Source organism: Camelus dromedarius, chromosome X, assembly GCF_036321535.1.
Source record: "Camelus dromedarius isolate mCamDro1 chromosome X, mCamDro1.pat, whole genome shotgun sequence".
Classification (NCBI taxonomy): Eukaryota; Metazoa; Chordata; class Mammalia; order Artiodactyla; family Camelidae; genus Camelus; species Camelus dromedarius.
Window position 1 is genome coordinate 245,709 of NC_087472.1, and position 144,179 is coordinate 389,887.

The 144,179-nt window shown below is 36.3% G+C and overlaps 4 protein-coding genes across 7 annotated transcripts in view; 3 read left to right on the top strand and 1 right to left on the bottom strand.

Moving 5' to 3' along the window:
- Positions 1–2,659: 2,659 nt before the first annotated feature.
- On the top strand, positions 2,660–83,288 carry TMLHE (trimethyllysine hydroxylase, epsilon). 4 transcript variants are annotated; one of them, XM_031445908.2, is made up of 9 exons: positions 2,666–2,816; positions 3,826–3,968; positions 22,175–22,356; positions 39,220–39,396; positions 44,378–44,657; positions 46,296–46,415; positions 49,853–50,089; positions 80,156–80,294; positions 80,962–83,288. In XM_031445908.2, exons 2-9 carry the CDS (start codon positions 3,889–3,891, stop codon positions 81,091–81,093), a joined length of 1,347 nt encoding a protein of 448 aa, XP_031301768.2. In that variant the 5' UTR covers positions 2,666–2,816; positions 3,826–3,888; the 3' UTR covers positions 81,094–83,288. The 4 variants fall into 4 exon arrangements, with proteins under 4 accessions (XP_010978768.3, XP_031301770.2, XP_031301769.2 ...); XM_010980466.3 differs by lacking the exon at positions 3,826–3,968 and having other exon boundaries at positions 2,660–2,816; XM_031445910.2 differs by lacking the exon at positions 49,853–50,089 and having other exon boundaries at positions 2,663–2,816.
- Positions 83,289–95,868: 12,580 nt separating this feature from the next.
- Positions 95,869–116,538, bottom strand: CLIC2 (chloride intracellular channel 2). The gene is made up of 6 exons (XM_010980465.3): positions 116,255–116,538; positions 108,825–108,934; positions 108,574–108,699; positions 100,193–100,299; positions 98,500–98,681; positions 95,869–97,723 (listed from the first exon to the last, which is right to left on the bottom strand). Exons 1-6 carry the CDS (start codon positions 116,309–116,311, stop codon positions 97,562–97,564), a joined length of 744 nt encoding a protein of 247 aa, XP_010978767.3. The 5' UTR covers positions 116,312–116,538; the 3' UTR covers positions 95,869–97,561.
- Positions 116,539–141,920: 25,382 nt separating this feature from the next.
- Positions 141,921–142,403, top strand: LOC105096843 (histone H2A-Bbd type 2/3). Its single transcript, XM_010989272.3, has one exon. The coding sequence runs from the start codon at positions 142,053–142,055 to the stop codon at positions 142,401–142,403; it is 351 nt and encodes a 116-aa protein (XP_010987574.1). The 5' UTR covers positions 141,921–142,052.
- An 898-nt stretch (positions 142,404–143,301) lies between these two features.
- LOC116150909 (40-kDa huntingtin-associated protein) overlaps positions 143,302–144,179 on the top strand; it is a 1,374-nt gene continuing 496 nt past the window's right edge. Inside the window, exon 1 of the mRNA XM_031446282.2 lies at positions 143,302–144,179. This exon is cut by the window's right edge and continues 496 nt beyond it. Within this exon, the coding sequence (XP_031302142.2) occupies positions 143,427–144,179 (753 nt within the window). The 5' untranslated portion in view covers positions 143,302–143,426.

Below are 144,179 nucleotides of genomic sequence, written 5' to 3' on the forward strand. Positions count from 1 at the left end.
ACTATTTGACCTTTTAAAAAATGCCAACACTTGGCCTTGAGTATTAGCAGTGTGTATGGAGACAAATAGATGAGCAGATTATATTTTTGGAATTAGAGCAGTAACAAGCCTGGTGAGTTCTAGGAACATAAGGAAAGGAAGGCCAGTATGACTAAAACATAAAAGATCCCAGACATTATAATTGCTTTTCTTAAAAAATTTTTTCTTATTTTGTAGCACATTTATACCTACTGCTTTTTATTCAGACATTAACTCACTCATTCAACAAATGTTCTTTAAGTTCCCACCCTGTCCTAAATACTATGTTAACTGCTTCCCACAAACACACACAAATCATACTAAGGGAAACCAACAAGTAAATAATTATAACAGAATAGTAAATACTAACTGAAAATGAGGGGGAGATGATTCAATTGATGCAAAGAGGAGGAAATAAACTTTGTTCTCACCACCTATTCAATATTTACCTGATATATCATGTCACGAATTTACCTGAACGCCACCTTCCCTGATTGGTCCTACCTCCCCTCCTCTAGGCACTAAAATGCTTCATCATCACAGCAGCTAATATTCATAGAGCATCTACTGTGTTTCAGTTATGGTCAGGTACTTTACACATATTATCTCATTTCATCATCACAACCTTGTGATATAGATACTATTATTACGTTCATTTGTGAAATAAGAAATTGACGTCCTTTGCTCCACATCTCATATGTGTTCCACAAAAGAGCACTGAGGACAACTACTTTCTTCCTTCTGTTGTCTGGTTTGCTGCTGATGCCTGTTAACATCATTGCTGTTTGATGGTATCACCTACCAAAGGCACCATTGCTAATACCATCCAATGTCTACGCCAAAGTTTGATGTCTAGAGCACTAATTTTGGGTCCAGGATATTGTTTCTTGAATCTCTTCATATTGTTTCTTATAGATGCCAAATATCTGAAAATAATGAACATATTTTGTAAAAGAGCTCTTTGTAGTTTTTACTTGTACTTTTATTACAATTACTACCTTCAGGCCTGGAGCCAAATTATGTAGGTTTGAATAGCAGTCCTGAAACTTAAATACTGTGTGATCCTGGTGAAATTACTTGACTTCTCTGTGCCCCAGTTTCCTTATCCGTAAAGCAAGGATAATATTATCTACCTTAAATATTTGCTGTAAAACACTTAGCCCAGCACTTGGCATGAAGCACAGGTTTAATAAATGTTGGTTATTATTACTAAGGCAAATGGCTTCTTTTTCTGACTCTTAGACAGGCTTTATCTATCAACCTCTTGCCTATTTCTGGGTACTTTGTATCTGTTGATTTCACCTTACCTTTATTGATCTTATTCACTCTAATTGTTACTGTCATGCTCCTTCCTATTACAAGACCTTTGATCATGCTGTTCTCTCTGTATGGAATGTTCCTTTTCCTGTTTGCATGTCAAATTCCTATTTGTTCTTTAAACTCCAAAAGGGCATGAACTCTATCTGCTTTTTGTTTACCGTTTTATAGTCAGCACTTAATATTGCACCTGGGTTCAGCAGACACTTATTAATGTTTACTGCATGAATGAACACCAGTCTGAGTCTATCATCTCATGTTATTCAGTTATTCCTCCGTACATTAATTCACATCATATAGTCTTTTTATATTCACTAAACACATACTATCTGTTAGGTTGTGTGCTAGAGACTTAGAAAATAAATTTGAAAAATACAAACTTTCTGCTCTCAAGAAGCTACTTGTTCACTAGAGGACACTGGCATGCAGAGAGAAATTAAAATTCAGAATGATAAGTGGTATACTTGAGGCCTGTGCTGGATCCATTGATCATATTGGAGCCATGAAAAGGGAGAATATAAATTTATCTGGGAAAGAAGAGGAAGGATTCATAAAGGAGGTAATATCTAAATTGAGTCCAAAGTAATGAGTAGCAATTTTCCAAATAGACAAGTAGGGGTAAAGCATATGGCAGAAGGAATTCCAGGACGAAAGTGTGAAGGGTTTTTCTTCTTCCGTTGATCCTTTTACAAATTTTTTCCTTTATTATTACCCTTTTGATATCAGACTAAAGATTTTCATCTTTAATAAGTACAATACTGGTAAGTTTCCCATTTTAAGCGTCTATACATTATGTCTGTTGTTTGTTGTTGCTCTCAATTTTTTCCCTCTGCTCTGTATTTCCACTGCACATACTATTTCAGTGCATTTTTATCCTTCTTTGTAATATGTATGGTTCCTGAATTTTCACTTGTATAAAACATACATCCTAATGGCTCACTCCATTCTAGTGCTGACTGTATTTAACACTGTACCTGAACCTTGGATTCAAGGTGCTCAACAGAACTGGGGAGTCCAGCACTGAATGGTATGCAATGTAAGTTCAAGAAAGTGATGGAAGGATAGTGGAAGAATTTCAGTTCCAGTAAACCTCAATAAAATACCATAAATACGAGCGTACTGTAAGGAGTCCTGAAAAAGCAAGCAAGATACTTGGCTTTTACACGAATCTGTGGTTCCAAATCTAAATGCGGGTAATCAACGAGAGCGCCCCAACCTGATCCTTCCGGATCAGAAGCTCTAGCACGCCCCCACAGCTGGCTAGGTCCCAGGCGTGCAAGGCCCCAACCCGGCATAGCCGGAAGGAGAGGGGCGGGGCCTACAGGCTTGCGCCGGGCCCGAAAAGGCTGGGGGAGGGGAGCGCTGGGCAGACAGTTTTCGGGCGAAAAAGCAGAAGGCGGGCGTAGGGCTGCTTCCCGAGGCTCTCCTTGCTGGCATTTCCTCCCGCTTTGCTGAGCTGGGAGTCGCGACCTCCAGCACAGGTGGGTCCCGCCCCGTGGATCGGGGAAGAGGTATCCTGGGTGGGTGCGATGGGTGGGTGGATTTGTCCAGGCGCTGGCTTTCAGGCCTGGCCCAGTGAGAGGGCGGTGGCTTCCACTCTGACGGCTCCGCCCCAGGGCGGTGGTACTCACCTCAACCCTGGCAGAAAAGAAGGTCACTTGTACCTTGCCGCAGGGCTGTCGTCACGGTTTGTGTCAGTTGTGCGACAGAGTCCGCCCGGAGACCAGCGCGGGGTCAGATGGGCCTAGTGCTAGGGAAGAGCTGGAAAAGCTGGAGCAGCCGCGCGTCGAGACTGACGCTCAGTGTACATTGTCTCAACCTCGGTCGGACTTCACTGGCCTGGGTCTGTCATTGACTGTCTAGCTTTCAGCAAGTCCCTACCCTCTCCGTGCTTCGCTTTGCTTGGCAGTGCAGGGAAAGGTATGACTTAGCTATAAAGGCAAAGAATTAGAAACACTATGGAAGAACAGTTTGGTGTCATTCTGATTCCTCTTCATTAAGGAACTGGTGATAATAATAATGGCAGCCATATATTATGAAAAGCCCTGTAACCTTCACAACCATGAGAGGCGAATGTATTTATTTACCACAGTACTTACAGAGATTATACTTTATTTCATAACCAGTATGAGGTAGTGAATGTTCCCTGGGTTGGTTGAGTCTGGGGACTGACTTCTTTTTCGTGTCTCACCTCATTCTTTACTTCTGGGAAGTATCACTTCCTGGTTTGGGTATCTGCATGAGGAACCACAAGCAGTTCTGTATGTCTGGTTGTCAACACTGGGAACAGCAGCAAAATATCCAAATTGATCACTCGCTGTCTGCAGTGTTTGTAGCAGCTGTGTTTTCTGCCTGCCAGGATGGCGGGTAGGGTGGGGGAGGTGGGCCCTGGATTAATAAACCCCTCTGATGGGAAGAGTCTCTTTCTGCTCAGAGCTAAAGTGAACACGGGTCCACCAGCTGGGCACCACTGTGACCCTCTTTCTACAGCACCAGATGTCCCCCCTGCTCATATGGGCTATATGGGCACCTGCCATCGTCCACGTGTAAAGAATGTACTGGATAAGAGGCTTTGGGCACAACGTGGCCTTTGCCACACCTGCAGGGTTTAGGCAAGGAGTGGCTGAACGAAGGTGAGTGTTCTTCGGGGTGTGGGCCCCGATAATTTCCAAACGGTCAACAGAGTGAGAGAGAAATTCTGGTAGAGAGCTGCTGAGCTGAGCTTGTGGGTGAGTGTAGGATTGGCTGTTTGGCAGGACCTGGTGAATGCTTTGGCCATATTTTGACTCTGTTCATGCATGCTTTCACTCCAAAGATACCAAAGATAATCAATGAATGGTTACTCTGTGCCAGGATACCGGTCCACTCCCTGAGATTAGCAGCACAGGAGGACAAAAGTGTGAGAAGACAATAGGAATCCAACTTTAAGCATGCTAAGTCTGAGGCATCCTCACCCTTCCGCATTCCCAGTATCACTCAGTTTGAAGTCTTGTCACTTCTGCAGCCTGAATGTTTTTTTAAACCTATGCACTTCTCTTTGCCCCTACTGCTACTCAAAATTTCAACCCAGCAACACTCTCTTCCTTTTGCTTCGAAAATTTTTATTTTACAAGACCTAAATCCTTGCTTGACCTTCAGCTGTCATGGGAAAACCACCATGCTGATCATAACCACAGCAACAACAACATCATCAACAACATACAACAGCCTGATGAGCTCTGTATGACCCCTAATACATTGTCAAAGACTCAAACTTGCCTTTTGTTCCCTCTGCTTCCCAAAGTGTTTTTAAATTTTTGTATTGAGATGTAATTTACGTACCATGGAATTGACTAATTTTACGTGAACATTCAAGGATTTTTAGTACATTTATCGAGTGGTGCGGCTATCACTGCGATCCAGTATTAGATAGTTGCATCACCCCACTGGCCTCTCTCTCAGGCCCATTTGCACTTAGTTCCCATTACCACCCTAGCCCCCAGCAATCTCTAATCTGCTTCCTGTCTCTATGCATTGCCTATCCTGCACATTTCACATAAGTGGAATCAGATAGTACGCAGTCTTTTGTGACTTGCTTCTTTTACTTAGTGGGACATTTTCAAGGTTCATCCATGTTGTAGGATGAATCAGTACTTCATTACATTTCAATGGTCGAATAGTTGTATATAGCGTATGTATACACCACCTTTTGTTTATGGACATCTGGGTTATTTCTACCTTGGCTATTGTGAATAGGACTGGCATAGACATTCACGTACAAGATTTTGGGTGGACATAGGTTTTCAGTTCCCTTGGGTAGATACCTAGGACCGGAATTGCTGGTCATATGATAACGCTATGTTGAACTTTCTGACTAACTGCCAAACTGCTTTTCACCATGGCTGCACCATTTTACATTGATTACATTTACTTGCACCACCAGCAGTGTATAAAGTTCTAATTTCTTTACATCCTAGCCAATACTTGTTATTCTCCATTTTTTATTATAGCCATCCTAGTGGATATGAAGAGATACCTCATTGTGGTTTTGATTTGCATTTCCCTAATGACTAATGATGTTGTACATAGTTTCATCTGTTTCTTGTCCATTTGTATATGTTCTTTGGAGAAATGTGTATTACTTACTTTGCCCATTTTTCAATTAGGTTGTTTCCCTTCTTATTGAGATATAAGAATTCTTTATATATTTAGGATACAAGTCCTTTTTCAGGTATATGATTTAAAAATACTTTTCTAGTCTGTGACTTGTCTTTTCATTTTTAATGATGTCTTTTGAAGAGCAAAGGTGTTGAATTTTAAGTTCAATTTATCATTTTTCTTTTACAAGTAGTGCTTTTTGGTATTGTATCTAAGAACTCTTTGCTATATTACTTCTGAAAGTTTTATAGTTTTACCTCTTACATTTATATCTAGTCCATTATGACTTAGCTTTTGCATGTGGTGTGAGGTATGGGGTCTAAATTCATCTTTTTAGAAAATTGAAGTATAATTGATCTACAATAGTATGTTAGTTCCACGTGCACAATACAGTGAGTTGATATTTTTATACCTTACAAATTGAATCACCATAAGTCTAGTTACCACGTATCACCATACAAAGATATATTATTGAGTATTTCCCTATATATATATTACATCCACATAACTCATTTATTTCATAACTAGAAGTTTGTACCTCTTAATCTCCCTCACCTGTTTCTCTCATCCCAACCACCTCCCTCCCCTCTGGCAACTACCAGTTTGTTCTCTGTATCTAGAGAGTCTGTTTCTCTTTTGTTATGCTTATTTATTGGTTTTATTTTTTTAGATTCCACTTATAACTGAAATCATATGGTGTTTCCCTTTCTCTGTTTGACTTTTTCACTTAGCATAATCACTTCTAATCTGTATTGTTGAAAAGGGAAGATTTCTTTCTTTTGTTATGAATGAATATTATTGCATTAAGTGTCTGTGTGTTTTCTTTATCCATTCGTCAATCAATGAACACTTAGGTTGTTTCCATATCTTAGCTATTGTAAATAATGCTGCAATGATCATAGAGGTGCATATATCTTCTCAAATTAGTGCTTTTGTTTTTGGGGTATATACCCAGAAGTGAAATTTCTAGAACATATGGCAGTTCTATTTTTAATTCTTTAAGGGACTTCTGTACTGTTTTCATAGTGATTGTACCAATTTACATTCCCACCAGCAGTACACAAGGGTTCCCTTTTCTCCACATCCTCGCCAGCACTTGTTATTTGTTGTCTTTTTGATAACAGCCATTCTGACCAGTTGTGAGGTGATATCTCATTGTAGTTCTCATTTGCATTTCCCTGATGGCTGGTGATTTTGAGCATTTTTTCATGTACCTGTTGGACATCTGTGTATCTTCTTTGGAAAAATGTTTACTCATGTCTTCTGCCCATGTTTTTAAACATTTTTATTGAGTTATAGTCATTTTACAATGTTGTGTCAGATTCCAGTGTACAGCACAATTTTTCAGTTATACATGAACATGCATATATTCATTGTCAATTTTTTTTTTGCTGTGAGCTACCACAAGATGTTGCATATATTTCCCTGTGTTATACAGTATAATCTTGTTTGTCTGTTCTGCATATGCCTGTCAGTATCTACAAATTTCAAACTCCCAGTCTATCCCTTCCCACCTCCCTCCCCTGTGGCAACCACAAGTTTGTATTCTATGTCTATGAGTCTGTTTCTGTTTTGTATTTATGGTTTTTTTTTTTAGATTCCATATATGAGTGATCTCATATGGTATTATTCTTTCTCTTTCTGGCTTACTTCACTTAGAATGACATTCTTCAGGGACATCCATGTTGCTGCAAGTGGTGTTATGTTGTCCTTTTTATGGCTGAATAGTATTCCATTATATAAATATACCGCTTCTTCTTTATCCAGTCATCTATCGATGGACATTTAGGCTGTGTCCATGTCTTGGCTATTGTAAATAGTGCTGCTATGAACACTGGGGTGCAGGTGTCATCCTGAAGTAGGGTTCCTTCTGGATATATGCCTAGGAGCGGGATTCCTGGGTCATACGGTAAGTCTATTCCTAGTCTTTTGAGGAATCCCCATACTGTTTTCCACAGTGGCTGCACCAAACTGCATTCCCACCAGCAGTGTAGGAGGGTTCCCTTTTCTCCACAGCTTCTCCAGCATTTGTCATTTGTGGACTTTTGAATGATGGCCATTCTGACTAGTGTGAGGTGATACCTCGTTGTAGTTTTGATTTGCATTTCTCTGATAATTAGTGATACTGAACATTTTTTCACGTTCCTATTGATCATTTGTATGTCTTCCTTGGAGAATTGCTTGCTTAGGTCTTCTGCCCATTTTTGGTTGGGGTTATTTGTTTTCTTTTTATTAAGTCATATGAGCTGCTTATATATTCTGGAGATCAAGCCTTTGTTGGTTTCATCATTTGCAAAAATTTTCTCCCATTCTGCAGTTTGTCATTTTGTTTTACTTATGGTTCCCTTTGCTGTGCAGAAGCTTGTGAGTTTCATTAGGTCCCATTTGTTTATTCTTGCTTTTATTTCTATTGCTTGGGTAGACTGTCCTAGGAGAACATTTTTGAGATGTATGTCAGATAATGTTTTGCCTATATTTTCTTCAAGGAGGTTTATTGTATCTTGTCTTATGTTTAAGTCTTTGATCCATTTTGAGTTTATTTTTGTGTACGGTGTAAGGGAGTGTTCTAGCTTCACTGATTTACATGCTGCTGTCCAGTTTCCCCAACACACCCTTATTTGGTTTTAAGACTAGTGGGACTGACAGGGGGCTATGAGAAACTTAGATTAAACTTGTGAAGAGCTTGCACACACTTGCTTACTCCCAAAACAAGGAGAAGATTGAGCCTGCATGGGGCTCTGGCTGGTTTACCATGAATGCCCTAGCACATGCTTTGGCCCACACTGAGCACTCACTCTGGCTCCTCTTGCTCCATGGTGCAGCTCTGCAGTAGGGCAAAGACTGCTGCTGCTGAGGAGAGTGTGAGGCTGTTGGGGGATGGAGTCAGCTTGGACCTGCACTACATCTGAATGGGATGAGGGAAGCAGATTGGGAGTGGTCTGGAATTCTAATTGGTGTCTTGGAACTGCCCAAACATGTGCCCCAGCCCACACCGAGCACCCACTTCTGGCCCCTTTTGCTCCATAGTGCAGTATCCCACTGGGATGAAGGCTGCTATTGCAGGTTGAGAAGAGTGTACAGTTGTGGAGGATGGAGCTGGCTCAGACTTGGCACTACATCTGAATGGGTCAACCATTGCTGGTGCTCTCAAAAGCAGCAGTTTGGAAGTGGTCTGGGACTCTGGTGTGCATTCTTTCCCTTCCTTTGTGCTACTATTATCACATATATTACATTTATATGTGATTATAACCCCAATATACAGAGTTACAATTATGAACTGTAAAATCATATCTTTTAAAGAGGATAAAGAAAAAAGGAGAAAATACATTTATAAAGTCTTTTAGATTAACTCACAGTTTACAGTTTCTAGTGGTCTTCATTTCCTTCTGTGGATTCATGTTATCATCAATGGCATCATTTTCTTGCTCCTGCATTGGTTTATTCTCTCCCCATACATTTTTGTAATCATCATGTATATTGTAGCTTTATATGTTCTAAAATTGAGACTACATTTTATAATTATTGTTTTATGTGGTTGCATTTTGGACCAGTTAACAGAAAAGATATAAATATATGTGTGTGTATGTATATGTGTGTATATGTTTGTAAGTATATATATGTGTGTGTGTATTTTATATTTGCCTATGTATTTAACCTTTACTTTTATTTCTTTGGATGATTTGATTACTATCTGGTGTCATTTCCTTTTAACCTGAGGGACTTCCATTAGTATTTCTTGTAAAGGACATCTGCTAGCAATGAATTCTCCATATGGGAATGTCTTTATTACATTTTCAAAGGATAGTTTTGCTGTCTATAGAACTCATGGTTGACAGTTTTTTTTTTTAACTTTAGCATGTTCCATATGCCATTGTACTTCCTCCGACCTCCATTGTTTCTGATGAGAAGTCTCCTTTTAATCTTACTGTAGTTCCCTTATATATGAGGAATCATTTTTCTCTTGCTGCTTTGAAACTTGTCTATTGTTGTTGGCTTTCAACAGTGTGACTGTAATTTGTCTCAGAGTGAATTTTTTTTTATGTTTGTCCTACTTGTAGGTTTTTGAGCTTCTCAGATGTATAGATTATTTTTCATCAAGTTTGAGATTTTTTGGCAATTATCTTTTCAAATATTTTTTCTGCTCCTTTTTGTCTCTTTGCTCCCTCTTGGACTCAAATTACTCATAGGCTATATTATGGATTAAATTGTGGCCCTCCCAAATTCATATGTTGAAGGCCTAACCCCCTGTACCCAAAAATGTAATCTTATTTGTAGATAAGATCTTTATAGAGGTAATCAAGTTAAAATGAGGTCATTAGGGTGGACCCTAATCCAATATGACCGATATTCTTATAAAAAGGGAAAATTTGGAGATACATACATACACAGGGAAGATGATGTGAAGACACAGAGAGAAGACAGCCATATACAAGCCAAAGAAAGAGATCTAGAACAGATCTTTCCCACACAGTCCTTACAAGGGATCAACCCTGCCAACACCTTGACCTCAGACTTCTAGCCTACAGAATAGTGGAACAATATATTTCTGTTGTTTAAGCTACACATTTTCTGGTACTTTGTTTTGGTAGCTGTAGCAAACTAATCTAGGTTGGTATACTTGCTGGTGTCCCACAGGTCTCTGTGGATCTGTTAATTCTTTTTCTTTCTGTTCTGAAAATAAAATAATTTCTGTTCATCTGTCTTCATGTTTATTTGTTCCTTCTTCTGCCAGCTTAAATCTGCTGTAGAATCCTCCCAGTGAATTTTTAATTTCAGTTATTGAAACTTGTCAACTCAAATTCCCATTTAATTCTTTTTATAATTTGTCTGTTTATATTTTTATGTGATTAATCACTGCCCTCATACTTTGCTTGAATTCATTAAACATGATTTTCTCTAGTTTTTTGAGGATATTTTTATGTCTTTGCCTGCTGTATGCAACATTTGGGCCTTTCAGAGACAGTTTCTATTAACTGCTTTTTTACTGCCTATAAATGGGTCACATGTTACTGTTTTTTGCATGTCTAACTTTTTAAGTGAAAACTGGACATTTTGGACAATATTACCTCTGTGTCAGCATAGCTTAGTGGTCAGCCAGTGGTTGGTCTGATTGTGATTAAAATCTTAAACCAATAAATCTCCCACCCCTTGCCAGTGGGTCTGTATGTATGTTGGGAAAAACAATCAAAGTTTAGACCATTTACAAGTCTGTCCTAGCTCTTACTTTCTATGTGAACAAGGCCTCACGTTTTTCCAGGGACAAGTATATATCTGGGACCGACTTTAACCTCTCCTAAGTGGGCGTTGCAACCTTGCACATGCATGTGGTCTGCCAAACCCCCAGGGATATATGGGAGCTTCTCAAGGCCCACTTTGCTTCTCAGTCCTTGGATATCCACATTAAATTTCTTGCTGGTTTCCTGGTCTGTAGCTCTTCACAACTAGTATTGAGACATTAGGCTAGCTGTGATGTTGGCCTTTCTTGATTATTTTCTACTGAGATTGCTGTTGTTTTTATCAATGCCACTGGACATGGGTTTTATTGTGCTTTGCTCCAAATCATGGCAGCACCCAACATCAGTGGAGCTATCTGTCCTTGTGGCCTCCACTTCCCGTTTAAAACCACCATACTGCAAAGATGGTGGGAGTAATGGGAACAGCCCCCTAATTAAAATGCTTCAGATTCCCACCATTCTTACTCAAAGTTTTTTAAATTAATGCCTCTCAATTTATTGTATGATTTTGATCAATTTCAAGAGTCATGAAGGAGTTGTTTTTGACAGTTTTGTTCAGTTCATCTTTGCTCTTTGGGGAATAGTTTTGCTGAATAGTTTTGTCTTTACTTAGCCACTGCAGTTTTGCCTGTATTTATTTTAGGTGTCTTAGTGATTTGTTTTTCCAATTGTTTTTCTTTGTTTTGTAATTTGAACTAAAATGTGGACATTTGGGATTTCAAGTTCTTAGCATGATTCTTGTTTTGTAATTTGAGCTAAAACTTGGACATTTCAGATTTCAAGTTTCTCTCATGATTCTTGTGCTGCAGAGAAAGTAAAGAATAAGTTGGTTTTATTCCAATTCCTAATGTAGTCATTATGCTCAGATTTAACTGCCAGTCATTCAGGAATCAAAGTGCCCTAGTTTGGCTTGCAGTCTTTCAGGAGATGATGTTTTTTTCTTTGTAGTAAGCATGAGAAGATTGAGTTGACCCATATGCAATTGCCTACTCTGACTAAGATTTCTAGCTATAGCTATTTTCCAGGTATTTCTAATTATTCTGCAACCAATGATTGTTAGATCTTGGTTTAATCAAATTCATATTAAAAACATATTGAGTCTTTAGTATATGTTTGGCACTGTGGGGGTTACAAAAAATTTATTCTGTGACTTCATGGAATTTTCAGTCTAGCTGGAGAATCAAAGCTTACATACTTAACTCATTTAGGAGGACAGTTCAAATCAAGGCAATACTATCATATTTGATACAAACAGTATTTGCTGTTTACCATCAGGAAAGAAAGAATTCTGTGTAGTCCAGATGATCTGAGGAAGGCTTCTTTGAATGAATAGGATTTGAAATGGCCTTTGAAGAATGAGTAGAGATTTTACATAGAGTGAAGAGAACATTCTAAGGTAAAGTATTATCACCAACACCGTGATCAGAACCATTGAGAACTGTCCCCCTTGCCCCATGCCAACTAGAATAGTTTGTCTTCTTTAATCATATATACCCACTCCTTTAGCATGTACCTCAAATCATAAAAAGAGAGTTTTGGCACATAAGTGGCTATTCACAGGGAAATCATGAACCATTCAATGTGACTAACACTGGGTCATCTCCCATTTAACTCTTCTGGAAACCATCTTTGTCATTTGTTTCTCCTGTTGCACCATTGCCTCTTCTTTTCTGGCAATTCATCATAGCTGCCCAGAGTTCACTATGGTCGCTGGAGCTCCAAAGCATCCCAAGGCATTTAGGGGGGCTCTTCATTTATACTACATCTTATCCCACAACATCTATGCATCTGAAAAAGGGTTTTCTCCAACAGAACATTGCAGGTGACCCCACATGGATGATGGGGTGCCTTATCCATACTTTAACTACAAATCCTCAGCAGTCAAAGGCCACTCCCAAAGTACATGTGGGCAATCCCTGCTATAAAGTCATCCCCCCCAGGGTACAGGGGCACCCTTTCCAGTGGGCACCAGCATCAGTAAGCTTCATCCAGAAGCAGCAACCTGTGCTTAGCACCTGTGCTCAGAAGAGCCTGACAAAGATTTGAAAAACCCTGACCTATCACCTAGATATGGAAAGTGTGGTTGAAGGGTGTGTGTGACCACGGGTTGTAGGAACTACTCGTACATTGCCAGCTGTAAGTCCTTACTGGCCAGATCTATGCCCAAGTTCTCTGCCTGTACCATAATGCTATCCCACTGTGCCTCTATGGCTCCTAGAAGAAGTCCCTTGACATTATATTCTGTGATATTCAGAAACGTGCACTGTAACCAAGGATACACCAGGAAACCCCAAAGTGCAACTGCACCTGCTTTGACCTTAGACCACCCTTGTTTGACATAAACTTTACCTCAGCCTGCCCTGTCCTGCCATACTCATTACAGTAGATGCACTGATGAAATTGGCCATGTCCTTCTTGACATTATTGTCTCTCACCAAGGGCCACAGTTGTTATTGCTTTTCAGATCCCCCAAATTTTTAGCTCTTGCTTTTATTCTCACAGCATACTAAATAAATATAGTATATGTAACAGTGCTCACTTTCATTTCATGTAGAAATCTGCAGTGCTCTGCTTAGTCAAAAATGATCATCTATTTCTGTCTTTCAACATTACTGTTTATTCAGCTTCACTGTTTATCATGTCTATAATGCTTATAGACACTTTGCTTTAAGCAATATGCTTACTCATAATTTTTGGGGTTTTTTTGGATTGCAGTTTTGCTCCTTCATACTGTGAAACCACCTCTCTATTCTGGCAATGCATTTTTAACCCACCTCAGCTAAAGCTTTTCATGTTCTAATCTGGTATCTAAATCCTACTACCTAGGTGCTATTGGTAATCTATTTTGGCCTATCTCAGGATGTATATGTAACTAGCCCATCCATGGTGAAATATATGTTAGTAACTAGAGCAGAGGTTGAAAAAGGTCCACATTTTGGCTGAATATAACTTGAGGATGTATTTTTGGCCAAACCTTTCTGGCCACCACAATGTTAGATTTACTTGTGGTATCCACAACAAAGTGCTTCTGAAATATCAAACTAAAGGAAGTGTAACTGACCAAGGGCCCAGCTGCCATGTGAGTCCACACTTCCCACAGTCTGCTCTCAACTATGAACTGAGCATGGATGACAAGGATACTAATGAAGGCCAATTTCTTGGAGATTCATAATCCTCTAATGACCACCTTTGCTTGAGGACTCCCTAACAACCTTGTTGAAACCTTCTTAGAGTTGCATCTGCAGTTTAAGACCTTGTCTCATTCTCTCTCTCCTCCACAGGGATTGCACCTACATCATGGTCTGACAGCTCTACCAGTTTTTTTCAGACTCTCTCCCCATTTTTCTCACACATGTTTCCCCAGATAAACCACTTGCACATCTATTCCTGTCATGGCATCTCCTTTTCAGAGGACCCGGACTAATGTAGTTGTCAACATTACAAATTGGAAGAGTTCTTATATAATATGCATTTCTGGCTCCTCCCAAATCTGGCAGCACTAGGCCTGTCTGGCAATAATTAGCTAGAGCTGAATAGTGACTAGAATTTTTGGACAGAACAAACATTCTTCAGTTTACCCCTCTCTCCACAATCCCTTGTTTTCTCTTATACTTGACCTATTTATGTTACTTGCCTAGACCCCATTGGCATTTAATTTTGAGACCCTGATATAAAGCAGCATTCTTTTAACTCATGAAATCAAATATATTATTGTCCTAGTTAAACATAGACACAGATATGACAGATACAATCTCAGCTTGGACCCTTTGCATTGGCCTGTTTTATACCAGACATCTTCATGAATAACTCCTTTTGTTCAAATGTCATTTTTCTCAGTAAAGTCTTTCTTGATCACTATGTTCAAAAGTCCTACACCCTTTCATCCTGCTGGGTTTTTTCATAGTTCTTATTGCTTTATAATATACTGTATAATTTACTCATTTATTATGTTTATCTTTAATTGTCTACCTCCTTCCACTAGAAGATAAGCATGAAAGCAGGAATTTTTGTCTGTTTTCCAAGTGCCTAAAATAGTTCCTGGCATTAAGTTGACACCCAATAAATATTTGTTAAATGAATTGATTAGCTAATTAGTTAATCAAGAGTGTCAGGGAAGTTTTCTTTAATGAATTGATCTGAAACCTGAAGAATGGGTAGGAAGAATGAGAGGGAGGACATGGTAGACAGAGGAAACAACATATGTGAAGGCCCTGAGATGATGGGGCAAGATAGATGGGGCCAATTATGTGAAGACTTGAGTGCTGTTTTAAAGAGATGACTCAATAAAATGGGAAGACAAAAATAATGAAACAGGCAATTATTATATGTGTTGTAACTGCATTAATAAGGGTATGCACAAAGAACTGTGAAAATGCTGAGTAGGCAGCTACTTACTCTTCCTAGGAGAGTTAGGAAAATTTTACAAAGAAGGTGACATTTGAGCTAGTCTCAGGCAGGAAAGTGGCATGATGAAAGTGTTTTAAGAAGATTAATCTGGCAGTAGTATGGAAAATGGATTGGAATATGGATGGAATGGAGGCAAGAAAACGATCTAGTCTATGGCAGTAGTCCAGGTATGAGGTGATGAAGGCATCTATAGGAATGGAAAGAGAAGGACAAATCTGAGAGACATTTGGAAGGAAAAATTGACAGGAGCTAAATGGACTCTTGGCTTTAAGCCTTTAGGAGGTAATGCTTCTTCCTTAGTAATAACCATGAAAAGATTCAGATTGACCTATTATGTAATTGCTTACTCTGACTAGAATTTCTAGCTATGGCTGTTCTCCAGAAATTTCTGTTATTGTGATTGATACTTGTTGGACCTTAATTTACATTAAGATGGCTTTAGTCTCTAAAGGTTGGGAAACTCTCAAAAACATCATTTTGACTATGAAACAACAAATTATTCTATTAAAGGAGAAATGAGGAAAGCCATAGTGCTACATGGAAGTTTTACAGTAAGTGCATAGTTGTTTTTTTTTAAGGATAATGTATAAAAGATGGAAAGAAGGATTAATATAACAGGTGGTATGTGCCTAGAGGATTAATATTTAGAAGAATAAGGCCCCAAATTACCTCAGACTTGTAGAAATACATACTTACAACGACAACAAGAACAATATTTTAACTATGTTCTGAGAAAGAAAAAGTACATGTGTTCTAGTATGGATAAGTTATAACTTGATATTGTTAAACCACTCTCAATGATCAAAAGAATTAAGGAGAATAAGGAGAGGTGCTTTAAGACTGGATTTATATAAGTACAATACCATTTCTAACAAAGAAAAAGGAGGAAGAGTTTTCAATCTTCTAATCAATGAGCTGAACTTGAGTTAGCTTCTACAACAGATTTTCAAAGTAAGCGAGTACTTAGAAAATTACAAAGTGACCAACACACAAAGACATTCCACACAAATCTCATGTTTATTTCTGATAATTAGAGATAGTTTATAGAAATATGACAGATATAACATGTACATGGAATTAATGAATGAAATTTAAGCAAGATTTTAGCAAGTCTTTTATGGTACCCTTAGGAACAAGAATTATGAACCTATATTGATGGGTTAGATAATTAATATAATTATGTATTAATTAATTAAATTACCATAACAGACCATAAGCAAAGAGAGAGTTTTAGATGGCCTGCTGTGAATCCTACCTTAGGCTTGACCTTGTCAATATTTTTATTACTTACTAAGTGAATATTTGCAGCATACAACTTACCAGATTTAAAGAGGCTGTGAAGCTGGAAGCAATTCAATCCAATTTCCACAAACATTTATGGAATTCTCCTAAGTACTAGGAAACGTATTGCAAAAATGAATGTCTTAATACTGAGGAGTGTCCAAGTATTACTGGTGGGAAAAACTCTTAAACATAATTTCAGCAAAATGTATTAAGAAAGAAGACAGAGGCATAAACAGACTACTATAAAAGGACCCAGGAAAGCTACTGGTTCATTCTGGTAGTTTAGGGAGGAATTCTTTGATGAGGTGATATCTCCACTGATTCTTGAAAGGTGAATAAAAGACAGAGTAGGAATGGCTTCCTGTTTGAGAGAACAAAGAGCAGGAACATTAGTTTCTCAGAAGGAAGAAAGAGTATAGTGGGTCTGGGAAATTATAAGCAATGAAGCACAAGGAGGTAAATAGCAGGAAGTGAGGCTAAGAGGTTGCTCAGGACCAGATAATGGAAGACATTACATAACATGTTAAGGAAATTGGACTTTACCCTGAATGCCCTAGGGATCCATTCGAAATGAATGACATATTATTATTTTAGTTCACTCTTCCTACAGTGTGCAAAATGGATTGAAAGGAGGATAAATGTGTGTATGGATAGGTCAGTTAGGTGGCTTTTGCAGTTTTTGAGTGAGGAATAATGGCGGACCTGGACTGGTGTATAGAGATGTAATGCAATGGTTCAGGTTTGATAATCATTTAGGGGTAAAAGTTATCATTATTTGAAAATTGTCTGCAAGGGAGAAATTTTAAAGAGGAGGTATCAAGTTTGAAGCACAGATTTCACATTGAACTAGTTCTACAACTGATTGGATGATATTCAAATTAACTATGAGGAAGAACACTGTGAAAGGAGTCAGTTTAAGTAGGGGAGATTAGGACGCCATTAGAAGGTGCTTCATGAGGACAGAAATATTTGTTTTGTTTACTGATGTATTTCCAGTACTTATAATAGTGCCTGGCACCTAGTACATGTAAATGTCTGATATATTTGTAATAGAAGTCCTAGGAGGGGAGGTAGAGAATGGTACAAAAACAATATTTGAAGAGATAATGACTGAGACTTTTCCAAAAGTAACAAAGCATACAAACACCCATTTATTATCTTACAGTTCTGTAGGTCAGAAGACAAGGCATGGCATGACTGGGTTCTCTGGTCATTGTATTAAAGGCTGAACTCGGGGTGTTTGTTAGGCTGTATTCTTTTCTGGAGGCTCTGGCTAAGAATCCACACCCAGACTCATTCGGATTGTTGGCTGAATTCAGTTCCACATGGCTGTAGGACTGAGGTTACTGTTTCCTTCTTGCATATCAGATGTGGGTTACTCTCAGCTACTAGACACTGCCTGCATTACTTGCCATGTAGTCCTCTTCATCTTCAAAGCCCGTGGAGAATCTCCTTGACAGCAAATTCCTCTTCTGTTTCAAGTCTCTCACCAGAAAAAGCCCATCCCTTTTAAGAGATCGCTGGATTAGGCCAGGCGAACCAAAGATTATCTCCCTTTCTTTTTTTTTTTAACATTTTTTATTGATTTATAATCATTTTACAATGTTGTGTCAAATTCCAGTGTTCAGCACAATGTTTCAGTTATTCATGGACATATACACACTCATTGTCACATTTTTTTCTCTGTGAGTTATCATAACATTTTGTGTATATTTCCCTGTGGTATACAGTGTAGTCTATTTTACAATTTTGAAATCCCAGTCTATCCCTTCCCACCCTCCACCCCCCCGGTAACCACAAGTCTGTATTCTCTGTCTGTGAGTCTATTTCTGTCCTTTATTTATGCTTTGTTTTTGTTTGTTTGTTTTTGTTTTTGTTTTTTAGATTCCACATATGAGCGATCTCATATTGTATTTTTCTTTCTCTTTCTGGCTTACTTCACTTAGAATGACATTACATAATGCCATTTGCAGCAACATGGATGCTCCTGGAGAATGTCATTCTATCTCCCTTTCTTAAAGTCAGATGTGCCATATACATAACTTAATCATTCAAGTGAAATCCTATCCATCATAGTCACGGTCCCTCTCGCCCTCCAGTGGAAGGGATTATAATATGGCAAGAGTCACTGGAAGTCATTTTAGAATTGTCTATCACAAGCATCAAGTCATAAATTTAAAAAGTGCAGAATAAATACAAAGAAAACCTCATCTAGATGTATTTTAGTAAGCACTGCTGAAAAATAAAGAAAAAGAAACAATTTTTACAGCAGGTGGTGAAAAAAGAGTAGCAATTAGATTGGCTTTCACTTCTCAACAGAAACAATGTTAAAGAAATGATACCTTCAAAATGCTGGAGAAAGTAACTGTCAATATGAAATTCTACATCCAGTAAAAACAGCCTTCAAAACAAAAATAAAATAAATGTTTTTCTATGGTCCCTAACTTAGAGAATCTTACACCAAACACCAAAGGAAATATTTAGTATCTTTACACAGAAGTCAAATGATTCCAAATTAAAGCTTGGAGGTATACAATGGGAACAATGGAGAGGTTAAATATCTGAGTAGATCTGAATGTCCATGCAATATATCAGTAATTATATTTAATATAAGTTAACTTAACACATCAATTAAATGACAGATTATTAGGTTAAGAAAGAAAATCTAACTACTGTTTATAAGAGACACAAAAATAAGAGTGGAAGAAATATACAATGCATGTAAATGCAAAACCAGCCCCCGAAAATCTGATGTAAATATGTTAATATGAAACAAAACTGACTTTAAGAAAGGATTCCTTACGAAACATAGAGATTTTTTAATAATAATAAAGGACACCCACCAAGAAGATAAAATTATTATTCTAATTTGTATGCACTTGACAGTCAAAAAATACAAAGCAAACATTGACAGATATCCAATAAATAAATTCAAAGTCATAATCAGAAATCTTAACACACATCCTTCAGTAACTAATAGAACATCAGATAAACAAAACCAACAAGTATACAGAACAGTTGAACAATAATATTAACAAACTTGACCTAATTGACTAATATATGTAACAACCATGGAATACACATTCTTTTCTGCACCCAGAAGAATAGATGATATGGTGGGCCATAAAGTAAGCAATTACATTTGCACTGAGGGTGGGTTTTTTTTTTTTTGCCACAAGGAAATGAAATTAGAAACTAATAATTATAATAAAACTAGAAAATCTCTTTAAAATAAGTAGTTTACTTTTAAATAACCTGTAGGTCAAATTTTAATAATAACAGTAGAAATGTGTAGATTTATGTATCCAGCCAAAGACCTTTCGTCTGGATGAGACCATACTCTTTTTCACTTGTGAGTGGACAGGGGATTTGGTATTCTTTGGGGTATTCTTTTAAAGAACAATTATTTTCCAAAAAATAGTTTGCCCCTTTCCAAAATAGGGTGTTCTTTTAGTTATTTCTCCTTTTTCCTGATGATTTTTGATGTTGAGCACCTTTTCAGCTAACATCATACATAATGGTGAGACTGAAGATAGGGAACATGGCAAAGATGTCCACTCTCACCACTCTTATTTATTTAACACAGTTCTGGAAGTTCTAGTCATTATAATAAGGCAAAAAAAAGAAATAAAATGCATATGTATTACAAAGGAGAAATAAAGCTGTCTTTATTTGCAGATGCATGATTATCTACATTGATTACCTTAAATAATCAACAATAAGAATCCCAGAGCTCATAAGTGAGTTCAGTAACGTTACAGGATACAAGATCAACACACAAAAATCAATTACATTTCTGTATACTTACAGTGAACGTGCAGAAATCGAAATGAAAAAATGCCTATCTATAATTACTTCAAATAAATTTACTTATGTATAACTCTAATAAAGTATGTATGATGAAAATTATAAAATGCTGATGAAAGAAATGAAAGAAGGCTTTTAAGTAGCTGGAGAGGCAAATCATGTTCATAAATTGGAAGACTCAACATAGTAACTATGTCAGTTCTCTCCCAAATTGATCTATAGTTTTAATGCAATTTCTACCAAAATGTCAGCAAGATGTTTCTGTAGATATAAAAAAGATTATTCTAAAATTTAAGTAAAAAAGCACACTCCTTAAAATAACCAAAACAATTTTGAACTGACCAAAAAATGAAAATATTACATATTCATCCCTACTCCCACCATACTCTGTATGATACTACTATAATGGATATATGTCATTATACATTTGCCCAAACGCATGAAATGTAGAATACCCAAAGTAAACACTAATGTGAACTACAGATTTGGGGTGATAATGATATGTCAGTGTAGGTTCATCACTAGTAACAAATGTACCACTCTATGATGGAGGATGTTGATAATGGTGGAGGTTATGCATGTGTTGAGGCTGGAGGTAAATGGGAAACCTCTGTATCTTTCTCTCAATTTTTCTGTGAACTTAAACTTGCTCCAAAAAAAGTCTTAATTTAAAAAAAATGTTCAGTGGGCAAAAGGCCTGAACAGACACTTGACCAAAGAAGATATATAGATGGCAATTAAGAATATGAAGAGATGCACATCAGTCATAATTAGTAAAATGCAAATTAAAACAAAAAGATATCACTGCATGCCTATTAGAATGGCTAAATCCAAAAGACTGACAGTACTAATTTACATTCCCACTAACAGTGCATGAGGATTCCCTTTTCTCCATGTCCTCACCAACATTTGTTATTTGTAATCTTTTGGATAATAGCCATTCTGTGAGGTAATATCTCATTGTGGTTTTGATTTGCATTTCCTTGATCATTAGTGATGCTGAGATCTTTTCATGTGCCTGTTGGTCATCTGTATGTCTTCTTTGGAAAAATATCTACTCAGGTCCTCTGCCCATTTTTAATTAGGTTATTTGGTTCTTGATGTTGAATTGTATGAATTCTTTGTATATTTTGAATATTAACCTCTTATGAGATATATCATTTACAAATACTTTCTCCCATTCAAAAGATGGTATTTTCGTTTTCTTCATAGTTTCCTTCACTGTGCAAAAGCTTTTTAGTTTGATGTAACCCCATTTGTTTATTTTTGCTTTTGTTTCCCTTGCCTAAGGAGACATGCCCCCCAGATATTACTAAGACCAGTGTCAAAGAGCATACCGCCTATGTTTTCTTCTAGAAGGTTTGTTTCAGGTCTTACATTTAAGTCTTTAATCCATTTTTAGTTTATTTTTGTGAATGGTGTGAGAAAGTAGTCTACTTTGATTCATTTGCATGTAGTTGTCCAGGTAACCTAACACCATTTATTGAAGAGGATATCACTTCCCCACTGCATATTTTTGCCTTCTTTGTCATAGATTAATCACCTTTATAAGTGTGGGATTATTTCTGGGCTCTCTGTTCTGTTCCATGGATCTTTGTGTCTGTTTTTGCACCAGTATCAATACTCTCACAAGTGGAGAGTACCAGAAGGACAAGAGCTGAAAAGCAATCCTTTTATATGATTGGAAAGTTAAGATTAGTGAATTTTTAAAGAACCACTTCAGTTAGATAGTGGGGTTGAAGCAAGATCACAATGCATAATATAACAGTGGCTGGTGAGAAAATATAAGTAATGGTTATTGACCACTTATGCTTAGCTCTTAGGAATTTCTTCTTTGTTTTTTTAATACTCTGTGGTTGAGATAATAAAATCTGTTCTTTTACATAGTTACATCTGTAGTGTCATTCCTATAGCCTTATAAAAAGTTATTTTTTATTGTTACTAACTCTTCTTATTGTCAAATTTTCTAGGATGTGGTGCCACAGGTTGTCCCACCTACAAATCAGGCTCCAGGACCTGCTGAGGGGAAGAGTCACATGTTGGGCCCTTCAACAGCTCAACTTCAAAAGCTTATTTCCATTAGCCATCCATTGGCACCATACAGCCTCCAAGTCTCTCAATTGTGTTTGGCGGCAACATACAGATCATTTTGGTAAGATATGTAGAGAAAGATACTTTGTTTTTCATTGTGATAAAAAAGTAACATAAACCATTTTTAAATGTACAGTTTACTAGTGTTAAGTATAATTACATACTTGAGCAATGACAGATACATTTCATGTGGACTGAAAATACTTCCCATGGAGTTGTGAAGACCTCTAAACATTTAGTTCCATGATTACCCTACAGGTTGCCAGAAAGACAAAAATAATATGGGATAACAGTAAAATCTCATCCTAGCTAGGGGAAAGGGACACTGCCCTGCTCTAGCCCCACACTGTCTCCCTGTCTCATCTAAGAAAAAAAGAAAGAAAAGAAAGCCTCAATATATAGGCGAGAGGGTTTCAAACACATACACTGGAAATTCTATAGCCAGGTAATGTATTAGATGGCAGAAGGTTAAAAAGCTTTACCCCTGTGTATTAGTTTCCTAGCACTGCCATAACAAATTACCATAACCTAATTGGCATAAAACAGCACAAATTAATTTTATCACAGTTCTGGAGGCAGGAAGTTTGAAATCAAGATATTGTCAGGGCCATGTTCTCTCTGAGGGCTCTAGGCAAGAACTCCTCTTTGTTTCTTCTGGATTATGGTGATTACCAACAACCCTTGATACTCTTTGGCTTGTGGTAACATCACTCCATTCTCTGTCTTCATGATCACATGGCCTTCTTCCCTGTGTCTCCTTTGTGTCTTCAAATCTATTTCTCTCCTTATAAGGTCACCATTTGTTGCATTTAGAGCCCACCTTAATGTGTTACATCTCGTCTTATCTAGATTATCTTCTTATTTCCAAATAAGGTCTTATTCACAGGTACTAGAGTTTAGGACTTCAACATATCTTTTGGGGAATACAGTTCAACTCACAACAGCCTGGAAAGGAACAAAAACAATTATGAAGGCCACACTCTCAAGACACAGAACCACTGTGCACTCCAAAGGCTTAGACTTAATCCAAAGATTAGAGAATTTCCTCCTCCCTCACAAACTGCAACCAGCTACTGAAGTAGCAGTGGATTACAGCTGGGAGAGCTGCAAAACACAGACTCTTTGAGGTACAGCACAAAACGAAAGGCCAAGGCCAAGAAGGAATACAAAAACAAGATCACTGGAGGAATTTAATGCCTCTGGTACTCATAGAGACAACAAACATCAGACACAGCCCAACCTTTGGGCAGATTGATATAGTTACTCTAAAGTCCTGCTTACTTCAGTATCTACTGCTTTATACATGTCTATCTTTCAACAACAAGAACAAAATTACAAATGTACTAAAAGGCAAGAAATAACTCAAGAGACAAAGCACCGTCAGAACCAGAGACATATGACACAGGTGTTGAAATTATCAATCAGGAAACTTAAAACAACTATGATTAATATGTTAAGGATTATAATGGAAACGGAGAAAAAAAGACCAGATGTATAATGTCATCAGAGTGATGGAAAACATAAGAAAGAATCAAAAGGAAATCAAAATCACAGTAACATAAATGAAGAATCATTTTGATGGGTTCATTTTTAAACTTGTCCCATCCAAGGGTAGAATGAGTGAATGTAAAAATAGGTCAGTAGAAATTACCTAAACTGAAATGCAAAGAGAAAATGAGAGTGGAAACAAAAAAAAATACCAGAGTATTCAGGAAATGTGGAACAATATCAAAAGTTATAACATATACATGAATGGAATACCAGAAAGAGAAGAAAGAAAACTAAGCAGAAGAAATATTTGAAAAAGTAATTTCTAAAATCTTTTCAAAATAAGTGACAGACACCACATATCCAAGGAGCTTAGGGAAGTTTTTAAAAGCCACGCACAAAGCCCCACACTTAGGCAAAAGAGCAAAAACAAAGAGAAAATATTGAAGGCAGTCAGAGGAGAGAAAAACACTTTAATTATAGAGAAACACAGATAAGAATTACAGCAGAGTTCTCATCAGAACTATGCAAGCAAGAACACAATGGAATGACAACTTTAAAGTATTAAAAAAAAAGAAAAACTGCCAGGCTCAGATCCTATATATAGCTATCCTTCAAAAGTGAGAAAGAAGTAGACTTTCTCAGACAACTCAAAATATTTTAAAGGACGTTCTTCTCTCAGAAGGAAAAAAAATGATATAGGTCACAAACTTGAATCTACACAAAAAAGGAAGAGTGCTAGAAAGGAAGATAAAATATAAATTTTTATTTTTCTGAATTGCACTAAATTTTAACTGTTTAAAGTAATAATAATGATGATGTATTTGTTATCTATACCATATGTAAGAGTGAAAGAAAAGACACCAGTGTGGCAAAGGATAGGAGGGAGAAATTAGGAATATTCTGTTAAAGGTAAATCAATAAAAAAAACTGACAATACCAAGTTCTATCAAGGATGCAGAGGAATGGGAGCTCTCTTTCATTGCTGATTGAATGCAAAATGGTGCAGCTTCATTGGATGACACTTTTACAGTTATCTAAAGGTAGATTATTTTGAAATGTACATCATAAACATTAGGAAAATTACTAAAAAGTTTTTTTAAATAGTATGAATAATAAGTCAAGAAATGAGATAAAATGGAATCATAAGAAATATCAATGAAAAATCCAAGAATGTAGAAAGAGAGAAAAAAATACAGGAAAACAAGGAGTAAATACAACAAATGGAAAAGAGCAAGAAGGTAGATTTAAAGTCAACTACGCCAATAATTACTTCAAATTTAAATGGCCTAATCACACCAGTCAAAAAACAAAGGCAATCATATTGGATCAAAAAAAAAAAGATACAACTATATGTTGTCTTCAAGAAATGCAGTTTAAATATAAAGATTCAAATAGGATAAAAGTTAAGGAATGGTGTAGGGACATGGGATATATGGAATTCTTGCACCTTTGGCTCAGCTTTGTTGTGAACCTAAAACTGCTCTTAAAAAATAAAGTCTACTTAAAATGTTTTTAAATTTAAAATTAAGGGATTGAGATAGACCATGAAAATGCTGATCAAAACAACAGTAGCTATGTTAATTTCAGACAAAGCAGTCTTCAGAACAAGAAAGATTATAATGGATAAAGAGGCACATTACATAGTGATAAAGGGGTCAGTTCTCCAAGAGAACATGTAACAATCCTAAAAATGTAGCACCTAACAATAAACCATCAAAATACATGAAGCAAAAACTGATAGAGATACAAGTAGAAAGGCTTTAATACCTCTTTCTCAGTTATCAATATCTATCAACTATCAACCAATTTGACCCAATTGACATTTATAGAACAATTCATCCAACAACAGCAAAGTACACATTGTTCTGAAGTTTCAATGAGACATTCACCTAGGTAGATCACATTCTGGGCCATAAAACAAAGCTCAAAAAATTTAAAGACTCTAAAAACATATAGAGTGTGTACATTGGCCATAATGGAACCAACTAGAAATCAATAATAGAAAAGTAGAAGAGTCCAAATATTTGGAGATTAAGCTATACACTTCTAAAAATGTACAAGTAAAAGAATTCTTAAAAAAAGTTAAAAATATTTTGAACTAAATGAAAATGAATATACAGCTTATCAAAATTTGTGGTAAGCAACTGGTATCCTTATAAAGGAAAAAGATACACCATGGTATTTTGTTATGGCAACCTGAGCCAAGACAGACGTAAACTACAAAATCTGACTCATGAATTCTAGCAGATATTCAAGAAATAAATATTACCAATTCTACAATTCTCTCCCAGAAAACAGAAGAGGAAGGAACACTTCCCAACCTATTTTGTGAGATCATCATTACCCTAATACCAAATATGACAAATATAGTAAATCTACAGACAAGTATTTCATGAACATAGACATAAAAACTCTTGCCAGAATATTAACAAACTGAATCTAACAATACATAAATAAGATAATACATCAAGACCAGGGAGGGTTTATCCCAGGAATACAGGGCTCTTTCAAAATTAAAAAATCAATGTAATTCAACAGATGAACAGACTAAGAAACACTATATGATCATCTCATTAGGTTCATAAGAATGATTTAACAAAATTCAGTACCCATATATTATAAAAGCTGTCAAAAATTAAGAATAGAAGGGGACTTTATTAACTTTAAAGGGTATATATGAAGAACATACAATGCACATCATATTTAATGTCAAGAGACTGAATGCTTTCCCCCTAAGATCAAGAACAAAATGGTCTCCTTTTCTCATCAGTCCTATTCAGCATTGTTCTGGAAATCTGAACTGGTGCAATAAAGCAAGAAAAATAAAAGACATACAGATTGGAAAGAAACAAATGACCATTTTCCCCACAAATGATAAGATTATCTATGTAGACATCTCAAAAGAATCTACCAAAAAACTTATGAAAATAAACAGGTTTAATGAGGTTGCATGATACAAGGTCAATATACAAAAGTCACTTGCTTTCCTATATAATAGCAACTTACAATTGGAATTTGAAATTAAGAAAGCAATTCCAAAAATGTGTGTGTGTGTGTGTATATATATGCAGAATCTGTGTGCAAAAACTACAAAACATTGATGAAAGAAAAGAACATAAATAATTGGAAAGACATTTCATGATCATGGACTGGAATTCTCAATATGATATATGGATTCAATGCAATCCCACTCAAAATCACAGCAGACTTTTTTATAGATAATTGACAAACTGATTCTAAGATATATGTGGAAAGACAAAGGTACCAGAATAGATAATACACTTCTGAAAAAAAAATAAAATCTATGGAATTGGATTACCAGATTTCAAGACTTACCATAAAGGGGTGGTACAGTTGACCCTTAAACAACACAGGGGTTAGTGGTGCTGACTTTTCAAGCAATCAAAAACCTGAGTATAACTTATAGTCAGTCCTCTGTACATAGGCAGTTCCTCCACATACATGGTTATGCATCTGCATATCAAACCAGCTTCACATCATGTAGTACTGTAGTATTTGCTATTGAAAAAGATCCACTTATAAGTGGACCTGCACAGTTCAAACCCCTGTTGTTCAAGGATCAACTATAATCAAGGCACTGTGGTATTGTTAAAAGGATAAATACATAGATCAGTGAAACAAAATAAAGAGCCCAGAAATAAACCCACACAGATATGGACAATTGATTTTCAATTCAGTGGACAAAGGATTTTTTTTCAACAAGTTGTGCTAGAACACTTGTATGTTCCTGTGCAAAACAAAACAAAACAAAATGTTGACACCTGCCTCATACTTTGTGTAAAATATAACTCAAAGTTGATCACAGGCTTAAATGTAAAATACAAAACTCTAAAACTTGTGTGAGAAAATGTTTGTTATCTTGGATTAAACAAAAAGTTCTTAGATGCAACTTCAAAAGCATAATCCATAAAGGAAAAAATGGTAAATTGGACTCAATCAAAATTTAAAACATTTTCTCTGTGAAAGACACTGTTAAGAGAATGAAAAGAAATGGCACAGACTTGGAGAAAATATTTGCAAAACACATATCTGTGAAAAGACTTGTATACAGAATATTTTAAAAACCTCTTAAAATTTAACAATAAGAAAACAAACCAATTTTTTAAAGTGTGGAAAGATCTGAACAGACACTTCACCAAAAGATGTAAGTATGGTCAACATCATTTTAATTAGGTAAATGCAAATGAGCTTCCACTACACACTTATTAGAATGACTAATTTTTTTATAAATTGGCAGTACTAAATGCTGACAAGAAAGCAGAGCAAAAGAAAACTTCTATTCATTGCAGGTGCTAATGCAAAAATGATACAGCTATCTGAAAGACAATTTAGCAGTTTCTTATAAAGTTAAACATGGACTTGCCAGCAGTTGAACTCCAACATAGTTACCCAACTGATTTGTAAACTTATGGCCACAGCAAAGACCCACACATGAATAACAGCTTTATTCGAAATTGTCAAAAGTGGGAAGCTACCAAGATATCCTTCAGTAGGTTAATTAATAAACTATAGTACATCCATACAATGGAATACTATTCAACAGTAAAAAAGGAAAGAGCTATTCACACAACAGCATGAATCTTAAGTGCATTTTTTTAAGTAAAAGAAAATGGACCATAAAAATATACATACTATGTGATTTCCTTCATATGACATTCTGTTAAAGGCAAAACTATAGGAACAGAAAACAAATCAGTGGTTGCTAGGGATTTGGAGAGGAGATGATAATATGTAACACAGGGGAATTTTCTTAGGACAGTGGAACTAATCTGTATGGCAATATGCATTTGAAAAAAAAAAAAAAACCCCATAGACCTGTATAGCAAAAAGTGAACCTTAACGTATTAAAAAAAGTTAATCAACCAGAAGGTCAGATCCTAGGATGGAATACAGCCTGTGACAAATGAATCCAGCTATATTACACATATATAACACAATTCATTGAAGGGAATGGAGGGGGTGACAGGCATAAATAACATTGGAAAACAGTGTTCTGACTGGAAATCATAAGGGTGAAAAAACAAAAGGAACTATACACAAACACTATACTCTAGTTGGTAAAGTTGTTTCTTACAAGGGTACAGATTTACAATTCTAAAACTACTATATATGTATACTGGGATTGAACACATAAGAGCATGGCAGATGGTGGGAACCAGGTTTCTTACCATTAGAGGATGTGGTTACAGATAAGCATAGGGGGAATGCTAGAATGAATCATATTGTACTGGATTAGAGTTGGAGATATCAGTGTAAACTCATATTTAGCCTAATATAGATACAGATGGATAGATACAGAAGTAATTACAGTTGACCCTTGAACAACATGGGGGTTAAGTGTGCCAATTCTCCACACAGTCAGAAATCTACATACAACGTATAGATGGCCCTCTGTATACACAGTTCCTCTGTATCCCAATTTCTGCATTCTCAGATTCAAACAACCACAGATTGTATAGTACCGTAGTATGTACTATTGGAAAAAATTCCACATATAAGTGGACCTCTGCAGCTCAAATCCCTATTGTTCAAGGGTCAACTGTATAGATATGTTTTACACATAAATTGGTATATCCCCTAGCTCTGTCCATTGAGAGGGCCTAGAGGCAATGACACCCCGGGAGCAATGAGCACACCCATATCTTGGTTTCTAATACCATGCTCCAATAAAAGGAACCAAGGATCCTTGGAGAAATTGATTATTCTAGGGCTGGGTCGGGGAAAATACAGTATAAACTTGGAGAATCTTCAAGTAAGGAAGTGCTCAAAAAAATGATGAGGGACACGGGAGCTAACTAAAAGAGCTTCTAATAGCCAAAATTGGAACAATTTGAGCGAGGAAAAATAATGCTGTATTGGATCATAACCTAGAGTATAAAATAAATATCCATGAATCCATGCTGATATAAATAAATGATTGAATGGGGAGAGTACAGACAAAAGCTTCCATACAAAAGAATTCGAAATAATTTATGTAGATGTTAATTCTCCAGTCCTAGAATGCAGGCTGCACTTAGTGATTTGCTGCAAATGAATAGAATATGGAAAGAGGTTAGAGTAACTTTAAGTGGAGAAACCTAGCAAACACTACGTTTGATAACATGTACCATTAATATGATATGGCTTTCCTGCCAAAAATCTATAACCCCACTTTAACCATGAGAAAAGCATCAGACAAACTCAAATTGTGAGACATTCTAACAAAATGCCTAACCAATACCTCTCAAAACTGTCAAGTTCATCAAAAACAAGGGAAGTCACAGACCAGCGGAGTCTAGGAGGACATGATGACTAAATGTAATGTGGGTCCCAGATGGGATCCTGGGACAGAAAAGGGGCATTAGAGAAAAACTAATAAAATTCAAATAAACTATGGGATTTAGTTGATAAACAATATATGAACATTAATTAGTTGTGACAAATTTACCATACTAATGTAAGATATTAACAGTAGGGGTAACTAAGCAAGGACTATATGGGACCTCTTTGTGTTTGTAACTTTTCTGTGAGCCTAAAACTATTCTAAAATTTAAAACAAGTTTATTAAGAGAGAGGAGAGGGGAGTGGAAACATCAAGCCATACATTTAACTATGAAAGGGAATATGAAGTGGGCTTATAGTGTTGGGGAAATACTGTTTTACAATGGAAGATATTACAACATGTTTGCTGATAAGAATGATCCAGTAAGAGGGGAAATTTTGATGATGCAAAAGAGGGTGATGGAACGATTTAACAAGTATAACCTGAGTACGAAAGAGGTAGGATCTGACTCATAAATGGGAGTGTTGGCCTTGGTTAAGTGCACAGATATTTCAACCATAGTAACAGGAAGGAAGGCAGAATGTATGGGCACAGATGCATGTAAGTGGGTATATGTGTAGCATGGGTTTGTGGAGATTGTCTTCTAATTGCTTTCATATTCTCTTTGAATGAGTAAGCAAGGTCCTCAGTTGAAAGTTGGAAGGGAGATGGAGTTTTGGCAGTTTGAGGAGAGAGGAGACAGTGTAAAATAGTCTTCTTGGAGAGTGAGTGAGTGATTTTACTAGGAAATTGTTCAAGGACTGTTTGGCAGTTTTGAGTACTCATTTGAGATTTTTGGTGATGATTTAAAAATGAAAGTAACCAGTGCAGTTTAAATTTTTTCCTCTAACAATGTTCAGCTGCTCGTCTGCAGACACAGAAAAGGTGGGACTTGAATTTATCAGGGTCAGAGCTTTGTCAGAGAAGCATGGCAGAGGAAGAGAAGGGGGCAAGGGAGTTAAGGGTATTTGCAAGGAATTGATTAAAATGATGGATCGTGGAAGCTGGGACCTGTAAGGAAGGAAGTGAAGACATTAAAAGAGACAAAATGTTGGATAACAAAAAGCAGCTTATGCTCAGTGGATTGGAGCTCTTTGTGAAGTTGAAGTATTATTGTAATAAAGAGTGCCTGAATAATTGAGCTGCAAAAGGAACAAGAAGCAGTCAGAGTATAGGGTATTTGAAATGAAATTTATGAAGGTATTGCAATTAATGATGATGAAGTTGCCAAGAATGATGATAGGAGAAGGGATGACAGGTGTGACACTGGACGACAATAAGCAGATATTCTTTCACTTAAAAATAAAGTGACTCGGGAGATACTTGATTAGAGTAATGAAGAAGGGTAGAGTTATATAGGACAGCATGAGCTTCAAAGGAGCAATGAGGCAACCATCCTACCAGGATTACTACATCCTTGTCTTGCTTCCTTGATGATCCAGAAACTAGAGCACTTTTTCCAAAGTTCAATCTGATTTTACTACTCTGATTTTTAAAAATCCCTTTGTAGAGTCCCACTGTTAAAGATGGTGATTGTTTGAATGTGGCAGAAGAAAGAAGTGGAAATGGGAAGGTCGTATGGATTTCAGAGATTTAGGAAGTGGAACCAACAAACCTTGGTGATTGATTAAATGTAGGTTATGAGAGAAATGAGTTAAGATGAGTGCCTAGTTTCTCTTCTGTATTGACATTTTGGCAAGATCTAGTTAATAAACATTTGTTTAGTGTCAACTTTATACAGAGCTGAGAACTTCTAGAGAACCAAGGATGGAAGACATAGTCCTTGCCTTAATGTAGGATACAGTATCCATGAAACATAAGATAAGTAAATATAAGAAGCATAACTATCTTATGCCATATGCAAATGCAAATTAAGTTGATACCCACCAAATAGTTAATTTCAAAGAAATATAGGGTTATTCAAGGAAGCTTCCTTGAATTAAATTAATTTTATCTAGACTTTAAAAGAAAAGATGGTTATTTAATTGGAGGAGCCTGTGATTTCAAGGAGAAAAATGGCAAGTTCAGAGGTAAGAATGAGCTTGTCATGGAAAGAAGGACAGTAAGCATACCAACTTGACTAAAATGAAGGTGGTTTTGAGGCTTTTTAAGAGATTAGCCTAGCCCCATAGTACAAATTTTTTCACTACTGTACTGTATGTGCCTAGCAACTCCTAACCTGGATATCTAATAGGGCGGAAGAAGATCATTCATAGTTTTGATGAGAGAATCATTCTTATTTCTGATGTGTGAGCTATATTGGAGTCACTAATAAGGCAGCTTCACCACTGCTCATTGATTTACTCAACAACATCATGATAAGTGCTAGGCATGCCATTATGAAGAAGACACATTCCCTATCCTCAAAGTACCATCTTATGGCAAAAACAAATACATAGACAATTATAAGACAGTGTGATCAATGCTTTTAGGCAATGTATAGAGTGCTATAAAAACAAAGAGGAGAGGTACCTAACCCAAACTGAAAAGTTATAAATGACTGCCTACAAGATATAGCCACTGAGCAGAGTCATGAATATTGAATATGAATTAGGCAAGGAAAGAAGGATGAGAAGGTAAGGATGAATGTAACAGTCAGAGGGAACCGCATGTGCAACAGCTTGAAGGTTACAGAGGAGATGTCATATTGGCCTATATTGGCCACTGCATAGAGTGCAAGGAAGGGTTGAGAAATAAGGTTTGAGAAGTTGGCAGTGGCCACAGTGTTTGAAAGATTACCCTGACTGATGTGTGGTGCTTAGATGTTGGCAGACATATCAAGAAGTTTCAAAACCTATTGAGATGGTAGTATTAGCAAGTCTTGCTAACTCACTAGAAGTGAAGGAAAAGGGTGAAAAAGGAGTTTCTGCTATGGATTATCACAGGGGTCGACAAAATTTTGTCTGTAAAGGGTCGGATAATAAATATTTTAGGCTTTGTGGGCCATGTACAATCTCTGTTACATGGTCTTCTTTGTTTTGTTTTTGGTTTATAACACTTTTTAAATGTAAAAACCATTCTTATCTTACAATGCATTTGGCCTATCAGCTATAGTTTGTCAAAATCCTGGAATACCTCAGTGTAATGACCAATCTGAATGAGGATTGATGGTACTTAATCACTTTTGTTACTCCAAAGGAATGGTTCTCAATATTTTTAGGTTATGGATCCCATAGAAATTCTGCTGAACGCTCTCCATAGAATACACACACACACACACACACACACACACACACACACACACACAATTTTATATATCATTCCGTGGATCCTAGGTCAAGAACTCCAACTTTAGGCCACCACCAAATAATGTCCCATTCCACAGTGTCATCAGTTACTATATCAGAGACTCTTTAATTAACTATAGTGTCTGAATTTTCAAGCATTCAATTGAGATATGCCTTAAAGGCACAGATGCTTTTATAAGGCATGAGTACCATCACAAAATGACTCAAAGAAGACCAACTGTTGACTCATAACTAAGTAATGATTTGGGTACATTGAGGTGATGCCCCAGTAGTCCTCTCTGCTTCTCTCCTGTAAAGTCCAAGGCTGTTAGATGAGAAAGGCATTTTCCTCCAGGTAATAAGCTACCTACTAGCAGCATGCCTGACTTAGACAATAGGATTTCATGTAATAGTCTTCTCAGATGGTTTGTGTGGACTGCTTTTTCTTCTGTCCATGGGTTACTCTTTTCAATTTCTATATGTGTCTCTCATGGTTTTTTGTTGTTGTTGAAAACCTGGAAATTTTATTATTTTTTGTATATATATATTTTACTGAAGTATAGTCATTTTACAATGTTGTGTCAATTTCTGGTGTACAGGACAATGCTTCAGCCATACATGAACGTACATATATTTGTTTTCATATTATTTTTCACCATAAGTTACTGCAAGATATCGAATATAATTCCCTGCACTATACAACATGAACTTGTTGTTTATCTATTATATATATGATATATATACATATATCAGTTATATATTATATATGTATGAGATATATATCAGTATCTGCAAATCTCTAACTCCCAATTTATCCCCTCCCACACCCTTTACCCCCTGGTAGTAACCACAAGTTTGTTCTCTATGTCTGAGAGTCTGTTCTGTTTTGCAAATAAGTTTATTTGTCTTTTTTCTTTTTTTTCAGATTTCACATATAAGTGATATAATATGGTATTTTTCTTTCTCTTTCTGGCTTATTCCACTTAGAATGACATTCTCCAGGTCCATTCATGTTGCTGCAAATGGCATTATTTTACTATTTTTTATGCCTGAGTAGTATTCCATCATATAAATATACCACAACTTCTTTATCTAGTCATCTATTGATGGACATTTAGGTTGCTTCCATGTCTTGGCTATTTTAAATAGTGCTGCTATGAACATTTGGGTGCATATGTCTTTTCAAATTAAAGTTTTCTCCAGATATATGCCCAGGAGTGGGATTGCTGGATCATATGGTAAGTCTATTTTCAGTCTTTTGAGGAATCTCTATGCTGTTTTCCATAACAGCTGCACCAAACTACATTCCCACCAACAATGTAGAAGGATTCCCTTTTCTCCACAGCCTCCCCAGCATTTACCATCTGTGGACTTTTGAATGATGGCCATTCTGACTGGTGTGAGGTACTTTTGATTTGCATTTTTTGGATAATTAGTGATATTTAGCATTTTTTTCATTTGCCTATTGGCCATTTGTATGTCTTCATTGGAGAATTGCTTGTTTAGGTCTTTTGTCCATTTTTGGTTTGGGTTGTTTGGTTTTCCTTATTAAGTTGTATGAGCTGTTTACACGTTCTGGAAATTAAGCCCTTGTCAGTCTAATCTTTTGCAAATATTTTCTCCCATTCCATTGGTTGTCCTTTTGTTTTACGGTTTCCTTTGCTGTGCAAAAGCTTATAAGTTTAATTAGGCCCCAATCTCTTCAATAAGTGGTGCTGGGAAACCTGGACATAAACCTGTAAAAGGCTGAAATTAGAACATTCTCTAACACCATATTCAAAAATAAACTCAAAATGGGTTAACCATAAAACTCCTATAGGAAAACATAGTAGAACATTCTTTGACATAAATTGCAATTTTTTTCGGATCCATCTCCTAGAGTAATGGAAACAAAAGCAAAAAGAAACCAATGGGATCTAATTAAAATTAAAAAGTTTTTGCAAAGAAAAGGAAACTATAAACAAAATGAAAAGATAACCTATGGAAAAAAGAATGAAACTTACTAAGTAAAGTAAGTCAGACAGAGAAAGGCAAATATCATATATCACTTATATGTGGACTCATAAAAATTGATACAAATGAACATATTTACAAACTGTAAAAACGCACAGAAAACAAACTATGATTACCAGAGGGTAAAGGGGTGGAGGGAAGGGATAAATTAGGAGTTTGAGATTAACAGAAACAAAATATTATATATAAAATAAACTACAAAGACCTACTGCATAGTAAAGGGAACTATATTCAATATCTTGTAATAACCTATAATGGAAAAAGAATATATATATTCTTTGTCAGATTCTTTATATATATATCACTTTGCTGTATACCTGAAACTAACACAACTTTGTAAATCAACGATACTTCAATTTAAAAAAAAAAAATCAATGTCATACTGGCAAAAGACTAGACATACACCAATAGAATAAAATTGAGAGTCCAGCAATAAACCAGTCTAACATCTCAGCAATGTTCTCCTAGGGCAGTCTACCCAAGTAATAGAAATAAAAGCAAAATTAAAGAAATTGGACTTAATTAAACTTACAAGCTTTTGTACAGCAAAGGAAACCATAAGCAAAACAAAATCACAAACTGCAGAATGGGAGAAAATTTTTGCAAACAATGAAACCAACAAAGGCTTGATCTCCAGAATATATAAGCAGCTCATAGGACTTAATAAGAAAAAAACAAACAACCCAATCCAAAAATGGGCAGAAGACCTAAACAAGAAATTCTCCAAGGAAGAAATGCAAATGATCAATAGGCACATGAAAAAATGCTCCATATCACTAATTATCAGAGAAATGCAAATCAAAACTACAATGAGGTATCACCTCACACCAGTCAGAATGGCCGTCATTCAAAAATCCACAAATGACAAATGCTGGAGAGGCTGTGGAGAAAGGGGAACCCTCCTACACTGCTGGTGGGAATGCAGTTTGGTGCAGCCACTATGGAAAACAGTGTGGAGATTCCTCAAAAGACTAGGAATAGACCTACTATATGACCCAGGAATCCCACTCCTGGGCATATATCCAGAAGGAACCCTACTTCAGGATGACACCTGCACCCCAATGTTCATAGCAGCACTATTTACAATAGCCAAGACATGGAAACAGCCTAAATGTCCATCGACAGATGACTGGATAAAGAAGATGTGATATTTTTATACAATGGAATACTATTCAGCCATAAAATAACAACATAATGCCATTTATGGCAACATGGATGTCCATGGAGAATGCCATTCTAAGTGAAGTAAGCCAGAAAGAGAAAAAAATACCATATGATAACACTTATATGTGGAATCTGAAAAAAAAAAAGAAGATAAATGAACTTAAATATAAAACAGAAACAGACTCATAGACATAGAATACAAACTTGTGGTTTCCTGGGGGGAGGTGAGTGGTAAGGGACAGACTGGGAGTTCGAGACTGGTAGATACTGACAGGTATATATAGAATAGAAAAACAAGTTTATACTGTATAGCACAAGGAAATACATACAAGTTCTTGTGGTAGCTCACGGGAAAAAAGAATATGAAAATGGCTATATGTATATTCATGTATGACTGAAAAATTATGCTATATGCCAGAAAGTGACACAGCATTGTAAACTCTATAAAAAATAAATTAAAAAAGGAATAAACCAGTCTACAGCCAATGGATTTTCAACAGTGATGCCAAAATCATTCAATAAAAGAATAATCTCTCCAATAAATGATACTCAGACAACTGGATATCCATGTGCAGAAGAATGAAGCTGGATCCCTACCTCACAGCATATATAAAAATTAACTTGAAATGGATCACCTAATGTATGAGCTAAAACTACAAAAAAACAAAAACCTTAAGCCAGTAAGGCTTCCACCCTTTGCCAATGGTTCTGTGTGTGGACTGAAGCACACAAAGTTTAGTCTGTTTATAAGTGTGACCTGGTTTTCACTTTCTGCCATTCCTCCAGGGATGTGAAGTTAACTAGGACCCTTTCTGGTCTCCTGAGTGTGCACACTCCTGCATGTGTGCACAGTCTTAGCAAACGCTAGGGATGTGAGGGATCTTTCCAAGGCCCATTATAGCTTTCTCACTTCCTTGATCCCCCTGATAGATTTCTGGGTGTTCTGCTGGCCTGTTGCTTGCCCCAACCAGTATGCCTTCCTTGATTGTTTTCAACACCTGGGGCATGGAGTTTTTATGTGCTCTGCTTCAAATCAGGTTAATCCCCTTCAGCAGCAAAACTGCTAGTTTTCTTGGCTTGCCTGCCCTGGTAGAACTACTGCTTATAGATCTTTTCAGGGTTAGAGTAGGGAGCAGGAGCACCTCAACCTAAAACACGCGGATTCCCACTGTTCTTACTCAAGTTTCAATAGTTTTTCTTGAATCAATGCTTCTTAATTTGTTGTATGCCTTTGGTCTGTTTCCAGGGTCCTAAAATTGTTGGTATTGATCATTTTGTCCAGTTTTATCATTGTTATTGGGAGAGAGGATTTGCCAAGCTCTGTACTCTGCCTTTCCAGAAGTTTCACCCTCAGAGATTCCCAAGATTACACTTTGAGAAAAACTAGTTTAGGACTATGGGGTGGGAGAATTGAGTTCATGTCCTAGCTCTGCTACCTAATGATTATATGACCTTACAAATTTATTTAACATCTCTGAGCTTTAGTTTCCTTTTCCTTAAAGTGAGAATGATAATATCATACAAATCCAATATGAGGAGTACAGGAATACTGCATTTTTAAACTGTAGATGTACCACAGTTTATTCAGCCATTACTCTACTTCTCCCATTGATAGACATTTAGTCTTATTTTCTGATTTTTTTGCTACTATAAACAAAACTATTATGAATGTCCCTGGGCATACCACCTCATGTGTGACAGTTTCTATAAGGTAAGTACTGAGAGATGAATTTATGAGTCAAGCAACAAATGTACATTTTTTTATTATCTTCATAGAAACTTCCAGATTGCCATTCAATGTGGTTTTACCAGTTTATATTTTTATATCTGGTAAGACAATCCCCTCATACCTTTCTTTTTCTTTTTCAGAGCTGTTACTTTATTAAGAGAGGGTATAGCTCAGGTGGTAGAGCACATGCTTAGCATGCACAAGGTCCTGGGTTCAATCCCCAGTATCTCCTCCAAAAATAAGTAAACTTAATTACCTCCCCTCAAAAATAAAATAATTAAAAAATAGAATAACAAGTAAAAAAGTTTTTTAAATGAACAGAATTGTTACTTTATTAATTCTGAATATGAATCTTGAAATTAGCCTGTCTAGTACATGAAAATTTTCACTGGGATTTAGATTGGAAGTACATGGAACTTTGTGTATTAATTTGTGGGAGAATTTGTATCTTTTCATTTTTGAATCTGTGAGCATATTTCTCTGTTCACATTTGGATTATGTTTTCTTTTTATATACTTGAATGGTTTTGTTTTCCAAATTTAGAACTGTGATCTATTTTGAGTTTGGAAAACAGGTGACAATATGAGATATGGACTCAGTTTTATCTTTTTCCAAATGCTTATCAGTTGTCACAACATCATTTATTTAAAAATTCATATTTTCCCCAGTGATTATACCTGACAGTTTATTACATACCAAATTTCTATATGCATTCAGGTATATTTTTGGACTTTTTTTATTCTGTTGTTTTGTCTGCCTATTCCTATACCAACTTCACACTGTTTTAATCATAGAAGTTCTATACTATGTTTTAATATCTCATAGGTGGCTACTGTCCCCCTCATTACTCTTGCTTATTTCTTCGTAGAAGACTTTTTGAAGGAAGTTTTCTGGGTATTGATTTTTTTAAAGTTTTCCTAAATAACTATTTCTTTTTTTTAATAAAATAATATAAAAGAATATGATCTTTTTCCTTAGAACTGCAGTATGCTAACACTGTGATGCGTTTTGATTATGTCTGGCTTCGAGACCACTGCCGCTCAGCATCTTGCTACAACTCTAAGACTCACCAGCGCAGCCTGGATACTGCCAGTGTAGATTTATGTATCCAGCCAAAGACCATTCGTCTGGATGAGACCACACTCTTTTTCACTTGTGAGTGGACAGGGGATTTGGTATTCTTTGGGGTATTCTTTTAAAGAACAATTATTTTCCAAAAAATAGTTTGCCCCTTTCCAAAATAGGGTGTTCTTTTAGTTATTTCTCCTTTTTCCTGATGATTTTTGATGTTGAGCACCTTGTCAGCTAACATCATACATAATGGTGAGACTGAAGATAGGGAACATGGCAAAGATGTCCACTCTCACCGCTCTTATTTATTTAACACAGTTCTGGAAGTTCTAGTCATTATAATAAGGCAAGAAAAAGAAATAAAATGCATACGTATTACAAAGGAGAAATAAAGCTGTCTTTATTTGCAGATGCATGATTATCTACATTGATTACCTTAAATAATCAACAATAAGAATCCCAGAGCTCATAAGTGAGTTCAGTAACGTTACAGGATACAAGATCAACACACAAAAATCAATTACATTTCTGTATACTTACAGTGAACATGCAGAAATCGAAATGAAAAATGCCTATCTATAATTACTTCAAATAAATTTACTTATGTATAACTCTAACAAAGTATGTATGATGAAAATTATAAAATGCTGATGAAAGAAATGAAAGAAGGCTTAAGTAGCTGGAGAGGCAAATCATGTTCATAAATTGGAAGACTCAACATAGTAACTATGTCAGTTCTCTCCCAAATTGATCTATAGTTTTAATGCAATTTCTACCAAAATCTCAGCAAGATGTTTCTGTAGATATAAAAAAGATTATTCTAAAATTTAAGTAAAAAGGCACACTCCTTAAAATAACCAAACAATCTTGAAAAAAAAGAATGAAGTGGAAAGAATTAAAGAATCACTTCATGGTTTTAAGGCCGCATAATCAAGAGAGTGTGCTTTTGATGGAGGGATAGACACATAGATCAATAGAACAGAAAAGGGAACCCAGAAATGGCACTGCACAAATATGGTCAACTGATATTTGACAAATGTGTAAAAGCCATTCAATAAGAGAGGATAATCTTTTTAACTAATGATGCTGGAATAATTGGACACCCATAGGCAAAAGTTAAAAAGAACCTCGACCTAAGTCTCATGCCTTAAAAAAAATTAACTCAAAATAGAGCATGGATTTAAATGTAAACATAAAGCTATAAAACTTCTAGAAAAGATCATAGGAGAACATCTTCAGGACTCAATAACTTTCAAAATTCAATAAAAGAAAAATAAAGAGTCCAATTAGAAAATGGATAAAAATCACACAGACACATTTCACTGAATAGTATATACAAGTGGCAAATAAACATAAGCAACGATGTTCGGCATAGTACAGCATTAGAGAAGTGAAATTTCACAATATACCTAGCACAGTGACTAAATAAAATATAATGACAACACAAAATGCTAGAAAAATTTTGCAGTAATTATATCAGGTATCACTGCTGGTGAGTATGTAAAATGGTACAGCTACTCTGAAAATACTTTGTCAATTTCTTTAAAAAAAAAAAAACTAAACATGCACTACCATACAACCCAGCAGTTGAATTGTTGAGCATTTATTCTAGAGAAATGAAGACTTATATTCACACAAATACCTGTACATTAATGTTCACAACAGCCCTATTTGTAACTGCCAGAAACTGGAAACTACCCTAATGTCCTCCAGTGGGTTTATGGCCTAAACAAATCATCCATATGATGGAACACTACTCAACAGTAAAAACAGAATGAACTGTTGACACACAAAATAACTTGGAAAAACCTCAAGGGAATTATGCTGAAGGAAAAAAGCAAATCTTCATGATTCCATTTATGTAACATTCATGAAATAACACAATTATAGAGATGGTGAACCAATTAGCAGTTGCCTGGAGTTAGGGATGAGAGGAGGAATGGTGTAGCTATAAAGAGGTAACATGAAGGAGTCTTACATGATGGTACAGTTGAGTATCTTGAGTAGTAGTGCTTACAGAAAGTTACACATGTAATAACACTGCATAGAACTACACACATCATATACACATAAATACATATATAACTAGTGAAATCTGAATAAGCTCTATGGACTTTATCAATGCCACTTTCTTGGTTTTGATATTGTACTCTGATTGTGCAAGATGTTAACATCCAAGAAGGCTCAGGGAAGGGTGCATGGGACTTCCTTATGCACTTCTTTGCAACTTCCTATGAGTCTATATTTCAAAATAAAGTTAAAACAAAAAAGCATTGGAAGAAAAAATATTTACAGTCAATACATTTGACTACTAATTTCTCTACAATAAAAACAATGCCATAGAAAGGTTTATTAAGAAACAACTGATGACAAAATATTTGAAAAATGTATGACAAAGACTAAAGACCGTTAATATATAAGGTGCCAATTTGTAAGAAAAGCACCAGTATTCCAATAGAGAAATGTGAGAAAGAAGTGAATAGACAGATCATTAAAGCACAAGTCAGGAAACATTCTGTAAAGAGCCAAATAATAAGGATTTTTAGGCTTTGCTGATTATACTGTCTTCTGTCACAACTATTCAACTATTCAGTTCTTTAGTAGTAAGGTAAAAGCAGGCATAGACAGTATGTGCTATAAAACAGGTGATACAAAAACAAGTGCCAGGCAGGTTTGGCCACAGGCCAACAGTTTGGTAACCCTTGCATTTCAAGCAAGTTTCCAAGGAAGAAATACAAATGATCAATAGGCACATGAAAAAGTGCTCAATATCGCTAATTATCAGAGAAATGCAAATCAAAACTACAGTGAGGTATCACCTCACACCAGTCAGAATGGACATCATTCAAAAATCCACAAATGACAAATGCTGGAGAGGCTGTGGAGAAAAGGGAACCCTCCTACACTGCTGGTGGGAATGCAGTTTGGTACAGCCACTGTGGAAAACAGTATGGAGATTCCTCAAAAGACTAGGAATAGACTTACCATATGACCCAGGAATCCAACTCCTGGGCTTATATCCAGAAGGAACCCTACTTCAGGATGACAGCTGCACCCCAACGTTCATAGCAGCACTATTTACAATAGCCAAGACATGGAAACAGCCAATGTCCATCAACAGATGACTGGATAAAGAAGAAGTGGTATATTTATACAATGGAATACTATTCAGCCATAAAAAATGACAAGATAATGCCATTTGCAGCAACATGAATGTCCTTGGAGAATGTCATTCTAAGTGAAGTAAGCCAGAAAGAGAAAGAAACATACCATATGAGATTGCTTATATGTGGAATCTAAAAAAAAAAAAAAAAAAAGAACACAAATACAAAACAGAAACAGACTCACAGACATAGAATACAAACTTGTGGTTGCCAAGGGGGCGGGGGTTGGGAAGGGATAGACGGGGAGTTCAAAATTTGTAGATACTGAGAGGCATATGCAGAATAGATAAACAAGATTATACTGTATAGCACAGGGAAATATATACAAGATCTTGTGACAGCTCACAGAAAAAAATGTGACAATGAATATATGTATATTTGTGTATGACTGAAGAATTGTGCTCTACACTGGAATTTGACACAACATTGTAAACTGACTATAATTCAATAAAAAAAGTTTATAAAAATAAAAATTTTAATTTAATTTTAAAAATGTAGATGTCTAACAAATGCTTATTAGCATTATTAGTAGGCAGATAAATTAAATTTATTATAATAACAGGAATTTCATTTACCAAATTAGAAAAAAATGTATTTAAAAATAAGACTAATCAATTTTGATAGGTACACATATATTGTTGGAGGGAATGAAAACTGGTAGACTTTCTAGAAAGTAATTTGGTTGTATGTATCAAGACTTAAAAGTTTATATCTTTGGATTTAACAATTCCACCTTCTGTTTTTCTGTTTTAAGAAAATTATCAGAAAGATAAATGAAGATGATCACTATTAAATAATAGAGAAAGTTAAGAATAAAACTACCTGTCCAGGAGAACAGATTGGTTAGGTAAATCTTGGTAGTGCATATTCTACAAATTATAAGCCTTAATTCTTGAAGACAATTTTTAATGATAAAATGTTAAATGACAAAGGTAGGGTACAAACTTTAATATATTTTTATATGTTTATAAAGTAAAAGAATGCATAGACGCAAACTGTAAGGAATGACGCCAAGCTGTTAATAGTGGTTTCATCTGGGTAGTTGAATATGTATTGGTGATTTTTTAATTTCCTTGTACATGTTGTGCTTTCCAAATTCTTTATGATACTTTTACTATCAAGGTGTGGAAAGCTGAAAGAGAGAAAAATAGAGACAAACAGAGACAGAGAGGTAGAAAGAAGAAGCCATAATAGCTTTTCACTCCTCTTGATATATCTTTTGCTTATCTTGAAGATTTTCTAAATTATTTGAAGGGCTGGTTTTTTACTTTTGTTTTTGGAGGAGTGGGCAAAGTCACTTTTGAAGTCACTTTATCATGTTGTATTGATGTTCTATCATTAGACCAAACTGCCCTAATTCATTTAGATGAAGGAGGCATCACAGAATAGTATTGAACTGCCAGAAGCAAGAAGCCACAGTTCTAGTTCCAACTGTGGTACTTATTAACTGTGTGATCTCGAATGAGTCACTGACTTTTTCTCCATTATAAAATAAAGATTAGTCTCTTCTAGCTGAAAAAAAGTTTGTATGTAGATGAGAGGTGGTGATGGGGGCAAAGGAGAGAAAGGGGAGTAAGCTAAAAATCAACTGGGATTTTTTTAATTAATTTTCTTTGGTGACCAGAGGCCCTTTACTGTGTGCAGTTATAGTTTCATAAACTTATTTATCTGCTGGGAAGATTTATTTGTTCATAAATTCACTTATTAATTTTTAATACTCAATGCATAAACATTTTTCTCAGGAACATTTTAATTTGATAAGTGTCTCAGGCACTCATTTTAATTTGGTTTCATAAACAATACTGTGCTGAGTAATTGTTGAAAATAACATTCTTAACCAGTAAATTACTGGAAATATTTATAATTATTATTTTTAATGCCTTTTGTTTTTCCCTTCAAAGGGCCAGATGGCCATGTGACTAGATATGATTTGGATTGGCTGGTGAAAAACAGCTATGAAGGGCAGAAACAAAAGGTCATCCAGCCTAGAATTTTATGGAATGCTGAAATCTACCAGCAAGCCCAAGTTCCATCTGTAGATTTCCAGAGCTTCTTAGAAACCAATGAGGGACTGAAGAACTTTCTGCAGAACTTTCTGCTGTATGGAATTGCTTTTGTAGAAAATGTCCCTCCCACTCAAGAACACACAGAGAAGTTGGCAGAAAGGATTAGCTTGATTAGGTAAGTCATTAGTTTCCTGATATCTGCAGTAATCAATTTCCAGAGCATGAACACGAATAAAATAATGTGATAGATACAGTCACCCTTGTTTTTAATCCAGAATATTTTGTGGTCTGAATAGGGGGATTCTCACTTATAGTGCTTTATTTGAAGCCCAGATTTCTAATCTCCAAAGACACTTATATCTTAATACGATAAAGACTTCAAAGTCACTGGTATGTTTTTCAAGTCTAGTGATGTTCAAAGTAAGACTCAGTCATTGTACACTAGAAAGAACACTAACTCTGAATAAAGAGAAACAGATAGTGATCTGAGTTCTCTCATCAAGCAGTTGTGTGAACATAGACAAGTCCATTACACACACCCCTATACCTAGGCCCCATCTCCCACAGTGGCCTCTATTTTCCCATCTGATCAATCAAAAGATTGAATAAGGTGGTGTCTTTAGAGATCATCTAGTTTTGACCTTTTATGATTCATAAGGCTTTATTCACAGACTGGTTGTTAATAATACTGCCTTATACTATATGACATTTAACCAGCATATTTACACCCATTATTTTCATTGGTCATTATGGTAATTCTGATAAGTGTATATTTTACCTCCTATTCTACTGATGAAGCATGTAAGGCTCAGATGTATTAAGTGGCTTGCCCAGGATTGCTCTGCTGGTAAGCAGTAGAACCTGGATTCAGATAGCTCAAGTTTCCTGATCCTAAATACAGTATTATGTGCACTGTATTCCTAAGTAGTATATAGATTTATCTTCTGTAGTATTAAATGTGATGTAAACCTACTTTGTTATAAATAGTACTTTCCTTTTACTTCATAAGAGTCAGATATAGCTCATTGTGTAGCAGATAGTATGCTGGGGCATTTGCCCTATCCTAGTAGTGTACAATCAACATTTATAAACCATTCAGTTTGAAACATAGCTCCAGAACTTTGGAACTTTCAAATGAAAAGAGCTGTGCTGCAATAAAATGGGAGGGCTTTAGAGATTAGAGTTCAAGAGGAAGAACATTTCCTGTTTGGATTTTGAAGTTTGAGAGAATAAAATGAACTCTGCAAGCTGAAGAATTAAAATGGCCTTTAGTCAGATCTGAGCCTACCAGGAAAATAACTATAAAATCGAAACCCATGGTGTATACTTCAAGGAGAAATACAGTAACGGTGTTACAGCAAGTCTCACTAAATACTTGCTAACATAAGGTCTTTTTCTCTTTTTATGATTCCTCTATGTCTAAAAGATGGGTAAAGATCTGCATTAATCACTTCTAAAAGCAGCTACATAAAAACATCTTTTGATATGTGAGGAAGGTGAGCACAGGAAAGAAATTTGAATGTGAAAGCTGTAGACACATAAATGGAGTGGGATGATTCCTAAGCTTTCAGACTACATTATACTTCCACCGTTCTCCCCCCCCCCCCCCAGCTTCCTAGAACATTAATCAGGGACAGAATTGTTAAGACTAGTGATGTGTTCAGCTGCCAGCTTTACCTTATAATGGAAATCTAGAGCCAAAAGAAAATCATTGTTATTTGTGAATAATTAAAGAAAGTGTTAGAAAGAGTTTTGAATGACAAGAATGAAAATTTCAAATAGCTAAAAGATCTTCCTGTACTTCACTTGACAGAGAAACCATTTATGGGAGGATGTGGTATTTCACTTCAGACTTCTCCAGGGGTGACACTGCATACACCAAGCTAGCTCTGGATCGGCACACTGACACTACCTATTTTCAAGAGCCCTGTGGGTAGGTGAATTAGAATTTTCCAGAGTGAGATCATTACATGTGATTGTCTTGAATGGTTTCTCAATCATTTTCTCTTTTATTTGAAACAAGATCATATCAGGTGCTGATGATTTGTATAACTAGTTCTTTGTCTTCTCCTTAGAAACAGGATCATTTTGAAACCCTCCCCCCAACCCCAGCTCAGTCTTCTTTAGACTTATAGGAATAAAATTTTTTGAAATGATTGAAAATCTACCTTACTACATAAATTGATCATAAGTTTGTTTAATTTACTTTTTTTCTCAATTACAAACAATTTATCAGAAAAAATATTAGCTGTTAGTTTGGGAATCTGTACAGTTTTTTTATATTTAATTATTATATTGTGAAGGGGTCAATCTTCCAAACACAGTTGCTTTGAGTATGGTATTAAGAGGAATTTGAATCCAATTTACAAGACGTTGGAGAGGAACAATGAATGAAAAATAACCTTGTCTCATGGACTTGGAAGCTATTGAGCCAAAGATGATGTATACCATACTTTTTCAAGCTTTATTGATAAATAATTGACTTATAACATTGTGTAAATATAAGGTGTACAATGTGTTGATTTGATCCAGTTATATATTGCAATATGATTACCACAAGTAGCTAACAGAGAGTAGATTTTAAATGTTCTCACCACAAAAAAGAAATGGTAATGACGTGAAGCTATGGATAGATAACATACTTGAGTTTCCTACCATTTGCCACTTACTAGAGGTACATCTGTGGTAATTTTGTTGTTGTTGTTGTTATTGATCTTGCTTCTGCGTATAGATGATGAGCCTGAGACACAAATATATGAGTAAAGTGAGTATATCTATGAATTTATAAAGATAATATGAGAGGGTGATAATATGCAATTGATTGTGGTTACATTGATTTCCTTTAAGGATTTGGAACTTAAGAATGTTTGGTTCAGAGGAGGAAGAATAAAACAGCTTTTAGAGATCCTGCTCAATGTTATCAATATATTAAAAGACCAACAGTACTGCTTCCTCATTCAGGATACAGAAAGAAGAATATGAGGAAATGAGATGAGAAGCAATTGGACAGGGTTGAGGTTCAAATATTGACTAGCTCTTTTCTCCCTCACCACTACCAGAAATAAACAGTTGTTTGTGCCTTTAATTTAACCCTTTCTAATCAATGGTAAGGACCAAGTACATTAGCAGTATAGTGAGAGTGTGAAGAGTTCAGGCTATGGCATCAACCAGACCTGGATTTGTATCCCAGCTGAAACATATATTAACTTTATGATCTTGGACAAATAACTTAACATCTCTGTGCCTCAGTTTCTTCATCTGAAAAGTTAGACAAGTAATAAGACCTATTCATTAGTATTGCTTAGGGATTAAGTTACATGATATATTTAAAGCACTTGGCATACTTACTGACACATATTAAGTGTTCAATAAATACTATTATTATTATCATTTTAGCCATTGCCATAATTATCATCATCATTATTATATGCCTTATCCTCTCTAAAGCTACCTTTGCTCTCAATCTCATCCTTTTCAATCTCCTTGGGGATTTCTCTCTCCTATATCTTCAGCCTTCCATACCTGTTGACTCCTTCCTATCAGCTTCTCATATCTTAAATCTCTACTTTTGTACAATTCCTTGGACTCTATCTCCTTCTAGTTACAGTCCTTCTCCCCTTCAGAGCTAAACTCATTAAAATAATTATCTACATTTAGTATCTTTTAATTCTCACTTCTCATTCACTCTTCAAAACTATAATCAGCTAGTTTATCCAACCCCCTCCCAATTAAAATTACTCTTTCTAAAATCACCAGCAACTAACTTTTTGCCATATCCCCTGTGTACCTTTCAATCTTCATCTTACTTGACCCCTGGGGCCATTAACCACTACCTCTTCTTAAATAGTTCTTCTTTTCTAGTTTTCCTTCTTTATCTATAACCATTTTTCCTGTCTTTGTGTTGTCTTATTTTCCTTTGTCCATATCCTACATATTATTGTTAATCAAGATTTTCTCCTTATCTCTCTTTTTTACTTGAAATGACCTCTTCAAATGACTTCTTCCATGCTATTGGCTTTACCTATCACCTGTAGAGAACTACAAAATCTACCTCCCTTTGAAAGCAAACATCTTCAACTGGCTACTAAATAATCCTGACCTAGAAGTTTCACAGAAAGCTCAATATATCCAGAACTGATATTTCTCATTTTAATTGTGTTTATCCTAGGTTCTCCTTGAAAATTCCTTCTATCTTTATTTATGTTTATTACTTATTTTACTTTGTTGTTTACTTTTCATTATTTTACTTTTTTTCTGAATTACTATTAATTGTATTTTCCCTTTGTTAATTTGAAAATTTGACTTTAGTTTTCCAGTCCATTAATAGTTGCCTTTCCTTTCCCTGCTAATATTTTCAGCCATGTATAACGCAACTATTTCAACATGCCCCTAAACTGAACCTCTTTCTCAACTCCTCATATCCACTTATTATCATATGATTATGCATCTGACTACATTCTCTTGGTAAATGGCATTATTATTTGTCAAGTTGCCCAAGTGAAAACCTGAAGTGATTCTAGATTTTCACCTGTTCTTCGTCCTTCATATCTAATCAGTTATCAAATTTTGCCAGTTCTACCTCTGTTCTATCTCTCACGTGTTTCTTCTTTTTTATAACACTCTTCTCTAAGCTTAAGCCCTCAGAATTTTTCTCTACTATTTCAGTTATCCAAGTTGTTTTCCACATATTTTGTTTTCTTTCTTCCCACCAGTTCATCTCCCATCCCAGTTTAAAATCCTTCTGTGGTTATCTTGTGCAATACCAGCAGGAACTTCTGCTCTATTCCTTGAATATACCTTGTTGTTTTACATTGATATCTCTGGTTGTACTTTTTTTATCTGCCTGTAGTTCCCTCTCCTCACCTCAATCTCATTCCTGTCCAACTCCTACTCATTCTTTAAGACTAAGCAAAACCTTTCTCATCGACCTCCTAAAACATTTCTTTGTACAACACACCACTAGAATAATTTCCTCTCTTTATGGCCCCCTGTATTTTGTATACAACTTTATTATACTACCTATCATATTTTATTGGTACTTACTTGCTTCGTCTCTTCTTAGTAGACTATGGGCTTCTTTAAAACAGAGACTGTATCTTATTCATGCCTGCATTCCCAGGGTCTTGCAAATATAGGCTTCAATACATGTTAAATATGTTTAGAAGGAACCTATAGTGGCATTATTTCAAAGCACAAAAAAGAGCAATGGGTTATGAAGGGAAAACAATTATGGAAATGAGATTTATTTATTCATGAAAACAAAATAACAGAAGTGGAATCAGTGATCATTTCATATATAAATTTTCTAAAATTTTGATATATTCTTTTTTCTCCACTGAACAGAAGAACTTAATTTTTTCCCCTCTTTAGCATTCAAGTGTTTCACTGTCTTAAGCATGAAGGAACAGGTGGCAGGACACTGCTAGTAGATGGATTCTATGCAGCAGAACAGGTACTTCAAAAGGTGCCTGAGGAATTTGAACTCCTTAGCCAAGTGCCATTGAAGCATGAATATATTGAAAATCTTGGAGAATGTCACAACCACATGATTGGGGTTGGGCCAGTCTTAAATGTCTACCCGTGGAATAAAGAGCTCTATTTGATCAGGTAAGTACCAAAGAACTATCCCTCAGTGTAATATATTTGTCAAATGTTAGTCTTCTAGTGTAATGAAAATTCCTAAGATCCTTATATCTGCCACATTTTAATATTGCTATTCTATACCTTTTTATTAGTACAATTTCTATTCCTATTACAATTGCCATGAAATAACAAATAGGTCAACAGGCAAGGATACTAGATTTGAGTGGGGGCAGATATTTCAGATACTATTTAAAAATGAAAACACTATTAAAATAAAAAAGTTGTTAAATTGTGCTTAGTGGCCAAACAGCTAGGGTACCCAAAGCCATGATGACCACAACATTTGACTATAACCCAGATTTATGCAAATCTTCTGACCTGTGTATATCGAATAGTCTACTAGATATCACCACTTAATATCTTATAGGATCATAAAACACATCATATTAAAAACTGAATTCATCATCTCCACTCATTTCAAGCCTGCTGCTTCACACAGAGTTGTTGTGAAGATAAAAAATAAATTGTTGTTCCTGCCTTTGCCCCTGGATTGTAGTAGGAACTACATAAATACAAATTTGCTTCCCTGGGATAAGCTCCACTGGAAAACTCTCCCTCGCTCATGCTTGTATTTTAATTGCCTAGAACAATATTTATTATGAACATTTTTAAACACAGAAAAGTTGAAAGCATTTACAAAGAAAACTGGAGGACCTACCATCTAGATTCCACCGTTGAGTATTACTATACTTGCTTTATTACCTATCTATATCTATCTTTCTACCCCTCTGTCCATCTATCAGTTAATCTTATTTTTGATAGATTTCAAAGGACATTACAGATATGAGTATATGTCCCCTTAATATACTTAAACATTTATAACCTTAAGTAGAGTTGAATATTTGTTTACAAATTTTACATTTTGAGATAAAATATACATACTATGTATAAAATATTGAATATACACTTGCTGAGTTTTGACAAGTATATACACCTATGTAACTCAAACCCCCATCAAGATACAGAATATTACCATCACTACAGAAAGTACCTTCATTCCCCTTCTTAGTCCACCCTGCACGTACACCAAGAGGAAACCCCTGTTTTGATTTATTGTCACCATAGGTTAGTTTTGCTTGTTTAGAAATTCATACCATAGAATAAATCCATTCTTTTATGGAAAACATCTAAGTTGTCTCCTGTTTGGGATTATTATGAATAAAGCTGCCATGAATTTTCATATAAAAGTATCTTTGTAGATATGTGTTTTCATTTCACGTAGGTAAATGCCTAAGAGTGGAATGGCTGACTTGAGTAGATGACTCTTTAGTTTATTTAGCAACTGTCAGAACTTTTACTAAAGTTGTTGTTCCATTTAACAAGGTTGTCAACAATATATACAAGTGGTAACCACTCCACATCCTTACTAATTCTTGAGTGTTGTCAGTCTTATTAATTTTAGCCATCATAGTGGATATATCCTTGGGGTTCTCATTTATATTTTTGGTGATTGATGATGCTGAGCATCTTTCCATGTGCATATTGGCCATTCATATAGTTTCTTTCATTAAGTATCTAGTTAGATATTTTGCCTATTTTTTGATTGGATTGTCTTTTCATTATTGAGTAGTAGGAGTTCTTTATATACCTGGTCACCAGTTCTTACTTGATATGTGTTTTAGGAATATTATCTTCTAGTCTGTAGCCTACCTATTTATTTTTTAACAGTGTTGTTTCATAAGCAGAAAGTTTTGATTTTAGTGAAATGTAATTGATGAGGTTTTTTTCTTTAATGATCATTGTTTCTGTGACCTGCATAACAACTCTTTGACTGTTCCACAACATGATGATATTCTCCTGTGTTTTCTAAAGATGTTATGGTTTTATCTTTTACATTTAAGTCAGTGATCTATTTCAAATTAATTTTCTACATGTTGTGAGGTAAAGGTAGAAGTTCGTATTTTGTATATATCGATATCAAGGTGTTATAGCATCATTTGTTGAAAAGACCTTCCTTCCCCTCATTGGACTGACTTTGCAACTCTTGTCAAAAATCAAATGACCATATAAATGTGAGTTTGTTTCTGGGCTCTCTGTTTGGTTCCATTATCTATCTGTGGATCTTTATGACAGTTCCACACAGTCCTGGCTACTTCAGGTTACAGTAATTATTGAAGTCAGGTAATATGTTTGTCAACTTTGTTCTTTTTCAAGATTATTTTGAATATTGTATGTCAGGGTCTACACATTTTTCTGTAAAGGGCCAGATAGTAAATATTTTAGGCCTTGTGGGCCACATGGTCTCTATTGCGACTACTCAATACTATGTAGAAGCACAACAGCAGCCATAGACAATACGTAATTGAATGGGGGTAGCTTGTTCCAATAAAATGTTATTTACAAAAACAAGGAATAGGCTGGATTTGGCCCACAAACCATTGTTTGCTAGCCTTAGTTGTAGATTCTTTAAATTTTCATATAAATTTTAAAATCAGCTTATCAATTTCTAAGAAAAAGCCTATTAGGATTATAATTGAGATTGCTTTGAATCATTTTGGTGAGAACTGACAAACAAACAGTTTTGAGTCTTCTAATCAATGAACCTGACCCATCTTTCTATTTATTTGGTCTTCTTTAATTTCTCCCAGCAGTGCTTTGTAGCACTGAAGATATAAATCTTGTGTATCTTTTGTTTATTTTATTTCTAAGTATTTTTATGTTTTGATGGCATTGTAAAATAAAATTTTAATATCATTTTCCAATTGCTTGCTGCCATTATATAAAAACAATTTCTTTGTTTTTAAATTAGCATTTTATGCTATAGCCTTGCTAGAGTCATTCATTAGTCCTAAGAAGTTTTTGTTTTTTAGTTTTCTTGGGATTTTCTATATAGACAGTCATGTTATACAGCAGTTTTGTTTTTTTCTTTCCAATCTATATGCATATTTATTTGTTTTTCTTACCTTATTGCATTGGCTTACACTTCACTACTACGTTAAATAAGAGTGGCAAAAGCAGGCATCCTTAGGATGAGAGTATTCAGCATTTGGCATGAATGACATTGGCTATAAGGGTTTGACAATGTCTGTTATCAGATTAAGGTATTTACTATCCAAGTTTGCTGATAATTTTTAAAAATCATGAATGGGTATTGAATTTTGATAAATTTCTTATCATTTGTCAATTGAAAAAATCATATTGTTTTCTTTATTATGTTAATATGGTAAATTGCATTAATTTATTTTCAAATGTTAAAGCAACTTTGCACTCCTATGATAAACTGTACTTGATCATAATTTTTTACTATACACACACATATGTATATGTGTATGTGTGTGCATGTGTATGTTAATAGTGTGGGTCCAGCAGAGATAGATACTACATGGTAGGTTAAACAGGGAAAGTTTAATATAAAGAATTATGAATTATGATAAAAGACTGACTATAAGATATGAGGAAATTCATTATAGTACCCTAGGACTGAGGCAGAATATCCAAGGGAGAATAAACATAGAAGGGATCCAGACCTGGAAGAAAGAATGGTTCAGCCACCTGATATCAGAGAGGTTTGCTGGTTTAGCCAGGCAGGAGCTGGTCTACAGTTGCTGAGCAAACAATAGGCCACCTTCCCAGAGTGCAGGTAGGGGAGCAGGCAGTCAGCAACTGGTGGTGTGAGTGTGCAAAGAAAGTCTGGGTGCCATTGAAAGCATGCAATCTAGGTGCTCTTAAGTCTTCTTGCTTTCACTGGCACCCAGACTTCCTTTCAGTGTGTGATCCTGCAGAACACAGGAGGCTGCATGTAGGTCATGCAGCGGTCTGGTTTATTGCGTTGAGAGGGTTGTGGAAAGGTTATCACCAGACTGAGGCTGCAAGGTCACGGAGGACCATGTTCTGAGCTCCAAGGGCTGGTACTACCTGATGTCTTCACATGGACATAGCAGAGCCCTAGCCAGGGCCAGAAAGAGCAAGAGAACCAGCTACTGGAAAAGTTTAAGCTTCTGCTCACTATAAAAGAGAAATGCTGAAAGGAATTTTTATATCAAAAACATGTATGTAAGGATGCACTCAGAACTGAAAAATAATGAATTGGTAACTGACACATATACATAGCTGGTTTCAGCTTAATAATATCATGTTGAGAAATTTTGCATCTACGTTCAAGAGGGACACTGGTCCACAATTTTCTATTTTTGTAATGAATTTGTTATTTTGGTATTACCTGACTTTGTAAAACTCTAGTTTACCAAAGAGTTTGTGTGCTACTAGTGCTATTTCCACCTTAAATATTTGCTAGAATTTACTAGGGAAACTGGGAATGGAGTTTATTTTATGGGAAGGTTTTGGATATTAAATTCAATTTATACATAGAGACAGTGATAATAAAATTTTTCTGTTTCCTCTTTAGTGATTCTTTCAAGAAATTTGTATATTTTATCTAAGTTGTCAAATTTGTAGTCATAAAGTCATTTTAAATATTCTCTTATTATTTTCATAATGCCTATCATCTCCATAGTGATAATTCCTACTATTGGTAATTTTTGCTCTCTTTTTTTCTCATTTGGTCTAGCTAAGAATTTCTCAGTTTTGTCAGTCATTCTTTAACCATGTTATTTGATATTCTGTGTCCTCTCTGATTTTGTCTAATTGTTCTGTCAAGTGCTGACAAAACATTAAAACAGCCAAATAATATTGTGATTTTGTCTATTTCTCCCTTTAATTCTGTCAGTTCTTGCTATATGTTTTTGATTATCTGTTATTAAGCACATACCCATTTATGATTTTTATGTTTCTGATGAAATGACATTTTGCCCTCATAAAATGCCCCTCTTTAACTTTGTTTTGAATTCTTTTATCTGAAATTAATCTAGCTACTCCAGCCTTCTTACACTTTGCATATTATTTAATTTTCTATCCTCTTTTTTCTAACTTATTTGTGTTTTTGTATTTTAAAGTGTAGTTTTGCAAATGGCATATACATACTTCAGTTTTGCTTTTTTATCAAGTCTGACAATCTCCTTTAATTGGGATATTTAGTGCACTAACATTTTTAAAGTTTAAAACATTAAGAAGTTTTTAATTTGTATACCATAAAATTAATTTTTATTGAAGTATGGTTGAGTTACAATGTTGTGTTAATTTCTGATGTACAGCACAGTGATTCAGTCATACATATATACATATACATATATTGTTTTTCATTATTGGTTATTACAAGACATTGAATATAGATCCCTCTGCTACATAGTAGGAACTTGTTGTTTATCTGTTTTATATATAGTAGTGTATATATGTTAATCTCAAGCTCCTAATTTATCCCTTTCCCCTTTGGTAACCATAAGTTTGTTTTCTATGTCTGTGAGTCTGTTTCTGTTTTGTAAATAAGTTCGTGTCTTTTTTTTTTAATTCCACATATAAGGGATATCATATGGTATTTTTCTTTCTCTTTCTGGATTACTTCATTTGGAACGACGACCTCCAGGTCCATCCATGTTGCTGCAAATGGCATTATTTTATTCTTTTTATGGCTGAGTAGTATTCTGTTGTATAAATATACCACAACTTCTTTATCCAGTCATCTGCTGATGGACATTTAGGTTGTTTCCATGTCTTGGCTGTTGTAAATAGTGCTACTATGAACATTGGGGTGCATGTATCCTTGTGAATTAGCGTTTTCTCCAGATACATGCCCAGAGTGGGATTGCTGGATCATATGGGAAGTCTATTTTTAGTCTTTTGAGGAATCTCCATACTGTTGCCCACAATGGCTACACCAAACTACATTCCCACCAACACTGTAGGAGGGTTCCCTTTTCTTCCCATCCTCTTCATTTATCATTTGTGGACTTTTTAATGATGGCCATTCTGACTAATGTGAGGTGATACTTCATTGTACTTTTGATTTGCATTTCTCTGATAATTAGCAATACTGAGCATCTTTTCATGTGCCTATTGGCCATCTGTATATCTTCATTGGAGAAATGTCTGTTTAGGTGTTCTGCCCATTTTTGGATTGGGTTGTTTGGTTTTTATCTTATTAAGTTGTATGAAATGTTTATATATTCTGGAAATTAAGCCCTTGTCAGTCTTACCTTTTGCAAATATTTTCTCCCATCCCATAGGTTGTCTTTTTGTTTTGTTTACGGTTTCCTTTGCTGTGCAAAAGCTTATAAGTTTGATTAGGTCCCATTTGTTTATTTTTGCTTTTATTCCTATTGTCTTAGGAGACTGACCTAGGAAAACATTGCTGCAATTTATATCAGAGAATGTTTTGGCTATGTTCTCTTCTAGGAGATTTATGATGTTTTGTCTTATATTTAAGTCTGTAAGCTATTTTGAGTTTTTTTTGTGTGTGTGTATGGTGTGAGTGAGTGTTCTAACTTCATTGATTTAACATGCAGCTGTCCAGCTTTTGCAACACCACTTGCCAAAGAGACTGCCTTTTCTCCATTGTATATTCTTGCCTCCTTTGTCAAAGATTTATTGACTGTAGGTGTATTGGTTTATTTCTGGGCTCGCTATTCTGTTCCATTGATCCATATGTCTGTTTATATGCCAATACCATGCTGTTTTGATTACTGTAGCTCTGTAGTAGTGTCTGAAGTCTGGGAGGGTTATGTCTCCAGCTTTGTTCTTTTTCTTCAGTATTGCTTTGGCAATTCTGGCTCTTCATTGATTCTGTATAAATTTAAGGATTATTTATTCTAGTTCTGTGAGAAATGTCCTGGGTAATTTGATAAGGATGGCATTAAATCTATAGGTTGCATTGAGTAGTATGGCCATTTTAATAATACTAATTCTTCCAATCCAAGAGCATGGGATATCTTTTCATTTTTTTTCCAGTTTCCTATTCTCTTTTTTTTTAAAGATTTTTTTAATTGGAGGTACTGGGGATTGAACCCAGAACCTCATGCATGCCAAGCAGGCACACTACCACTGAGCCATTACCCTCCCCCCTAAACATTTTTTAATTAAGTTATAGTCATTTTACAATGTTCTGTCAAATTCCAGAGCACAATTTTTCAGTTATACGTGAACATACATATATTCATTATCACATTTTTTTTCACTGTGAGCTACCACAAGATCTTGTATATATTTCCCTGTGCTATACAGTATAATCTTGTTTATCTATTCTACATATGCCTGTCAGTATTTACAAATCTTGAACTCCCAGTCTGTCCCTTCCCACCCACCTCCACCTTGGGAACCACAAGTTTGTATTCTATGTCTATGAGTCTGTTTCTGTTTCGTATTTATGTTCTTTTTTTTTTTAGATTCTACATATGAGCAATCTCATATGGTATTTTTCTTTCTCTTTCTGGCTTACTTCACTTAGAATGACATTCTCCAGCGACATCCATGTTGCTGCAAATGGCGTTTTGTTTTCATTTTCATGGCTGAATAGTATTCCATTGTATAAATATACCACAACTTCTTTATCTAGTCATCTGTTGATGGACATTTAGGTTGTTTCCATGTCTTGGCTATTGTAACTAGTGCTTCTGTGAACACTGGGGTACATGTATCTTTTTGAATTAAAGTCCCCTCTAGATTTATGCCAGGAGTGGGATTGCTGGATCATATGGTAAGTCTGTTTTTAGTCTTTAGAGGAATCTCCATACTGTTTTCCACAGTGGCTGCACCAAACTGCATTCCCACCAACAGTGTAGAAGGATTCCCTTTTCTCCACAGCCTCTCCAGCCTTTGTCATTTGTGGACTTTTGAATGATGGCCATTCTGACTGGTGTGAGGTGATACGTCATTGTAGTTTTGATTTGCATTTATCTGATAATTAGCAATATTAAGTATTTTTTCATGTGCCTATTGTCCATTTGTATGTCTTCATTGGGGAATTGCTTGTTTAGGTCTTTTGCCCATTTTTGGATTTGGTTGTTTGGTTTTTCTTATTAAGTTGTATGAGCTGTTTATATATTCTGGAAATTAAACCCTTGTCAGTCTCAACTTTTGCAAATATTTTCTCCCATTCCATCGGTTGTCTTTTTGTTTTGCTTATGGTTTCCTTTGCTGTGCAAAAGCTTATAAGTTTGATTAGGCCCCATTTGTTTATTTTTGCTCTTATTTCTATTGCCTGGGTAGACTGCCCTAGGAGAACATTGCTGAGATTTATGTCAGATAATGTTCTGCCTATGTTTTCTTATAAGAGGTTTGTAGTGTCTTGTCTTATCTTTAAGTCTTTAAGCCATTTTGAGTTTATTGTTGTGTATAGTGTGAGGGAGTGTTCTAACTTAATTGATTTACATGCAGCTGTCCAGTTTTTCCAACACCATTTGCTGAAGAGACTGTCTTTACTCCATTGTATGTTCTTGCCTCCTTTGTCAAAGATTAATTGACCAAAAGTTTGTGGATTTATTTCTGGGCTCTCTATTTTGTTCCATTGATCCATATGTCTATTTTTGTGCCAATACCATGCTGTTTTGATTACTGTAGCTCTGTAATATTGTCTGAAGTATGGGAGGATTATTCCTTCCACTTCATTCTTTTTCTTCAGTGTTCTTCAGCAATCCTGGGTCTTTATTGATTCCATATAAATTTTAGGATTATTTGTTCTAGTTCTGTGGAAAATGTCCTAGGTATTTTGATAAGGATGGCATTAAATCTGTAGATTGCATTGGGTAGTATGGCCATTTTAACCATATTAATTCTTCCAACCCAAAAACATGGGATATCTTTCCATTTCTTTAAGTCATCTTTAATTTCCTTAGTCAATGTTTTGTAGTTCTCTGCATATAAGGCTTTCATTTCCTTGGAGGACTGGCCTTTGTTGATTACCTTTTCCCTTGATAATGGGTCACATTTTTCTAGTTCTTGTTACATTGAATATTTTTCAGTTGTATTCTGCAGAATGTGAATATTGTGTTATTAGGACTCTAGATTATATTTCTCCAAAGAATTGATTTGGGGTTTGTTTTTTTTTTTCCGTTGGCAATTAATTTAATTGAACTCAGAAGTCAAGCTCTGTTCTTTGATAAGTCAAATTTCTGTTCAGTTATTTTAGGTATAGATGTAATTCTGAGTGTTTCTCTTGCACATGTGCAATTCAGGTGTCATCCAAATATTTGGGAAGAGCTTATAAATAGTTTTGTGCTCCCCTTCTCTGATTCTCTCCTTTCCAGGATTTCTTCTTCACTTTCTGGTGGCAGTGGATTCCCCAGACTGTATCCTTTGATTCTTCAGGACAGAAAGAGTGAGAGTTTTCTTTTGGGATTTTAACTGCCCTGTATGGTCAAGGGTATGGCATACCCTCAGGCTAGATGCCATGAAAATCTGAAACTCACCCAATACAGTTTCTTTCTTCCCTCCCCTCTGGTATGTGCCTTTACAGTACCTTTGGGTAGTTGGTTTTTGTATTTTGTCCAGAGTTTTTACTTGTCACCTATGAGAGGAATAGGTTAATCTAATAGGAGTTTACTTAGCTTTGTAAACTCCTCAATGAAGCAGAAGCAGAATACAGTGCTCAACGTTTGTAATAAAATAAAAAAGTAGCATGCTTTGTATATAAATACGTTTTTTAAATAAATAAGATATTGTAATAAAGATTAGGTACAATGGGTATTCATATTTTCAACCTTATTAAAACATTTTAGAGGAAGGGATATTAAAATGCAAATATTTAGATACAGCTATTTACCTATCCTCAGCTGTTAGTATTCAAAGCTTAGGCTAATCCTATCCTCAAAGTCTGAGTATAACTCACTGTGAAGACTTTCATGGTCTCTAGAGCTCATTTTTTTGTGGCTTGAGATAGCTAACTAGTGTTTATGTTAGCTAACATTATTGACCTCCTGTGTGTCAAGCACAGTGTTAGTTCACAATATATAATATTTTATATAATTTTCATAACCATATAAAGTTATTATTCTCAGTTTTCAGATGGGGAAATTGAGGCTCAAGGTGATCAAATTGTTTCTCTAAGGTCACACATCTGAACTGGGATTGTAACAGTGGTCTATCAGACAACAGTGCCCATCATTTTTCACTTATGCCACAGTACTGAAATCTATCAAACACATCTTCCATTAAATCACTGAGTTCTCTTTACTTAGAAAATCTTCAATTTTCTGTCAGCCAATAAAAGGAATGGCTTCATTAAGACTCCCTAGCTTTTCTTGTTCAGTAAGTATCTGCTTTATTTGCTTTCCTCTACTTCCAGGTCTTTCTTGCATCATATCAAAGCAGAAAAAAAGAAAAAAATTACACAATAACATAACTACATCACTTTGTCTAGAAATCATCTTATTCTAAACAAAAAAAAATTGCAAATCCATTTTACTAATCTGTAACAAAGTTTTCCTGCCACTTCCTGCTATCAACCTTAGAAAACAACATTATCTAATATAAATAGTGAATACTAGATCCCATGTGACCTTGGACAAATCACAATGCCTTATCTTTATGTCCCTTATCTATAAAGTAAGATAATAATTAATTGCTGTACTACTTACCTCAGGCTTATTAGAGGGTCAATGAGATTGTGTATATGAAAACACTTAACTGTAAATCTGTATTTGAAGTCAACAGATTACAATTATGATGTGTAGAAAGTCGACCTTATGAACCAGCATACTCAGAAATTAGATCGTTGTTCTAGTCTCTGGTACAAACAATGAGTTAAAGTATTATGGAGACCTGATTTCAAAACCACTCTGCTATATTTAAACTGTGTGGCATGTTTAACCTAAGTTTCAGTTGCCTTACATGCAAAAGGAGGTTAATACCACCTTTGCTTCTAGGGTGATAAAAGGATTATATGAAATAATATTTGTGCAAGTGCCTAACACAGCACTGAGGGTTTCTGGAAGTGACAGTGAGTGTCAATACCCTGGTGAAAACTATGCTTCCTCACCCACTTTTCCCTATGGGCATGACTCTTTGAAGCCTGGGATGAAGGACTATTATATGCATTCTTTCATTTGATTCTCACAGTAGCTCTATGAGATCAGCTAAGCAGATGTTATTATGCTCATTTTTATATATAAGAAAACTAAGAATATTGGCTCTGATTGTCCCATGTATGTCTAACACTAATGAATATGAGGTCTAAAAAGGGTACCATTAAACGTTTTTTTTTTCTCTTTGAAAAGAATACCTTTGGCAGTATCTATTAAAGCTGACCATATACATACCTTGTGACACAACAATTGCATTCTTAAGTTTATATCAAAGATAAATGAATATATATATATATATATATTTACCAAAAAACATGTAATACAATGTTCATAGCAGCACTATTTGTTTCCTTTTTTCCAGTTTTACTGAGACATCATTGACATGCAGCATTGGATTAGATTAAGGTATACAGCATAATGTGTTGATTAATATAGGTACATGTGGCAAAAGTATCACCACAATAAGTTTAGTTGACATCTATCACCACTTAGTTGCAATTTTTTATTTCTTGTGATAAGAATTTTTAAGATTTACTCTATTACCAACTTTCAAATATACAATACAGTATTATTACTGTGCATTAGGCCTTATAACTGGAAGTTAGTACCTTTTGACTACCTTCACCCATTTCACCCACCCTCTACTCCCACCTCTGGCAACCACCAATCTGTTCTCAGTTCCTATGAGTTCCATTTTTTTCTTTGATTCCATATATATGTTGAATCATACATGTTTTTGTAAATAATGCCATTGAAATTTTGATAGGGATTGCATTGAATCTATAGATTGCTTTGGATATTATGGACATGCTAACAATATTAAGTCTTCCAGTTCATAAACACAGAATATCTTTTCATTTATTTGTGTCATTTTCAATTTCTTTCATCAGTGTCTTATAGGTTTCAGTGTACAGATCTTTCACCTCTTTGGTTAAATTTATTCCTAGGTATTTTATTCTTTTTGATACAATTGTAAATGGGTTGTTTTCTTAATTTCTCTTTCTGACAGTATAGAAATGAAACTTTTTTCTTATTGATTTTACATTTTGCAGCTTAATTTTTTATTAATTCTAACACTTTTTTGGTGTAGTCTTAAGGGTTTTCTATATATAATATCATGTAATCTGAAAATAGAGACAGGTTTACTTCTTCCCCTTTCAATTTGCATCCTTTCGTTTCTTTTTCTTATATGATTTCTGTGGCTAGGACTTCCAGTACTATTTAAATGAAAGAGGCAAGAGTCGGCATCCTTGTCTTATTCCTTATCTTAGAGTAAATGCTTTCAGGTTTCACAGTTGAGTGTAATGTTGGCTGTATGTTTGTCATATATGGCTTTTATTATGTCTAGGTGTATTCCCTCTACAGTTACTTTGTTAAAAATTTTTATCATGAGTAGATGTTCAATTTTTTTCAAATGCTTTTTCTGTGTTTATTAAGATGATAATGATTTTTAGCCTTCATTTTGTTAATGTGGTGTATCACATTGATTGATTTACAGATGTTAACCCATTTTTGCATCCCTGGAATGAATCCCACTTGATCATGGTATATGATCCTTTTAATGTACTGTTGAATTTGGTTTGCTAATATTTTTAGGATATTTGCATCTGTAGTCATCAGTGATATTGGCCTATAGTTTTCTTTTCTTGTAATGCCCTTATCTGGTTTTGGTATCAGGATAATGATGGCTTCATTAAATGAGTTTGAAATTGTTTCTCCTCTTCAAATTTTTGAAAGAGTTTGAGGAGGACTGGTATTAATTCTTCTTTAAATATTTGGTAGAATTCAATGGTGAAGCCATCAGGTTATAGACTTTTCTTTGTTGGGAGGTTTTTGATTACTAATTTAGTCTCTTTGCTATTCATTTGTCTGTTCATATTTTCTATTTCTTCATGATTCAGTCTTAATTGTTTGTATGTTTCTAGGAATTTTTATCTATTTCTTCTAGGTTGCCAAGTTGGCATATAATTGTTCATCATAGTCTCTTACCGTTTGTATTTCTGTGCTGTCAGTTGTAATATCTCCTCTTTCATTTGTAATTTTATTTATTGAGTCCTCTCTCTTTTTCTTGGTAAGTATAGTTATAGGTTTGTCTATTTTGCTTATCTTAAAAAAAAAGCTTAGTTTCATTGATCTTTTCTGTTGTCTTTTTCATCTCTACTTCACTTATTTCAGCTCTGATCTCTGTTATTTTCTTCCTTTTGCTGACTTTGGGCTTTGTTCCTTGAGGTATAAACTTACATTGTTTATTTTAGATCTTTCTTATTTTTTAATATAGGTGTTTAGTGTCATGAACTTCTTTCTTAGAACTGCTTTTGCTGCATGCCATAAGTTATGGTGTATTGTATTTCCATTTTAATTTGTCTCAAGATATTTTTATATGTCAAAGATGAAGTGGTTTTTCCAGTTTTATTGAGAAATGATTGACATATATCACTATATATAAGTTTAAGATATACAGGATAATGTTTTGATTTATATACATTGTGAAATGATTACCACAATAGGTTTAGTTAGCACCCATCATCACATATAGATATAATTTTTTAAAAAAGATCTCATTGTGATGAGAATTTTTAGGATCTCCTTTGGGAGGGGGATAAAAAAGTTTGTTTTAAGAAGAACAACTCATTGAGAGATAAAACCGTTTTAAAATTTGCATATATGTACTCTTAATTGTTTCTAAGAGTAGTTTACAACTTTAGCTTTTTAAACTTACATAGTTATCAAAGGAATAAAGCCAACCACAAAATAAGAATCAACAGAAATGCAGTAATCCAATCATAAAGGACAGTCAAATGTGCTTACATATATTCAAGGGATCAGTCATCTAAGTTATAAATAATAAGTAGTTCATTTGTGTCCTTTTTGTAAGATTTCACATATAAGCGATATCATATGGCATTTTTCTCTTTCTTGCTTACTTCACTTAGAATGACGATCTCCAGGTCCATCCATGTTGCTGCAAATGGCATTATTTAATTCTTTTTTATCACTGAGTAGTATTCCATTATATATATGTGTGTGTGTGTGTGTATACACACACACACACAGGCACACACATACATACATACACGTATACATATACCACATCTTCTTTATCCAGTCATTTTTTGATAGACATTTGGGTGGTTTCCATGTCTTGGCTATTGTAAATAGTGTTACTATGAACATTGGAGTGCATGTATCTTTTTGAATTAAGGTCCCCTCTAGATATATGCCCAGGAGTAGGATTGCTGGATCATATGGTAAGTCTATTTTTCAGTTTTTTAAGGAACCTCCATACTGTCCTCCATAGTGGCTACACCAGTTTACATTCCCACCAGCAGTGTAGGAGGGCTCCTTTTTATCCACACCCTCTCCAGCATTTATCATTTGTAGACTTGTTAATGATACCCATTCTGGCTGGTGTGAGGTGATGTCTCATTGCAATTTTGATTTGCATTTCTCTAACAATTAGTAATGTTGAGCATCTTTTCATGTGCTTGTTGGCCATCTGTCTGTCTTCTTTGGAGAGATGTCTATTTAGGTCTTCTGCCCATTTTTTGATTGGGTTACTTGTTTTTTTATATTAAGGTATATAAGCTGTTTGTATATTTTGGAAACTAGTCCCTTGTTGGCTGCATCATTTGCAAATATTTTATCCCATTCTGTAGGTTGTCTTTTCATTTTGTTGATGGTATCCTTAGCTGTGCAAAAGCTTTTAAGTTTAATTAGATCCCATTTATTTATCTTTGCTTTTTTCTTTCATTATTCTAGGAGCTGGTTCAAAAAATATATTGCTGTGATGTACGTCAAAGAGTGTTCTGCCTATGTTTTCCTCTAGGAGTTTCATACTATCTGGTCTTACATTTAAGTCTTTAATCCATTTTGAGTTTATTTTTGTATATGGTGTATAGAATGTTCTAATTTCATTCTTTTACAAGTAGCTGTCCAGCCTTCCCAGCACCACTTATTGAAGAGACTGTCTTTCCTCCACTGTATATTCTTGCCTTCTTTGTCTTAGATTAACTGACTGTAAGTGCTTGGGTTTATTTCTGAACTTTCTATCCTGTTCCATTGATCTGTCTGTTTTTGTGCTAGTACCATATTGTTTTGATTACTGTAGCTTTGTAGTATAGTCTGAAGTCAGGGAGCATGATTCCCCCCCCAACACCATTTTTCTTTTTTCTTTTTTCTTTTTTTTTTTTTTTTGAGATTGTTTTGGCTGTTCAAAGTCTTTTGTGTTTCCATACAAATTTTAACATTTTTTTGTTCCAGCTCTGTGAAAAATGTCAATGGTAATTTCATAGAGATGTATTGAATCTGTATATTCCTTTGGATAGTATGGCCATGTTAACAATATTGATTCTCCCAATCCAAGAACACAGTATATTGTTCCATTTGTTTGTATTGTTTTCAATTTCTTTCATCAATGTCTTATAGTTTTTGGAGTACAGGTCTTTTGCCTACTTGGGTAGGTTTATTCCTAGATATTTTATTCTTTTTTTGTGTGGTGGTAAATGGTATTGTTTCCCTAATTTCTTTTTCTGCTATTTCATTGTTAGTGTATAGAAATGCAACTAATTTCTGTATATTAATTTTGTATCTTGCAAATTACTAAATTCCTTGATGAGTTCCAGTAGTTTTCTGGTCACTTCTTTAGGGTTTTCTATGTATAGTATCATGTCATCTGCAAACAGTGACAGGTTTACTTCTTTATTTCCAATTTGGGTTCCTTTTACTTCTTTTTCTTCTGTGATTATTCAACTATGTTGAATAAAAGTAATGAGAAGGGGCATCCTTGTCTTGTTCCTGATCTTAGAGGAAATGATTTCAGCTTTTCCCCATTAAGTATGATGTTAGCTGTGGGTTTGTCATAAATGGCCTTTATTATGTTGAAGTATGTTCCATCTGTGCCCACTTTCTGGAGAGTTTTTATCATAGATGGATGTTGAATTTTTTCAAAAGCTTTTTCTGCATCTATTGAGATGGTCATATGGTTCTCCTTCAGTTTGTTAATGTGGTGTATCACCTTGATTGATGTACAGATATTGAACAATCCTTGCATCCCTAGGATAAATCCCACTTGATCATGTGTATGATCCTTTTAATGCATTATTGGAGTTGATTTGCTAGTATTTTGTTGAGGATTTTTGCATCTATATTCATAAGTGATATTGGCCTGTAATTTTCTTTTTTGTGTGTGATATCTTTTTCTGGTTTTGGTATCAGGGTGATGATGGCCTCATAGAATGAGTTCTGAAGTGTTCTTTCCTGTGCAATTTTTTGGAATAGTTACAGAAGGATAGGTGTTAACTCTTCTCTAAATGTTTGGTAGAATTCACCTGTGAAGCCATTTAGTCCTGGACATTTGTTTGCTGAGAGTTTTTTAATTACTGATTCAATTTCAGTACTGGTAATTGGTCTATTCATGTTATCTATTTCTTACCGGTTCAGTCTAGGCAAATTATACCTTTCTAAGAAATTTTCCATTTCTTCTATGTTGTCCTTTTTGTTGGCATATAGTTGCTCATAGTAGCCTCTTATTATCCCTTGTATTTCTGTGGTGTTGGTTGTAACTTCTCCCTTTTTATTTCTCATTTTATTAAGTTGGAACCTCTTCTTTTATTCTTGATGAGTCTGACTAAAGGTTTATCAATGTTGTTTGTCTTTTCAAAGAACCATCTTTTAGTTTCATTAATCTTTTCTGTTGTTTTTTAATCTCTATTTCGTTTATTTCTGCACTAATCTTTATGATTTCTTTTCTTTACTAACTTTGGGTTTCGTTTGTTCTTTTTTCTCTAGCTGCTTGAGATGTAAGGCTAAGTTCTTTACTTGAGATTTTTCTTGTTTCCTTAGGTAGGCTTGTATCACTATAAACTTTCCTCTTAGAACTGCTTTTGCTGCATCCCAGAGGTTTTGGATCATTGTGTTTTCACTTTCATTTGTCTCAAAGTGTGTTTTGATTTCCTCTTTGATTTCTTCAGTGGTCTATTGGTTGTTTAGTAGCATAGTGTTTAGCCTCCACATGTTTGCAGTTTTTGAAGTTTTTTGTTTGTTTGTTTGTAGTTCATTACTAACCTTATAGCATTGTGGTTGGAAAAGATGCTTGGTATGATTTCAGTTTTCTTAAATTTACTGAGGCTAGCTTTGTGGGCCAGAATGTGGTCGATTCTGGAGAATGTTCCATGTGCACTTGAGAAGAATGTGTATTCTGTTGCTTTTGAATGGAATGCTCTATAGATATCAATTAAGTCCATGTGATCTAATATGTTATTTAAGGACTGTATTTCCTTATTGATTTTCTGTCTGGATGATCTGTCCATTGATGTAATTGGGGTGTTAAGGTCCCCTACTGTTATCGTGTTATTGTTGATTTCTCCTTTTATGTCTGTTAATAATTGCCTTATATGTTGAGATGCTCCTAAGTTAGGTGCATATATATATTTACAATTGCTATATCTTCTTGGATTGATCCCTTGAGCATTATCTAGGGTCCTTTGTCTCTTGTAACAGTCTTTATGTTAAAATCTATTTTGTCTGATATAAGTATTGCTACTCCAGCTTTCTTTTGGTTTCTGTTTGCATGGAATATATTTTTCTATCCCCTCATTTTCAGCCTGTATGTGTCTCTAGCTCTGAAGTTGGTCTCTGGTAGACAGCATGTATATGGGTCTTGTTTTTGTATCCATTCAGCCAGTCTGTGTCTTTTGGTTGGAGAATTTAATCCATTTACATTTAAGGTAATTATTGATACTTACATTCTTATTGCCATTTTGTTAATTGTTTGGGGTTTGTTTTTGTAGGTCTTTTTTTCTCTCTCTTCTTTTTGTTCTCTTTTCTTGTGGTTTGATGACTGGAGAAGTTCCTTTAACATTTGTTGTAAAGTTAGTTTGGTGGTGCTGAATTCTTTCAGCTTTTGTTTATCTGTGAAGCTTTTGATTTCTTCATCAAGTATGAATGAGGGCCTTGCTGGATTGAGTATTCTTGGTCGTAAGTTTTTCCCCTTGCATCACTTTAAATATACTGTGCCACTCCCTTCTGGCCTGTAGAGTTTCTGTGAAAAATCAGCTGATAACATTATGGAAGTTCCCTTGTATGTTATTTGTTGCTTTTCTCTTGCTGATTTTAAATATTTTCTCCTTGTCTTTATTTTTTGTCAATTTGATTACTATGTGCCACAGTGTGTTCCTCTTTGGACTGATCCTGTATGGAACTCTCTGTGCTTCCTGGACTTGGGTGACTGTTGCCTTTCCCAATTTAGGGAAGTTTTCAGCTATTATCTCTTGAATATTTTCTCAGGTCCCTTCTCTCTATCTTCTCTTTCTGGGACCCTATAATGTGAATATTAGTGTGCTTCATGTTGTTCCAGAGGTCTCTTAAACTGTCCTCATTTCTTTTCATTCTTTTTTCTATTCTGTGGTAGTGATTTCCACTAATCTATCTTCTAGCTCATTGATCTGTTCTTCTGCCTCATTTAGTCTATTCTTAGTTCCTTTGAGTCTATTATTTATTTCAGTAATGGTATTCTTCAACTCTGTTTTGCTATTCTGTATATTTTCTATTTCTTTGCTAAAAACTTCAGTCTGTGAAACTATATTCTTACCGAGTTCTCTGAACATCTTTACAATCATAACTCTAAACTCTTTCTCAGATAGATTGCCTATGTCTTCATCACTTATTTCTTCTTCTGGGATTTTATCTTGTGCCTTGGCCTGGGAGATATTCCTCTGTCACCTCATATTGTCTAAATTTCTATTTGTGTTTTTATGTTAGTTAGTTACATTTCTTGACCTTGGAGAAATGCCCCTTTGTAGGAGACATCCTATGCATCCCAGCAGTGCACTCATCTCTTGTCACCCAAGGGCCAGGATCCAGTTGGTCCCAGGGTAGAGTCTGGCCTACATTTGTAGATTCCTTCCACAGGCTTTGGGATTGTTGTTTTCTTATTTCTGGTATCTGCCCCCAGTGGATGAGGCTGGACTAGAGGTTTATGCAGGTTTCCTGGCAGGAGGACGTGGTGCCTGCCCACTGCTGGGTGAAGCTTGGTCCTGGACCTCTGGTGGGTAAGGCTGTGTCTAGAGGTATTTGTGGCTCAGAAAGTCTGCTGATGTGTGGAGATGTGTTCCCACCCAGTATGTTGTTTGGTCTAAGGGTTCCCACCCCTTAAGCCTACAGGCTGTTCAGTGGAGTTAGGTCTTGATGCTAATGATCCAATCAAGATGTTAGCCTCCAGGAAAGCTCACGTAGATGAAAACTGCCCAAATGTCCTCCACCAGCTTTTGTGCTACCAGGGTGAGCTGCAGGTGTCCCTTAGCTCCCCAGGTGACCTTCCAAAACCAGCAGGCAGATCTGGCCCAGGTTCCTATGAAATCACTGCCTCCACCCTTGGACCTGGTCCATGCAAGATTCTGTGTACACTTCCCAAGAGAATGAAGTCTCTGTTTCCCCCAGTCCCATGGGGTTCATGTAGTTACATCCCACTGGCCTTGAAAATCAGATGTCCTGGGGTCTCCTCCTCCCAATGCTGGAACCCCAGGCTGGGAAGCCTGACATGGAGCTCAGAACTCTCACTCCTGTGGGAGAGCCTCTGCAACTTAATTCTTTCAGCTCATGGGTCACCCACCTAGGGGGTATGGGACCTGATTATATCATAAGCATCCCCCTCCTACAGTTCCGGTTTTGGTTCCCTATTTTTTGTTTCCAGTTGAAGAATATCTTTTTTTGCTAGATTCCAGTCTTTTTTTTTTTTTCTTGATAGTTGTTTAGTGGTCAGTTGTGGTTTTGTTGTAATCATAAGAAGAGGCGAGCTTATGGTCCTACTACTCTGCCATCATGACCCTCTCTTACTTCTTGTAAGAATCTCTCCTTTAAATTTTGACAATTATATTGTGTCTCACTGTGGGTCTCTGGATTCATCTTCTTGGGAATCTCTGGGCTTCTGGGATCTGGATATCTGTTTCTTTCTCTAGATTAGGAAATTTTTCAACATTTTTAAAGAAATAAGCTTTTTGTCCCTTTCTCTCTTCTCATTCTGGAAGCCCTGTAATGCAAATATTAGTTTTCCTGATTGAGTCCCATAATTCTCTTAAGATGTCTTCACTCTTTTCCATTCTTTTTTTTCTTTTTTCTCCTCTGATTAGATAAGTTCCACTTTCCTTTCTTCGAGTGCATTGATTCTTTCTTCCACATTATCTATTTTCCTGTTGAATCCATCTATTGACCTTTCCAGTTTAGTTATTGCATTCTTCAGTTCTGTGATTTCTATTTGGTACTCTTTTATATTTTTTGTCTTTTTATTGAAATTCTCACTTTGTTATGCATTGTTCTCTTAAACTGGGTGTGAATCTTTTGATAATTACTTTGAACTCTTCTTTCAGATAAGTCATTTATCTCAATTTCATTAAGCTTTGCTTCTGGAGTCTTATATTGCTGTTTTGTTTAGAACATATTCCTCTGTTTCTTCATTTTCCTTTACTCTCTTTGTTATTTTCTGCACATTTCTCCCAGTCTTGACAGAGTAGTCTCATGTAGGAGATCAACCTTATCATTCAGTCCAGCTCTACCTCCTTGATTGTCTCTCAAACCTTTGTGATTTGTCCAAGCTGCTTTCTCTGTTAGTTATTAGTGGCTCCCAGCAGGTGAGGCTATGTCAAGTCCTGTCAGTGTCCCAAAGAGAAGGATCTCAGTCAGTACCTGGATGCAGGCTGATTGGCAGCAGTTTTTAAAGTATGCAAGTAGACCTCTTTCAAGGGAAGACTTGAAGCTGGGAGCTTCTGTCTGCTCCCTCTGCACTAAGCCATGGAGATATAGCCAGTAAAGAAGTGTTTGTTTGCTAATGTCTTGTAGATTCTGAAGCTCAAGCCTCACAGGCTACCAGAGCCAAGTAATCAAGGGGTTTATCTCCTGGGCAGCAGCCAAAAAAAACCAGGTTGTCAAACATGTGTACAAGTTCATTCCAGGGAGACACTAGTGGCCTGGAGTGGGCCAGAGGGAGAATGTGAAGATGATGCTCACTGGCCTTTCCAATCTTCAAGGATGATCATAGTCTGTCCCTAAATGTGTGCTAAATTAGAAGCCTCCCTCAGACATCAGCTTTTAAAGTATGCAGATAGGCCTCTTAGGGAAAGACTGGGATATTAGTGTTTATGTCTGCTGTCTCTGTGCTAGGCTTCCAGGGGATAGCAACAGTGAGTCCTCACAGATTAAGAACTGTTTCTTTGTTTGGTATAGTCTGGTGGGTCTCATGATTGCAAGGCCCATTGTTTTTCAAAACTGGATATTTTAAGGGCCCATCCCTCAGGTGGAAATCTTAAAAAATTGGGAAAGTATATGTTGTGTCCAAACCCATCAGTCCTCAGGGAGAAGCTGGGAATTGTCAGTTTCTTAATGATTATATGTTGCTGCATTATGGGTGGAGTTTATGACAAGATTGTTTCAGCCTTTTCTATCCGTATTGATATAGGATTTTTCCTCATTCATCCAATGTGTAGAAGATTCTCAGCTAGTTTCTAGATTTCTTTCAGAGAGAATTGCTGTAGATTTGCTTTGTGCATGGGAGGAGGGGAGTTCAGGAGCCTTCTATGTTTCCAACATGGACTAGACCCTCCATCACTATTTGTAATAGTTACAAACTGGAAACTATTTAAATGTCCATCAACAGTAGAATGGATGAATAAACTGTGGTATATCACACAATAAAATTCTATTCAGCACAAAAGCTGAATGAACCCCTGCTACCTAGCACAACAATGATGAATCCCCTAAATATAATATTAAATGAAACAAGCCAGACACAAAAGAGTAAACACTACACTATTCCATTTATATAAAACTTTATAAATTAGCAAAACTAATCTTTGGTGACAAAAGTCATGATGGTAGTTATCCTTGGGTCAGGGGAGGGACAAAGGAGTATTCTGGGGTTCGGTAATGATCTCCTTATTGACCTGGGTAGCTAGTGATGTCGATGTGTTCATGTCACGAAATTCATCAAGCTTATGATTTGTGTACTTTTCTGTATATAGACTGTATTTCAGTAAAAATTTAATTTGCCATGGGTAAAAAAGAAATCAAGTATCTTAGAAAAGGTTTTTCAGTGGCTTCAGAGTAAAATCCGAAGTCCTTACCATGGCCTACAAGGCTATAGATGATTTGGCCCATGGCTAACTCCTCCCCATCATTTCTTACTGTTATTCCCTTTGCTTACTCAGTTCTAGCCACATGACCTTCTTGCTTTTCCACTAACATAAAACTCCTTTCCACCCTAAGACTCTGTACCTGCTGTTCTTTCTGCCTGGAACACTTCCCTCAGCTTGTCACATTTCTGGTTTCCTACCATACAAGTACCAGCTCAAATGTCACTTCTTTTAAAAAGTCCTTCACTTAACACTCCATCTGAAATAGCCTTTGCAGTCACTTTTTATCATGTATTACTATTTTTTCTTTTTTTTAACATTTTTTATTGATTTATAATCATTTTACAATGTTGTGTCAAATTCCAGTGTTCAGCACAATTTTTCAGTTATTCATGGACATATACACACTCATTGTCACATTTTTTTCTCTGTGAGTTATCATAACATTTTGTGTATATTTTTCTGTGCTATACAGTGTAGTCTATTCTACAATTTTGAAATCCCAGTCTATCCCTTCCCACCCTCCACCCCCCTGGTAACCACAAGTCTGTATTCTCTGTCTGTGAGTCTATTTCTGTCCTTTATTTACGCTTTGTTTTTGTTTGTTTGTTTTTGTTTTTGTTTTTTAGATTCCACATATGAGCAATCTCATATGGTATTTTTCTTTCTCTTTCTGGCTTACTTCACTTAGAATGACATTCTCCAGGAGGATCCTGTTGCTGCAAATGGCATTATGTTGTCGGTTTTTATGGCTGAGTAGTATTCCATTGTATAAATATACCACCTCTTCTTTATCCAGTCACCTGTTGATGGACATTTAGGCTGTTTCCATGTTTTGGCTATTGTAAATAGTGCTGCTATGAACATTGGGGTGCAGGTGTCATCCTGAAGTAGATTTCCTTCTGGATACAAGCCCAGGAGTGGGATTCCTGGGTCATATTCCTGGTAAGTCTATTCCTAGTCTTTTGAGGAATCTCCACACTGTTTTCCATAGTGGCTGCACCAAACTGCATTCCCACCAGCAGTGTAGGAGGGTTCCCCTTTCCCCACAGCCTCTCCAGCATTTGTCATTTGTGGATTTTTGAATGACGGCCGTTCTGACTGGTGTGAGGTGATACCTCATTGTAGTTTTGATTTGCATTTCTCTGATAATTAGTGATATTGAGCATTTTTTCATGTGCTTTTTGATCATTTGTATGTCTTCCTTGGAGAATTGCTTGTTTAGGTCTTCTGCCCATTTTTGGATTGGGTTGTTTATTTTTTTCTTATTGAGTCGTATGAGCTGCTTATATATTCTGGAGATCAAGCCTTTGTCGGTTTCACTTGCAAAAATTTTCTCCCATTCCATAGGTTTTCTTCTTGTTTTATTTCTGGTTTCCTTTGCTGTGCAGAAGCTTGTAAGTTTCATTAGGTCCCATTTGTTTATTCTTGCTTTTATTTCTTCTAGGAGAAAATTTTTTAAATGTATGTCAGATAATGTTTTGCCTATGTTTTCCTCTAGGAGGTTTATTGTATCTTGTCTTATGTTTAAGTCTTTAATCCATTTTGAGTTGATTTTTGTATATGGTGTAAGGGAGTGTTCTAGCTTCATTGTTTTACGTGCTGCTGTCCAGTTTTCCCAACACCATTTGCTGAAGAGACTGTCTTTATTCCAATGTATATTCTTGCCTCCTTTGTCAAAGATGAGTTGACCAAAAGTTTGTGGGTTCATTTCTGGGCTCTCTATTCTGTTCCATTGGTCTATATGTCTGTTTTGGTACCAATACCATGCTGTCTTGATGACTGTAGCTCTATAGTATTGTCTGAAGTCTGGGAGAGTTATTCCTCCAGCCTCTTTCTTTCTCTTCAGTAATGCTTTGGCAATTCTAGGTCTTTGATGGTTCCATATGAATTTTATTATGATTTGTTCTAGTTCTGTAAAATATGTCCTGGGTAATTGGATAGGGATTGCATTAAATCTGTAGATTGCCTTGGGCAGTGTGACCATTTTAACAATATTGATTCTTCCAATCCAAGAGCATGGGATATCTTTCCGTTTTTTAAAGTCTTCTTTAATTTCCTTCATCAATGGTTTATAGTTTTCTGTGTATAATTCTTTCACCTCCTTGGTTAGATTTATTCCCAGATATTTTATTACTTTGGGTGCTATTTTAAAGGGGATTGTTTCTTTACTTTCTTCTTCTGTTGATTTATCGTTAGTGTAAAGAAATGCAACTGATTTTTGAACGTTAATTTTGTAACCTGCTACCTTGCTGAATTCTTCAATCAGCTCCAGTAGCTTTTGTGTGGACCTTTTAGGGTTTTCTATATATAGTAACATGTCATCAGCATATAATGACACTTTTACCTCTTCTTTTCCAATTTGGATCCTTTTATTTCTTTCTCTTGCCTGACTGCTGTGGCTAGGACTTCCAGGACTATGTTGAATAGGAGTGGTGATAGTGGGCATCCTTGTCTTGTCCCAGATTTTAGTGGGAAGCTTTTGAGTTTTTCACTGTTGAGTACTATGCTGGCTGTGGGTTTGTCATATATAGCTTTTATTATGTTGAGATATGTTCCCTCTATACCCACTTTGGCGAGAGTTTTTATCATAAATGGGTGTTGAATTTTTATCAAATGCTTTTTCTGCATCGATTGAGATGATCATGTGGTTTTTGTCCTTTCTCTTGTCGATGTGATGTATTACACTGATTGATTTGTGTATGTTGAACCAGCCTTGTGTCCCTGGGATGAACCCCACTTGGTCATGATGTATAATCTTTTTTATGTGTTGTTGGATTCTATTTGCTAAAATTTTGGTGAGGATTTTGGCGTCTATGTTCATCAGTGATATTGGCCTATAAGTCTCTTTTTTTGGAGTGTCTTTGCCTGGTTTTGGTATCAGCGTGATGGTGGCTTCATAGAATGAGTTTGGGAGTATTCCCTCCTTTTCAATCGTCTGGAAGAGTTTGAGAAGGACTGGTATGAGTTCTTCTTTGTATGTTTGGTAGAATTCCCCGGTGAAGCCGTCCGGTCCTGGACTTTTATTTGTAGGGAGGTTTTTAATTGCTATTTCTATTTCCTTTCTAGTGATCGGATTGTTCAAGTGTTCACATTCTTCTTGATTCAGTCTTGGTGGACTGTATGTTTCCAGAAACTTGCCCATCTCCTCTAGGTTATCCATTTTGGTTCCATATAGTTTTTCATAATATTCTCGTATGCTATTCTGTATTTCTATTTTGTTTGTTGTAATTTCTCCATTTTCCTTTCTTATTTTGCTAATTTGTGCTCTCTCTTTTTTCTTCTTTGTGAGTTTGGCCAGAGGTTTGTCGATTTTATTTACTTTTTCAAAAAACCAGCTTTTGGTTTGGTTGATTTTTTCTATGGTCTTGTTAATCTCTATTGTATTTAATTCCTCTCTGATCTTTATTATTTCCTTCCTTCTGCTGCTTTTTGGGGCTTTTTGTTCTTCTTTTTCTAATTCATTCAGGTGGTGGGTTAAATTGTTTATTTGGGATTGTTCTTCTTTTTTGAGGAAGGCCTGTATCGCTATAAACTTCCCTCTTAGCACTGCCTTTGCTGTGTCCCATAGGTTTTGAGTGGTTGTGCTTTCATTATCATTTGTCTCAAGGTATTTTTTAATTTCAGCTTTGATTTCCTCATTGATCCATTGTTTTTTCAATAACATATTGTTTAATCTCCATGCTTTCCTTTTTTTTTACCTTGGTTTCTCTGTTGTTGATTTCCAGTTTCATGGCATTGTGGTCAGTAAAGATGCTTGAGATAATTTCTATCTTCTTAAAATTATTGAGGTTTCTTTTGTACCCAAGTACATGATCGATCCTGGAAAATGTTCCATGTGCACTTGAAAAGAATGTATATCCTATTTTTGGGGGGTGTAATGCTCTGAAAATATACACCAAATCTAGTTTTTCTATTGTAGTATTTAATTTCTCTGTTGCCTTGTTTATTTTCTGTCTGGAAGATCTGTCTAGTGATGTTAATGCAGTGTTAAAATCTCCAACTATGATTGTATTCCCATCAATATCCCCCTTTATCTCTGTTAGTAATTCTTGTATGTACTTAGGTGCTCCTATATTGGGTGCATATATATTAACGAGTGTAATATCCTCATCTTGTATCACTCCTTTAATCATTATAAAATGTCCTTTATCTTTCTTTATGGCCTTTGTTTTAAAGTCTATTTTGTCTGAAATCAGTACTGCAACACCTGCTTTTTTGGCTTTTCCATTTGCATGGAATATCCTTTTCCATCCTTTCACTCTCAATCTATATGTGTCCTTCTCCCTAAAGTGGGTCTCTTGTATGCAGCATATTGAAGGTTCTTGCTTTATTATCCAGTCTGCCATTCTGTGTCTTTTGACTGGAGCATTTAGTCCATTAGCATTTACAGTAATTAATGATAGATGTGTGTTTATTGCCATTTTGAACTTATCTTTGCAGTTGATTTAATATTTCCTCTTTGTTCCTTTCTTCTTCCTTTTGTGGTTTGGTAATTTTCCTTTGTATTATCATGGATTATATTTAATTTTTGTGACTCCTTTGTAAATTTTTGGCTTGTGGTTACCCTTTTTTGTAAATCTATCAACCCATTACTATAACTGTTTTTATTAAACTGATAGTAACATGATCTCAAACCCATCCTACTGTTAAAAAAATTTTAAAAAGAAAGAAAAAAATATTCTATATTTCCCTGCCTCCCTCTCCCACTCTCAGTGATTTGTATGTCTTCTTTTATAATTTCATGTTTACTTTATTTGTAATTCATGAGTTATCACCTTTCCAGTTGTGTGTTTCTCATTTCTGTAGCATCCTGCTGCTTTTTTATTTATAGTATACCTTTCAATATTTCTTTTAGCATGGGTTTAGTGTTGCTAAACTCCTGCAGCTTTTTTTTGTCTGTGAAACTCTTTATTTCTCCTTCTATCCTCAAGGATAGCCTTGCTGGATAAAGGATCCTAGGCTGCATCTTTTTTTCATTCAGGGCTTTGAATATATCTTGCCACTCCCTTCTGGCCTGTAGTGTTTGTGTAGAGAAATCAGCTGATAGCCTTATGGGGGTTCCCTTGTAACTCACTCTTTGCTTCTCTCTTGCTGCCTTTAGGATCATTTCTTTATCCTTGACTCTGGCCATCTTGATTATGATATGTCTTGATGTTGGTCTATTTGGGTTCTTCCTGTTTGGGACCCTCTGAGCTTCCTGTACTTGGATATCTGATTCCTTCTTTAAGTTTGGGAAGTTTTCAGTCATGATTTCTTCAAAAACCTTTTCAATCCCCTTTGATCTTCCTTCTCCTTCTGGGACCCCTATTATGCGAAGATTGGGACACTTTATATTATCCCGTAGGTCCCTTATGCTATTTTCATTATTTTTTATTTGCTTCTCTTGTAGTTCTTCTGAATGGGTGCTTTCTATTGCCCTGTCTTCTAGATCACTAATTCGTTCCTCTGCATTATCTAGTCGGCTTTGCACAGCTATTAGATCATTCCTCATCTCTGTCAATTACCCATTCTACTTGGCTCTTCTTTATAGCTTCAATTTCATTTTTGACATATTTTATATCTCTAAACACTGTTTCTTTTAATTCCTTCAGCAATTCGATCACTCCTTTTTTGAAATCTTGATCTAGTAGGCTATCAATGTCTATTTCGTTGATCTTTCTTTCAGGGGATTTCTCTTGTTCTTTTAATTGGGAAAGGTTTCTCTGCTTCTTCATCTTGCTCATACCTCTTTGGCACTGTGGTTTATGGAGTATCAGTTGTTTATTTTGGTCCTTAAGGATTTTATCTATCTGATGCCTATTTAGGAATAGAACTTAGGAAAAAAAGAAAAAAAAAGTAAGAGAGAGAGAGAATTTTAAAAGAAGGGAGAAAGAGGGTTTGAAAACAGTGTATAATGAATAATAGAAGAGTGAGTTGAAGCAGAGTATTAATCAGGTTGAGACGTCCTTTTGAAACCTTTACAAAAAAACGGGGGGAGATGAATAGATGTATTTGAAACCTGTGTCTAATCAATAGCAGGACATCAAAACCCAAGAGAAATAGAAATGAATTAAGAAGTAAAGATTAAGACAGTAATAGAAAATAGAACAGGTAAAAACAGATTTAAAAAAAAAGGGGGGGGGGAGGTTTGTCGGTGTTCTCCTGGAGTCTGTGTGCTTTTAATGTGAAGTCTTTCTGTCTTCATCCTGTTTTGGAAGCTCAGCTTGCTGTTTTCAGAGGCCCTCCGTTGGCGCCCTCTTCTGTGCTGCTCCCAGCACCTGTCGGCAAGCAGATCGCGCCTCCTCCTAACACGGTCAGGTGCAGCTCTCTGCTGTGGGCGGGCGGGTCGCTGCCCCTCCGGATGCCGCAGTCAGATGTTGCAGACTGGCCAGGTGGGAGGGCGGGTCGTGCCCCCTCCCAGCACCTCGGTCAGGGCCTGTGTTCCTGCCCGAAAGGCGGGTGGGGGGGGGGGGCCGCTCTCCCTCTACCTGCACCGCCGGTAGCTCCGCTGCTCTGTGCGGCTGCGCGCTCCGCCCTGGTCGGCGCTCCGCGGGTGGGCTCGGGGAAGACCGAGGGACAGCCCTGTCCCTGCTCCGAGCCAAAACCCAGCTTCTTGTTTGTCTTTGTGGGGCAAGTTCTCTGAGGGACCAGGATGGAAGGATCCTATCTGTCCCAGGCTGCAGGCCAGTCTCAGTCTGGCCTTTGAGGCCGCTAAGCCCTTCGGTGCGGATGCAGGTTTCGCCCCCGCCCCCGCCTGAGTGCTCAGCGCGGAGGATACGGCGGCTGTGCCTGAGCCCCGCCTCTCTTCCCCCGAAAACTTTCCGCGGGTTTTCAGAGATGGGGGTGTGCGCCCTTCCCCCGAGAGCACATCAACCGTGCTGTTTTATGGAGGGCCCAGGTTGTTCTGCCCTGTGCACCCACAGCCACGGCGCGCAGCCCCTTGCAGTCCCCCGGCGCTGCCTCCGTGCAGCCGCCCCCGTCCTCCGCCCGGCTTGTGCAGCCTGGCCCTGCCCGCGGCTGCCGGCCCGCGTCTCAGGCTGGGTGTCGGGGGGACGCTCTGTGGCCGTTTAACTCAGTTCTGTTAGTCAAGGGCTGCTCTGTACAGATCCGAGCCTCGGAGGCTCCCCCTGTCCCGCTGGCCTCTCGGTTGGAGAGGGGAGACCCAGCGAGCGAGCGCCAGTCCTCCTTTGCCGCTCCCTCCCCGCGGGACCCGTCCCGCGCTGCTTTGCCTTTTGTTCTTTCTTTTTCCCTTTTCTCCTACCAGATTTTTGGCGTCTTTATCTTTTGAAGAGGGCGATGTTCTGTCGGAGTTCCACAGGTGCTCTGGTTGGCTGAGTGGGTCTGTAGATGTGGGTCTTGGTGTATCTGTGGGAGAGGGTGACCTGCGAGCGTCCTTCTACTCTGCCATCTTCCGGAAATCCCCTACTATTTTTTCTTAATAGCGTCTGTAACTAGTTATGTATTTATTACTTGTTCATCATCTAATGTCAATCCCCCAAAGGCTAGGATCATGTCTTCTGTGTTCATCCTTGTATCTTTAATGCCTGACACACCACCTAGCAGTTAGCAAGTGCTCATACAAATGTTAGGGTTAAATGAATGAATAAAGATCTCTGGGTAAAATGTCCACTAGGTTGTAGCTAGGATTTCTCCCACAAAGAGAAACACCTGAGAAGTTGCAAGTCATCCTGTTAAAAAAGAAAGCTTTTTTAATATAAACTCTTGCCAACCTCAGCTTGGTGGGGAGAAAGTTCAGATCTTTCCCCAATGCTTCTATGAAATTTGGCCAAGGGAATATGCTTTAAATAAAACATCATATTCTAAGATGGGAGAAACCAGATAGAACTTTCTTGTATCTGCTACCCCCAGATTTTCCAAAGGAAAACAAAATATGGTCAACAGGCAGTGGAGTGGTTCTCTAAAATTCTATAGTCCTGACAGAACACTGACTTACTATTATCACTTCATCTCTGGTACAAGTAACAAATGTAGGGAAAGCCTTATATAAAATTGCTGAATAAACAACAGATGTCTTTAACATATGTTTGAGGTCTTTCTTTCTCATGATTGCATCTTAGGTACAACAACTATGACCGGGCTGTCATCAATACCGTACCTTATGATGTTGTTCATCGCTGGTATACAGCACACCGGACTCTCACAATAGAGTTGAGGAGACCTGAGAATGAGCTTTGGGTCAAACTAAAACCTGGCAGGGTGGGTGCCAAAATCTAAAGATGTTAAGTATGCTTGTTATACTGAAGCAGTAAAGAATGGGTACTTATTTAATATGTGAGTCAAAATGTTGGAAAGGTAAAAGAGGAAAGAGTCCTGGATGTTGGCCCTGCTCCTACCACTCCACTCACTGGGTGGAGCCTGTTCTTTTTCCTTCCAGCATGTTAATACACCAATGACTCAGTGATTCTGTATTGTCAGGGGGTTGAACTAGATAGTCCCTAAGGGTACTTCTGGCTTTATGATTCCTTTTTTCTTTTATCTCCTGAAATTTCCTCTGAATGAATAATATCTCAAGCTTGGCATAAAACACAATAAAATAGTTTAACCCTTTGAGAACATATATAATAATAATTAAAGAGAAAAGAAAAAGAAATCAATGGTCTGGTTTGCTTTGAAAAGAGAATAATTACTCAAGAAACATAAGCTCCTCAGGTACAGGACCTATTACCTACTGTTGCCTTTGTAACTTCCAAGGCTATGCACGTCCTAGTTTCTAAATGTTTGTTTAATCTCAAAAGAAAAATACTTCATTGAATGTAATCAGGAACAACCTATAATTTTCCTTTTAAATTACCTCTTCTGATTTAGGGTTCCTTTGTCCTGCCCTTATTCTAAGTGTTTTTCCTCTCTTTTTTCCCATTCACAGGTCCTATTTGTAGACAACTGGCGTGTCCTACATGGCAGGGAATCCTTCACTGGCTACCGCCAACTCTGCGGCTGCTATTTAACAAGGGATGATGTATTAAACACTGCTCGTCTCTTGGGGCTTCAGGCTTAAAATTGACAGCATTGGGATTATGAACATATCTGACATCCCAGCTACCAGAATTTCATATCAGCAGAATCATATTGTGTCAAAATGTACTTCAAGTTGTCTCTTTACCTCATCACACGAAACAAAACCTCCCCCTTCTCTAGTAGGGGAAACCTTAGAGAGGCCTCTGAGATAGCTGATGTTAGGCCATGTAGTGTGGTGGCTTTCTTCCCCAAGTTATAACATGGACTCATTTGTTTTTTAGACCTATTATTGTAATTTTGGCCAATCTGCTTAAGAAATATAATCACCGCATTGATAGGGAAACAATAATCATCACCAGGTAAAAATTTGTTTCAACTAGATCAGTTAGAAAGAAATGCATTCTAGGAATAACAAGTCTTAGTGGAACAGAGATTTGTAACATTTTTGGTCTTATAACACCTTAATACCCTTAAAAGTTACTAAGGACCCCAAAGAATGCTTGGATGTGGATTATCATATCTTAATTCTATTAGATATTAAGACTGAAAACTGTTTAAAATTCAAGAACACAAAAGCATACATCCCTCAGCTATCAGAAACATGACAACATCACATGTCATGTAGCCTCTGGAAAATTATTCTGTACATTCATGAGATAATGAAAGTGAAAAAGGTACTATACCTTAATGTTGTTATTAAAAATTGTTTTTAATCCACAGACCCACTAAGAGGGTCTCAGGGACTGCTTTGGGTGTATTCAGATCCCACTTTGAGAGCCAATTGACTGGAGGATACCTTGCGACAGTCCTTTACATAGACCTGTGGATGAAAGAGTTTAACCGAAGCCCTAGATTTTTTTCTGTGATCTCCTAGAACTAGAAGTATTGTAGGAATTGCTTGATAGCACAAGATCAGTGATAAGGTGGGAACTGAATACAAATATAGTGTTTTATCTTGTGAGAAGGGTTATCTCTATCCAAGTCATCTCTCAAGGAGTTAAACTAAGAAATCAAAAGCAAGTTGCAATCTGTTTTCCTCCATGTCTGCTGACTTTTTTTTTTTTTTTGCTTTTTCTTCTCCTATCTTAAAATATTATACATGTTAATTGCTGAAATTTGATTCAGTTAAATATAATACCTTGTTTCTTTTATTTTCAATGGCTTTCCTTTACATGTGGAGAGAGAGGGGGAAAGAGACAGAGAGATAGGCATGAGGTTTATTTCCCCTTGGCTTTCATTGAAGGTGAAGCTGTACAGTAACCACATGGACTGCTATAGAATGATGAAAGACAATCCAGGATGTGCACAAGAGGGAAAAAGGCATTATAAGTGAGGATGAGAGTCACAAATCAAAGAAAAGTCAGTATTTTGGCAGAGAATAGAGCCTAATCTGATGTCTCCAGGAAGTTCCTAGTTGATATTTAATAGTTTGTGCATTATTTTATTGACCCATCCAGTGCTTCAAAATATGTTCTCAAAATATTTCTGCATTTTAGTTGTGCTATATAGGAATTTTCAGGGGTCTTCCATGAAGTGTGTTTTCCTCTTGGGTTGAAAGATTAATGATTAAGTTCATGTCTTAAAGAGGATACCCTTTAGCAATCAGAATAGGAATAACAACATTTTGACATACAACCTTTTCTCTCTACTATTATGTACTCCTAAAATGTGTAACCATTAGACTTCACCAGGATATCTACCTTTTTTGAACTTTTGCCTAAATTACCTTGAAAATTACAGTATAACTGAAGTCATCATTGATTTATGACAACCAAGGAACATATTCATGACCCTGGAGAGATAAGGGCACAGATCAATCTTCTCCCTTACTGAAGGGCTCCCTTTACTTTCTGTCTTCCTTGGGACGCGATTCATTCATTATTTCATCCTCAGGTTCCTAAATTTTCCATCAGTACTTTTGTACAATGTACTCCCCAGAGGAAGAAAGAGAGAAAGGAATTATTTGAGTGTTGATCATGGTCATTGAGAACTTTCTATATGAGAAATTTCTTTTTTATATCTCTTTCTAGTCTTCTTGAAAATGTAATCATGGGTCTATATCTGCCAGGTTTACTGTAAAATCACTTTTGCCTTTCACTATAGTGGAATGTTATGAGTAGGATTAAGAGCACAGCACCTAACATAGTGTTTTATAACATAGTCATTTCATAATACAGATTTGTTGGAATAAGAATAAATTAATGAATTCTTTTCAAACAAACTCACCAGAAAATACCACATTCTCTGTATGTCTTTTTGTGTTTGGCAGTTAACTGGCACTGAATTTTGTTCACCTTCGTCTACAGTGGCCAAGCATCCAAGTCTGCCTAGACTGAGAGGTTTCCTGGGCTTCAGAAGTTACAGTTTTAAAACTGAGAAAGTTCCACACAAATCCAGACTGTTGGTTCTATCTTCTTGCTGCTAGATAGAGTTTGCTCTTCTGTTTGCTATTCTTCAGTTTAAAATGAAGACCCTGGAGTAGGCAGCATCTAAAGGCTCTGCCACTCTATAATTTTGTTTGGCCTCTAACAGCTTAAGTTTTTTCAAATTGGTATAGTAAGGAAAATACCTACCTCACAGGGGTTTTTTTTGATAAATTTGTAATTATTAAATAAGATGTTTATGGCACATAATGATGACCAGTAATAATAGCTAACTCTTATATAGTGCTTGCTATGTGCCAGACATTGTTCTAAGTGCTTTTTTTAACTTTTTTTTTATTGAAGTATAGTCAGTTTACAATGTTGTGTCAATTTCTGGTGTACAGCATAATGATTCAGTCATGCATGAATATACATATATTCATTTTCATGTTCTTTCTCACCATAAGTTACTACAAGATATCGAATATAGTTCCCTGTGCTATACCGTATAAACTTGTTTATCTATTTTGTGTATACCTGTCAGTATCTGCAAATCTCGAACTCCCAATTTATCCCTTCACACCCCTTCCCCCCTGGTAACCATAAGTTTATTTTCTATGTCTGTGAGTTCTAACTGCTTTCAATCCCCACTACAACCCTATTTCCGTTGTACAAACAAACAAACAGAGGCAACAGGAGATAAAGTGGCTTACCCAAGGTCACACAGCTAAATAAGTGTCAGAGTTTGGATTAGAACCTTGACAATCTGGCCACAGGGACAGTGCATTTAACTAATTTGCCATATTGCTCAAAAAATGTTAAAATTTAATAAATATCAGAAGATCAAGATGATGGAGTAGGAGGATGCTGAGATCACCTCCTCCCACAAATACATCAAAAATATATCTACATTTGGAGCAACTTGCTGGAAACAAATTGAAAATTGGCAGAAACACTCTTCTTCAACCAAGCCTGTAAAGAAATATCTATGAAGAATTAGGTAGGAAGGAAAGAGAAGTGATCAGGTCAGGACTCATACCCCTAGCAGAGGACATAGAAAGGAGAGGAAATTATGGCTTGGGGATCCTCCCTGGGTAGTGAAGGGTTCAAGACACATATTAGGCACCACAGCCCTGGGGTCCAGCACTGGGAAGATGAGCCCCCTTAGTGGTTTGGGAACCAGTGAGATTTATTTGGAGGGCTGTAAGAGACTCTCCCCATGAAGAGTGTATGCACACTCTTTCTCACTCCCAGGAACAGCATGGAGGAAGTTGAAAAATACCCTGGGCCCTAACCATTTTCCTGTGACTGCTCCAGAGTACACCCAGCCTGCATTGGTTGCCTCTTGCTTTAGTGCTGGTATCCACTAGGATGAAGGCTGCCATTGTCAAGGAGAGTGTGCACACTTAGAGAAAATGGAGCTGGTTTGAACCCCACCCTGGCCCTAAAAGGGGTGAAGTCAATCATTACCAGTGTGTTTGCATAGAGATTGAAAACTGTATGGAACTCTGACCAGTATCCTGGGATCATCCCAGCACAACACACTGAACCCACACGAGGTGTCTGTTCCAGCCCCTCCTGCTCTGGCACTGCTCTCCACTAGGGCAGAGGTGCCATTGCCAAGGAGAATGCACATACTTTATAGGAACAGAGATGGATCAGACTCAACCCTCAAAGCTTCTGCTCCAGCACCTTGGGACCTGCCCCCAACCCCAATAAGGTGATGGCTGCCATTGCCCACAGGAGAAGCTCCAGCTCACATCTGTCTCTGGCTTCAGCCCCTCCATCCCCAGCCCTATCTCCCTCCAATGTAGTAGCTGCCAGCATTCCCTGGGGGAAATTATGACCCATGAGCACTTCAGATCCAGCTCTATCACTAAAGCTAATGGACACATGCAGACTAATGGGGACACTCCCACACAAGGACATCCCTTCAAATCAAGATAGTAACTGTTTCACCCAACTTCATAGACAAAGTTAAACAAAAAGAGAAGACAGAGGAATATGTTTCAAATCAAAGAACAAGGAAAAAAACTGAAAAAACTCAAATGAAGCACAGATAAACAATTTACCAGATAAAGAATTCCAAGCAATAATAATAAGAATGATAAGTGAACTTGGGAAAAGAATAGATGAACACAGTGAGAATTTTAACAAGGAACTAGAAAATTTAAAAAAGAACCAGTGAGAGCTGAAGCATACAATAACTGAAGTGAAAAAATACTCTGGAAGGAACTAGCAGCAGACAAGGTGATACAAAACACACACACACATAAGCAATCTAGAAGATAGAATAACAGAAATCATGTGATCAGAACAGAAAAACAATTTTTTTTAAGTGAAGAACATTTAACATCAGGCATACAAACATTTGCATTATAGGAGTCGCCAAAGGAGAAGAGAGACAGAAAGGGATAGAAATGGTATTTGGTGAAATTACAGCTGAAAATTTCCCGAAGCAGAAGAAGGAAACAGATTTCCAGGTATAGGAAGCACAGAGAGTCCCAAACAAGAACTCAAAGATACCCACACCAAGACATATCATAATTAAAATGGCAAAAGTTAAAGATAAAAGGAGAATTCTAAAGGCAGCAAAAGAAAAACAAAGTATCACATACTAGGAACATCCATAAGGCTATCATCTGATTTTTCTGCAGAAATTATGTGGGCCAGAAAGGAGTGACATGATATATTTAAAGTGCTGAAAGGGAAAAACCTACAACCTACGATACTCAGTCCAGCAAGGTCATCATTCAGTATTGATGAAGAGATAAAGAACACAGACAAGCAAAAACTAAAAGAGTTCATTTACACTAAACCTACCCTAAACAAAGTGTTAAAGGGTCTTATGTAAGTGGGAAAAGAAAAGACTACAACAAGAAGCAAGAATTTTTATGAAAAGAAAAATCCCACTAGCAAAGGTAAACATGTAGTAATGGCTGTGGAATAACCACTTAAACTAGTACAAAGATTAAAAGACAAAAATTTAAAAATCAACTATAACTACAATAAACACTTAAGGTATAGACATGAAGATGTAAAATATGACATCAAAAACAAAATGAAGGGTAGAGGAGTAAATAATGTAAATCTTTTAGAATGTGTTTGAACTTAAATATCAGTTTAAAACAAGTAAATACAGTTATAGGTCAACACACAGGATCCCCAAGGTAACCACAGATCACCTACAATAGATACAAAAAAGAGAGAGAGAGAAAAGAAATGAACAAAAGCACATGACTAAAGAAAATCATCAAACCACAAAGGAAGAGACTAAAAGAAGGAAAGAACAAGGGAAAACAAAACATCTGGAAAACAAGTAACAAAATAGCAATAAATAGACATGTATCAATAGTCACTTTAAATGTCAATGGACTAAATGCCTCAGTCAAAAGACACAGGGTGGCTGACTGAATTTTAAAAACTAAGACCCATTTATATGTTGCCTATGTTTCAATCTGTTGTCACACACAGACTGAAAGTGAGGGGATGGTAAAAGATATTCCATGAAAATTGAAATGAAAAGAAAGCCAGGGAATTATACTCATATCAGACATAGTAGGCTAAAACAAAGTCTAAGTCTTTAACAAAACAAAAAATGAGCATTATTTAATGATAAAAGGGTCAATAAAAGAATAGTATATAACATTCATTAATATATATGCATCTAATATAGGAGCATCTAAATATATAGAACAAATATTAATGTAAAGAAAGGGAGAAATTGGCAATAATACAATAAGAGTAAGGGACTTTAACAACCCACTTACATCAAAAGACACATTATTTAGACAGAAAATCAATATGTAAACAGTGGCTTTAAATGATATATTAGACCAGTTGGACTTAATAGATATCTACATGACATTCCATCCAAAAACATCAAAATACACACTTTTCAAGTGCACATGGAACATTTTTAAGGATAGATCACAATCTAGGCCACAAAACAATTCTCAACAAATTTAAAAGGATAGGAATTATATCAAGCATTGTTTCTGGCCACAGCAGTATGAAACTAGAAATACTACAAGGAAAAAAAATGGGAAAAACACAAAGACATGGAGACAAACAACTTGCTACTGAAAAAGTAAAACACAGTGAGTCAGCAAGAAAATCAAAAAATAGCTTGAGACACATGAAAATAAAACATAACTTTTTAACCCTAACCTTTTATTGTCACTTCTTTTAAAATTATCTCTTTATTTTACCTTTTTTATCTGTTCTATTTTCTGTTACCTTTTTAATTTCTACTTTCTAAACAATTGTATACCCTTCTAGTTTTAATAACTTTTAAATTTTTCTTTTAAAGTAGTTATACTATAATTATTTTTTTTAATTCACAAATTTTATTTTCACTTCTTTTGGTTTTGATCTCCTGTTATTGATTATACATAGGTTTCAAATATTATTTTTTGATCTCTTTCCCTTTTTTTAAATGGTTGTTAAAAAGACATCTCAACTCAATTGCTAGTCTGATTCAAATTGCTCTTCTATAATTGATTATACACTTTTTAAAACCTTTTTTCTCCCTTCTTTTAAAATTCTCTCTCTCTCTCACTCCTCTCTCTCTCTCTCTCTCTCCCTTTCTTCTTCTTCTTCTTCTTCTTCTTCTTCTTCTTCTTCTTCTTCTTCTTCTTCTTCTTCTTCTTCTTCTTCTTCTTCTTCTTCTTCTTCTTCTTCTTCTTCTTCTTCTTCTTCTTCTTCTTCTTCTTCTTCTTCTTCTTCTTCTTCTTCTAGTGTTATTCCTATATAGGCATTAGATAGATAAATAAATAAACTCTGTAAGAACCGAAATAGATAACTGATACTCCATAAACCACAGTGCCAGAGAGGTATGAGCAAGATGAAGAAGCATAGAAACCACTCCCAATTAAAAGAACAAGAGAAATCCCCTGAAACAATGATCAATGAAATAGGCATCAATAGCCTACTAGATCAAGATTTCAAAAAAGAAGTGATCACAGTACTGAAGGAACTAAAAGAGATACTGTTTAGAGATATAAAATATGTCAAAAATGAAATTGAAGCTATAAAGAAGAGCCAAGTAGAATTGGTAAACTCATTGGCTGAGATGAAAACTGATCTAAAGGCTGTGCAAAGCAGACTAGATAATGCAGAGGAACGAATAAGTGACCTAGAAGACAGGACAACAGAAAGCACCCAATCAGAACAGCTGTGAGAAAAACAAATGAAAACCACATAAGGGACCTATGGGATAATATAAAGTGTGCCAATCTACACATAATAGGGGTTCCAGAAGGGGAAGAAAGATCAAAGGGGATTGAAAAGGTATGGGAAGACATCATGACTGAAAACTTCCCAAACTTAAAGAAGGAATCAGATATCCAAGTACAGGAAGCTCAGAGGGTCCCAAACCGGAAGAACCCAAATAGACCCACACCAAGACATATCATAATCAAGATGGCCAGAGTCAAGGATAAAGAAATGATCCTAAAGGCAGCAAGAGAGAAGCAAAGAGTGAGTTACAAGGGAACCCCCATAAGGCTATCAGCTGAGGTCTCTACACAAACACTACAGGCCAGAAGGGAGTGGCAAGATATATTCAAAGTCCTGAATGAAAAAAAGATGCAGCCTAGGATACTCTATCCAGCAAGGCTATCCTTTAGGATACAAGGAGAGATAAAGAACTTCACAGACAAGCAAAAACTAGAAGAGTTTAGCAACACTAAACCCATGCTAAAAGAAATATTGAAAGGTATACTATAAATAAAAAAGCAGCAGGATGCTACAGAAATGAGAAACACACAACTGGAAAGGTGATAACTCATGAATTATAAATAAAATAAACATGAAATTGTAAAAGAAGACATCTAAATAACTAAGAGTGGGAGAGGGAAAGAAGAAATTATAGTTTTTTTTTTCTTTTTAAAATTTTTTGTTCTCGGTAGGATGGCTTTGAGGTTATGTTACTATCAGTTTAATAAAAACAGTTATAGTAATGGGTTAATAGACTTTCAAAAAAGGGTAACCACAAGCCAAAAACGTACAAGTGAGTCACAAGAACTAAATAAAATCCATGATAATACAAAGGAAAATTACCAAACCACAAAAGGAAGAAGAAAGGAACAAAGAGGAAATATTAAATCAACTGCAAAGATAAGTTCAAAATGGCAATAAACACACATCTATCATTAATTACTGTAAATGTTAATGGACTAAATGCTCCAGTAAAAAGACATAGAGTGGCAGACTGGATAAAAAGCAAGAACCTTCAATATGCTGCATACAAGAGACCCACTTTAGGGAGAAGGACACATATAAATTGAGAGTGAAAGGATGGAAAAGGATATTCCATGCAAATGGAAAAGCCAAAAAAGCAGGTGTAGCAGTACTGATTTCAGACAAAATAGACTTTAAAACAAAGGCCCTAAAGAAAGATAAAGAAGGACATTTTATAATTATTAAAAGAGTGATACAAGATGAGGATATTACACTCATTAATATATATGCACCCAATATAGGAGCACCTAAGCACATAAAACAATTACTAACAGAGATAAAGGGGGATACTGATGGGAATACAATAACAGTTGGAGATTTTAAGACTGCATTAACATCACTAGATAGATCTTCCAGACAGAAAATAAATAAGGCAACAGAGAAATTAAATGATACAATAGAAAAATTAGATTTGGTGGATATTTTCAGAGCATTACACCCCCCAAAGTAGGATATACATTCTTTTCAAGTGCACATGGAACATTTTTTAGGATTGATCATGTACTTGGGCACAAAAGAAGCCTCAGAAATTTTAAGAAGATAGAAATTATCTCAAGCATCTTTACTAACCACAATGCCAAGAAATTAGAAATCAACAACAGAGAAACAAAGGAGAAAAAAAAGGAAAGCATGGAAATTAAACAACATGCTATTAAAAAAAACCAATGGGTCAATGAAGAAATCAAAGCTGAAATTAAAAATACCTTAAGACAAATTACAATGAAAGCACAACCGCTCAAAATCTATGGGACACAGCAAAGGCAGTGCTAAGAGGGAAGTTTATAGCAATACAGGCCTTTCTCAAAAAAGAAAAACAATCTCAAATAAACAATTTAACCCACCAGCTGAAAGAACTAGAAAGAAGAACAAAAAACCCCAAAAGGCAGCAGAAGGAAGGAAATTATAAAGATTAGGGAGGAAATAAATTAAATAGAGATTTTAAAAAAATAATAGAAAAAAATCAATCAAACCAAAACCTGGTTTTCTGAAACAGTAAGTAAATTGAAAACCTCTAGCCAAACTCCCAAAGAAGAAAAAAGAGAGAGCACAAATTAGCAAAATAAGAAAGGAAAATGGAGAAATTACAACAAATAAGATAGAAATACAGAATAGCATATGAGAATATTATGAAAAACTATATGGAGCCAAACTGGATAACCTAGAGGCGATGGGCAAGTTTCTGGAAACATACAGTCCACCAAGACTGAATCAAGAAGAAACTGACCACTTGAACAAAAACTGATCACTAGAAATGAAATCAAAATAGCAATAAAAAACCTTTCTACAAATAAAAGTCCAGGATCGAACGGCTTCACCAGGGAATTCTACCAAACATACAAAGAAGAACTCATACCAGTCCTTCTCAAACTCTTCCAGAAGATTGAAAAGGAGGGAATACTCCCAAACTCATTCTGTGAAGCCACCATCACTCTGATACCAAAACCAAGCAAAGACACTACCAAAAAAGAGAATTATAGGCCAATATCACTGATGAACATAGATGCAAAAATCCTCACCAAAATATTAGCAAATAGAATCCAACAACACATAAAAAAGATTATACATCATGACCAAGTGGGGTTCATCCCAGGGACACAAGGCTGGTTCAACATACGCAAGTCAATCAATGTAATACATCACATCAACAAGAGAAAGGACAAAAACCACATGATCACCTCAATAGATGCAAAAAAAGCATTTGATAAAAAACCCATTTATGATAAAAACTCTCGCCAAAGTGGGTATAGAGGGAACATATCTCAACATAATAAAAGCTATATATAACAAACCTACAGCCAGGATAGTACTCAATGGTGAAAAACTCAAAAGCTTCCCACTAAAATCTGGGACAAGACAAGGCTGCTTACTATCACCACTCCTATTCAACATAGTCTTGGAAGTCCTAGCCACAGCAATCAGGCAAGAGAGAGAAATAAAAAGGATCCAAATTGGAAAAGAAGAGGTAAAAGTGTCACTATATGCCGACGACATGTTGCTACATATAGAAAACCTAAAAGGTCCACACAAAAACTACTAGAAATAATCGAAGAATTCAGCAAGGTATCAGGTTACAAGATTAACATTCAAAAATCAGTTGCATTTCTTTACACTAACAATGAATCAACAGAAAAAGAAAGTAAAGAAACAATCCCCTTTAAAATAGCACCCAAAGTAATAAAATATCTGGGAATAAATCTAACCAAGGAGGTGAAAGAATTATACACAGAAAACTATAAACCATTGATGAAGGAGATTAAAGAAGACTGAAAAAATGGAAAGATATCCCATGCTCCTGGATTGGAAGGATAAATATTCTTAAAATGGTCACACTGCCCAAGGCAATCTACAGATTTAATGCAATCCGTATCAAATGACCCAGGACATATTTTACAGAACTAGAACAAATCATAGTAAAATTTATATGGAACCACAAAAGACCTAGAATTGCCAAAGCATTACTGAAGAGAAAGAAAGAGGCTGGAGGAATAACTCTCCCAGACTTCACACAATACTATAGAGCGACAGTCATCAAGACAGCATGGTATTGGTACCAAAACAGACATATAGACCAACGGAACAGAATACAGAGCCCAGAAATGAACCCACAAACTTTTGGTCAACTCATCTTCGACAAAGGAGGCAAGAATATACATTGGAATAAAGACAGTCTCTTCAGCAAATGGTGTTGGGAAAACTGGACAGCAGTATGTAAAACAATGAAGCTAGAACACTCCCTTACACCATATACAAAAATCCACTCAAAATGGATTAAAGACTTAAACATAAGACAAGATACAATAAACCTCCTAGAGGAAAACATAGGCAAAACATTATCTGACATACATCTCAAAAATGTTCTCCTAGAACAGTCTACTCAAGCAGTAGAAATAAAAGCAAGAACAAACAAATGGGACCTAATGAAACTTACAAGCTTCCGCACAGCAAAGGGAACCATAAGTAAAACAAAACGACAACCTACAGAATGGGAGAAAATTTTGCAAATGAAACTGACAAAGGCTTGATCTCCAGAATATATAAGCAGCTCATAAAACTTAATAAGAAAAAAGCAAACAACCCAATCCAAAAATGGGCAGAAGACCTAAACAAGAAATTCTCCAAGGAAGACATACAAATGATCAATAGGCACATGAAAAAATGCTCAATATCACTAATTATCAGAGAAATGCAAATCAAAACTACCATGAGGTATCACCTCACACCAGTCAGAATGGCCATCATTCAAAAGTCCACAAATGAAAAATGCTGGAGAGCTGTGGAGAAAAGGGAACCCTCCTACACTGCTGGTGGGAATGCAGTTTGGTGCAGCCACTGTGGAACACAGTATGGAGATTCCTCAAAAGACTAGGAATAGACTTACCGTATGACCCAGGAATCCCACTCCTGGGCTTGTATCCAGAAGGAACCCTACTTCAAAAAGACACCTGCACCCCTGTGTTCACAGAAGCACTATGTACAACAGCCAAGACATGTAAGCAGCCTAAATGTCCATAAACGGATGACTGGGTAAAGAAGAAGTGGTATATTTATACAATGGAATACTATTCAGCCATAAAAAAGACAACATAACACCATTTGCAGCAACATGGATGCTCCTGGAGAAGGTCATTCTAAGTGAAGATGGCCAGAAAGAGAAAGAAAAATACCACATGAGATCACTTATGTGCGGAATCTAAAAAAAAATGAATAAATAAATACAAAGCAGAAACAGACTCATAGACATAGAATACAAACTTGTGGTTGCCAAGGGGCAGTGAATGGGAAAATACAGACTGGGATTTCAAAATTTGTAGATACTGACAGGCATATGCAGAATAGACAAACAAGTTTATGCTGTGTAGCGCAGGGAAATATATACAAGATCTTGTGGTCGCTCACAGCGAAAACAATGTGACAAGGAAAATATGTATGTTCATGTATAACTGAAAAATTGTGCTCTACCCTGGGATTTGACACAACATTGTAAAATGCCTATTACTCAATAAAAGAAATGTTTGAAAAAAAAAAGAATAAACAGGGACTTTAACCACAGTTGTGATGCTTTAGAGCTAAATCTTGGTGGTGAGTAGATTGTTATTTGTTATATTGTCATCTATACTATTTGTATGTCTGAAATATTTTTAAAGAGAAAGCATTCAGAACTAAACACACACTTCTTGCAATTCTTGTGAGCTGATCTTGAAAAGAAATTGTGCTTAACAGTTTCAGACATGAGGGGGAATACTATAAATAAAGATGTACAAAGAACTGGAGTCTTATAGAAGGGAAGGTGAAAATTATTTTTGGGGTAGTTTCCTTTTGGATTTTAATATGCACTTTTAGGATGTGGGGAAATAAGCATTCATACACTGATTTGTGTGTGTTTATGCTATGGGAGTACATTTGGTGGGCAATTTATCAATATCAATACAGGTTTAAATTGGAATAGCCATAGATACAGATTAAAATGTACTTATATCCTTTTAGCCAAATATTTCTAAAAGCTTTGAAAATGTTCTTCATAACAGGTTCCTGACTTTCACTCTTGTTCTTGCTCCAAACTGAATGTCCACAATGAACCCAGAGTGACCTTTAAAAACTGCACACTCTCTAGTCACATCATTCTCTATGCATTATCTTATATAGAACTATTTGCAAGTCCCCCCACATGCTTGCCCCTACCTCTGTGCCTAGCAAACTTCTAGTCATCCTACAACAGTCGATTCTAGCCTCATCTTTGAGCCTCTGTGAAATCTTAAATATACACTTAAAAATATTTTTTCATCAGGTGGACTCATTGGTATAGATAGTCTAGTAGACTTATATGTTGTAATTTCTTTCTGTATTTCCCAAAAATTCCAGGGCTTACTCCCGTGCTTATTAACAAATTTTCACATGAATGACCTCATTTCTCTTTTCCTTTTTATAGATCTTTGTAAACAATTCAGTATGGTCATATAGCTTCTGGGACATTACTGTAAACTGAAAATTTATAACAATATTTATGTAAATCAGACCTTTTTAAATGGATATATCAATAATAATATTTTTCGATCAGTATTACCCAGTATTTTATGTCATTTCTATATTTAAAACATAATCATCTGTCTTTACACTTGGAATTCAGGTAAATAGCACATCCTGGTTCATTTTATTTTGTGGCAGATTTGATTTTGTAAATGGCATAAGGACTAGATTCCTTGGCTATCCAGATTTTATCTCTTTCTTGGTTTCTTTCCTTAGCTGCACTCTCTAAAGCTTCAGTCAGTTCAGGGCAAAACATGCTACTTGAGGCTGGATACATGTGAGTAAAATGATGGAAAGAGGAGCCAGAAGAACTGTCATTGTTTTGATTTTCCTCTTCATCCTGGTCGTGTAGCTTTTTTTGGCCCAACTTGAAATTTATACACCAGAAAACTTCTTTCATGTCCTGGACAAAGGTCACTTTGGAAGTAAAGATGCGTAATAGAAAGATAAGACCTCCAGAGATGCTGCACAGGAAATACAGGCATACTTTCTCAAGGATGCCTGTGAGGAAAACAATAAACAAGTGATCCATAAGGATCATGGGCATTGTTTAAAGGGAAAAATATTTATTGATCTCATCTCCTTCTGGGAATACTCTATAATGGGACCAATATGAGAAATACTAAATCAAACAAAAAATAAACGACAAACCACTTCTTTAGTCTTTTGGTGGTTTTTGTATTCCTGAATGCTATAGATTGAATTGTGTCTCCCCTCCCCTCAAATTCATATGTTGAAGCACTAATCTCAATGTGATGGTATTTGGAGATGAGTCCTTTGGGAGATAATTAGGTTTACATGAGGTCATGATAAAAGGGTCCACATGATGCGATTAGTGCCCTTAGAAGAAGAGACAACATAGGCGCTCTCTCTCATTCTCTCTCTGCTTTTTAAGGATACAGTAAGAAAGCACATGTCTACAATCCAGGAAAAGAGCTCTCACCAGAAACTGACCATATCAGCACTTTTATCTGAACTTCTAGTTTCCAGAACTGTGAAAAAATAAAATTCTATTCTTTAAGCCAACTAGTCTATGGTTTGTTTTTTTTTTTTTACAGCAGCCTGAGCAGACTAATATATTGAGTAAGATTGAACTGGGCTTTCATGTGTATTTGATGTTTGTAAATGTGGAAACCAAGATTGATTTAGTATTTTTTCCTAATGTATGAAGCAAAATACAGTAATTGTATATGCATTTTTTCATTCTTCAAAGTTGAAAATACAGACAAGGTGCTTACTTCACATCAGTTCCATATTAAATGCACACATCCAATGAAAAAAATTGCTAAAAAGTTAAAAACATTTTAGAAAAATGTACTGCCAAAATAAAAATAAGTCTGAACTAATAGAAAATATGATGGTTGTGGATTTTAAAATATCCCTTTCATGGATAAGAAGTATGCCCAGAGATCTTCTCGGTCCCAAACTACAGCCCACTATTTAAATACTACCTTCAAATATTACCAAAAGGGATAATATAAAAGGAAAGTTTTTATAAAGGAAAACACCAAGATTCATAGATAAAGATAGACTGAAAGAGTTACTCCCAAGGAACAGAATAAAGGCCTAATCAAGGAATACTTTCCACTACCAGTCATTATGACCAAGTAGAACTGTTTGAGGTCAGGCTGGGGGAACACAAAAGGATGTACTTCTGTTATATAATCTTGTACTTACTCTTTTCATAACACGTGTATTATAGTTGCATGTTTAATTACCTGTCTCTATTATTGAACTGCATGTTTTCTGAAAACAGGGACTGCTCCTTGGGCATGAGGCAGACTTTTCTTTACATATTTCATAAGGTTGTTGTGAAGAATAAAAAAACTAAATAATAGTTAATAACATAGTAAGTACTCAATAAGTAGTTACTGAATTGAATTGTATTGATTTAAGAAGATAATAATCCTTTTCCCTAGGAGGGTTATTCTAAGCTATATCAATACCTGTGCAGTTGGATAAGACTTAAGTACCAAGAGTTAAGTTCAGCCTTTGTTTTCAAATTTGAGTGATTTGATTGTATTTTAACATGTAAATTTGAGTTCATATAGTAATGGAATATTTTAAATTCTATAGAAAGATTTTTGATTATCCTTTAAGAATGGTTTGCTTTATCCTTTAATGGATAACAACAACACCTTTTGGTCAGTCAAATTGCTTAGCTTCCTTCTTATTTCTGTTGAATAAAAGATCTAATTTCCTTTGCAACTTTGCCATATTTTTGCTTCTAATATTTAAAAAATTACTACTATGTTTTATCTAATGAGTGCTTGCTCATTTAACAACAATGTAATCTGGTCATAAGGTTCATATTCTCATCTCTGACTATGAGTTAGTCATATTTCTAGGTCTTGATCTTGATCTCTTCCTAGAGCTGATTTTTAAAAAATCATTCTTTTAAGATTTGCCTCTCTAATATGCTCACTCTCTGATTCATTATTCACATGATAAATAAACTTATGCATGTATTAAACTAGCAAAAACGTAAAATTGTTTTTAATGATTTAGATGGAAATGTTTCTAAGGAACAGTTTGAGATTGTGGCTATATGTCATTTGTAACTTCAACCATCTATTGACATGATGCATTCTGCATTCTAGGAATTTAATCAAATAGCAAAAGATCTTTATGATTTCCATGTCATTTAAGATTACAGTGGTTGTGTAATAGGAATTTTAAAAATTAAGTGAAAACATGAAGACCTTTAAAATACACAATGAGCAGATAGTTTGGATTAACTAGAGACAGAAAATATAGCATTCTTCATAAAAGAGTTGGACAGAAGAAACAATATTTTGCATATTCTTATTTCCAAGAAACTGTCTAATATGATAACAAGTGAAAAACAAATGAACTTCTTCTACTGAAAGAGCTGTTCTAACTCTTCTGTTTAGCCACACTTGCATAGGTATTTTCAATTTCTTTGTCTTCAGGACACGTGTGGGTAAATTCTTCACGGGCATAAGCATTCTGGAGATAGCGCCAGACACCTGAGAATTCTCCTGGAATGTCAAAGTCACGGTATTTCTTTGCAGCAACCTAGGGTTTGGGGGGAAAAAAGAAGAAAAAGCAGTTGGTAGTAAGAGGCATCAGTAATATACCTAGTGTATAAAAACATATCTCAAGAGTCAAGATCATCAAGGACATGTTATCTGCACAAAAAGTACTAAAAAATAAATTTAAAGAATCTTGGATTTACTACTTTAATATTTTGTCTACAAATGTAGATGAAACTCTATGCTTTTAATCATATTTATATTTATGCTGTATTTAATTATGAATGTGTATAGAAGAAGGAAGCACAGGAAAAAGCACATATGTCTCCCCAGGACTAAAAGTTTGTTTAGGATCCTGACAGTGTCTTATTTTTTATGTATTCTCTGTGTCTGGCATAGCACCTGAGATAGAATAAGTTCTGTTCAGTACAAATTTGTTAAATTAATGTTTATATCATAATAATAATATTAATAGCCCACATTATTGTCACTTGTTATGATCCAGACACTGTTCTAAGTATTTCACATACCTTAATTTATTTAATTTTCTCAACTATTCCATGAAATGGGTAATATTACCCTTGTTCTATAGACAAGGCAGTAGAAAACACTTTAGGAAAAAAGAAACAGGCAGTTTTTATGTTTCCCAGAGGAGATAATTCTGGACTTTTCCTCTGAGGAGAAAAAGGAGACATACACTATGCATAATGATGATGACGAAGTCATCATATAAAAACCTCACACTGAATGGTTACTGTGCTTCCTGCTGGCAACTCCCAAATTGCTCCCAATCATTCAGCCTGCCCTATAAAGACTTACTTTAATAATGTTCAGTTTTGGTAACAAACTGCAGTCAGCCAGTGTCAGCTGATCCCCATCCAAGAACAATCTTCTGGAAACTGTGAGTTCCTCAGCACTGTCTGGATCAATTTCATCCAGAAGTGGGGTGTTTAAGTAGTCATCCAGACGCTTAAATTCTCTAAGCAGAGATTTTTCAAAATCTGAGGCAATGAAGTCATAGGGTTACTTATAAATGTATTGTCTTCATGACTAAATACATTCTCAAAATGTTTTTCATATACTTAGATATCTCTATCTATACACAATGTTTACACTGGCTCTTCAAAATATATATAGTTAACTAGAATGCTTGACTACCACCCAATAAGACAGAATCAGATGTTTAATCAAATAGCGAGTGGAAATATTTTTGGACTTTTATTGAGGAGTTACATTGGGAGGAGTCAAAGAAAGAAAGAAAAGTAATATATATTATTACTTAACGTAGAAGAGTCAGAAAGTGGAATCAGAAAATAATAGCTCTCATGACTCAGAGAATAGTAAACCTATTCAAGAATGCTTGTGGGAGATGGTAGGTGCTATGGTTTCAGAAACCTTAGAGGTACACAGGACTGGGAAAGTTGCGGAGGTTAAGAAATACAATCCTGCAGTTATTTCACATCTGGCATGTCAATGTTCTAATTGTGCAAGGTTGGTAATTGCTATATTGAATCTTAGGTTCTAAAGGCAATAAAACTTCATACAAAGGAATTTCAGAAGAGAGAACATTTCTCCAAAGAAGACATACAGATAGCCAACATGCACATGAAAAGATGCTCAACATCACTAATTATTAGAGAAATGCAAATCAAAACTACAATGAGGTATCACGTCACACCAGTCAGAATGGCCATCATTCAAAAGTCCACAAATGACAAATGCTGGAGAGGCTGTGGAGAAAAGGGAGCCCTCCTACACTGCTGGTGGGAATGCAGTTTGGTGCAGCCACTATGGAGAACAGTATAGAGGTTCCTTAAAAAACTAACAATAGAGTTACCATATGATCCAGCAATGCCACTCCTGGGCATATATCCATAAAAGATGAAAAATCTAATTCAAAAAGATACATGCACCCCAATGTTCACAGCAGAACTATTTACAATAGCCAAGACATGTAAGCAACCTAAATGTCCATCAACAGATGACTAGATATAGAAGATGTGGTATGTATACACAATGGAATAAAAAAAGTATAAAATAATGTCATTTGCAGCAACATGGATAGACCTAGAGATTATCATAATAAGTGAAGTATGTCAGGCAAAGACAATAATCATATAATATCACTTATATGTGGAATTTTTAAAAAATGATACAAATGAACTTATTTATAAAACAGAAACAGACTCACAGACATAGAAAACTATCTTATGGTTCCCAAAGGGGAAAGGGGGTGGGGGGTGGGGGGATAAATTAGGAGTTTGGGATTAACAGATAAACACTGCTGCATATAAAATACAACAAGTTTCTACTCTATAGCACAGGGAACTATATTTAATACCTTGTAATAACCTATAATGGAAAATAATCTGAAAAAGATTATATATATAATTAAAAAGATTATATATAGATGAATCACTTTGCTATTCACCTGAAACTAACACAAAATTGTAAATAAAATATATTTCAATTAAAAAAAGATTGGAGAAAAATTCAAAAAATGATATCTTACTCTTATTTGCCTCCTTTTGTGTATTCTTAATGTATGCAGAAAACTTGGCAAAGAGATTACAGCCCACATCAAAGGACTCCTTGTTCTTGGGACTCAGATGAGGATACCTTAAAAAGAAACATCACTGCACTATCATTCACACATAATAAGACAGAGACCAGGTGTCCTAGCTTGCATTCTACTGAGACTGGAGATTTTGGAAAACTGTGCTGGAAATTGAAGGTCCTGAGAAATCTCTCATTGGAAATATGTCTTTTCCCCAATCTGAGAATACTTTAGTTTCTAAATTTCACCAGGAAATCAGGTATCTGGAATTCAAAACTCATTTACCTATAGAAACAATGTTTCAAACAGCAGTTAGGTCCCCATATTTGCTCCTAAAAGCCTACTTGGTGGAAGATATGGTGGTAATACATTTTCAAAGATAAATAGTATGAAAACACACGGCTCCAAATTAAAAAACACATAAAAAATAAAGAGGATGAAGAAGATGGGGGAAAGTAGCCCAGATATCAGCCTCTTAGGTAATACAAAGTTAATTTAGCATGATAAAATAAAATAATGTAATAATGTAATTCACCACATTAACAACTTAGATAAGGAAAACTGTATGACCATGAATAGATGCCCAGAAAGTATTCAATGAAAATCAATTCCTATTCATAGAACCCCCATTAGTAACTGGAAATGGTTCAACCAGACACTTAGCCATCTTCCTTGGTTCCTCTTTCTCTCTATATCCACATTTGATCCATAGGCAACTCCAGCCAGTCTACCTTTCAACATGTACCCAGAATCTGTCTATTGCTCACCCTCTCCATTGCTCCCTGCCCGGTACAAAGCCTATATTACTGCAGCAGCTTTTGATTAGTCTCCCACTGCCAACCTTATTCCTCACACTCCCTGTCTATTATCCACCTGCTGTCAGAACAATCATGTAAAATGTAAGTATATTATGTCTCTCCCTTACTCATTACCTTGGAATGTTCCCATCTCATTCAGACTCAGAACTCAAGTCCTCACAGTGGTCTGTCTACAAGGGCCAATATGATCTGACCCCACCTTACCTGTCTCATCACCTCTTCCTACTCTCTTCCTTACTTTGCTTCACACTGACCTCCTTGTTGTTCTTCAAATAGACCTGACAAGCTGCCACCCCAGGGCCTTTTCACTTGGTCTGCCCTTAAATAGAGTGCTTTTCCTGATATATGCACATGGCCTGCTCCCCTTCTTTTTTCAGGTCTTTTTATCTGTTATCTTCTCCTAAGTAAGGGCTTTCTCTGACCACCTTGCCTGACATTGCAACCTCCACCCTGTCCCTAACACCCACTACTTCCCTCCCTTGACTTAGTTTTTCTTAGTATTTGTCATCATCTAAAATAGTTTATATTTTGCTTTTAAATCTTGCTTATTTACTGTCCTCCCTAACTAAAATGTAAGCTCTGCTAGAACAGAAAGTTTTTTCCCATTTTTTATTCACTGATGTGTCTCAAGTGTCTAGAATAGTACCTGACACTTAGTAAATATTTGTCAAATGATTAAATTTATTAATTTCCTTAACTTGATAAAAAGTATCAATCAAACATTTTCAGCAAGCATCATTTTAAAAGATGAAATGTTAGAGCTATTTCCTTTAAAACCACTAAAGGATGAGGATAATCATGATCCCTACTGCTCTTTAACATTGTGCTGAATGTACTAACCAGTAAGACAAGTAAAAACACCATTTAAAACAGTGAGTCTACATTTTTTACATTATATTTAGTAACAAAACAGGAATGCCTACAATTACTATTATAGTTGACATTGTTTTTGAGATTTTACCAAGTGGAAAAAGACAATAACATAAAGCAATCAGTATTATTGGAAGAGAAGCAACAATGTAATTATATACCTAGAAAAACCAAGAAAGTATAGGAAAAATTTCTAGAATTAATGAGCTATTTTTGATAAGGTGGCTAAATACAAGTCAAACATTTTAGAAATAACTTTTATATGCTAGCAATAACCAGAAATAAATGGATATTAGCAGCATATTAAATTTACAATAGTAACAAAAGTATAAAATATTTAGCAATAATTTAATACAAAGTGTATAGAACAAATAAAAAAGCAGAACAAAATAAAATATCATGAAAGAACATAAGACAGGCACTTAGGTTGATAACCTAAGCATCTGTCAGCAAAAGGCTGGATAAAGAAGATGTGGTTTTATACACACACATACACTGGAATATTACTCAGCCATGAGAAAGAAGGAAATCCTGCTATTTGAGCCAACATGAATGGATCTTAAGAGCATTATGTTAAGTGAGACGGGCTGCACAGAGAAAGACAAACATTGTATGACATCACTTACATGTGGAATCATGAAAAGCCAAACTCATAAAAACTGAGATTAGAATCATGGTCACAAGAGGCTGTGGACTGGAGAAATTGGGGAGATGTTATTTAAGAGTAAAAACTTGTAACTGGCGGATAAGTAAGCCCAGGAAATCTAATCCACAGTATTGTGATTAGAGTCAACCATACTCTATTATAAATTTCAAAGTTTCTAATACATTAGATCTTCACTGTTATCACCACAAAAAGAAATATTAATTATTTTATGGGATAAAGGTGTTAGCTGATGCTATGGGGGTAATCATATTGCAATACATAAATGTATCAAATCAACATGTTGTATACCTTAAACCTAAATAAACAATGTTATATGACAATCATATCTCAATTTAAAAAAAAAAAAGAACATAAGATGATACCCAAACAAATATACAAATCAAGTCCTCTGATGGGATGAATTCACGTCATAAAAATGAAATTTGTTCAAATAGTAATACAAATTAAATGCAATTTCAATTAAAAGCCCAATTTTTAAAAACTGAGATAAAATTCACATAATATAACGCTTACCATTTAAACTATTTTTAAATGTATGATTCATTGTTTTTTAGTACAGCCACAGCATTGTGCAATCACCACCCCTATCTATTTTCAGAACATTTTCATCACACAAAAAGGAAACTGTGCTCACATTAAGCAGTTTCTCCCCATTTACTCCTCTTCCCATCCCCTGGAACCACTAATCTTTCTGTCTCTATGGGCTTGTTTATTTGGGGCACTTTATATAAATGGAATCATACAATGTGTGGTCATTTGTGTTTGGCTTCTTTTACTTAGTATAATGTCTCAAGGTTCATTTTTTTTGGTATGTATCAGGACTTCATTCCTTTTTGTTGATGAATAATATTTCATTGTATGCATATACCACATTTTGTTTATCCAATAATCAAATGGATATTTGTGTTGTTTTTACCTTTTAGCTAGTGTGAATGCTTTTGCTATGAAAAGCTGCATACATGTTTTTGTTTCAGTACCTATTAGAAATAATAAATGAATGCAGTAAAGTTGCAGGATACATGATGAATCTGCAGTAATCTATGGTTTACCTATACTCTAATAATAAACTATTAGAAAGAGAAATTAATGAAACAATCCCATTTACAATCATATCAAAAAGAATAAAATACCTTGGAATAAACTTAACCAAGGAGGTGAAAAGCCTATTCTCTAAAAACTATAAAATATTGATTAGGGAATTTGAAAATGGTATAAAGAAATGGAAAGATATCTTGTAATCTTGAACTAGGAGAATTAATAATGTTAAAATTTCCACACTGCCCAAAGCAATCTACAGATTTAGTGCAAACCCTATCAAAATACCCATGACATTTTTCACAAAACTAGAACAAATAATCCTAAAATGCATATGGAACTATAAAAGACTCTGAAATGTCAAAATAATCTTGAGAGAAAAAGAACAAACCTGGAGGTATCACATACTCTGACTTCAGACTATACTACAAAGCTACTGGCATCAAAACAGCATAATATTGGCACAAAAACAGACACATAAATCAATGGAACAGAATAGAGAGTCAAGAAATAAACCAATTCACTTACAGTCAATTAATATATGACAAACGAGGCAAGACTATACAATGGAGAAAAGACCGTGTCTTTAATAAGTAGTGCTGGGAAAAGTGGGCAGCTACATGTAAAACAATGAGATTATAAAACTTTCTCACACCATATGCAAACAATTAACTCAAAGTGGATTAAAGACCTAAATGTAAGACCTAAAACCATAAAACTCCTAGAAAAGAACATAGGCAGAACCCTTTGACCTAAATCATAGCAATTTGTTTCTTTTGCATCTGTCTCCTAAGGTAAAAGATATAAAAGCAAAAAACAAAAACAAAAACAAATGGGACCTAGTTGAACTTAAAAGATAATGCGCAGAAAAGGAAACCATTGGCAAAACGAAAAGACAGCCTATTGGATGTAAGGAAATATTTGCAAATGATATGACAATAAGGGGTTAATATCCAAAGTTTATAAACATTTCAGAAAGCTCTATATCAAAAAGAAAAAAGCAACCCAATTGAAAAATGGGCATTGTGGTTTTGATTTGCATTTTGCTAATAGCTGATGACATTAAGCATCTTTACATGTACTTATTAGCCATTTTTATATATTCTCTGAGAAATGTCTACTCAAATCCTTTGTCCATTTTTAAATTAAGTGTCTTTCTGATGTTGAATTGTAAGAGTACTTTAAATATTTTGGATACTAGTCACATACAAAGGAACCCCCATGATGTTATCAGCTTATTTTTCTTCAGAAAATTTGCAGACCAGGAGGAAATGGCATGATATATTTTAAGTGCTGAAAGGGAAAAACCTACAACTTAGGATACTCTACCCAGCAAAGTTATCAATTAGAAGGAGAGATAAAAACTTCTCAGACAAGCAAAAATGAAAAGAGCTCATCAATATTAAACCAACCCTAAAAAAGTGTTAAAGGGTCTTCTCTAAAGGGAAAAGACTCTTTGTTTTTCTCTTTAGAATTCTTTCTTTGTCATTAACTTTTGCCATTTTAACTATGATATGCCTTTGTATGGGTCTCTTTGAGTTTATCTATTTGGGACTCTCTGTGCTTCCTGTGCCTGGAAATGTTTCCTTCTTCAGCTTTGGGAAGTTTTTAGACATAATTTAATCAAATACCTTTTGTACCCCTTTCTCTCCCTTTTCTCCTTTGGAGATCCCTATAATGTAAATGTTAGTTCTCTTGATGTTGCCTCAGAGGTCCATTAAACTTTTCTCATTTTTTAAAATTTGTTTTTCCTTGTGCTGTTCTGATTGGGTGATTTTCATTATTCTATCATCCATATCATCTAATTTATCTATTTTTTCTTTTGTTGCATGTGCTTTTGGTGTCATTTTTAAGAATCCATTGCCAAATACAAGCTCCTGAAGATTTACCTGTATATTTTCTTCCAAAAGTTTTATAGTTTTAGCCCATACATTAGGTCTTTGATGTACTTTGAGTTAATTTTTCTATATGGTGTGAGATAAAGGTCTAACTTTATTCTTCGGCATGTGAATGTGAATATCTAATTGTCCCAGGAACATTTGTTGGAAACACTATTCTTTCACCATTGAATGTTTTTTGGCACTCTTTAAAATTGATTGACCATAGATTTATGGGTTTATTTATGTACTTTCATTTCTATTCCAATGATCTTTAAGTCTATTATTATGCAAGTACTGCAATGTTTTGATTACTGTAGCTTTGTAGTAAATTTTGAGACTCAGGAAGTGTGAGTCCTCTCATTTTGTTTGTCCTTATCAAGACTATTTTAGCTATTTGTGGTCTCTTGCAATTCCATATGAATTTGAGGATTGGCCTTTTCATCTCTGTAAAAATACCATTGGGATTTTGGTTGGTACTGCATTGAATTAGTAGATCCCTTTGGGGAATTTTTCTATATGAATAATATGAAGTCTCCTCACCCATGCATATGGAATGTTTGTATGGGTTAAACTGTGTCTCCCCAAAAACATATGTTGAAGTCATAAACTCCAATACTTCATTATGTAACTTTATTTTGAAATAGGATTGTTACTGAAATAGTTAGGATGAGGCCATAATGGAGTAAGGTGGGCCCATTAAACCAATATGACTTGTATCCTTAAAAAAGAACACCTTGTGAAGATACAGAGACATAGGGAGAATGCCCTGTGAAGATGGAGGATTGGACCTATGTATCTACAATACAATGATTGCTGGAAAATCACAAGAATCTAGGTAGAAGCAAAGAAGGATACTTCTCTTATACGTTTCTGAGAGTATGGCCCTGCTGATACCTTGACTTTAGACTTCTTGCTTCCAGAACTGCAAGACAAATTTCTGTTGTTCTAAGCCACTCCTTTTGTGGCACTTTGTTATGGCAGCCCTCAGAAACTAATAAATATCTTTCCATTTATTTAGATCTTTAAATTATTCCAGCAATGGTTTGTAGTTTTCTGTGTACAAGTTTTTATCCTCTTTGGTTAAATTTATTTCTAAGCATTTTATTATTTATGATGTCACTGTCAAATTCACCTATTAATCAGGGAAATGCATACTAAGGTATCAATGAGGTATCACTATACCCATCAGGTTGCCACAAGTTTTAAAAGAAAGATAGCACATAGTATTACAGATATGTGGGGAAAGAGTACCTTCATACACTGATGGGTAAAGCAGTAAAAAATTGTAAAGCTATATACCATTTTAATTTTGCTGCTGGGAGCATATCCCACAGGAATAAAAACACCAGTACATAAAGACATATGAGCAAGCATGTTATTAAAACACTGGGGGTGAGGATATAGCTCAAGTTGTAGAGTGCATGCTTAGCATGCATGAGGTCCTGGGTTCAATCCCCAGTACCTCTTCTAAAAATAAACAAACTTAATTACCTCCTCCCACTGCAAAAATAAAATAATAAATAATACAATAAAAAATCACTGCTTGTAGTGATTCTAAAAATGTAAGAAAGGGGAATGTTTATCAGTAGAAGAATAGTTTGGCAACTTGTAGCACATCTGTGACACGGACTATTATGGAGCCATTAAAATAATAAGTTAAATCTGTACCAGTATACCTGAAGAAATGAGATAAGCAAGATGCAATTTATTTATGAAGTACATTATGCTTACTATTATTATGCTCATATGAACATAGAAAAAGATATGGAAAGATACACAATGATTTTTTCACTAGTTACTTTTGGGTGCAAGAAAAGGTTGGGGACCAGATAGTAAAGGAAGGTGGATGGGGGGAAAAGAACAAAGTAAGACTTGATACTTATTGGACAAACTTGGAACAGGTGCTTAAAATCTAAGAAACCGTCAATAACAGATGAAAGAGATCTAGAATAGGCACACAGGAAAGAATCTAAAATAGTATCCCTAGTTTCTTAGGTAGGAAGAATTACAGACCAATAGAACTTGTGTGTATGTGTATATGTATATATATATATACACCACACACATACACACATATATATGTGTATGTGTGTGTGTGTATGACAGACTATTTTTAGTGCAGTTTTAAGTTTACGACCAGACTGCTGACCAATTAAAACTGTGAGATAATAAATGAGTGACATTTTAAGAGTGAATTTGTTGCACAGCAATAAAAAATGAATGCAGCAAGCTTATTGTTTCCAGACACTATCATTTTGGGGCAGAGATATACAGCTGTCATTCAAGTATAGACAGTGCAGTTATGGCCTCTGGCTAACTGTGAGAACTGTTTCCTGGCCCCTACCTCTTGTGTTGGGTATATTCTATCTTCATGCCATCAGTGATATAAGACTAGTCGTGACCAGTCCTTATGAACTATACAATGTTATTACCCCATGCCCTCACTCCAATTCCACCATGGGTTTCTTCTCTATTTCTATACTACAGAGAATTTACTTTCTTATTTTAAATATGCTACACATTTAAAAATAATTTAAAATGTTACATCGATTGTCTTTGTGCATTTGAAGTTGAAGGGGGAAGTTTATACATAATAGACTATATTTCTCAAACTGAAGAGCTAAAAGGTCAGACTGGATTAAAGGCTACTTCTAAATTGTAGATCTTCTGAGGGCTCTACAATAAAATAAATCTGATTTCTATCAGTATAATGCCCCCAAACATGATTATGGATCAGATAATGTCGCTGAGATTAAATGTAGCCTAAATTTACCCATCTTTCCCAGGTTTCCAAGTCTATCCTTTGCCCTTTCCTAATATACTACTTGCATCTCATAAAGTTTTAACAGCTTTACATATATTAAATAAATAATTCTGTAGTAAAGTTTTCTAATCATACATGGAGTGATCAAATGGGATCTTAGCAAATTTTTCTAGAAAGGTAGCAAAAGAGAAGTCTGACATTGAAAAAGAGTTATGTTTAGAAGTAAGAATACTCAATCTGAAGTAAATAAGTCAATATAATAGATTATTTCATGAACAATAATATCCTGTAAAATGCTGTACCTTGGAGGAGCCAGTGTCTGTTCTAGAAACTCCTCAATTTTAATGAAGTCTGTTTTCAACTCCTTGTTATACACCAGGAAGGGAGGATTGGTACCTGGGGCTAAGTCCTTCAGCTCTTCAGGTTTTCTATGATTATTGAAAATAAGCAGAGTTAGGCCATTAGATAAACTACACATTATACAAACACCAACATTGTATTGTTATCTACTGATTTTAATCCCCAGAATGAAACATGTCCTGATTTTTCTTACCTGGTAATGTCAACAGTAGTCACATTGAATTTAACTCCTTTAAGCCAGAGGATCATAAAAAGGCGTTGGCAAAAGGGACAGCTTCCAATACTCTCCCCGTCACTTCCAGCCTATTAAGATAAAGAAAAGCCTCATTCATTCATTCGCTCAACATGTATTGAGTGCCTTACCAGGAAATGATAGTGCTTAATCTCATGAATTCTACCATCTGTGGGCAGAGAGAGATAGTGAATCCAGTAATCTCATTGTATGTACAATTACAAGTGTGATGAATATATAACAATAAATAATACATTTTATATATTGCCAGAATGTATATAACCATTTCCTATTGAACCATTTTAGATATTCCAAAATTTTTGCTATCCGAAGTACTTTAGCAACAAATATTTCTGAGCATATAACTTGTTCCATTTTTGAGATTGTATGTTTAGAGCTAATCTTTAAAATGAGAATGCTGAGTAAAGAGTATGCGCATTTTCCATTTTGGTAGATCTTGCAAAATTTCCTTCTTCAAAGGTATTTCCCATATGTTCCTTGGCCATTTGATTTCCTTATTCTGTGAATTGTTTGTTGATGACAACTTTACATTTTTTTTATTAAGGTGATGACTTTTTCCTTATTACTTTGGAAAAAATTGCTTTTATACTAAAGATGCTAACTCTTCTTGATACATGTTATATGCAATTTTAAAAATATGTCTTGCATAAAATTTTAATTTTACATAAAATCTTACATTGTTTTCCTTTATGCAATCTGGTTTTTCTGATCTGCTTATATGGCCATTAAATACATCATGATTGCAAAGAAAAAATTACTTTCCTGTTTTGTTTTACTATAAAGATATTTTCTCATGTTTTCCTCTAGTACATTTATGACTTAATTTTTACATTTGTTTCATCTATTTGGCATTTATTTTGGCATAAGAAGTGCACTAGGACTCCAGGTTTATTATTTTTTTTTATAAATAGTTGTCAACATCCTTCATTTAAAAATTCATCTTTCCCGCACTGATTGACAACAATACACTTTTCTGCTTTAAAATTTTATACATATTTACATTTATCTATGGGTCTTATATTCATTTATTCATTCACTCTCCCAATAAATATTTACTGAAAAATAATTGTGTTTAACATAAACCAGACATAATTATATATGTACATAGACATATATATAATTATACATTGTATAATGTACATATGTATATAATACCCCCAAATTTAACTTTCAGGTTTTTTTAAACTTTGTTTTAAACTGAGATAAATTCTTTGAAGGAAGAACATGCATGTTATGAGTGTGTAACAGAGAAACACAATCTATATGGGGTCTGTCAGGGAAGACATTTCCTAAGGAAGCTGCATTTGAACTGAGTTCAAAGGGTAAGAGCTAACTAGGTGAATGGGCATGAAGAGGGCATTCTAGAACAAGAGAATAGCATATCCAAAGGTTTTGCAACAGGCTTGCACACGACATATATAAGGAACTGAATGAAAGAGGGTCAATGTGGCTGGTATTTAAAGTGAGGGAGAGAAGAGAAAAATGCAATAAACTGGGCTACATCAAAGCTAAAGTCTACTTTTTGAAAGAACTGTAAAGAAAATGAAAAATGTCTTGTATCCAAAATATATAAAAATATGAATAAAGAACTCTTACAATTCAATAAAAACTACCCAACTTAAAATGGGCAAGAAATTTAAATACTTTACAAAAAATATACAGATGGTAAGTAAGGACATGCAAAAATGCTCAACATCATTAGGGAATGTCAAATTAAAATCACAATGGGATACAACTACACATAAATTAGAATAATGGAAATTAAAAATAGTGACCATACCAAGTATTGGCAGGAATGTAGATCAACTGGAACTGATATACTCTTGTTGGGAGTGTAAAATGGTACACCTGTTTTATAAAGAGTTTTTCAAAGTTAAAAATGTACCTACTATATGACCCAGCAATTCTAATCCTAGATTCTTACCCAAGAGAAATGAAAGCATATAGGCATAGAAAGACTTGTACATGAATGTTCATAGCAACTTTATTCATAATAGCCCCAAACTGGAAACAACATAAATGTCCTTCAGTGGGTGAATGAATAAACAAATATGGTACCACTCATGCAGCTGAAGACTTCAGCAATAAAAAAGGAATGAACTATTGCTGCATATAGCAATACGGGCAAATCTCATAATAATTATACTGAGTGACAGAACCCAGACCACCGCCTTCCCCCAAATAAAGAGTACATACTGTATGATTCAATATAGAAAATTTTAGAAAATACAAACCAATATCTCCTTAAAGAAAGCAGATCAGTGCTCATCTGGCAAGGGGGTATGGGGTAGGGTTGGGAAGATTGACAGCATAGAGATACAAGGGGACTTTCTGAGATGATGGAAATATTCTATATTTTGATTGGGGTAGTGGTTATGTGTATACATTTGTGAAAAGCCATTTGATTGTGCACTTAAAATAAGTCCATACTATTTTATGTAAATTATACCTCAATAAAATGTATTACAATGGAAAAGTACAAAAAGAAGAACAGAAAAACCTCAAATAAATGATATTATGCAGAGGCTGCAGATACTGCAATGAGAAAGGAAAGGGTATAACCATGGAAGGGGGTGATAATAAAGTCAAGGATTAGGACGTCTAAAGAAAATATAGGTCAGTGTGTGGAGTAAAAAAACGGGGAAGAAATTCAGTTTGGGATATGTCGAGGTTGAAGTGTCTAAAACGTGAATCTCCCATGAAGACAATACATCATATATTGAAGTGTTAACCCCCAATGTGATTGTATTTGGAGGTGAAGTCTTTGGGAAATAATAGGTTTAGATGTGGTTATGAAGGTATAATGGCTTTATAAGGAGAGACCAGGGAGCTTCATTCCTCTTTCTCTCCCCTCACCGTGCATGCAAGGACACAGCAAGAAGGCACCTATCTATAATAAGCCAGGAAGAGAGTCCTCACCAGAAACTGACCATGCTAACACCTTGATCTTGGACATAATTCTTATTTTTGGCAAATTTTCCTTTTCCTGGCAGTGAGTGTGACAGAGGAAATGTTTGTTGTTGCTCTTTTGTGGTGTCAGGGAGTGAAGAGATATGGGAAAAGGCAACAAAACTTGGCAGCTGAACTTCTTTGTAACAGAGGTCAGACTAAGTATCCAATCATAACTGGGCTTAGTGAGTGGAAACTTGATTGGGGTGGGAGGCAGGAAGAAGAATGAAGTCTGACAATAGATACAGCAGGAAGGGTGGATCGCCTTTGGCAAAAGGAAAGTCAAAACAGTAAGGTGTGGGGGAAATGCAGTACAATTTTACAGGAAAACTGAATTTTTTTCTGTTTATAATAAGTGCCATCATGCACAAGTTTAGGATGTAAATTTCCTAGCCTGACTGATGAATTACCTACTTAAGTATCTTTTGTTGGCAAAGACAGAATGTGGTCGTTCACCAAAACATTCACAGGGAACTATGTTCAATATCTTGTAGTAACTTATGGTGAAAACTTTTTCCCTTTGTGTTTGAGATCTAAGTTTATAAACATGAAAAATAATAATGGCCATAATATCTGACACATGTTGAGTGTTTACTATGTTAACAACTACTGTGTCTTATATATTTATTTTATTTAATCTTCACAATGAAGATGATCCTGTGAAGTAGGTTCTTGTTTCACAGAGGAAGAAATTGAGGCTCAGAGAAGCTGATTTGCTAAAGTACATTCAGCTACACAAGAGTTGATGACATATATACTCTTCTCATGTAGCTAACCCAGGACTGTCTACTCCAGAATCCACACTCAAGCACTGCTTTCTCCCATCTAATAGTTTTTTTCAAAATTTTTATCGAAGTATAGTCAGTTCACAATGTTGTGTCAATTTCTGGTGCACAGCACAATGCTTCAGTCATACATGAACATACATATATTCATTTTCATATTCTTTTTCACCATAAGTTACCACAAGATATTGAATATAGCTCATTGTGATATACAGTATGAACTAGTTGTTTATTTGTTTTATGTAGTTAGTGTCTGCAAATCTCAAACTCCCAATTTATCCCTTCCAATCCCTTCCCCACTGGTAACCACAAGTTTGTTTTCTATGTCTGAGAGTCTGTTTCTGTTTTGTAAATAAGTTCATTTGTCTTTTTTTCTTTAGATTACACGTATAAGTGATCTCATGTGGTATTTTTCTTTCTCTTTCTGGCTAAATTCACTTAGAATGACATTCTCCAGGGACATCCATGTTGCTGAAAATGGCATTATGTTGTTTTTATGGCTGAATAGTATTCCATTGCATAAATATACGATTTCTTTATCCAGTCATCTGTCATTGGACACTTAGGTTGTTTCCATGTCTTGGCTATTGAAATAGTGCTGCTATGAACATTGGGGTGCATAAATCTTTTTGAATTAAGGTTCCCTCTGGATATGTGCCCAGAAGTGGGATTGCTGGATCATATGGTAAGTCTTTTGAGGAATGTCCATACTGTTTTCCACAGTGGCTGCACCAAACTGCATTCCCACCAGCAGTGTAGGAGGGTTCCCTTTTCTCCACAGCCTCTCCAGCCTTTGTCATTTGTGGACTTTTGAATGATGGCCATTCTGACTGGTGTGAGGTGATACCTCATTGTAGTTTTGATTTGCATTTCTCTGATAATTAGCAATATTGAGCATTTTTTCACGTACCTATTGGCCATTTGTATGTCTTCATTGGAGAATTGCTTGTTTAGGTCTTCTGCCCATTTTTGGATTGGGCTGTTTGCTTTTTTCTTACCATCTAATAGTTTTGTTGGATTTTTAAAATTAAGCAGTCTTTATGATAGTGTTTATGATAGTTATAAGAGAATTTGAAAATAGTCTGAACATTCAGAGAAAAGTAACATTTCTTTCTTGTTTTCCACATAGATAATTTTTTTTTCAAAACATTTATCAAGACTAAAATATTACATTCAGGATTTTGGTCCAAATATTAGGGTCTATAACATTACCTACAAATCTACTAAAACTTAATTTTAGGCTGGTGGAGAATAGAAAAACTCCATTTATCAATGAACAACAAACCAATAAGGTAAATTCTGCATTTGGAGAAAATAAAACATGTGTTAGAAATTCCTTTGTTTTTAGTTCCTGGATATAAATCTTGTGCAAATCATTCAGAGCTGAAAGACAATTTTTTCACTGACTACATGGAACACATAGGGCTATGTGATAGAAATTCTTAATTGTGACAGGAAAGTACTTACTTTCTTGTAGGGATCCCTTTAGTGGTAATGGGGAAGTTGCGGTAGAGTTTTTAAGCGCCATAGTCAGAAGTAGTTGGGGAAATTACATACTTATTTAATCTTTAGAAAGATACCAAATTATCTATAAGTGAGATATGATTGGTAAAGAGTAGTGCTTTTTAAACTTACTCATTAATATTTTTCACCCTTCTCAATCCCCATTCCCTCTCCCAGTATCTTCCATGAAACTTCCAGGGATCTTCGGAATACATATTAAAGCAAAGCAAAACAAAAACCTGAACCAAATTATACTCAAGTATCTTCCAGAAAATCTGTAACTTGTATTAATGTCATTAGATAAGCTTACTTCTAAAGGAGTTTATCTGATGAAATTCTGGGAACTTTTACTAGAAAGTGTGCCAAATTGAAACCAATTGAATAAGATTAGGCACAACTATTATAAAAGACTAGAATCTTAACCCAGCCATTCACTAGCTATGTGACCTGAGACAAAGTTACCTAGCTACTCTTTTCTTTAGTTTCTGTATCCATAAAATAGAGTTAATCATAAACCACTTAGCACAGTGCCTGCCATATAGTAAATACTCAATAAGTGATTAGTTATTTTAATCTGAAAGTTATTACTTAATTCAACATTTGCTTATCCAGTGTGTGATTTGCTAATGTCTCCTGTCTAGATTACTACCCAAACATGGGAAGTCTTTGAGGATAAACACACAACTGGCTAGAGGAGTTTGCTTGGATTGAACGAAAAAGCTTAGACAAAAGAAACACTTCAGTTATCCTATGAAGAAACATATTACCTCTGGTTTGGAATTGGTAGATGTAAAAAGCCAGTTAAGATATTAAAGCCTATTTACATTGTATCTGAGCAGTCACATGTTTTATTAGAGTCCAGAGATAAGAGAAGTAGCTCTTATACCCCATAGTCCAGAAAACACTTAGTTGGAGTATTTTGCTATGCAAGAATTTGAGTTTCTCTCCTGTAATTTTGAAAAGGCAGGTTAATTGTGTCCTTGGTGTATATATGTGACTAGTTGCTAAATATTTTTAAATGATTATAAAAATATTACTTTGGCCAACAGGTGTTAAACCTAGTATTTGGTAAGCACACCTTATTTTATGTCTTTCTAAGCCATAAAGAGGCAATGTAGTTTTAGAGGTAAGTTACATAATTTTATTGCCTTAACTTACTTATCTAGAAATAATGAGGACAATATTACTACAATGAGGAGCACTACTATCACCACTACTCCTGATGATACTACTATACTACTATTAACCTATCTCCTAAGTTGTTGTCAGGACTAAATGAGATAATATATGTAAAATGTTTAGAAAAAGGTTAGGCATGATATAAGAGTTTGTAATTATTATTATCACCATCCTGAATACTTCTAATAGTCAATGAGAATATGAGAAAAATACTTAATACAGGCAAAGATTAAGGAAACTAGGTAATTTCTACTTGGAATAACCCATACAGAATTATTTCCTTTTCTTGATGGGCTAATTTAGAAACACATGTTCCTTTTTTCTGCTTTAGGGGTTTTCCAAAGGGCTTTTCTGAAAAATTAATACATTAAAAAAAAAAACAAAAAACAACCAAGACAAAATGCCTCCTCCACACATACAGGCACACAAATTCCTGGCTATTTCCTCCCATAGGGTCCATGTAACCATGCTGTGATGTTCATCCATTGTGAGATAATTTTAGAAATCTCTATTTGGACTATGTGTTGGCCCTCTTCTCCTTAAATTCAGGTCTTCTAAAACCTATCTCATAAAACACAGGTTGTGAGAGCTGGAAAGCCCTTAAGGATCATTTTGTTGGGCTCCTTCATTTTATAGATGGAAAAACAAAGAGGGACAGAGGGATTTTCCCAGGGTTACATAGGAATGCACTAACAATACAATTTAGTTTTTCTGTACCAGTCAGTCTAGTTGTCTTTCCACCATGTCTTCTTCCCTTTCTCAGATGAGATGTTTTTATATTGTTATCTAAGAGCAGCCAAACACCCAGACATTCTTCTAGGAATCAAAGTAGGTATATAATTGCAAAATTATTTCCTATTTCTAGCCCAAATGTTGAATTTTTAAAAAGAGGCTGAGGTTCAGTGCCAAGAAGTAATACATTCTGTAAGCTGTTATTATAGCTAGAAAACTTACCTTCACAAAAAGCTCAATTTCAGGGTCTGCTTGACTGCTGGGCCTCGGGCCTGCCATTTTTCTATTTTTACTGCCAGTTGTCAGTCCCTTCCCTTCTGTACAGTCCACAGTACTCACAAATTCTTTTCTTCCAGTTTTAGTCAAAGGCTTAAATGACGGTTGTGCTTTAAAAGGAAAGTTCAGCTTATAGTGGACTGAGTCAGAGCTGGGCCACTCTCTCAAGAGGTGGGGTGCAGAAAATTCTAGATGCTTGGGAACAGCTCTTGAATTCTTTTTCCTCTTCCTCTTCACCGAACATTTGAATTAAGGAGGAGCCTTAGGGGTGTGTATAAACTGGCTGCCTAGAAGGGTGGGGGTGTTTCCAGAGAGGCTTCAATGTTATGAGTCAGCATAGGAGAAGCACATACACACAAACACACACATGCAGTTTCAATATACCAAGCAGACCAGATGTTCTCTAGACCCTCCCTTTGAATCCTGGGCTCCATGCCCAGAAAATGGCCTTCTTGTGCTGTTCTTGTAACCCGAAAGCAGCAAAAAGCTCTTCCAGGAAAAGGGCCAGAAATGACTCAAGTTTTATCATTGAAAAGAATGTTTATCTAATGACATTGTCTAAATGGTGGCTTTAAAAAAAAATAAGTATACTTCAGCAAATGTCTTCTCCCTCAATTTTACTGCTGACATAGCCAGATTTCCCTTCTGGGTTACAAATTTCACTTCTCTTCTATACTTAGGGAATGTTCCCTGGGTTGGTTGAGTCTGGGGACTGACTTCTTTTTCGTGTCCCACCTCATTCTTTACTTCTGGGAAGTATCACTTCCTGGTTTGGGTATCTGCATGAGGAACCACAAGCAGTTCTGTATGTCTGGTTGTCAACACTGGGAACAGCAGCAAAATATCCAAATTGATCACTCGCTGTCTGCAGTGTTTGTAGCAGCTGTGTTTTCTGCCTGCCAGGATGGCGGGTAGGGTGGGGGAGGTGGGCCCTGGATTAATAAACCCCTCTGATGGGAAGAGTCTCTTTCTGCTCAGAGCTAAAGTGAACACGGGTCCACCAGCTGGGCACCACTGTGACCCTCTTTCTACAGCACCAGATGTCCCCCCTGCTCATATGGGCTATATGGGCACCTGCCATCGTCCACGTGTAAAGAATGTACTGGATAAGAGGCTTTGGGCACAACGTGGCCTTTGCCACACCTGCAGGGTTTAGGCAAGGAGTGGCTGAACGAAGGTGAGTGTTCTTCGGGGTGTGGGCCCCGATAATTTCCAAACGGTCAACAGAGTGAGAGAGAAATTCTGGTAGAGAGCTGCTGAGCTGAGCTTGTGGGTGAGTGTAGGATTGGCTGTTTGGCAGGACCTGGTGAATGCTTTGGCCATATTTTGACTCTGTTCATGCATGCTTTCACTCCAAAGATACCAAAGATAATCAATGAATGGTTACTCTGTGCCAGGATACCGGTCCACTCCCTGAGATTAGCAGCACAGGAGGACAAAAGTGTGAGAAGACAATAGGAATCCAACTTTAAGCATGCTAAGTCTGAGGCATCCTCACCCTTCCGCATTCCCAGTATCACTCAGTTTGAAGTCTTGTCACTTCTGCAGCCTGAATGTTTTTTTAAACCTATGCACTTCTCTTTGCCCCTACTGCTACTCAAAATTTCAACCCAGCAACACTCTCTTCCTTTTGCTTCGAAAATTTTTATTTTACAAGACCTAAATCCTTGCTTGACCTTCAGCTGTCATGGGAAAACCACCATGCTGATCATAACCACAGCAACAACAACATCATCAACAACATACAACAGCCTGATGAGCTCTGTATGACCCCTAATACATTGTCAAAGACTCAAACTTGCCTTTTGTTCCCTCTGCTTCCCAAAGTGTTTTTAAATTTTTGTATTGAGATGTAATTTACGTACCATGGAATTGACTAATTTTACGTGAACATTCAAGGATTTTTAGTACATTTATCGAGTGGTGCGGCTATCACTGCGATCCAGTATTAGATAGTTGCATCACCCCACTGGCCTCTCTCTCAGGCCCATTTGCACTTAGTTCCCATTACCACCCTAGCCCCCAGCAATCTCTAATCTGCTTCCTGTCTCTATGCATTGCCTATCCTGCACATTTCACATAAGTGGAATCAGATAGTACGCAGTCTTTTGTGACTTGCTTCTTTTACTTAGTGGGACATTTTCAAGGTTCATCCATGTTGTAGGATGAATCAGTACTTCATTACATTTCAATGGTCGAATAGTTGTATATAGCGTATGTATACACCACCTTTTGTTTATGGACATCTGGGTTATTTCTACCTTGGCTATTGTGAATAGGACTGGCATAGACATTCACGTACAAGATTTTGGGTGGACATAGGTTTTCAGTTCCCTTGGGTAGATACCTAGGACCGGAATTGCTGGTCATATGATAACGCTATGTTGAACTTTCTGATTAACTGCCAAACTGCTTTTCACCATGGCTGCACCATTTTACATTGATTACATTTACTTGCACCACCAGCAGTGTATAAAGTTCTAATTTCTTTACATCCTAGCCAATACTTGTTATTCTCCATTTTTTATTATAGCCATCCTAGTGGATATGAAGAGATACCTCATTGTGGTTTTGATTTGCATTTCCCTAATGACTAATGATGTTGTACATAGTTTCATCTGTTTCTTGTCCATTTGTATATGTTCTTTGGAGAAATGTGTATTACTTACTTTGCCCATTTTTCAATTAGGTTGTTTCCCTTCTTTTATTGAGTTGAAAAAGTTCTTCTGGATACTAGACTCTTATCAGATGTATGATTTCCTAATATTTTCTCCCCATCTATGGATTTTCTTTTAATTTTCTTAACAGTATCTTTTGAATACCAAAGTTTTAGAATTTTTATAAACTCCAATTTGTCAGTTAATTTCCTTATTATGAATTGTGGTTTTTTGTGTATTGTATTTAAGAACTCTTTACCTAACCCAAGGTCATAAAGATTTTTTTCCTCTATTTTCTTCTAAAAATTTAATCCTCCCTCAGTACCCACAAGATTGTTTCCAGGACCTCTGTGGATGCAAAATTCTGAGGATTTTCATGTCCCTTATATAAAATAGCATACTGCAGTCAACCTCCACATCTCCAGCTGCAGAATGTATAGATTCAACCAACTGTAGATCAAAAATCCTTATATATCTTACATTTAGGTCTCTGATCCATTTTGAGTTAATCTTTGTGTATGATGTGAGGTAAGGGTGTAAATTCAATTTTTGTATGTGGATATCCAGTTGTTTCAGCACTTTTGTTGAAAACACTATCCTTTCCACCACTGGATGTCCTTGGCATCTTTGTCAACATAAGTTGACCATAAATATGAGTTAACTTCTAGATTCTCTGTTCTGTTTCATTGATTTATATGTTTATCCTTACGGTGGTACCAAACTTAATAACAACTTTATAGTTGGTTTTGAAATCAGGAAGTAAAATTCTTTCCACTTTTTTCTTACATTTCACTATTGTTTTGGTTATTCTGGGATCTCTGCATTTCTAGATAAATTATACGATCAGCTTATAAGTTTCTTCAAAAAAGCCTGCTGGTATTTTAAGGGATGTATTGAATACATACATCAACTTCAAGAGTATTTCATCCTAACAATACTGAGTTTTAAAATCCATGAACATGGAATGCCTATCCATTTATTTAGATTTCTTATCTTTCCTCAACTATATTTTATAGTTTTCATTGTACAAGTCTTATACTCCTTTTGATAAATTCATTCTTAGGCATTTTATTTTTTGATGATACTGTGAATGAAAATATTTTTCTTAATTTCATTTTTGGAATAGTCACACTAGTATATAGAAATAGAATTGATTTGTAAAAAATAAATCTTTATTTTGGAATAACTTCAGGTTTACAGAAAAGTTGCAAAGGTAGTACAGAGAGTTCTCAGTTTCCTTACCCAGTTTTTCTTAGCATTAACATCTTACATTACCATGGTATGGTTGAAGAAAATAAGAAACCTACATTATTACATTATTAACTAAATGCCAAACTTGGAGTTCACCATTTTTTCCACTGAAGCTCCATTTCTGCTCCAGGATGCCTTCCAAGAAATGGCATCACATCTAGTCACCATTTCCCTATAATCTCCCCTCATCTGTGACCGTTCTCACCTTTTCCTTTTTTCTCATGACATTGGAAGCTTTGAAGTACTAGCCAAGTATTTTGTAGAACGTTCCTCTATTTGGGTTTGATGTTTTTATCATGATTAGACTGGAGTTACTGGTTTGGGGAAGAATACTGTAAAGGTGAAATGCTCTTTTCGTCACACAATGACAGAGATACATGGTATCCACATGACTTATTACTGGTAAGGTTAACCATCACCTTCTGGCAAAGGAGTGTTTGCTGGGTTGCTTTATGTAAAGTTACTATCCCCATCCCCCTGCTTCCATACTCTATTCTTTGGAAGCAAGTCTCTAAGTCCAGCCAACATTCAATATTGGGAAGAGGAGATTGACTTTTACCTCCTGAAGGGGGTTCCAATTATATAAATTATTTGGAATTCTTCTCTAAGAAAGATTTGTCTCTGCTCTTCATTTTATTAGACATTCAATAATTTACTTATATTAGTATGAAATCATATGTATTTATTTTATACTTTAAATTATAATCTAGCACTGTATTATTTATGTTTTGCTGCTCAAATTGTTCCAGTTTTGGCCATTAGGAGCTGTTTCTGGTTGTCTACTGCATCCCTTAGACATGGCTATCCTTTTATTCCTTTTCTTTAGCACTTATTTACTTTCTGTCACAACCAGATGCTCCAGTTTATCTTGTATTTTCCCTGCCCCAGCCATTTCTCCAGAGTCCTTTCCTTTTATTGATGAATGATATTTAGAAACTAATAACTTGGTGCTGGGTGTGCTCATCAATTACAGGGATGTTACTGTTTCTAGGCATGCTTAATGTATAAAGTTAAGAAATCTATGTATGTATACTAACCTGGGTATTCACATCTATCTACACTTATTAATTTGTCTATCTATTAATTTGTACTAATATTAGCACAACATAAGTTCAGACTGATTTTCCAACTCTTAACCCAGCACTGCATGGCTTATTTTAGACCTTCCCCTTTACTTATCTGTAATTTTCTTTTTCCAGAGTTGAAAACCTGGTTATCATAAGCCACCATCAATTTGCTTATTTGTGTATATTACAAATGTACACTTTGCCCCAGTGTACATATTAAGTAGTTTCAGAATTGTTTAGCTGTAGTCCCTTAAGAAGAAATTCTTTACTAACTGGAGAATACTGTTTATTTATAGTTTCTTTTTTCTTTAGTTTTACAGTTTCCAGTCGAGAGTTCTGGTCAAGGTAGGGGAGTAGTAGGATCATGAGCTCACCTCTTCTCATGACTACAATGAAATCACAACTGACTTCTAAACAACCATCAGAAAAAAAAAAGACTGGAACCTAGCGAAAAAAGATCCTCTTCAGCTGGAAACATAAAGAGGAAACCTTAGCAGGATGGTAAGAGAGGCGGTTTGTAATATAATTGGGTCCCATACCCCCTGGGTGGGTGATCCACATACTGAAGCATAATTAAGTTATAGAGGCTCTCCCACAGGAGTGAGAGTTCTGAGCCCCATGTCAGTTTCCCCAGCCTGGTGTTCTGGCATTGGGAGGAGGAGCCTTCAGAGCATCTGGTTTTGAAGGCCATTGGGGCTTAACTCCAAGGAGCCCCCCGGGACTAGGGGAAACAGAGACTTCACTCTCTTGGGAAGCACACATAGAATCTTACGTGGGCCACATCCAAGGGCAGAGACAGTGATTTCATAGGAACCTGGGCCAGGCCTGCCTGCTGGATTTGGAAGGTCTCCTGGGCAGGTAGGGGGTGGCTGTGGCTCACCCTGGGGACATAAAAGTTGGTGGTGGACATTTGGGGAGTGTCCATCTACAGGAGCTTTCCTGGAGGCTGATATCTTGCTTGAGTCATTGGCACCAAGACCCAGCCCCACCCAACAGCCAACAGGCTTAAGTGCTGGGAAGCCTCAGGCCAAACAACATACTGGGTGGGAACACTGCCCCACCCATCAGCAGACTTTCTGAGTCCAGAGCCACCTCTAAACACACCCTAGGCATGGTCATATCCACCAGAGGGCCAAGACCAAGCTCCACCCAGCAGTGGGCAGGCAGCAACTCCTCCTGCCAGGAAACCTGTATAAGCCTCTAGTCTAGCCTCATCCACTAGGGGGCAAATACCAGAAGTCAGAAAACAAGAAACCCAAAGCCTGTGGAAGGAATCCTCAAATGCAGGCCAGACTCTACCCTGGAACCAGCTGGAACCTGACCCTTGGGTGACAAGAGAGAAGTGCACTGCTGGGACACATAGGATGTCTCCACAGAGAGCCACTTATCCAAGGTCAAGAAACATAACTAACCTACCTAAAAATGTAAATAGAAAGAGAAACAGTATGAGGTGAAGAGGAATATCTCCCAGGTCAAGACACAAGATAAAATCCCAGAGGAAGAAGTAAGTGATGAGAAGATAGGCAATATATCCAAGAAAGAGTTTAACGATGGTGAAAGTGTTCAGAGAACTCAGGAGGAGTATAGATAAACAGAGTGAAGTTTTTAGCAAAAAGTTGGAAAATATAAAGAATACCCAAACATAGTTGAAGAATAAAATCACTGAAATGAATAACACACTAGAGGGAACCAAGAGTAGACTAAATGAGGCATAAGAACAGATCAGTGAGATGGAAGACAGATTAGTGGAAATCACTACCACAGAACAGAAAAAAAGAAAAAAGAATGAAAAGAAATGAGAATAGTTTAAGAGAACTCTGGAACAACATGAAGCACACTAATATTCACATTATAGAGATCCCCAAAAGAGAAGAGAGACAGAAAGGACCTAAGAAAATATTCAAGGAGATAATAGCCAAGAACTTCTCTAACTTAGGAAAGGGAACAGTCACCCAAAAGGAAGCACAGAGAGTACCGCACAGAATCAACCCAAAGAGGAACACACCAAGGCACACAGTAATCAAATTGACAAAAATTAAAGATAAGGAGAAAATACTAAAATTGGCAAGAGAAAAACAACAAATAACATACAAGGGAACTCTCATAAGGGTATCAGCTGATTTTTCAGCAGAAATTCTAGAGGCCAGAAGGGAGTGTCACAATATATTTAAAGTGATGAAAGGGAAAAACTTACAACCAAGTATGCTCTATCCAGCAAGGCTGTTGTTCAGATTTGAAGGAAAAATGAAAAGCTTCACAGATAAACAACTATTTACAGAGCAACTATTGATGAGAATGACTTAAAGACTAGCAGATAAGATCTTCTGAAAGAAGGAACCACAACAACGTAAGTAAGAAGGGCAAAGACATGGTATAGTCAAGACCCATATTCCCATGATAGGCAACCCACAAATGGGAGGATAATTACAATTGCACAAGTTCTCCCCAAGGACTGAAAGAGTCTGAGCCCCACATCAATCTCCTCAGCCTAAGGGTCTTGTACTGGGAAGAAAAGACCCCAAATCATTTGGCTTTGAAGGCCAGAGGGCCTTATTTTTGGCAGAGCCAGAGGGCTGTATGAAATAGAGACTCTACTCTTAAAGGGTGAACACAAAATTTCATGTGCTCTGAGACCCAGGGAAGAAGTAGTAATTAGAACAAAGCCTAAGATAGGCCTACTTGCTGGTCTTGGAGTGCCTTCCAGAGGGGCAGGAGGTAAATGGCTCTTCCTCTACAGACATAGACACTGGCAGCAACCATTTTGGGGAGCTCATTCTACCAAAAGGACAGTGGTGCTTTCAAGCACCAGTTTGGAATCCTCTCTCTAGCTTATTAGCACCAGGACCTGGCTGCACCAGAGGGCCCAAGACCTGGCCCTACCCACCAGTGGGTTGGCACTAGCCCTGGGGCCCCATGGGCTGTAAATCCAGCCCATACCAGGACTCAGGCCCACCTACCACAGCAAGCAGCCTCTGCACTATGCAGAGCCTGGCAACCAAACTGACAAAGGGCCAGCCATGCCTGCTGGACCGCCCACAGTAGTCATCCTGCCAAAACAGAAGGAGCCACAAAGCTCACATAGATGGCACCCGGAGAGCATATATCTCTGGTAAACAGAACAGAGTGCACTACTGGTCCCCATTGGATGTCTCCTACATTAGGCCACTTCTTCAAGATCATAAGACATAAGCAACCAACCAAACACATAGAAATATAAACAGAATTAGGCAAAATGAGGTGACAGAGGAATATGTTCAAAATGAAGGAACAAGATAAAACCCTAGAAGAACTATATGAATTGGAGATAAGCAAACTATCCAATAAAGAGCTCAAGGTAATGAACATAAAGATGCTCAGTGAATTCAGAAGAATGGAAGAAAACAGTGAGAAGTTAGAAGTTAATAACAAAAAGTTATAAAATATAAAAAATAACCAAACAGAGATGAAGAATACAATAACTGAAATAGAATATACACTGAGAGAAATCAACAATAGGTTTGATGATACAGAAGACTTGATCAGCAAAATGAGAGAAAGAATAGTGGAAAACATCAAAGCTGAACAGGAAAAAAATGAAAAAAAAGAATTTCTAAAAATGGGGACAGTTTAAAAGACCTCTGGGACAACATCAAGCAAACTAGTAGTCACGTTATAAAGGTTCCAGAAGGAGAAGAGAAAAAAGGGGAGACAGCATATTAGACAAAACAGCTAAAAACTTCCCTAACCTGGGAAAGGAAATAGACATCCAGGAAGCACAGAGACTCCAAAACAAGAGCAAACCAAAGAGGTCCACACCAAGAAATTTTGTAATTAAAATGTGAAAAATTGAAGATAAAAGGGAATATTAAAAGCCATAAGAGAAAAGCAACAAATAACATACAAGGGAACTCCCATAAGGCTATCAGTTGACTTTTTAACAGAAACTTGGCAGGCCACAAATGATGATCTATTTAAAATAGTGAAAGAGAAAAAACCTACAACCAAGAATACTCTACCTGGCAAGGCTATCATTCATATTTGAAGGAGAGATCGAGTTTCACAGACAAACAAAAGTTAAAAGAGTTCAGGACTATGAAATTAGCTTTACAGAAGTGGTAAAGAAGTGGTAAAGGAACTTCACTAAGCAGAAAAGAAAAGGCTACAACTACAAACATAAAAACTACAAAGGAAAAATTTCATTGGTAAAAGCAAACATACAATAAAGGTAGTAGATCAATCACTTATAAACTTAATAGGAAGTTTAAAAGACAAAAATAGTAAAACCATCTATATCCATATTAAGTAGTTAATGGATATACAAAACTAAACAATGTAAAATATGATGTCAAAAACATTATATGTGGGGAGTATAAAAATGAATTATTGTTAGAATATATTTGAATTTAAGAGATTAGCAACTTAAAATAATCACGTATTTGTATATCATCTATCACAGATATATAGATTGCTATATATAAACCTCATGGTAACCACAAACCAGAATCCTATAATAGATACAAAAAAGAGAGACAGAAATCCAAACACAACCCTAAAGATATTCATCAAATCACAAGGAATGAGAACAAAAGAAGAAGAAAGGAACAAAAAAGAACTACAAAACAACCCTAAAACAGTTAATAAAATGGTAATAGGTACATATTTATTGATAATTACTTCAAATATAAATAGACTAAATGCTCCAATGAAAGACATAGAGTGGCTAAATGGATACAAAAACAAAACCCACATATATGCTACCTACAAGAAATTCACCTCAGATCTAAAGACACACACAGACTGAAAATGAGGGGGTGAAAAAAGATTCCATGCAAATGGAAATGAAAAGAAAGAGTAGCAGTACTTATATAAGGGGAAAAAAAGACTTTAAAACAAAGGCAGTAACAAGAGACAAAGAAGGTCATTTAGTAATGAAAAAGGGCTCAGTCCAAGAGAAGATATAACAACTGTAAATATATGAGCAACCAATAAAGGAGCACCTAAATACATAAAGCAGATGTTAACAAACATAAAGGGAGAAATTGACAGTAACACAATAATAGTAGAGGACTTTATCACTCCAATTACATCAGTGGACAAATCATCCAGACAGAAAATCAATAAGGAAACAATGGCCTTAAATGTACATTGGACTAGATGGACTTAATAAATAAATGTAGAGCATTCCATCCAAAAGCAGAATACACAGTCTTTTCAGGTGCACATGGAACATTCTCCAGGATAGATTACATGCTAGGCCCCAAAACAAGTCTCAGTAAATAAAATTTAAGAAGATTGAAATCATATCAAGCATCTTTTCTGACCACAATGCCATGAGACAAGATTAACTGAAAGAAAAAAAGCTGTAAAAGACACAAACATGTGGAGGCTAGAAAGTATGGTACTAAAAAACCAATGGGTCACTGAAGAAATCAAAGATAAAATTATAAAATACCTGGTCACATATGAAGAGGAAAACACAACGATCCAAAATCTATGGGACACAGCGAAAGCAGTTCTAAGAGAGAAGCTTATAGTATTACAAGCTTATTTAAGGAAACAAGAAAAATCTCAAACAAATAATAAATAAATAATCTGAAGGAGCTAGAAAAAGAAGAAAAACTAAAACATAAAAGTAGTAGAAGGAAGTAATTATATAGATCAGAGCACAAATAAATGAAATAGAGACTTAAAAAAAGTAGACATGATCGGAGAAGGGCCAAGATGGCGGAGTATAAGGATGCTCATAGCTCACCCTCTCCTACAAATACACCAAAACTGACATCCATGGACTCATCCAGCCAATCAGAACACCTGCTGAACTTTGACAGAACATCACCTTCTTCAAAAGACAAAATTCGCCATGAACCTGGTAGGAGAAAAGGAAAAAAGAAGGAAGAAAAATCAAAATACAGCAGAACCGGTTGCATGGGGAGGGAGCAGCAAAGGAGGAATAGTGCTCATTCCTCCAACAGAGAGGTCAGCGGGACAGAGGGGTAACCTCCAAGGCTCAGATCTGTATCCAATAGCCCCTTGCTGACAGAACTAAGATAAATGGGCACAAAAGGTCCCCTCGACCCCCAGCCCTAGAGGCAAACCATCAGGTAAGGGACGGGACAGACTGCCCGGGCGAAGGACTCGGGCCAGCTGTACAGAAGCAACCTCAGGGGACTATAGTTTGCTGTGTGCTGTTTCTGGGAGGGTATCCAGAGCAGAACAATCTGGGTCCCCCATAAAATAAGGAAAAAACTCAAAGTAACACTGCTGGTGTGCCCTGGAGGAATGGGTGCCAAAGCGTTTGTCTCTGAAGACCCACGGAACCATTACTGGCACATTCTCAGGAGAAGAGAGGCAGGGCTCAGCCACAGCCACCATATCCTCCCGTGCTTAGCGCCCAGGCAGGGGTGGGGTCAAAACCTGAATCAGTACCTAGGGGCTTAGCAACCTCAGAGACAGGACTGAGATTTGTTCACAGCCCCCAGGCAGATAGGATCATTCTGCCCCTGCCTTTGTGAACTCGTACCTCTAAGACAAACGATCAAGGAGTGGACTTCTGGCACAGAGCAGGGGCAAGGGCTGCTGCCGCCGTTTTCTCTGAGCCCGCCTACAGAGTGCAGACCCGACGCGGAGCAGGGAGCTGCACAGAGCAGGGGAGCGACCTGCCGGCCTACTCTGCACTAGCGCTGCGACTGCGTCAGGAGGGGGCGCGACCTGCCCGCCAACTGGCACTGGGAGCAGCACAGACCAGGGGTGTGACTGGAGGGCCTCTGGAACCAGAGAGCTGAGTTCGTACAGCAGGGCGAGTGCAGGAACACAATCGCCACAAAACAAAAAAGAGGCCCCATTCAATAGCCAGGGCAGGCTCTGGCTACCAGATCAACAGCTACACCCTAACCAAAGGGATAATAGATAAAAGTCACGGAAGTAAGACTTGGCAGCCACCCATACTTAAGAAGAACCTCTCAACAAAATTAAGAGCACACAGTCTCCATGGGAATGCATCCACTTTTTTTTTCTGTTCTATTTTCTTTTACTTTAAAATTTTTTACTTTAAAAAATTTTTTTGTTTCTATTTTTAATCCTTTTTAAATTTTTATTTTAAAATGTTTTTATTATTATTACTTTAATTTGTCTCAATTTCATTTTTATTTCTCGTTTTGTTCTTCTGTTATTGATTATACTGTTTTCAAATCTTTTCATTTTTAAAAAATTTCTCTCAATTTCATTTTTATTTCTCTTTGTTTTGTTCTTCAGTTATTGATTATACCGTTTTCAAATATTTTTTTCTTTTAAAGTTTTTAAAATACATTTCAGCTTGATTTTTATTTTTCTTCAATTTGTTTTTCTGTTATTGATTATACTCTGTTTTCAAACCTTTTTTTCTTCTTTTAAATTTCTTTTTTTTAGTTTTATTTCTGTAACTGCTTTAGATAAATAAATAAATAAACTCCTTAAGGACCACAGTAGATAACTGATACTCCATAAGCCATAGTGCCAGAGAGATATAAGCAAAATGAAGAAGCACTCCCAATTAAAAGAATAAGAGAAATCCCCTGAAAGAATGATCAATGAACTAGACTTTGATAGTCTAATAGATCATGATTTCAAAAAAAGAGTGATCAAAGTACTGAAGGAACTAAAAGACATTGTGTTTAGAGGCAGAGAATATGTCAAAAAGGAAATTGAAATCCATGAAAAGGAATAGAGAGCCCAGAAATAAACTCACATTTATATGGTTAATTAATCTATGATAAAGGAGGCAAGAATATACAATGAGGAAAAGACAGTCTCTTCAATAAGTTGTGCTGGGAAAACTGGACAGCTACATGCAAAAGAATCAAACTAGACTATTTCCTCACACCATGTAAAAAATAAACTCAAAATGGATTAAAGACCTAAATGTAAGACCTAAAATCACAAAATTTCTAGAAGAAAATATAGATAATATGCCCTTTGACATCAGTGTTAGCAATTTTTTTTTTTTGGCTAGGTCTCCTCAGGCAAGGGAAACAAAAGCAAAAATAAATAAATGGGACTACAACAAACTAAAAAGCTTCTGTGTGGCAAAGGAAACTATCAATAAAACAAAAAGAAGCCTACTGAATAGAAGACATTTGCAAAGGATATATCTAATGATGGATTTACATACAATATATACAAATAACTCATACAACTCAACACAAAAAAGAAAACATTATAAGAAAATTGACAGAAGAACTGAATACACATCTTTTCAAAGACATACAGATGACCAACGGACACATGAAAAGATGCTCAACATCACTAGTCATCAGGGAAATGCAAATCAATAGCACAAGAGATATCATCTCACACCTGTCAGAATGGTTATCATCAAAAAAAATAAATAACAAGTGTTGACAAGGATGTGGAGAAAAGGGAACCCTCATAACAGTTAGTGGGGATGTAAATAGGTACAATCACTATAGACAACAGTATGGATATTCCTCAAAAAATAAATATAGTACTACTATATGATCCAGTAATTCCACTCCTGGTATTTATTCAAAGAAAATGAAAACACTGATTTAAAAAGATATATGCACCCCTGTTTTCACTGTAGCATTATTTACAATAGCCAAGATATGGAAGCAATGTGTCTGTCAACAAGTGAATGGATAAAGATGTACTACATATATAATGGAATATGACTTAGCCATAAAGTGGAATAAAATCTTGCCGTTTCTCTTAACACAAATGGACCTAGAGGATATTATGCTAAATGAATAAGTCAGATATAGAAAGACAAATACTGTATGAATTCACTTGTATGTGGAATCTAAAAAAAGCAAAACAAAACAAATGAACAAACTTAAGAGAAATAAAGTCATAGATACAGGGAGCAAACGGGTGTTTGCCAGAGGGGAGAGGGGTGAGGAGCAGAGTTAATAGGTGAGGGATATTAAGAGGAACAAACTTCCAGTTACAAAATAAATGAGTCATGAGTACAAAGTTGCAGTGTGGGGAATATAGTCAATAATTATATGGTGTCTTTGTGTAGTGACAGACCATGACTAGAGTCATCATGGTGATCATTTTGGAATGTATAGTATTGTAGGTCAATTATACTTCAAAAACAAACAAACTCATAGAAAAAGATCAGACCAGAAGCAGGGAGTTGGGGTAGTAGGAATTGGATGAAGGCAGTCAAAAGTTACAAACTTCCAGTTATAAGGTAAGTAAGTAGTAAGGATATAATGTACATGATAAATAAATTTAACACTGCTGTATGATGTATATGAAAGTTATTAAGAGAGTAAATCCTAAAGGTTCTCATCACAAAGAAAAATATTTTTTCCATTTCTTTAATGTTATATCTGTATGAAATGATAGATGTTCAATAAATTTATTGTGGTAATGACTTCATGATTTATTGTAAGTCAAATTATTATGCTGTAGATCTTTAACTTATACAGTGCTATATGTCAATTATATCTCAATAAAAGTGGAGAAAAGATTTTTTAGGAGCAGATTCAGGTTCACAGCAAAATTAAGGAAAGATATAGAGATTTCTAGTACACCTCATACCCCTACACATGCATAGTCTCCACCATTATCAATACTCTCCACCAGAGAATGGTAGATTTATTACAAGTGGTGAACCTACATGGACACACCATTATCACTTAAAGTCCATAATTTTACATTAGGGTTCACTCTTGATGTTGCACATTCTATGGATTTGGGCACATGTATAATTACATGTATCCATCATTATAGTATCATACAGAGTGTTTTAACTGCCCTAAAAATCCTCTCTGCTCCATCTATTTATTCTCCTGCCCTCAACCCCTGGCAACCACTGATCTTTTTACTGTCTCTGTAATTTTGCCTTTTCCAGAATGTTTATATAGATGGAATCATACTGTATGTAGTCTTTTAAAATTTTTTTTTCACTTAGTAATACATACTTAAAGTTCCTCCATATCTTTTTATGGCTTAATGGCTCTTTTTAAATGCTGAATAATATTCCATTGCCTGGATGTATCAGAGTTTATTTATTCATTCACCTACTTAAGGACATTTTGGTTGCTTCCAAGTTTTTGCAATCATGAATAAAACTGTTATTTATACAGCCTTATTACACATGTGCAGGTTTTTGTGTGTGTGGACACAAGTTTTCAACTCCTTATACTAAATACCAAGGAGTACAGTGGTTGGATTGTATGGTATGAGAATGGTCTGTTTTGTAAGAAACTGCCAAACTGTCCCCCAAAGTGGCTGTGCCATTTTTCATTTCCACCAGCAATGAATGAGAGTTCCTGTTGCCCCACATCCCTGCCAGCATTTAGTGTTGTCAGTGTTCTAGATTTTGACCATTCTAATAGGTGTGTAGTGGTATCTCACTGTTGTTTTCATTTGCATTTCCCTAGTGACATATGACATGGAGCATCTTTTCATATGCTCAGTTACCCATCTGTGTATCTTTTTTGGTGAGGAGTCTGTTAAGATCTTTGGCAGATTTTTTTTTGAGTTGATTGTTTTCTTATTGTTGAATTTTTAGAGTTCTTTGTATGTTTTGGATAACAAACTTATATCAGATATGTTTTTTTCAAATATTTTCTCCAGTATATGCCTTGTCTTCTCATTCTCTTGACAGACTTGTGGTTACCAGGGGGGTGGAGGGTGGGAAGGGATAGACTGGGATTTCAAAATTGTAGAATAGATAAACAAGATTACACTGTATATCACAGGGAAATATACACAAAATGTTATGATAACTCACAGAGAAAAAAATGTGACAATGAGTGTGTATATGTCCATGAATGACTGAAAAATTGTGCTGAACACTGGAATTTGACACAACATTGTAAAATGATTATAAATCAATAAAAAATGTTAAAAAAAAAAAAAAGAAAAGAAGCAGTTTTAAATTTTAATGAAATCAAGCACACCAATTGTTTCTTTCATAGATCATCTTTGGTGTTGTGTCTAAAAAGCCATTACCATGTCCAAGGACATTTGGGTTTTCTCTTATTTTATCTTCTACAAGTTTTATAGTTTTGCATTTTACATTTATGTCTGTGATCCATTTTGAGTTAATTTCTGTAAAGGGTGTAAGGCCTGTGTTGTAATTCATTTTTTTTACATGTGGATGTCCAATTGTTCCAGCACAATTTGTTTCACCATTTGTTTAAACGAGTATCTTTTCTACATTGTGCTTTCTTTGCTCCTTTGTCAAAGATCAGTCAACTATATTTATCTGGGTCCACTTCTAGGCTATCTGTTTTAATCCATTGATCTACTTGTTTATTTTTTCACCAATTCTGCACTGTCTTGTTTACTGTAGCTTTATAGTAAGTTTTCAATAGGCTAGCGTCAGTCCTCCAAATTCATTCTTTTCCTTCAATATTGTGTTGGCTATTCTGGGTCTTTTTCCTTTCCATATGAATTTTAGAATCAGTTTTGCTGATATCTACAAAATAACTTGCTGGGACCATCGGACTTTTTTTTTTTAGATTGTTTACTCACTGTCGTGTTTTAACATTTCTATATCTTATTGAGTCCTTTATCAAATATGTGATTTGAGGACTTTCTTTTCTATCTACAGCTTGTCCTTCCATTCTCTGAAAAGTGTCTTACAGAGCAAAAGTTTTATATTTTAATAAAAGCCAGTTAAAGTTTGCTTTTATAAGTTGTAATGTCATACCTAAGAATTTTGTCTAACTCAAGGTAATGAATATTTTCTCTTATGTTTTCTTTTAGGACTGTTATAGTTGTACATTTTACATAAAGGCATGTGAGCAATTTTGAGGAATTTTGTTGTAGGGTATTAGGTAAATGCTGAGATTCATTCTTTTTGCATATGTACCTGCAATTTTTTCAGCCCAAGTTGCTGAAATAATGATTCTTCCATCATTGAATTGCCCTTGCACCTTTTTCAAAAATACTTGATTATATTTTCATGGGTCCACTTAGAAGTCTGTATTATGTTCTATTGATGTATATGTCTATGTTTTCTCCAATACTACGCAGTCTGGGTTATTGTAGCTTTAGAGTTTTTCTTGAAATTGAGTAATTTGAGTCCTTTGACTTTGTTTTTCCCTTTCAGAATTGTTTGGCTATTCTAGTACATTTGCCTTCCCATGCAAATTTTAAAGTCAGCTTGATGATATCTACAAAAACGTGTGATGGATTTTGTTTGCAATTTTATTGAATCTATAGATCAAATTGGGGGGAATTGACATCTTAAGAATATTGAATCTTCCAACCCATAAACATAACCTATCTCTCAGTTTAGTTAAGGCTTTCTTTGACTTTCATAAGTCTTTTTAAAATTGAAGTATAGTTGATTCACAATATTGATTAGTTTCGGGTGTACAGCAATGTGATTCAGTTATATATTTTTTCAGATTTTTTTCCAGTATGGGTTATTACAAAATATCAAACATTGTTCCCTGTGTTATATAGTAAATTATTATTGCTTATCTATTTTTGTATAGTAGTTTGTATCTGTTAATCCCATATGCATAATTTATCCCTCCCCCCATTCCCTTTATACCTCAGACTGGTGTGAGGTGATACCTCATTATCATTTTTATTTGCATTTCTCTAATAATTAACAATGTTGAGCATTTTTTCATGTGTCTGTTGGCCATCTGTATGTGTTCTTAGGAGAAACGTCTATTTAGTTCTTCTGTCAATTTTTTTATTGGGTTGTTTGTTTGTTTTTTATATCAAGCTTCATGAGCTGTTTCTATATTTTGGAAATTTAGTCCTTTGCTGGTCTCATTATTTGCAAATATTTTCTCCCATTCTGTAGGTTGTCTTTTCATTTTGTTTATGATATCTTTAGCTGTGCAAAAGCTTTTAAGTTTGATTAGGTCCGATTTGTTTATTTTTGCTTTTATTTCTTTTGCTTTGGGAGACAGATCTAAGAAAATATTACTACAATTTATGTCTACAAATTATATCTCTTCTAAGAGTTTTATATTCTTACAGATTTTTAAACCATTTTGAGTTTATTTCTGTATATGGTGTGAGAAAATGTTCTAATTTCATTGATTTACATGAGACTGTCCAGCTTTCCCAGCACCACTTATTGAAGAGACTGTCTTCTGTCTATTGTATATTCTTGCCTCCTTTGTCATAGATTAATTGACCATATGTGTGTGGGTTTATTTCTGGGCTCTCTGTTCTTTTCCATTGATCCATATGTTTGTTTTTGTGCCAATATGATGCTGTTTTGATTACTGTAGCTCTGTAGTATTGTCTGAAGTCTGGGAGGGTTATGCCTCCAGCATTGTTCTTTCTCCTCAGAATTACTTTGGCAGTTCTGGTCTTTTGTGGTTCCTTATAAATTTTGGGATTATTTGTCCTAGTTCTGTGAAAAATGTCCTGGGTAGTTTGATAGGGATTGCATTAAATCAGTAGATTGCTTTGGGTAGTATGGGCATTTTAACAATATTAACTCTTCCAATCCAAGAGTATGGGATACAGTTCCATTTATTTGAATCATCTTCAGTTTCTTTTATCAATGTTTTATATTTTTCAATGTATAGGTCTTTCACCTCCTTAGTAAAGTTTATTCCTATATGTTTTATTTTTATGTGACTTTAAATGGTATTTTTTTAACTTTCTCTTTCTGATATTTCATTGTTAGTGTAAAGAAATGCAACAGATTTTTGTATATTAATCTTGTATCCTGCTACCTTGCTGATTTCATTTATCAGTTCTAATAGTTCTTGGGTGGAGTCTTTAGGGTTCTGTATATAGAGTATCATGTCATCTGCAAATAATGACAATTTTATCTCTTCCCTTCCAATCTGGATACATTTTATTTCTCTTTTTTCTGATTGCTGTGGATAAAACTTCCAATACCATGTTGACTAGAAGTGGTGAGAGTGGATGTTTTTGTCTTTTTCTTGAATTTAGCAAGAAGGCTTTCAGCTTTCCACTGTTGAGTATTATGTTGACTGTGGGTTTGTTGTAAATTGCTTTTATTATGTTCAGATATTTTCCCTCTATACCCATTTTGGTAAGAGTTTTTATCATGAATGGATGTTGAATTTTATTAAATGCTTTTTCTGTATATGTTGAGATGACCATATGATTTTTGTCTTTTCTTTTGTTAATGTGGTGTATCACGTTGATTAATTTGCATACGTTGAACTATCCTTGCAATCCTGGAATGAATCCAACTTGATAATGGTGTATGGTCCTTTTTTTTGTTTTGTTGGATTCCATTTGTTAGTATTTTGTTGAGGATTTTGGTGTGTATATTCATCAAAGATATTGGCTCATAACTTTCTTTCTTTTTTGTGTGTTGTTTTTGTCTGGTTTTGATATCAGGGTGATGATGGCTTCACAGAATGAATTTGAGAGTGTTCCCTCCTCTTCAATCTCTTCTTTGACTTCTTATGTCAGTGTCTTAATAGCTTGCCATATACATAACCTGCACATATTTTCTTAGATTTTTTTACCTAAGTACTTTCATTTTTTGAGTGCTGTCATAAGTAATATTGCTTTCTTATTTGAAATTCCAATAATTTATTCTTTGTATATAAAATGTAATTTTTTTGTATGTTCACCTTGTATCCTGTGACCTTACTGAACTTATGTATTAGTTATAGCGTTTTTATTGTAGATTATTTGGGGTTTTTTACATATACAGGTTTTTTTCCCTTTGTGATATCTATCCTTGTCCTTCCTTCCTTCCTTCCTTCCTTCCTTCCTTCCTTCCTTCCTTCCTTCCTTCCTTCCTTCCTTCCTTCTCTTTTTCTTGTCTTGTCTTGTCCTGTTGGACTAGCTAGGACTTCCAATGCAATACTGAACAGTTGTGAGGAAGAATACCCTTGATTTGTTCCTGATCATAGGGGAAAATCATCAAGTTGCTTACTGTAGGTTTATATAGTAGCCCTTATTAGGTTAAGTTCCCTTCTATTCCTAAACTGTTGATAATTCTTATCATGGATGAATATTGAATTTTGTTGAATTTTTTTCCTCATCTATTTCTATAATAACCTGTTTTTTCTTATTTAGTCTGAAAATATGGTGAATTATATTGATTGACTTTTTTAAATGCTGAACAAGCATTGAATTCCTGGGATGAAACCTACTCGACTATTATTCATTATCCTTTTTATATATTGCTAGATTTGATTGGCTAATATTTTAGTAAGAATGTTTGTATCTGTGTTTATGAAAGTTATTGCTCTGTAGTTCTTTTTTATCATTATCTGGTTTTGATATTAACATAATGCAGGCTTCATAAAATGAGTAGAATAGTGTTGTCTTTTCTGTTTTATAAGAGATTGGTATTATATGTTACTTAAAAGTTTGGTAGAATTTATGAGTGAAAATATCTGGCCTGGAGTTTTCTTTTTTGAAATGTTTTTAACTACAAATTCAATTTCTTCAGTAGGTTTTGGGGTATTCAGGTTATATATTTTTTTCTCATTTTAAGTTTTTAGCTTAAGGAATTGGTCTATATCATCTAAGTTATCAAGTGTATATGCACAGATTGTTTAAAGGTCTGTGGGGTCAGTAGTGATATATCTTGTTTCAGCCCTCATATTGGTAGGTTGTGTCTCTTCCATCTTTCCATCTTTTTTGTTGGTTGGCATGGGGTTTTTCAGATTTATTCATCTATTCAAATATATTCAAATAATCATATTTTAGTTTGATTGATTTCTCTGTTGTTTTCCTGTTTTCAATTTAATTGATTTTTGCTCTAATTAAAATTAATTTTCTTTTTCCTCTAGTTTACTAAGGTGGTAGCTTGGTTATTGATTTTATATCTGTCTTCTTTTCTGGTATAAGCATTATATTCTATGAATTTCCCTCTAACTACTGCTCTATCTTTTTCATTCTTGTAAATAAAAGGAAAAGATGGTGCTAAGGATGAGAATACCAAGTGTACCAACATATGGAAAAGATAAAAATGACCCATTCTGGTTTTTATATATTAATCTATCAGAGTAAAAAAGAATCAGGCAACTACATGTCCATAAACTCTATATTTTAACTGATAAAAGCTACTTTTTCCTTTGTTATTGATACAAGAATCTTTTGTTTTCCATTTAATAATGAGACTTAATCCTTGAATGTAATATACTCTTACATGACTATAAGTACCTCTGTACTCAGAGTACAAGTTGTCATTTCTTTAGTAATTCGAGGGCACATCAAAAAAGCTGTGTATTCATGTCCTTTGCCCATTTTTTAATTGGATTATTTGGGGTTTTTTGCTGAGTTGTGTGAGTTATATATTTTGTATATAATATATACTTACATATTTTAGAAATTAACCCCGTATCAGATACTTTCTGAGTATTTTCTTCCATTCCATAAGTTGCCTTTCTATTTTACTGTTTATTTCATTGCCCGTAGAGAAGATTTTTAGTTTGAAGTGATACTTCTTTATTTTGGCCTTTGTTGCCTTGGATTTTGGTGGCATATCAAAAAAAATAATTGCCAAGACCAATATCAAGGATATTTTCCCCTATGTTTTCTTCTAGGAGTTTCATAGTTTCAGGTCTTACATTTAAGTCTTCAACCCATTTTGACTTAATTTTTCAGAGTGATGTAAAACAAGAGTCCAGTTTTACTTTTCGCACATGGATATCCAGCTTTTGCTACACCATTTTTGAGGAGACTACCCTTTCTCCGTTGAGAATTCTTGGCTCCTTTATCAAATATTTGTTGACCATATACGTATGGAATTATTTCTGAGCTCTTGATTCTGTTTCATTGGCTATGTGTCTATTTTTATGCCAGTACCATAATGTTTTAATTACTATAGATTTGTAGCATAGTTTGAAATCAGGAAGTTGAGATTCCTCCAGCTTTGTTCTTGCTCAGAATTACTTTTGCTATTTGGGGTCTTTTGTGGTTTCATAAGAATTTTATGATTGCTTTTTCTATTTCTGTGAAATGCGATTGGAATTTTGACAGGGATTGATTGCATTGTATCTATTGATGGTTCTGGGTAAATGAACATTTTAACCATGTTAATTGTTCCAATCCATGAACACAGGATACCTTTCCATTTATTTGTGTCTGCAATTTCTTTCATTAATCTGTAGTTTTCAATGTACAGATCTTTCACATCCTTGCTTAAATTTATTCCTAAGTATTTTATTATTTTGATACTATTGTAAATAAGATTGTTTTCTTTATTACTTTTTCAGATATTTCATTGATTTGTAAGGAAATGAAACTTATTTCTGTGTGTTGATTTTGTATCCTGCAACTAAACAAATTTGTTTATTAGTTCTAATAGTTTTGGGGGGAATCTAGCATTTTCTACATATAAGACCATCTTATCTTCAAAGACAGTTTTACATCATACTTTCTGGTTTGGATGCATTTTATTCCTTTTTCTTGCCTATCTGCTTTAGTAGGAATTTCAGTAGTATGTTGAATAAGAGTGGTGAGAGAGAGCACCCTTGGTTTTTTTTAACATTTTTTATTGAATTATAGTCATTTTACAACCTAGTGTCAAATTCCAGTGTAGGCACAATTTTTCAGTCATACATGAACATACATTTATTCATTGTCACATTTTTTTTTTGCTCTGAGCGACCAGAAGATCTTGTATATATTTCCCTGTGCTATACAGTATAATCTTGTTTATCTATTCTGCATATGCCTCTCAGTATCTACAAATTTTGAAATCCCAATCTGTCACTTCCCACCCCCCTCCTCCTTGGCAACCACAAGTTTGAATTCTATGCCTATGAGTCTGTTTCTGTTTTGTATTTATGTTTTTTTTTTTTAGATTCCATATATGAGCAATCTCATATGTTTTTTTTTTTCTCTTTCTGGCTTACTTCACTTAGAATGACATTCTCCAGGAACATCTATGTTGCTGAAAATGGCATTATGTTGTTGGTTTTTATGGCTGAGTAGTATTCCATTGTATAAATATACCACAGCTTCTTTATCCAGTCATCTGTTGATGGACATTTAGGCTGTTTCCATGTCTTGGCTATTGTAAATAGTGCTGCTATGAACATTGGGGTGCAGGTGTCTTTTTGAAGTAAGGTTCCATTGGGATATATGCCCAAGAGCAGGATTACTGGAGAGCAACCTTGTTTTGTTCCCGATCTTAGAGGAAAAACTTTTAAACTTTTACCATTAAGTATGATGTTAGCTTGAGGGCTCATCATAAATGGCCTTTATTATGTTGAAGTATGTTCTTTTGAAAATTAATTTGTTGAGACTTTTTATTTTAAAAAGAGTGTCAAATTTTGTCAAATGCCTTTTTATTGACTTGATAGTATGATTTTTATCCTTCATTCTTTTAAGGTGGTCTATCACTTTTATTTGTTTGAATATGTTGAACCATCACTGAACCTTGGGGATAAGTCCCACTTGACCATGATATATGATCATTTTAATGTGCTACTAAATTCAGTTTGCTAGTATTTTTTTGAGAATATTTGCATGTATATATATTGGGGATGTTGGCCTGCAGTGTTTTTTTCTTGTAGTGTTCTTATCTGGATTTGATATCAGGGTAATGCTGGCCTCATAAAATGAGTCTGGGAGTGTTCCTCCTCTTCAAATTTCTGGGAGAGTTTAAGAAAGATTGTCAATAATTATTCTTTAAATGTTTGGTAGAATTCACCAGTGAAATCATCTGGTCCTGGTCTTTTCTTTATTAGGAGGTTTTGATTACTGATCAATGTCATACTCAGTGGTGGAAGACTGAAAGTGCTTCCCCTAACATCAGGAGCAAAAGAAAAATGCTTGCTTTCAGTGCTTCTACTCAAGGCTGTCATTGAAATCCTAGCCAGAGCAATGAGGAAAGGAAAGAAAGAAAAGAAAGAAAGAAAAGAAAGAAAGAAAAGAAAGAAAGAAAAGAAAGAAAGAAAGAAAGAAAGAAAGAAAGAAAGAAAGAAAGAAAGAAAGAAAGAAAGAAAGAAAGAAAGAAAAGAAAGAAAAGAAAGAAAGAAAGAAAGAAAGAAAAGAAAGAAAGAAAGAAAGAAAGAAAGAAAGAAAGAAAGAAAGAAAGAAAAGAAAGAAAAAGAAAGAAAGAAAGAAAGAAAGAAAGAAAGAAAGAAAGAAAGAAAAAGAAAGAAAGAGAAAGAAAGAAAGAAAGAAGGAAATAAGGAAGGAAGGAAAGAAAGAAGGAAATAAGGAAGGAAAGAAGGAAGGAAGGAAGGAAGGAAGGAAGGAAGGAAGGAAGGAAGGAAGGAAGGAAGGAAAGGCATCCAAATTGGAAAGGAAGAAGTAAAAGTATCTCTGTTCTCAGATGACATGATCTTATGTACAGAAAACACTAAAGAATTCACAAAACGCTATTAGAGTTAATAAGCACACTCAACAATGTTGAAGTACACAAGACGAACACACAGAAATCAGTTGTATTTCCATATACTAGCAATGAAAAGTCCAAATGTAAAACTGACAACAGTTATAAGATAGATGAATAAAATATACATAGGATGAATTCAGCCAAGGAGGTAAAGACTTGTGCACTGAAAACTACAAAGCACTGCTGAAAGACGTTTAAAATGACCCCCAAAAAGGGAACAATATCAGCATTCACGGACTGGAAGACTTAACAATGTTGAGATGGCAATACCACCCGAATTTATCTACAGATTTACTGCAACCCCTACCGAAATCCCAATGATCTGTTTTACAGAAATGTAAAAGCCAATCCCAAATGCATGTGGAATTTCAAGGGACCTTGAATAGCCAAAATAATCCTGGGAGAGAAGAAAAAAGCGGGAGGACTCACATTTGCCTCTTTCAAAGCTTAGCATAAAGCTACAGTTATCAAAACTATGTGGTACTGGCATAAGAACAGACACATAGATCAATGGAGTAGAATGAAGAGACCAGAAGTAAACCCATAAAGCTATTCATGGGTATAAACCCCAAAGAATTGAAAACAGGTGTTCAAAGAGAACCCTGTCCAGGAACGCTCACCACAGCCTATTCACAACAGGCACAAGGTGGCGGTCACCCAAATGTCCACCAACTAAGGAGAGGATACACAACCTGTGTGGTCATGCCATGTGGTGGAATACTATTCGGCCACGAAAAGGAATGAAGTGCTGATTGTGCTACCAGGTGGATGAACCACGATGAAAGCGTTACACTAGGTGAGAGCAGCCAGACCCAAAAGGCCACCTCTGTATTGTATGATTCCGTCTCCGGGAAGTGTCCAGCACACGCCAACCTCTGTGGACAGGAAGCAGATTAGTGGTCGCCTGGGGACTATGGGGGTGGGAGTGGGGTGGGGGAAACTGCAGGCGGGGGCAGCGGGGATGACTGCCTGGCGGATACAGGGGCTTCTTTTGGGGGTGGTTTCAACGTTTTGGAATTAGATGGCCGTGACGGTGGCCCAACACCGCCAGTGTATACTTGGTACCACTGGATCGTCCGCCATTTGCTCTTATCCTAGAGTTCCCGTCCCATGGACAGTGGGAGTTCCCTCAAAGAGAGGGTCCAGCGAGCAAGTGAGCAAGCGTCCTGCCAGCACCACTTCTTTGCCAGCCCAGGCCCAAGGGGGCGGGGGCGGGGGCGGGGGGTGGGGTGGGGGCTGGGGGCCAATGGGAAAGCAGTGACGTCACGGGATCTACGTGTCACGGGGCGTGCGCCCTGACCAATGAGGGGCCAGCCCATGGTCGCTAGGCTGCGGAGTAGAGGCCTGGATACCCGCTGTCTGCAGACGTTGGGATCAACTGCCGCCATCTCATCCCACCGCACCTCATCTCACCGAACCACATCCCACTGCACCTCACCGCACCGCTTCGCCCAGCATCCCGCCGCACCGCAGAGCTAGGCCAGTGGGAGAAACCGCACCCTACGCCCAGCATGCCGAAGGAAAACAGCCGTCGAGGGTCATCCCATGGTCACCAGAGGCGGAACCGCTCCTGCTCCCGCACCACCAGAGCCGAGCTGTCGTTCTCCGTGAGCCACATGGAGCGCCTCCTGCGAGAGGGCCACTATGCCCAGCGCCTGAGCTCCACCGCACCAGTCTTCATGGCGGCCATCATCCAGTACCTGGCGGCCAAGGTCCTGGAGCTGGCGGGCAACGAGGCCCACAACAGCAGCAGGAGGCGCATCACTCCAGAGCTCGTGGACTTGGCCGTCCACAACAGTGCACTCCTCGGTGGCTTCTTTGGGACCACAACCATTTCCCAAGTGGTCCCGGCCCGGCGGTAGCTGCCCAACATGACCTGGGGCTCCGGGCCTCGGCCGACGGGCGCCAGGCCCGCTCACAGCCGGGGCAGCCGCGGCCTGCCTGGTGCCTTGGGCAAAGTCATTGGAAATCAATAGTGTTTTTTCGGAAACCCATGTGCGCATGCTTCAGTCACTTTGCGGGGGAGGTGGTTGTGGAACATCCCTCGTTGGAAGGTTGGGGCGGTGGCAGGGGTCTGGCCTAGGGGGTGGGACGTGGTGGGGGGGGTGACTGAGAGGAGTGGTGTCTCACGGGGACAGTGCCTGGGGTGGCCCTGGGCATGGGAGAGGCCGACTGGGGTGGGGGAGGGGTGGAGTGGGGTCTGGGCTGAGGCTGGGCGACGGAAGACTCCCCCATTGGCTCCGAGCAGGTCAGAGCCAGGCGGAAGTCTTCAGGAGGACAGTGTCCTTGAGGTGGCGCTCAAGACCATGGCCGCAGCGTCGTAATAGATAGGCGGACGTGAGATGGCAACTCTGGTGCGGAATGGACGCGTGGACCGAGCGCTTGGCGCGAACTCCACTGGGGCTGGGGCTTTGACGGGAAGGTTGAGGCGTGATGGGGGACGGGGTGGGCGGGAAACAATCAGGAAATATGCCAAGTCGGCACTAGGCTCCTGTGGGGTCAAGAGCTTAGTTTTGGGTCATGTTCTCTAGAAGATGCTGGGAGATGCCCTGCGTAGCAACCTGCGTAAACAAACTGTCGCCTAGCAACAGCGGACGCCTGGCCGCGCCCCTGCACCCTGGGTCTACACACGCAACGGACGTCAGGCCAGGCCCCGCCTCAGGATCCTCGATTTGCATACGCGGCCCGCAGCCAGTCCCGGCCCGGCCTCCGAGCTGGCTGTTTTGCATATCACCAGGGCAAGCGGGAGGGCGGGAACCGCCGAGCCGGCGCGGCTGCGCGGAGGGCCGGGGCGGACGCAGGGCACGTCGTGGTCCACCGCCTCCCCCCCTCCCGCACGTGCGCCCTGTGTCGTCAGCGCGCCCGGAAGCGTCCAGACGGCGAACATGGCGGCGTCCGCGGCCGGCCTGGGTGGCGGCGGCGGCGCCGGTCCGGGGCCCGAGGCCGGAGACTTTCTGGCCCGCTACCGCCAGGTGTCGAACAAGCTGAAGAAGCGGTTCCTCCGGAAGCCGAACGTGGCGGAGGCCGGCGAGCAGTTCGCACAGCTGGGCCGCGAGCTGCGCGCCCAGGAATGCTTGCCGTACGCAGCCTGGTGCCAGCTGGCCGTGGCGCGCTGCCAGCAGGCGCTGTTCCACGGGCCCGGGGAGGCGCTGGCGCTCACCGAGGCCGCGCGCCTCTTCCTGCGGCAGGAGCGCGAAGCGCGCCAGCGCCTCGTCTGCCCCGCCGCCTACGGGGAGCCACTGCAGGCCGCCGCCAGCGCCCTGGGCGCCGCCGTGCGCCTGCACCTGGAGCTCGGCCAGCCGGCCGCCGCCGCCGCCCTCTGCCTCGAGCTGGCCGCCGCCCTGCGCGACCTGGGCCAGCCGGCCGCCGCCGCCGGCCACTTCCAGCGCGCCGCTCAGCTGCAGCTGCCCCAGCTGCCCCTGTCCGCGCTGCAAGCGCTCGGCGACGCTGCGTCCTGCCAGCTGCTGGCGCGCGACTACAACGGCGCCCTGGCGGTCTTCACGCGCATGCAGCGCCTGGCACGCGAGCACGGCAGCCACCCGCTGCAGCCGCCCCCGCCGCCGCCGCCGCCGCCGCCGCCGCCGCCGCCGCCGCCCGGGCCCCAGCCGGGCTCCAGCGCGGCCCCCGCCCCGCCGCCG

Bases quoted from the DNA above. Each gene is read 5' to 3' on its own strand.
- TMLHE (XM_031445908.2), top strand. From the start codon at position 3,889: ATGTACTGGATAAGAGGCTTTGGGCACAACGTGGCCTTTGCCACACCT. The intron at 22,357-39,219 runs GTAAGATATGTA...CTTTTTCCTTAG, and splicing joins GCAACATACAGATCATTTTG to AACTGCAGTATGCTAACACT. The intron at 44,658-46,295 runs GTAAGTCATTAG...TTCACTTGACAG, and splicing joins GAAAGGATTAGCTTGATTAG to AGAAACCATTTATGGGAGGA.
- CLIC2 (XM_010980465.3), bottom strand. From the start codon at position 116,311: ATGGCAGGCCCGAGGCCCAGCAGTCAAGCAGACCCTGAAATTGAGCTT. The intron at 108,700-108,824 runs GTAAGAAAAATC...CAATAATCATAG, and splicing joins ACTACTGTTGACATTACCAG to AAAACCTGAAGAGCTGAAGG. The intron at 98,682-100,192 runs GTAAGATATCAT...TCATTGCCTCAG, and splicing joins ACAAAAGGAGGCAAATAAGA to ATTTTGAAAAATCTCTGCTT.
- LOC105096843 (XM_010989272.3), top strand. From the start codon at position 142,053: ATGCCGAAGGAAAACAGCCGTCGAGGGTCATCCCATGGTCACCAGAGG.